This window comes from Prunus avium, chromosome 7 (assembly GCF_965620075.1).
Source record: "Prunus avium chromosome 7, drPruAviu1.hap1.1, whole genome shotgun sequence".
NCBI lineage: Eukaryota > Viridiplantae > Streptophyta > Magnoliopsida > Rosales > Rosaceae > Prunus > Prunus avium.
Genome location: NC_142290.1, coordinates 27394132 through 27532852, shown reverse-complemented (window position 1 = coordinate 27532852; position 138721 = coordinate 27394132). Strand labels below are relative to the sequence as shown.

General features: G+C 37.0%; 16 protein-coding genes, 3 long non-coding RNA genes, 2 other non-coding genes and 1 pseudogene across 25 annotated transcripts; 11 read left to right on the top strand and 11 right to left on the bottom strand.

The window, feature by feature from the left end:
• Positions 1-13269: 13269 nt before the first annotated feature.
• On the bottom strand, positions 13270-16889 carry LOC110748842 (uncharacterized). The gene is made up of 2 exons (XR_002525530.2): positions 15760-16889; positions 13270-15227 (listed from the first exon to the last, which is right to left on the bottom strand). It is a non-coding gene; the product is annotated as an uncharacterized LOC110748842 (long non-coding RNA).
• A 4568-nt stretch (positions 16890-21457) lies between these two features.
• Positions 21458-24699, top strand: ANT1 (aromatic and neutral transporter 1). Its single transcript, XM_021948805.2, has 3 exons — positions 21458-22052; positions 22517-23164; positions 24060-24699. The coding sequence occupies exons 1-3, from the start codon at positions 21840-21842 to the stop codon at positions 24465-24467; spliced, it is 1269 nt and encodes a 422-aa protein (XP_021804497.1). The 5' UTR covers positions 21458-21839; the 3' UTR covers positions 24468-24699.
• A 7066-nt stretch (positions 24700-31765) lies between these two features.
• Positions 31766-37405, top strand: AMP1 (Peptidase M28 family protein). Its single transcript, XM_088256018.1, has 10 exons — positions 31766-32859; positions 34071-34317; positions 34643-34791; positions 34919-34987; positions 35085-35172; positions 35338-35421; positions 35543-35631; positions 36128-36241; positions 36764-36898; positions 37062-37405. Exons 1-10 carry the CDS (start codon positions 31909-31911, stop codon positions 37242-37244), a joined length of 2109 nt encoding a protein of 702 aa, XP_088112144.1. The 5' UTR covers positions 31766-31908; the 3' UTR covers positions 37245-37405.
• Positions 37406-37670: 265 nt separating this feature from the next.
• On the bottom strand, positions 37671-37743 carry TRNAR-CCU (transfer RNA arginine (anticodon CCU)). Its single transcript has one exon. It is a non-coding gene; the product is annotated as a tRNA-Arg (tRNA).
• Positions 37744-37848: 105 nt separating this feature from the next.
• On the top strand, positions 37849-40517 carry LOC110748841 (uncharacterized). The gene is made up of 7 exons (XM_021948807.2): positions 37849-38205; positions 38281-38368; positions 38464-38534; positions 38663-38782; positions 38897-39009; positions 40003-40102; positions 40317-40517. The coding sequence occupies exons 1-7, from the start codon at positions 37890-37892 to the stop codon at positions 40409-40411; spliced, it is 903 nt and encodes a 300-aa protein (XP_021804499.1). The 5' UTR covers positions 37849-37889; the 3' UTR covers positions 40412-40517.
• Positions 40518-41329: 812 nt separating this feature from the next.
• Positions 41330-42266, bottom strand: LOC148293265 (uncharacterized). The gene has a single exon (XM_088256098.1). The coding sequence runs from the start codon at positions 42132-42134 to the stop codon at positions 41337-41339; it is 798 nt and encodes a 265-aa protein (XP_088112224.1). The 5' UTR covers positions 42135-42266; the 3' UTR covers positions 41330-41336.
• A 4519-nt stretch (positions 42267-46785) lies between these two features.
• On the bottom strand, positions 46786-48023 carry LOC110748834 (cyclin-L1-1-like; annotated as a pseudogene).
• Positions 48024-49003: 980 nt separating this feature from the next.
• LOC110748833 (ubiquitin C-terminal hydrolase 12) lies at positions 49004-60031 on the bottom strand. 3 transcript variants are annotated; one of them, XM_021948797.2, is made up of 32 exons: positions 59850-60031; positions 59555-59621; positions 59182-59332; positions 58918-59075; positions 57426-57691; positions 57107-57325; positions 56890-56998; positions 56680-56795; positions 56259-56357; positions 55618-55727; positions 55023-55097; positions 54467-54545; positions 54214-54360; positions 54029-54109; positions 53797-53916; positions 53518-53640; positions 52902-52979; positions 52697-52785; positions 52503-52611; positions 52261-52329; positions 52048-52158; positions 51818-51873; positions 51540-51717; positions 51338-51439; positions 51176-51247; positions 50934-50999; positions 50628-50693; positions 50379-50465; positions 50098-50214; positions 49902-49976; positions 49717-49803; positions 49004-49500 (listed from the first exon to the last, which is right to left on the bottom strand). In XM_021948797.2, exons 1-32 carry the CDS (start codon positions 59877-59879, stop codon positions 49459-49461), a joined length of 3354 nt encoding a protein of 1117 aa, XP_021804489.1. In that variant the 5' UTR covers positions 59880-60031; the 3' UTR covers positions 49004-49458. The 3 variants fall into 3 exon arrangements, with proteins under 3 accessions (XP_021804489.1, XP_021804491.1, XP_021804490.1); XM_021948799.2 differs by having other exon boundaries at positions 59182-59329; XM_021948798.2 differs by having other exon boundaries at positions 59555-59618.
• A 2323-nt stretch (positions 60032-62354) lies between these two features.
• Positions 62355-63841, bottom strand: LOC110748832 (small ribosomal subunit protein eS28). Its single transcript, XM_021948796.2, has 2 exons — positions 63680-63841; positions 62355-62828 (listed from the first exon to the last, which is right to left on the bottom strand). Exon 2 carries the CDS (start codon positions 62825-62827, stop codon positions 62630-62632), a length of 198 nt encoding a protein of 65 aa, XP_021804488.1. The 5' UTR covers position 62828; positions 63680-63841; the 3' UTR covers positions 62355-62629.
• A 604-nt stretch (positions 63842-64445) lies between these two features.
• On the bottom strand, positions 64446-65718 carry LOC110748831 (uncharacterized). The gene is made up of 3 exons (XR_015837102.1): positions 65519-65718; positions 65100-65441; positions 64446-64772 (listed from the first exon to the last, which is right to left on the bottom strand). It is a non-coding gene; the product is annotated as an uncharacterized LOC110748831 (long non-coding RNA).
• A 5598-nt stretch (positions 65719-71316) lies between these two features.
• On the top strand, positions 71317-72705 carry LOC110748818 (uncharacterized). Its single transcript, XM_021948777.2, has 3 exons — positions 71317-71741; positions 71821-71939; positions 72277-72705. The coding sequence occupies exons 1-3, from the start codon at positions 71346-71348 to the stop codon at positions 72371-72373; spliced, it is 612 nt and encodes a 203-aa protein (XP_021804469.2). The 5' UTR covers positions 71317-71345; the 3' UTR covers positions 72374-72705.
• A 4667-nt stretch (positions 72706-77372) lies between these two features.
• On the bottom strand, positions 77373-77915 carry LOC110748830 (uncharacterized). The gene is made up of 3 exons (XR_002525527.2): positions 77850-77915; positions 77697-77756; positions 77373-77478 (listed from the first exon to the last, which is right to left on the bottom strand). It is a non-coding gene; the product is annotated as an uncharacterized LOC110748830 (long non-coding RNA).
• Positions 77916-83063: 5148 nt separating this feature from the next.
• On the top strand, positions 83064-84352 carry LOC110748837 (uncharacterized). Its single transcript, XM_021948804.2, has 3 exons — positions 83064-83511; positions 83917-84035; positions 84164-84352. Exons 1-3 carry the CDS (start codon positions 83122-83124, stop codon positions 84276-84278), a joined length of 624 nt encoding a protein of 207 aa, XP_021804496.1. The 5' UTR covers positions 83064-83121; the 3' UTR covers positions 84279-84352.
• A 244-nt stretch (positions 84353-84596) lies between these two features.
• On the bottom strand, positions 84597-89583 carry RBL15 (RHOMBOID-like protein 15). Of its 2 annotated transcripts, XM_021948802.2 has the most exons (13): positions 89423-89583; positions 88694-88859; positions 87490-87793; positions 87196-87228; positions 87005-87096; positions 86833-86906; positions 86592-86686; positions 86401-86470; positions 86064-86242; positions 85397-85454; positions 85242-85298; positions 84948-85019; positions 84597-84859 (listed from the first exon to the last, which is right to left on the bottom strand). In XM_021948802.2, exons 1-13 carry the CDS (start codon positions 89444-89446, stop codon positions 84854-84856), a joined length of 1230 nt encoding a protein of 409 aa, XP_021804494.1. In that variant the 5' UTR covers positions 89447-89583; the 3' UTR covers positions 84597-84853. The 2 variants fall into 2 exon arrangements, with proteins under 2 accessions (XP_021804494.1, XP_021804493.1); XM_021948801.2 differs by lacking the exon at positions 84597-84859 and having other exon boundaries at positions 84936-85019.
• Positions 89584-90425: 842 nt separating this feature from the next.
• Positions 90426-92403, bottom strand: LOC110748825 (nucleic acid binding / methyltransferase). The gene is made up of 5 exons (XM_021948791.2): positions 91998-92403; positions 91740-91898; positions 91378-91459; positions 90992-91174; positions 90426-90764 (listed from the first exon to the last, which is right to left on the bottom strand). The coding sequence occupies exons 1-4, from the start codon at positions 92355-92357 to the stop codon at positions 91023-91025; spliced, it is 753 nt and encodes a 250-aa protein (XP_021804483.1). The 5' UTR covers positions 92358-92403; the 3' UTR covers positions 90426-90764; positions 90992-91022.
• A 396-nt stretch (positions 92404-92799) lies between these two features.
• LOC110748828 (pentatricopeptide repeat-containing protein At2g20710, mitochondrial-like) lies at positions 92800-95088 on the bottom strand. Its single transcript, XM_021948793.2, has 2 exons — positions 94698-95088; positions 92800-94310 (listed from the first exon to the last, which is right to left on the bottom strand). The coding sequence occupies exons 1-2, from the start codon at positions 95070-95072 to the stop codon at positions 93069-93071; spliced, it is 1617 nt and encodes a 538-aa protein (XP_021804485.2). The 5' UTR covers positions 95073-95088; the 3' UTR covers positions 92800-93068.
• Positions 95089-95176: 88 nt separating this feature from the next.
• On the top strand, positions 95177-96554 carry LOC110748829 (small ribosomal subunit protein eS28). The gene is made up of 2 exons (XM_021948794.2): positions 95177-95335; positions 96091-96554. The coding sequence occupies exon 2, from the start codon at positions 96092-96094 to the stop codon at positions 96287-96289; it is 198 nt and encodes a 65-aa protein (XP_021804486.1). The 5' UTR covers positions 95177-95335; position 96091; the 3' UTR covers positions 96290-96554.
• Positions 96555-97615: 1061 nt separating this feature from the next.
• Positions 97616-99977, top strand: LOC110748817 (small ribosomal subunit protein uS7-like). Its single transcript, XM_021948775.2, has 5 exons — positions 97616-97753; positions 97906-98032; positions 98826-99097; positions 99329-99532; positions 99685-99977. The coding sequence occupies exons 2-5, from the start codon at positions 97910-97912 to the stop codon at positions 99737-99739; spliced, it is 654 nt and encodes a 217-aa protein (XP_021804467.1). The 5' UTR covers positions 97616-97753; positions 97906-97909; the 3' UTR covers positions 99740-99977.
• Positions 99978-102913: 2936 nt separating this feature from the next.
• LOC110748816 (small ribosomal subunit protein uS7) lies at positions 102914-105431 on the top strand. Its single transcript, XM_021948774.2, has 5 exons — positions 102914-103072; positions 103580-103709; positions 104333-104604; positions 104806-105009; positions 105161-105431. The coding sequence occupies exons 2-5, from the start codon at positions 103584-103586 to the stop codon at positions 105213-105215; spliced, it is 657 nt and encodes a 218-aa protein (XP_021804466.1). The 5' UTR covers positions 102914-103072; positions 103580-103583; the 3' UTR covers positions 105216-105431.
• A 557-nt stretch (positions 105432-105988) lies between these two features.
• TRNAA-UGC (transfer RNA alanine (anticodon UGC)) lies at positions 105989-106061 on the top strand. The gene has a single exon. It is a non-coding gene; the product is annotated as a tRNA-Ala (tRNA).
• A 111-nt stretch (positions 106062-106172) lies between these two features.
• LOC110748815 (homogentisate prenyltransferase) lies at positions 106173-111052 on the top strand. Its single transcript, XM_021948773.2, has 10 exons — positions 106173-106448; positions 107072-107193; positions 107299-107445; positions 107848-108073; positions 108782-108855; positions 109171-109263; positions 109662-109779; positions 109940-110002; positions 110502-110534; positions 110708-111052. Exons 1-10 carry the CDS (start codon positions 106233-106235, stop codon positions 110780-110782), a joined length of 1167 nt encoding a protein of 388 aa, XP_021804465.1. The 5' UTR covers positions 106173-106232; the 3' UTR covers positions 110783-111052.
• Positions 111053-123488: 12436 nt separating this feature from the next.
• LOC110748840 (uncharacterized) lies at positions 123489-128458 on the top strand. 2 transcript variants are annotated; one of them, XM_088244140.1, is made up of 16 exons: positions 123498-123628; positions 123728-123764; positions 123891-123950; positions 124102-124142; positions 124227-124279; positions 124438-124531; positions 124615-124652; positions 124744-124834; positions 124917-124969; positions 126016-126134; positions 126222-126305; positions 127268-127330; positions 127463-127587; positions 127672-127724; positions 127879-127997; positions 128075-128458. In XM_088244140.1, the coding sequence occupies exons 3-16, from the start codon at positions 123914-123916 to the stop codon at positions 128143-128145; spliced, it is 1041 nt and encodes a 346-aa protein (XP_088100266.1). In that variant the 5' UTR covers positions 123498-123628; positions 123728-123764; positions 123891-123913; the 3' UTR covers positions 128146-128458. The 2 variants fall into 2 exon arrangements, with proteins under 2 accessions (XP_088100267.1, XP_088100266.1); XM_088244141.1 differs by lacking the exon at positions 123728-123764 and having other exon boundaries at positions 123489-123628.
• Positions 128459-138721: the final 10263 nt, after the last annotated feature.

Here is a 138721-nt window from a genome sequence, read left to right as displayed (position 1 = left end):
GATTGTGCTCCCCAGTATTTCTGCCACATATGAGAAATGCAACAGAACACTAATTACGCCCGCTTAAGATGAAATTATAACTTGTGTAGTTCCCCAGTTCCAACATCCAATAGCAACGGTAGCCATGACGCCCAGCATAACATTTGGTCCACCATAGCCTAAATTTCTTAACAACAAAATGCCTCCAAGCTGGGTTGCTGCTATCAAAAAGGCGCCTCACAATATATAACTTATATTCTAATTTAGCTCGCACCAACATGAATAACGGGCTATGACTTAGTAGGCTACGCAATGTCCTGTTACAATTTAAATACGATATCATACAACCAACCATAGCAATTTTGAGAATGTAACAATATATAAATATACTTACATCTCGTCATATCTCAAAGCCCAACTACTTCGAAAAGTTGTTGCCATGAATTTTGCAACAGAGGTGATTGAACCTCACAACATCTCCAATAGGATCGGCAGCCGCTCCGGAACATCCTAATAGAGCCCTCCCGTTTCTCATCCATACCCCTTGAAGAGTAATATTTTGGTACTCTTCTGTATAGAACCTCAAAACATGGCGCATGCCACTAATAATATCGCTGCAACATTAAAAAATGAATACGAATAAATATGAATGAAAAACAAAATACTGCAGAAAAGGGAACCTACAGATTGTGCTCCCCAGCATTTCTGCCACATATGAGAAATGCAACTGGACACTAATTACGCCCGCTTAAGATGAAATTATAAGTTGTGTAGTTCTCCAGTTCCAACATCCAATTGCAACGGTAGCCAGGATGCCCAGTATAACATCTGGTCCACCATAGACTATAGGGGGTGTATTCAATTGAGATTTTAATATATTGCAATTACATGATTTTAATGTAATGGATTTCAGCCGGATTTGTAATTATATGATTTTACTCATGATTTTATTAGATTGCAATTACATGATTTTACTTATGATTTTAATTCACTTATGATTTTACTTATGATTTTACTTATGATTTTAATAGATTGCAATAACATGATTTTACTTATATTTCTATACAAGCTTGAACTCTATCACTTGTTCATACAGGTTACAAGCTGAGAGCTCTACCATTTTGAGCTACATCCCTTAAAACCTAACTAACTAAACACAAATATACACAACAGACAGCAAAACAAAGCAATGCACATAACATAACCATCATACTAAAAGCCAAACAAATCTAAAAGAGAAAAAGCTACCAAGAAGTTGACATTACACAATTGATAAACAATAAACAACAAAACAATGTCATAGTTCAAATGTACAAAGAACTTCAAAAACTCCGACCCTATATGCGAAAACCAAGCAACTTCAATATAACATATATACTTCAAATATCCAAAAAGAAAAACTACTCAAGAGAAATGTTAGTTTAGAAATCTCCTTTAACAAAAGCAAGACAAAAATTCTCTCCCATAATAAGCAATCTACGTAAAGGGCTCATTCCAAAATGACAAACCAGGACTACATTCGTTCAATACATTACATGTTCTCTTTGTAAGTTCATTACTTAGTCGTAAATTAGAGATAAGTGTTACATTTAATGCAATCTCTCAGAGGACCTCATCCCTATCATCCCTTATCCACACTTCACGAGCTTAAAATCCAGCTAAAGTATATTTGTTCATTGTTATATTGTTGATTTTTGCAAGATCCAAAATAAGCTATGCATGCATTAAAGCACGACTCACATTCACATTAGTTCCAAAAAGTCAACCTGTATTAGCAACCAGCTAGGAATAGTCGAATGACGCTCAACCACAGCATTGTTGAACCAATAAAAGAAACACACCCAGCAACTCATAAGGACATCAATATAAAAAGCACACTAAAGTTCAAAATGTCTAATTTGATACCAACAATCAACAATATAATTAATACTCAATTAGTTGGATTGCAATGTCAAATATAATAAATGTCAAATTGATCATAGAAAGTGTGTCAGATTGCAATGTTCAATAAGTTGGACTACGCATGAGAAGCACCCAATAAAGAAAAGCCACCCAAATACATGGTTCTGATGGGGTTTGGCAGTGGATTGCTGAGGGGTGGCAGCCACGCAAAGGTTGCAAGGTCTCACGTAAAAGAAACACAGAGAAGAGATAGAAAGTAAAATAGAAAAATAGAAAGAAAAGTGAGAATCATGCATAGAATGATGAGATTTTTTATGGGGCTTGGTATTTATATCATCTACTCAAAAGTCTAATACAATACACCATTTAATGAAATATTTCAAAATCAATAAGCTTTTCAATACTACCAGACTTGTATTTAGTACTTAAAAATCCTAATTGAATACCACTAGATTTTTAAGCTTCAAAACAATCTATTTTAAAATCTTAATTGAATACCACCAAACTTTTATTCATTACTTAAACATCTTAATTGAATACCAATGGACTTTTAAGCTTCAAAACAATCTATTAAAATCCTAATTGAATACACCCTCCTCAATTTCCTAGCAACCAAATGCCTCCAAGCTCGGTTGCTGCTATCAAAAAGGCGCCTCACAATATATAACTTATATTCTAATTTAGCTCGCACCGATATGAATAAAAAGCTATGACTTAGTAGGCTACGCAATGTCCTGTTACAATTTAAATATGATATCATACAACCGACCATAGCAATATTGAGAATGTAACAATATATAAATATACTTACATCTCGTCATATCTCAAAGCCCATAAGTAAAAGCCCAACTACTTCGGAAAGTTGTTGTCATGAATTTTGCAACAGAGGTGATTGAACCTCACAACATCTCCAATAGGATCGGCAGCCTCTCCGGGACATCCTAATAGAGCCCTCCCGTTCCTCATCCATACCCCTTGAAGAGTAATATTTTGGTGCTCTTCTGTATAGAACCTCAAAACATGGCGCATGACACTAATAATATCGCTGCAACATTAAAAAATGAATACGAATAAATAAGAATGAAAAACAAAATACTGCAGAAAAGGAAACCAACGGATTGTGCTCCCCAGCATTTCTGCCACATAGGAGAAATGCAACTGGACACCAATTACGCCTGCTTAAGATGAAATTATAAGTTCTGTAGTTCCCCAGTTCCAACATCCAATTGCAACGGTAGCCAGGATGCCCAGCATAACATCTGGTCCACCATAGCCTAAATTTCTTAGCAACCAAATGCCTCCAAGCTCGGTTGTTGCTATCAAAAAGGCGCCTCACAATATATAACTTATATTTTAATTTAGCTCACACCGACATGAATAACGGGCTATGACTTAGAAGGCTACGCAATGTCCTGTTACAATTTAAATATGATATCATACAACCGACCATAGCAATATTGAGAATGTAACAATATATAAATATACTTACATCTCATCATATCTCAAAGCCCAACTACTTCGGAAAGTTGTTGCCATGAATTTTGCAACAGAGGTGATTGAACCTCACAACATCTCCAATAGGATCGGCAGCCGCTCCAGGACATCCCAATAGAGCCCTCCCGTTCCTCATCCATACCCCTTGAAGAGTAATATTTTGGTACTCTTCTGTATAGAAATATCGCTGCAACATTAAAAAATGAATACGAATAAATATGAATAAAAAACAAAATACTGCAGAAAAGGGAACCTACGGATTGTGCTCCCCAGCATTTCTGCCACATATGAGAAATGCAACTGGACACCAATTACGCCCGCTTAAGATGAAATTATAAGTTGTGTAGTTTCCCAGTTCCAACATCCAATTGCAACGGTAGCCAGGACGCCCAGCATAACATCTGGTCCACCATAGCCTAAATTTCTTAGCAACCAAATGCCTCCAAGCTCGGTCGCTGCTATTAGAAAGGCGCCTCACAATATATAACCTATATTCCAATTTAGCTCTCACCGACTTGAACAGCGGGCTATGATTCAGTAGGCTACGCAATGTCCTGTTACAATTTATATATGATATCATACAACCGACCATAGCTGTAATGAGAATGTAAAAATACATAAATATACATACATCTCATCATATCTCAAAAGCGCATAAGAAAAAGCCCAACTCCTTCGGAAAGTTGTTGCCATGAATTTTGCAACATAGGTGATTGAACCTCACAACATCTCCAATAGGATCGGGAGCTGCACCGAGACATCCCAATAGAGCCCTCCCGTTCCTTATCCATACCCCATGAAGAGTAATATTTTGATGCTCTTCTGTGTAGAACTTCAAAACATGGCGCATTGCACTACTAATATCGCTGTAACATTAAAAAAATGAATACAAATAAATAAGAATGAAAAACAATATACTGCACTAAAGGGAACCTATGGATCTACACACCTAAAGAATATGATTAGAGGTACAAATGAGGAGAAATGAAATGAGGAGACACAAGTCAGTGGTTGATAATCAAATCTCAAAGTCAACAGTCAAATGTCAAAGTTAACAGTCAAAAGCCAAGCATATAAATTTAGCTAGTGTTACAGTTGGGCTTCAAGTTTTAGAGCTTTGAATTTGCACCACTGGGGATGCTTTTTTAAAGAGAATTTATATTGATGGGAGTCTTATAGTGGTTGAGCCCAAATAGAGCCCTCATTGGGGATGGCCTTAGGGGTCATCATTTGGCAAGCGGCTCGAGGGCCGAAGTGGGTAGCCTGAGGTTCTATGGGACGAAGTCTGGTCTGATTTGATGAGTAGGCCCGTTCAATCCAGCTCATTTTGAGGTTGGGTAGGGTTTAGGCTTAGGTTTTGAAACCTTAGGTATACACCAATAAAACATAAAAACAGCAGTTGAATACACCAATAAAACATGGGAGCTGATTTGCCCATTCCCATTTTCTCTACTACACTCTCTTTTGTTTTTTAGTACTTTTTAATCAATTTTGTTATTTTTTTTTTTCCTATTCTATCCTTACCCTACATTAATTTTTTTTACTTTACCTTCATATTGTTTCTTTTTCTTTATACTTAATTTTCCAACTTACACTTCATTTTTAGTATTAAAGGAAAAAAAAACTTTAATTTCTTACTCGATTAAAAGAATAAAATACTGAAAATGGAGTGTAAGTTGGAAAATTAAGTATAAAGAAAAAGAATTTAAAAGAAATTAATATAGGGAAAGGATAGAATAGGAAAGAGAAAGAATAAAATTGATTAAAAAATATTAAAAAACAAATAAAGTGTGGGTTGAGAGAAAAGGGGAGTGGAGAATGCCCCTCATTTTACTGTTGTCTCCCATTTTATTGCATCCTCATCACAGTAAATTGGCGAAAATACCCTCCACTAAACCTTTTCTTCTCTTTTGACCAAAAAAAAAAACCTTTTCTTCTCTTCTCTATTTGCCCTTTCCCATTCGTATCTCTTCCGTTGTGAACGATTCATTTTCTCAGAGAAGGCGTCCAGTTTTAATTTGATAGTTACAACATATCCAAAGTTGATATTAATCTTCCACTATATATTATTTTAATATATTTTTTATAACATATGTTATTCTTATTCAATAATATATGAGAATTATTTGTATAATACGTGAATTTTGTGTGTCTTACTGAAAAGTTTGTAAAAAATACATGTATTAAACGTTAAAAATACGTACATACATGTACAATACAACTATTGTACGTTTGCTTTTTAAAAAAACATGAGAAGTGTATCGAACACAAATGTATTATTGAAAAATACGTGCATACATATGTATGTATATATATGTAAAAGACTATAGCCACTCGTCTATACTATTTATTAAAGACAATTTTATAAATAAGATAAAAAAAGAACCTGTAAAGCCGCCTGCCTATACTATTTGAAAAAAACAAAAACAAAAACAAAAACAAAAAGGACCAATTAAATAGTACATTCGAAGAAGAAGAAGAGGGTTCAAGTTCTTGCCTTTATTTTCATACCACGTTTGTGTTTAAAAGGTGGTGTCATACCAATTGCAAATGAGGGTTTGGGCTGGCCTCGGTTCGGGTGGTGAGCTAGAATAAGTCGGCAAAAATTAACTCCAAGATAAAAGAAAGAAACAAAGAAATAAAGAAAGGGAAGAAGAAGAAAAAAAATGTGACATACATAGAAGAAATACGTACTTACATGTACAATACAACTATTGCACGTTTGCTTTTTAAAAAACGTGAGACGTGTATGGAACACAAATGTATTATTGAAAAAACGTGAGACGTGTATAGAACACAAATGTCTTTTACATATATATATATATATATATATATATATAAAAGACTATAGTCCCTCGTCTATACTATTTATTAAAGACAATTTACTAAGAAAAACCCTAAACCGGCTGTACACTTTACTGAGAAAAAAACAGAGCAGTCCCACGTGTAAAATAGTACAGCCGTTCGGCTATGCTGTTTAAAAAAATATTTAAAAAACTGAGTATAGCCGCCCGGCTATACGAGTTTTAAATATAAAAAAAGGACCCCAATGATTAGGCGCAACGTGTCAACGAAAGTCTATTTTTTGAAGAAAAAAAAATAAAAAACACGCCGTATAGCCGTGCGGCTGTACTATTTTTTTTTCCCAAAAAAAAACCCCTCTTGTGATTAGGCGCCATGTGTACAAAATATGTATAGCCGCGGCTATACTATTTTTTTATTATAAAGAAAGAGTAGTATAGCCGCACTGCTATACGGTTTAAATACATTATATTTAAAACGTACAGCCGAACGGCTATACTATTTAATAAATAATTATAATAAAAAGAAAAAAGGACCCTCCTAGTTGCATTAGTTTGTACTTTATATATATTAATTTGTTAGTTACAACATATCCAAAGTTAATATTAATCTTCTACTATATATTATTTTAATATATTTTTTATAACATATGTTATTCTTATTTAATAATATGTGAGAATTTATTGTATAATACGTGAATTTTGTGTGTCTTACTGAAAATTTTGTAAAAAATACATGTATTAAACGTTTGAAATACGTACATACATGTACATTACAATTATTGTATGTTTGCTTTTTAAAAAACGTGAGACATGTATAGAACACAAATGTATTACTGAAAAATACGTACGTACATATGTATGTATATATATGTAAAAGACTATAGCCACTCGTCTATACTATTTATTAAAGACAATTTTATAAATAAATTTAAAAAACCTGTACAGCCGCTCAGCTATACGATTTGAAAAAAAAAAGGGTTATTCGTAGCAATGGTCCCTCAACTATACCCGTAGTTACACTTTGGTCCATCAATTCAATTATTAGTTGCCAGAGTCACTCAACTAGGTGCTTTGTTGCACCAGTAGTCCTTCCGTCAAGTCTGTTAAATTTTCTATCAAAAGTAAGGGTAAATTCGAAAATTCATGATAAGAAAATATTTTAAAACCTAAAAAAGACATGGCCATGGAACTCCTCAACGTCGTCGTTTCGGGGAATGGGTCTGTGGCGTCTTCGTCTTCATCGTCTTCGCACTACGCATCAGGGTACATCGTGCACCCCGGCACAACACAAAAAGGGCTTTGCCGCATACCCACTTCCTTCCTCTCTCTCTCTCTCTCTCTATACTCGCGCTTAGGCTTGGCTACTCTCTCTCTCTCTCTCTTCGAACCTCCGTTTCTCTCTGTCTTTGTTTGATCTTGTGCTCTCTTCTAATTCAATCTCTTTGTAATTGCGCGTGCGTGTTTGTAAATGGGTGTAAAATGGTATAGCCCTACAGCTATACGGCCTAAAAAAATATTTAAAAAACTTGTAACACCGTCCGGCTATACTATTTTTTTAAAAAAATAGAAAAAATCGAGTACAGCCGCTCGACGGTACTCTTTACTAGAAAAAAAAACAGCAGCCCACGTGTAAAATAGTATAGCCGCCCGGCTGTACACTTCACTAAGAAAAAAGAGAGCAGCCCACGTGCAAAATAGTATAGCAGCCCGGCTGTACTATTTTTATATATAACAAAAAGGCTGAGCATAGCCGCCCGGCTATACTATTTTTAAATATAACAAAAAAGGACCCCAACATTTAGGCGCCACGTGTGAACACAAGTCTATATTTTTTAAAAATTAAAAACACAGAGTATAGCCGTCCGGCTGTACTAATTTTTTCCCAAAAAATAAGACCCTTTTGTGATTAGGCGCCACGTCTCCAAAATAAGTATAGCTCGGCTATACAATTTTTTATTATAAGAAAGCATAGTATAGCCGCGCGGCGATACTGTTTAAATACATTATATTTAAAAGGTATAGCCGACCGGCTATACTATTTAATAAATAATAATAATAAGAAGAAATGACCCTCCTAGTTGCATTAGTTTGTACTTTATAGATATTAATTTGCTAGTTTCAACATATCCAAAGTAGATATTAATCTTCCACTGTATATTATTTTTTATAACATATGTTATTCTTATTCAATAATATGTGAGAATTATTTGTATACTACGTGAATTTTGTGTGTTTTACTGAAAATTTTGTAAAAAAATACATGTATTAAATGTTAAAAATACATACGTACATGTACAATACAACTATTGTACATTTGCTTTTTTAAAAACTTGAGACGTGTATAGAACACAAATGTATTATTGAAAAATACGTACGTACCCACAAGCCACCCAAGGCCCATCTTTTGATTAATTAAATATATTGATTAACCATTGACCCAAATAAATAGGCATTTAACAATAGGCCATACCCACAAGCCACTCAATTGGGCCACTTGCATAGCCAATACAAACTACTATATTTCCAAGAGTAAGTTTTATAAAGACTTCCAAAGGAACTCTAGTGTTCCAATGTGGGAACTCAAACATGTTTGCAATGCCTTGCAAAACCAACCAAACTAAATTATGTTATTGCACACATTATTTGTCATAGAGAATTGCATGCTGAGTTGGAGTGTTCTTGGTAATTGCTTCACTTTTCAAACAACACTTTCCTCAATTTATTCTAGAAGATGAGATTTCACGTCTACATGATACTGACTGCAACATAATATATGCACACAACCTCGTCGTATTTCTGCTGTGTCTGTTGCAGCTCATATATCCTCTGACAGGGAAGAGAATCTTGGTGAAACTGTTGGTTATCAATACGTGAATTTTGCAACACTGGAGTATTACTTCGACAGTCGGTAATACAATTTTTCTGATATAAGTGCAGCCACCATCAATGTGGACTTGTTCTCCAAGTACTTTGGAAATTCCCCAACAATACATATACCAGTATAAGCATCTTCCTTTTAATAAACTTGTATCATTGGGATTTTCAAATTATATGTTGTTTTAAATGTATTCTTGTTGACAAATGACAGGATTAACTTTCCCTGTGGAAGAATTATTTCTAGAAGACATTCTAGAGAAAACTCGTTATATTGTCAAGTCAGAGTTTGACAACTTGGAAGGGGGAAATTCCAGGAGAAGAAGGAGACAGCAAGATTCCAAGAAGGATCCTTTACCTGAATTATTTGAGGCAATCCAGCAGTCCATATCATTCTAAATATCATTTTCATTCCCATTGAAATCTACCTGCTTATATTGAATAACATAGACTTATAATCAATGAATGTATAAGGCTTTTAAACTTTAGCTTCAGCAGTTCCAACATTAATACTTTTTTAAAGAAATTACAGCTATCTTTGCACACTACCATGGGATCCAAACATTGGGAAGATGCTTCTAATGTGTTCTATCTTTCAATCCTGCCTTAACAATTGCAGCTGCCCTTGCTCGTCGTGACCCTTTTGTCCTACCAATAAATAGGAAAGAGGATGCTGATGCTGCAAAACTATAATCGGTTTTATTAAAAAAGTAGTACCGCCGCCCAGCTATACTATGGTTTTTTGAAAGAAAAAAAATAGTATAGCAGCGCGACTATACACTTTTTGACACATGGGCAGTGGGCACCTAAGAGCAAGGCAGGTCCTTCTTTTTTAATAGGCTTATTATCACAAAACGTCCCTGACGTTTGCGAAATTATCGCATTGCATCCCTAACGTTTTTTTGTATCATTAATGGTCCCTAACGTTAATACAGGTACTCTTAAATAGTCCCTCTGTCAAAAAAACCGTTAAATCTAGGGGTATAATCGTCAAATCAATCCAAAATTATAATATATATTTTTTCCTTCCCTTCTCTCTCTGTCTCTCTGTTTCTCTTTTTTTTTCTCCTCTCTTTCCTCCTCTTTTCTTCTTCTTTTCCTTCGCTGTTTCTTCTCTCTCCCTTTTTTTTTTCTTCTTTCCTTCTTTGTTCCTCATTTTTCTCTTTCCTTCTTTCACTTCTTTTTTTCTTTTTTCTCTTTTTTCTTCCTCTTTCCTTCTCTTGGGGTGGTGATTTGGGTGGCTAGAGTGCTGGGTTGGTGGGCTGTGGAATGGGGCGGGGAGAGAGTTGCAGAGAAAGTACATAGAGGGGCAGGGGTATAAGATCCCACGGTGGTGGTTATGGAGGTCGAGGTGGTGGTTTGGGTGGCTAGAGTGGATGGGTTGGTTGGCTGTGGGAGGGGGCAGGGAGAGAGTTGCAGACAGAGTAGAGAGAGGGGCAGGGATATAAGATCCCACGGTGGTGGCTTTGGTGGTCGGGGTGGTGGTTTGGGTGGCTAGAGTGGTCGGGGTGATGGTTTGGGTGGCTAGAGGAGACAAAAAGAGAGAGAGAGAGAGAGAGAGAGAGAGAGAGAGAGAGAGAGAGAAGGGAAGGAAAAAAGAAAGAAAGAAGAAGAGTGAGCGGGGCCAGGCGGAGAGAAAGAAGAAAGAAGAAGAAAAGAAAGAGAGAAGGGAAGGAAAAAAAATTATAGTTTTGGATTGATTTGACGATTATACCCTTGGATTTAACGGTTTTTTTGACAGAGGGACTATTTAAGAGTACCTGTATTAACGTTAGGGATCATTAATGATACAAAAAAACGTTAGGGATGCAATGTGATAATTTCGCAAACGTCAGGGATGTTTTGTGATAATAAGCCTTTTTAATATATATAAATAGTATAGCCGATCGGCTATACTCGGTTTTTCCTAAATTTAAAAAAAAAATAGTATAGACGCACGGCTATGCTCGGTTTTTTTAATGTTTTTGTGGACAAGGTTTAAAATGACGTTTAGTTTAATAAATTTCTAGTAAAAATAGGAAGTTAACAATAACAAATTGTTAATAACTATTTTCATTTTAAATCTAAACGACTCTTAATATTGGATTTAGTCAATCATTACCTTAATGTGTTGTTATTATACTGTTTTTATATACTTAAATAATTATTAACTTTTAATGTAGTGCAATTTTTTATGGATTCGGATCCTCTTTGTTAGGATATGCTTTTCTTTTATTATTTACATGTCTGAGCTTAATCGAGTCTTTATTATTCCAAAAATGGATTTTAGCCTCCAAACCCTAAATCTAAGTCAAACGTGAATAAATAATATCAACTACTTGTTGGAGTTTGAATGAAATACATGAACTTTAGTCACACATTGGAAAAGAAAAGAAAGTCTCTGCTCCTTATAAGTGGGAGTCTTCCCACACGTGCTATATGGAACCCAGGTGGAGTGGAACTGGCCTCACCTGTTGATTGGCCTTTGATTATATATACATAATAATTAATATTTAATAGTCGTAGACTCAGTCTTGGGTTAGTCCATTTTTGGAATACTAAAATATATTCATAAATTAAAAATAATTTTAAAGTCCAAATAATTATTAAAGATAAGTAAATATAAATAATTAGTATTTATTAAGTAATTTATGAAATTAATTAAAATACTTAAATACTAATTATTCATTAAATAAATAATAATTAAAACATAAAGAATAATTAATATAATTAAATAAGGCTAAGATATTATTTAATTGCAAATATTAAACTAAACAAACCAAGTTTCTATAAATAAATAAATAAACAAAGTCCATAAAATAATTTAAAAGATTAATTATGAAATTAATAAAATATTTAAATACTAATTATTCACTATTTCAATTTATCTTAGCCTTGTTTTAATTACTTTAATTATAACCGGAAATAAGTCACTAAATTATCATGAATGATGTAACTTGTACAAATTTGTTTCATTTTCCAATTCAGTCAATCACAAATTAGTAAATTTACTAATTCACTAAATTATCGTTTCTAGCTATTTACTCAATCACAAATTTTTTTCTGGAACTGAGGGAAAATTAGTAAATTAGGAGGTGCAGAAACAAATCAATTGCATCCCAAATCAAGTAGCTTAAAATTTGATTTAAGCTACTTGTTAAAGCCCATTGGGCTAGTTTCTTTTTGTTTATTTGTCGTTTTGAGCTTTTGCCACCCAAAAATTAAATTCAAAGAATTAAAATCAACTATTCAAGAACTCCAACTCCTAATTCAAATAGGTTTACCTAAAAAAGACCGCAATTCAAATAGGTTTACCTATAATAAATATCACATCTTTAGCTCCATCTGGTTAGTTTTCTTTAGGAGTGGTAAATACCACAGCCGGGTCAGTTGGTGAATTATTCTTGAGGCTTCTATCCCATTTTCAGTTAAAGACAAAATTGGCACAATTCTACTGAAAAATCACTCATGGGAGAGTCAACACTAACGGTAATGTTGACTGCAGGATGCCTAATATATGTCTTTCACTCTCATAGTGTATTATGTGCAAACTAGGAGCAGAGGATTTTGGCCATTTATTTCGCCATTGCTTGTTTGCATTTAGATTGTGGCACAGTATCTTTCACGAGGGAAGATGAGTTGGGTCATTATTTTGGGGAAGTTTTGTGTATTGACAACTCTTTGGGTGGTTTGGCTTGAAAGGGATGCTAGATTTTTTGAAGAAAAGATGGATTAAGAGGTGTCGACATTGGGGAAGAGATCATAGAGTGAGGATTTGGGCTTCTTTGCAGGCATTAGCTGCGGAATTTAGAGATATTCCTTCCTTTTATATTCATTTTCTTTGGAAGTATTTGTTCAATGTGAGGGGGAGACAAAGTTCAGGCGCCTCTGTCAGCCTTTCCTCTCTATTCTCCTTCATCAAATGTGCTAGAAGTAGAGGCAATTATCATATTACACCTGATTATGTTTCCTCTTGGATTCTGCATATTTCTGCTCCTTAACAATTTTAAGGTGAAGGCTTTAATGCACTTACACCTAGACTATTTTAGAGCTCAAGTGAGGAGCTATCTAAGAAAGCCCTATCTATGTTTAGATGTCAGTGCTCAGTAATACCTTGTCTTATCTCATTTCTTAATTTCCTTTCCAATTTTTATATATAACATACTTCTTTGTGGAGGATAAGTTTCTACACTTGCGTTATATCAGAATTTAGCAAGTTAGGAATAGGTGAGCCTAGTTGTTGATGTTGATGGACCGCTTCCTTATCTAATAGTTCTATATATATGTGTGTGTGCGTGCGCGCATATGTACACGGACACACACCGTTTATTTGTTCTGTTGGCTATTCTCACAGGAGTCATTACTCATCTATAGTCTGTTGTAACTAATCATCTGGTTGTAAAGGGCAGCTACCGCAGTCTGAGAGTAATATATGGAAACACAGCAGAAGATCTGGGGCAATTCAACATTGAATTTGATGATAGCTCTATAACTAATCTTGTTAGCTCGGCTGTGGGAAAGCTTGAAGACCTCCCTCTGGCTTTACATTCAACTTATCTGACAAGAACCACCAATTGCAACTAGGATCCTTAACAAATAGCAAGAACCACCAACGCCTTTTAGGGTAAAAACAAACCTCCAACTTAGGTGGTTGCTATCAAAAAGACGTCTCACTTGATAAAACCTATACTTCAGTTTAACTCTTAGCACCATGAATAGCAGGCTATGACTCAGTAGGCCACGCAATGTCCTGTTACAATTCAAATATGAGATTATACAACCAACCATAGCATTAATGTAACAATATACTTCTCATATTTCAAAACCCATAAGAAGAAGTCCAACTTCTTTGGAAAGTTGTTCCCATGAATTTTGTAACAGAGGTCCGCGAACATCTTATCATCTCCCAAAATGACACAAGCAGAGTGAGGCAGACCGGGACATCCCAATAGAGTCGTCCCGTTCCTCATCCATACCCCTATGAAGAGTAATATTTAGGTGATCTTTTTTATAAAACCTCAAAACATGGAGCATGGCACTAATAATATTGCTACAACATTAAAAAATGAATACGAATAAATAAAAATGAAAAACAACATACTGCAGTAAAATAAATGAATACGGATAAAAAGAATTGCAAACTATTATACCTGTATATCATACACAGCTCCGGGACGATGTATTAGTTATCTGGATCCATCAACTCATATGTATTATCTACCCAATATCCGAGGCAGCAGTCTACTGACTCGAAAAAGACAAGTGTGCTCCTATCATGAAACCTTTGGATGATATTAACAGGCAGCACTTAACGGGAATGGTATTTGTTATTGTCGCTATGTGACTCCCGTTACGTGATGCCCGTTAATCTCATCCAAAGGTTTCCCAATAAGAGCACGTTTGTCTTTTCCGAGTCAGTAGATTGCTACCTCGGATATTGGGTAAATAATACATATGAGTTGATGAATCCAGATAACTAATACATCGTCCCGAAGCTGCGTACGATATACATATATAATAATTTGCAATTCTTTTTATCCGTATTCATTTATTTTACTAAAGTATGTTGTTTTTCATTTTTATTTATTCGTATTCATTTTTTAATATTGCAGCGATATTATTAGTGTCATGCTCCATGTTTTGAGGTTTTATAAAAAAGATCACCTAAATATTACTATTCATGGGGTATGGATGAGGAACGGGAGAACTCTATTGGGATGTCCTGATCTGACACACTCTGTTTGTGTCATTTTGGGAGATGATAAAATGTTCACAAACTTGTGGTACAAAATTCATGGGAACAACTTTCCAAAGGAGTTGGACTTCTTCTTATGAGTTTTGAAATATGAGAAGTATATTTTTATATCATTGCATTGTCATTAATACTATGGTTGGTTGTATAATATTATATTTGAATTATAACAGGACATTGCATGGCCTACTGAGTCATAGCTCGTTATTCATGGTGACAAGAGTTAAACTGGAGTATAGGTTCTATCTAGTAAGGCACCCTTTTGATAGCAACCACCTAGGTTGGAGGTTTGTTTTTACCCTAAAATTTAGGCGTTAGTGATTCATGCTATATGCTAAGGACCCTAAATATTACTCTTCATGTGGTATGGATGAGGAACGGGAGAACTCTACCGATCTGCTTCACTGTGCTTGTGTCATTTTGGGAGGACGACGCGGAATAACCTCAAATTAAACGCAAGATAAAAACAAATTATAAAATTGAATGAGCTAAAATTATGTAATAAAGAAAAACATATTTCGTTTGAATTGTCCAATGTATTGGAGTTGCAGCTCTGTTACTAATGCCCTTGTTTAAAAGCTCTTTTTTTCTGCATCACTACTAAATAGAGCTCAAAAGTTATCTCTACTTGTCCCAATAATTTGTAAATAAATCAAAGCACAAAAATTTAAGAAAAAGTAAAGAATTTGATTTAAAATCACAAAAAACAGAATCTGAATTACATTACGACAAAAACACAAACAAGAAAAAGAAAACTTTTCTTTATATACAAACATACCAACTCAAATTCAATCAGAATTAGAAATCCGCACAAATCCAACAGAAAATTAAAAAAATCCCATGAATCCATTTCTTTCCTATATTTTCCAAGCAACCCAAAACCAACCCAACCCTAATCCCTAAATTTCCCAATCAAACACCAATCAATCATCCGTATAAACGAAAGGAATTCAAGAAATGAAGAATGTACAGTACCTGTGGTTCCGAGAGTGGCTTGCACTGCATAAGTTGCTCGATCTGCTCGTTCAGATCACTGCTCGCATCCGAGGATACAGAATTGACGCCCATCTTGCTTCTCTCTGCTTCGAGAATCGAATTGGGATTACTGGTATTCGGATTAGGGATAACCCTAACCCCAGATTCAGAGATTGGTTCCGGTCCTCACTCTCTGACCGTGCTTAAAGCAGAGGTGAGAGGACGGAGACAAAAATGAGAGAGCGAGTGGGTGTGTAGGCGTTGCATTATACGCCACCCGCTGCCACATTATCAAACGATATTCAATATTGGGAGGTTGGGAGGTTAGGGTTTGAGAGGGTGGGAAGAGATGTGAAATTGGGAATGAAAAGGGTTTGGAGGCGTTGTGCAGAGTCGGGTGGGTAAATGCTGATTTGTTTTTTTTTTTTTCAAAAAACGTGGCCCAAAACGACGTCGTTTTTTAGGCCAGGTCAATTAAAAAAAATTGACTGAGCCTTGGACCAAACGACGTCGTTTGGCAAGGCTTGTTTTAACAAAAAATGATGCGCAGCGCGCGCGAGACACGCAGCACAGCTGCACAGCAAAGGAAGCAAATGGGCTGGGACTTTCGTCGAGCACTTGGTGTGCATACAAGGGGTCGTCCAGCAGCTGTCCAAGGGGTCGTTCATGGAGTCCCTAGCCAAATTTCCAGCATTCCAAGGGGTCGTGCAACTCCTCTTGTCCCAACGTGCGTCCGGCCCTCCCTTGCTCCTCTGTGGACTGCCCCTCTGTGCTCACCATCACTCTTAAAGAGTGATATATGTCCTGAAAATTGATATATACCAGTCATGCTTGTGAAATTAGATTGTAAGAAATAAGAGAAAAATGTTTTGTGCTGAGGTTTACTTAGAGCCACTTCTATTAGTTTCTCTCTGTTATTATGCTTCTGAACTTATTTATTGTTGTCTACATTAGTGTGTCTCATGAATCAAATTATCCGGCATGGTGTTTAGAACTAGACTGAACTTGATGATCAACTGGATGAAGAGCCTGGGCAGTGGCACAATGGATATTCTAGTGAGTAAAAGATAAGGCATATGGTTAACAAGATCCAGAAGTTGGTCAGTGCTGGAATTGTCTAGCTTAGTTTAACTTAGGGGAAAGACGCAATCACCTAAACAAGTAGCTTTTGCTCATTCAATTTGTAACTTTCCAATGTCTATTTGAGTAATTAGTTCAAAAAATTTCAATTTGGGGAGTTTTGAGATGTATTGTTTTGAAACTAGTGTGGAGGGGGCTTCTCCAATGCGAACTCTAAGATGCGAACTCGTTGCGAACTTTTGTTTTCAACCGTTGGAAGAAGAGCGAAAAGAAAGAAAATAAAGCCACACAAGCCATCCAACGGTTAAAAACAAAAGTTCGCAACGAGTTCGCATCTTAGAGTTCGCATTGGAGAAGGCCCCCTAGTGTGGATATGTTATGTATCTATCTCAACCACGTTATACATTACAGTTTTTTTCAAGTCTGTTAGAATGTATTTATAGTGGGAGTATGGAGTTTTTGTATTGCCATTGTATATCCTCCCTATTGCCCTGGTATTGCTGCTGTATTTCCCGTGTATTGCCGTTGTATTTCCCCTGTATTGTCGCTGTATTGCCATCATATCACCTTCTGTTTCAAGTATTTTCAATTGATTTGTCGCACAACTAGAGCTTCATATCTGCATGTAGAAGACGGTATGTTATCATTGCTTTTCATTAATCTCATTGGAGCATACTTAGTACCCGTTTGGCATTGCTTATTTAGGGTTATAAGTGATTTTAAAAAAAATTTGGGAAGTCCAGCTCGTTTGGTAAACTGCGAGAAAATCACTTATTGTTAAAATTGCTGTGAGAGAAAGCTATAAGGGAAAGCAGCTAATGAGGTGCTTTCATTTTCTGATCATGCAGGAATAAGTTTTGAAGAGGCGTTGGGTTTAATGATTATGCCGCAATCATTTTCTGATTATGAGGAAATCAATACCAACAACACTTTTAACAAAAAGTTTACCAAACGCCAAACTGCTTTCTCCAACAGCTGATTTCTCTCACAGCAAATTTGACAGCAATTATTTTCACAGCACAACAATGCCAAACTGGATTGTGGCAAATAAGGCAAGTGGATCTCTATCTTCGTAAAGCTTATGTTTTGTCATCTAGAAAAATTAATTTGGAACCTTTCATTCCATTTCTGTGTCACTATGCAGATTGGAGCTGAAAATTCTGTTCTGTGTGCTTAGGTTGCAAGTCCAAGAGGATAACAGCTACACACAAGAAAACACTTGTATGTAATATATTTGTACTCTTTCATTATCTTATATTCTTTATTGGTTGGCATAGTATTCCTTAGATGCATACCTTGTCGATTTCCTGACAAACCACTCCTACAGAGAACTTACTGGAGTTACCTCATTAACTTGTTGTGTATATTTCAAAATCTCAATGTCGTCTCCTAACATATAAAATGATGGTGTTATATGTAAATACAATGGTAGAAGAGTTTATTTTCTAGCTCTAACTCTGGAAATTACCTTTATGTTGAAAATTATATGGTGGCTGATTAAGCAAAGGGTTGGGCAGATCAAGTGGAAGATGAAGCATTATTGACAGTTTCGGAGAATTTTCAGTTCTCAACACAAAGGTCAGATAGGAGGAAGTGGGAACTGGGTTCATCAGGGGTTTTCTCTTTAAGACGTTTTATTTTTATTTTGTGTGATATGAAATTTCTTATTCCAGACTGCTAAAATGATTTGGAAATCTAGTGCTCCTACTAAGGTTTGTGGTTTGGCTTGACTCTTAGCTCATGGAAGAGCAACAAAGTGACAAAGTTGTTGACGCTCGGCACGTACTAAGGTGGTCTACCCAATAAAAACATGACACATGGCACACGTACTAACGCTCCAGAAGAAACAAACAAAACTCCCTCAACCTTGGCCTCCGAGCTGTCTAGGGAAGAACGAATGGATGCAAGCCAACCACGTCGATGACAAGACCCCTCCTAACCACCGACCTGTCGCACCTCGTGAAACACACCCACGTCCCTTCGGAAGCCAGATGTAAACCGCCCGGACCACCACCTCACCATATGGGACTACTGCCGCCTGTGCAGGAGACTACTCTGTCCAGGCCTGCCCCCCTAGTGGAAATGTAAGAAAGTCATCATGAGCGGAGGATGTGGGTAAACCCTGACCGTCCATCATCTAACAAATCTGATGTGACCCAAATAGCTCGGCTCCGAGCTGAGGTGGTCAGCTTGTAATTTAAGTCATATCCCTCCTATAAATAGAGGAAGAGCTCTCAAAGAAAGGGCTCTGGCGGGGTTCAAGAAGAAGAAAAAGGAATAAAAAGTTATGCCTTATCATTTGTTATATTGGAATTCTCATTCGTAGAATCCCTTCTTTCAGTCTTCAAAATATTATCATATCTCATCACGTTAACCACTTGAATATTAGTGGATTAAACATTTGGCACCGTCTGTGGGAATCCACACTCAAAGGTCACGTATTAGCTATTCCACTGCCAAAATGTTGGGCCGAAGGATGAAGGGGATCTCTACCCTTGGCACTCCTGATCAGAAAAACACAAAGCACCGAAGAGCCAAAAAACAAAGAATTAGCACCCTCGAAGCCAAAGTTGAGCAACTCCTAAGCGGAGCCGATGCTATGCAAGACCTGAACAAGACCCTCTAGGGCCGAAACGAACGCCTGAAAGAACAGCAGATCGGCCTCCAGGAAAACCTGTGAAAGCCCCAAAAAAGGGCTATCCGAGACTCAAGTCGTACCAGGCTGGTGGAAAGGTGCCTATTCGGTGAGGAGTCAGCGTTAACTCACACCCCTTGAACTAGCAGCACTGGACTCGGCCCAGACCCCGAGGATGTTATCCGAAAACAAGCACCCCCGTAAGGCGCAGTTTACATAAGCAGAAAGGCCGCTCTTCTGATGCCGACCCTCCCCTCTACCGGTGCTCGCTCTACCTTAGCCTCTCCCTCCAACTCTTCAGACGAGCTCGGCACCTCTACCACCGAGGGCTCCGCCCCAATACCTACCACTACACTCGCAGGTGGCCTATCACCTAGCCGATGCCAGGCCTCGTCTAAATCCCCGAAATCAACAAACCCCATACTGGACCCACTGTCCCTCCCTCTACAAACGCCATTCTCGGGATCCTTTCCACCTCTCTCACAACGAGACTAAAACAGAAAACGAAAAACACGTGCAGAAGACTCTCACCTGGTTACAACGATCTCTTCACAAGCTCACGCCCCCACCCCCCTGTGTTTTCTTCCTCCTCACACAAACCAACTCCGATTCTCCAAAACGTACACACAACAACCAGCAAAGTTTCAAACTCACTCAAAACTGGCGAAAATTGAGAGATTCTCTAACTCATCCTATATATATAGGACCAGGCGTAAGCATCCATATCGTCCACTCTGTCTGACCTCTCTCTCAAGATCACGACACGTGGCAACCCCTTTCGGTTCCATCAATCGACGAGAACCCAGACGTCCCACACGTTCCGTTTTCTTAGGCGCTCCATCATGACACCCGCAATAAATGGCACACCTTCCGAGTACTTGACACCTGTTCGAACATTTCACCTGCCCGAGGCAAGATACCTTTATTCTGGGGAGTTGGTGGACTAGAGTCCGAGACAACTCGGTAAGACCGACCAGTCAGACCGGTTAGAAGAATACCCAATCGCTCGGCTCCAGAACAGATCGACAGATAGCCGAGCGATCCATCAGAGGTCCATTTTTATTAGGCAGACACGGACAGTGAACAACTCCTCACCCAAGGAAACTTGCCTAGATAGTTGGAGGACTTGTTGACGCTCGGCACGTACCGAGCTGGTCTGCCCAATAAAAACACGACACATGGCACTCGTACTAACGCTCCAGAAGAAACAAACAAAACTCCCTCGGCCTCCGAGATGTCTAAGGAAGAACGAATGGATGTAAGCCAACCACGTCAATGACAAGACCTCTCTTGACCACTGACCCGTCACACCTCATGAAACACGCCCACGTCCCTTCGGAAGCTAGATGTAAACTGCCTGGACCACCACCTCACTAGATGGGACTGTCGCCGCCTGTGCAGGAGGCTACTCTGTCCAAGCCCGCCCCTAGTGGAAATGTAAGAAAGTCATCATGAGCGGAGGACGTGGGTAAACCCCGACTGCCCATCGTCTGAAAAATCTGATGTGACCCAAACAGCTCGGCTCCGAGCCGAGGTGGTCAGCTTGTAATTTAAGTCATATCCCTCCTATAAATAGAGGAGGAGCTCTCATAGATGGTGCTCTGGCGGGGTTCAAAAAGAAGAAAAAGGAATAAAAAGCTCTGCCTTATCATTTGTTATATTGGAATTCTCCTTCGTAGAATCCCTTCTTTCAGTCTTCAAAATATTGCCATATCTCATCACGTTAACCACTTGAATATTGGTGGATTAAACAAAAGTCTTCACATGGTCTGGTTGTTTGAGGACAAAATCTTCACATGCAGGCTTGGTCTCTTCACATGCAGATGGTGGAGGAAAGAGTTCTAGGACTTGCATATCTTTGATGCTAAAGATAATGGGCTTTTTCGTCATTTTGAAAAGATTTTGGATGTTTTTGAGAGCTGGCTGCTTCTTTTTAGTTTTTCACTAAATTCCAAAAACAGAAGAAATAGCATATTGGCTACTGTGACAGATTGAAAGGTCGCCGTAGAATTCGACATCTGTTGATAAAATCAGAATCTCCCATCGACTGTAGCTCACATGGAGCTCTGAGTGTGACTCATACCAAACCCTGCGCATCTAATTAAACCTTTCCAAGTTTAGAGAGGAAAGAAGAAGAAGATTCCATCAAAAAAACCCAACACAATTATCATCATCATTTGGACAGGTTTGGTGCAATGAACCAATATCCAGAAATACCCATATGAGATCTCATCTTATCAAAGATTTTCACTCTCTACCAAACCCCCATATTAGTTTTTATATATCAACCATGGAATTTGCTAGCTACCCATGAAGTCTTCCATAGTTATAGTTCTCAATCTCTCAGTTTCACAGACAGAAAACAATGGAGTGTGGAGGAGGACAGAGCAAGGCGGTTCCTTTGCTTGACAAGCCAGCTGGGGCTTCTGCAGCTCAGACTCTCGGAAACATAATCGTTTCCGTTGTTGGGACCGGCGTTTTGGGTCTCCCTTTCGCTTTGAGAATCGCTGGCTGGCTTGCGGGTTCGCTTGGTGTGATTATTGCTGGCCTCGGCACCTACTATTGCATGCTCCTCCTTGTTAGTTTCTTCGGCCCCTTCTCTTTTTCTTCAGTTTTTCATTTTTGTTTTAATTTGTTCTTTGTGGTTTAACGTCTTGTTAGACTATGTGTCATGTTGCTAGACTGTTTTCAAACTACCTTACATGTTATTAACTTGTTCATTTGGGCATTTAGATTATTTTGACATGTTAAGTTGTGACTTTTGTTATGTTGCTATAGTATATGAACATGCTATGCTATGTCTAGAGTGTTTTAGGTGTTTTATTTATTTGGAGATGTATTTGAACAAACATCACTTAGATCAATCATTCAGATTGCAATATGACCTGCTTAGATCAATCTTCGTGAACACAGTAATCTTCTTTTTTTCCCTCTTCTTAATTCACATTTCTGGTTTGGTATAGTTGGACTTTTTTTTTTTCCTTGCGGATGGGGAAAAGTTTAAAATTGATCTTTCTGTTGTGATTCCGTGATAATGAATAGGTGGAATGTAGGGAAAAGTTGGCATCATTAGAAGACTCAGCAAATAGAAAAACTTATGGTGATTTGGGTTATGGATGCATGGGAAGGACAGGTCGTTATATAACCGAATCTGTGATTCTGGTTGCCCAATGTGGAGGCTCCGTGGCGTATCTTGTATTTGTTGGGCAAAACCTTTCATCGATATTGAATGGCTATGGTTTCTCAGTTGCTTGCTGTATATTTTTATTAGTTCCAATTGAAATTGGGCTGTCTTGGATAGGCAGTCTATCTGCTTTAGCACCCTTTAGTGTCTTTGCATCAGTCTGCAATTTGTTGGCTATGCTATTTGTGGTGAAAGAAGACATACAGCAGGCATTCGAGGGTGAGTTTTCTTTTAGTGATAGGACCGCAGTCACATCAAGTATAGGAGGGTTGCCATTTGCAGGAGGCGTGGCAGTGTTTTGTTTTGAGGGGTTTGGGATGACATTAGCACTGGAAGGTTCTATGCGAGACAAAACCTCATTCCCAAGGTTGCTTGGTCAGGCTTTGACAGGTATAACCCTTATCTATGTTTTATTCGGATTCGCCGGTTACATGGCTTACGGTGATCAAACCAGAGACAGTGTCACTCTCAATCTCCCTCGAAATTGGTCTGCCATAGTAATTCAGGTAATGTGCTCTAACCTTCCCTGTCATACTTGTCAACACTCATCTTGCTTTCAAATTTTCATTGCACTTGCTTACTTTTATTGTCTTGGTCTTTTCTGTTTTTAGGGTATGCTTTGGAATTTAGATTTACAATTAAGATAAGAAGTTCTTGGTGGCTGTGGGTTGTGGGTATATATAAAGAAGTTGTAAGAAATACATTATGGACAGAAAAATAAAAAGGAACGTACATTTCTTAGTTGGAACAGTCTCTTGAGCTTAGGCTTAGTTGGCAAGATAGATCCAATTACCATCATCCACCTTCTTAGAAGCTTAATTAATAGTTCCCCTGCCAAACTATATATAGTACTATTCGTCTCATGATTGGTATGCACTATTTCAGTTTTCATCTGTCTTCCTGTTTCCTTATAATTGCTTTGCCCAAAAAGGATATGGTATTGGCATAAAAATAAGTTAATACAATTATGATATATCTTTAAGTATAAGGGAAGTACTTGTTATGTTTATACATAAACTGATATGCATGCATATTGCTACAACGAAACTGTAGTTTTCTCAATTTTCTTTCTCTAATTTCAAGTATCAAATAAATTCTATTAAGGTAAACTATCTTTTAGTGTGCTTACCCGATCCCATAGCAAAGATATCATGATTTAATAGCTGAACTGGTGACTTGGTAACCATGCACATTGACTAGCATGTGAAATCCAGGTGGAAACTATGGTTTCAAGGTTGCTTGATGGGTTTTTACTTTTCAATGTATAGTTTTCTTGATAAGTTCTGTAAGTAGTAATCATAACATCTGACTAGGTTGATGCAGAATGTCTTTCTTTTCAATTATACCGTATGTAACTGTAGGAGATTTTGGCTGATCTTTTGGCTGACTGCCTGGTAACAGATTGGTTTGTGCTTGGGGCTAATATTTACGTTCCCAATCATGCTACACCCAATTAACGAGATCATAGAGGGAAAGCTAGCGAAAGTAAAATGGTTTCAGAAGGCTCATGACAATAACGATGAGTATTCAACAACACGAATCGGAAAATTTGCAATATACATGACTCGAGCAATGGTGGTGATCCAATTGGCGGTCTTGGCCTCATGTGTCCCAGGGTTTGCAGTGTTTGCCTCGCTTGTGGGGAGTACTGTATGTGCACTGATCTCATTTGTTTTGCCAGCTACATTTCACTTAGCATTATTGGGTTCTTCCCTAAAACTCTGGCGGAGAACCTTGGATTTTTCCATTTTATTGTGTGGAATGCTTTTCGCTGCTTACGGTACTTACAACGCCATAGTCGGTGTTTGAAGAGCTTCTTCACTCAAAACATGAAATTTTACCAAAGATACATAAATAGCAACTGTACAAGGGAACCACCCTCAAAAGATACTGTATATTGTATCTGGGTTTCGAGATTAGATGTACCAGCAGAATGTATAATATTGTTTTCATGTTGTACCTAAATTGTTTGTCAGTTGCTTCAGAAATGTGATCCTTTGAATTCTTCTCGTCTCCAGAAAGTACATTTTTCCTTTCTTTCTATTGCATTGTTTCCTTGGTGATCAAACTATTGCATTTGTCTTCTCAGTTTTGTTTTGATTGTTTATTTTTTGGTTCAGATAGTTGTAGAGACGGAAAATAGTCACAAATCACAAGCACAACCGAGGTTGCCATTGTTGATGCTAATTTGATAAACGAAAATAGAGCAAGCAACAAACAAGTTCCTCTTTTGAGGGTCACTCTCAGTTGAACCAAAAATAACACAAGTTGGATCCAAGTCCTGCCCAACTCTAAAGCCCAATTCTAAAGCCCAGCCTGATAAAAATAATAATGTTTAAAACTATGAAAATCATGGTCATTGGACAACATAACATACCATCAATTATGACCCCAAAAAAAAAAAGATATTTAGTCATATATCCATTCTTACACTAAAACTATAAATAAACTTTACATCATTTCATTTCTATAAACAAACCCAAAAAATAATAGCTGATCCTATTGAATTTAATTTTAATTATTAAATTACTTTGATGCCCTATTGAGTGTTTTGGGCTTTTTTTTATGAGGTTTTGGGGTTAGGTTTGTTTTAAGAAATCAATGGCAGTTTTGTAATTTAAAAGAAGTTAAAAGCCTTTTTGTTATGTTGTAAATGGGTTTTGGGTATGTTTCTAAAGTCCATTTTATATAAGGTTTTTTTTATAATTTGGGCTTCTCTATTGGGTATAATAGTGAATCTCCCCAAAAAAAAACTTATATGGGCAAGAGACTTTGGTTAAGAGCAGTTACCCTTTCATTGGAGGAGTCACTCTATAGTGAGGGCCTTATATATGGCCCTTAGGTTAGACCTCATTTCTTAATCGTTGGATCAGATTTACCACTTTGATCCAACGACTAACTAATTTGATCCAATGGTTAAGAGATATGGCCTCACCTAAGGGACATATATAATACCTTCATTATAGAATTCTTGTTCACCCGAGATCCTATGTTCAATTCCCTCCTTTCCCAATATCACTTGTGTGGAAGCAAATATTTTCGTCTCCAATCAGAGCACGCCACATGGAAAAGAAGATTATCCCTTAAATTAATTAATTAAACCATTTATTGGGATAATTAATTAATTTGGATAATATCTTAATTATATGGTATTATCTCATAATTAATAAAGATAATATCATTAATTGGGATATTATCATAATAAAGGGATATTATCTTATAATTAATGAGATAATATCAATAATTCAAGTATTATCTTATCAAAGGGATAATATCCTAATTATAGGATATTATCTTATAATTAACAAGATAATTTAGATATTATCAAAGTCCGACTCAATCTCTACAAAACCCTAGCCCCGAGGCTACGAAACCCTAGCCCCGAGGCTCCTATAAATAGATGACTTCAGTCATCATTCAAGGTACTTCAAAATACTTCAAAACCTAGCTCCAAAACTAGAGAAAATACCTGAAGCTCTCTCTCTCCCTCTCCACTCTCCATATTTTCTCAACACGGCTTCGGCCGCCCGGTTTACACCATACATAAAACTAGGGGTGGCATTTTATACCGAAAAACCGAAAAACCGCAAAAACCAACCGATAATTTACCGCAATGGAACCGCAATCGCAGTAAACCGAACCGCATTTGCGGTATTGAGAACCGAACCGCATTTGCGGTTGCGGTTGCGGTATTTGAAAATAGAAACTTGCGGTTACCGCAAACCGCAAACATATTTGAAATAAAAAAGATATATTTGAGCAAACAATTCAATCTCTTGAATTGGTGGAAAAGGAACCAAACAAGATATCATATTCTTTCACAAATTGCCAAAGATATCTTTGCAATTCCAAGTTCTAAGGTTGCTAGTGAAAATGCTTTTAGCCTAGGCAAGAGGATTGTGGATCCTTTTAGAAGTTCTTTGCATCCTAAAATGGTAAATGCATTAGTGTGTACTAGTGATTGGCTTAGAGCGGACGAATTTTCCTTTTATAAGGAACCAACGGATGATGAGGTTGAATTCTACAAGGAAATGGAATATATGACAACTTGTAAGTAATTAGTTTATTTATGCTCATGTTATTTATGCTTCTTCTTATAATAAAATGTACTAAACTTATGTTGTTTTATTTGTAGAGAGCATTGGTGCTCAAACAACACAACGGGGTTCTTCAAATCCACTCACCACCACCAACACTTGAGTTTGTAACTTTAGTTTGTAACATTGGTGCATTGCATTTTCCTTTTAGTTTGTAACTTTAATTAACTTTGAATTAGATTTTCTTTTGGGTTGTAACTTTAATTCATTTTCCTTTTGGTTTTTAACTTTAAAGAATTTGGAATTGGAATGCTTGAGAAGTTTAACTTTAATTGGAATACTTGGAATTGAAATTTAATTTTCTTTAGGTTATGAATGCTTGAGAAGTTGAGGAGATTGTGAATTTATGACACAAAAAGAACTTGCGGTTTTAAACCGCTAATTTACGGTAACCGACCGATTTTTGCGGTTTACCGCAATGCGGTAAACAGCAAAAAGCGGTCAGTTTGCGGTTTCAAAAATCACCATACCGCAAATAGTCGGTCGGTTTGCGGCTTGGGCAAAAAGTCGCGGTTACCGAACCGCAATCACCCCTACATAAAACTCCGTACCCTTTGCTTAGCTATTGTTTTCCTACAAACACTCGAACTAACTTAGGCATCAGAGGGCCTTTGGCCAACACCTCCCGGGTGTGGTCTATTTACTCCAATCTGTTTTACAGGAATCGAGAAGGAGAGAGAAGGAAGATCGAAGGTTCAAGGATCTAGAAGCGAATATTCTCCCGTGAGATTATTTGCACAAACAACTTGTATCATAAAAACATATTAGATTGTGCCAATAAAGAATGAACGAATGATCTCTAATTCTAAACATGAACTTTCACAATGAACAGTTTAGATTATGCCGCCGCATTATATAGTAAACTCAGAAGAATAATTTGTTCCACAGATTTCCATATTAAGTTACATACCGCTATGCATTATAAAATTTCTCTATATTTAAATTACATAAAGATATTCGATTCTCAATTGCGGACTTCGCATACACCTTTTTGTACTATTGAAAATATCGAATTTCCTTTTTGTTTGATAGTTGGTAGTGTTTCTGATAATTCTAAGAAGAAATATTTTAAAATTTTGATTCGATTTTCGAAATCCAAAAAAGGAACCAAATCGACCGAAAATAGGCCTGGCTTTATCTACAAAGCTGAGTAATTTATCAAATGATTGCATTCATTGGTGGCATATGAGATTTGGATGCATCAATCAAAGCTAATGCACTCGCCACTCACCTTGGCATGAACACCCCACTCTGCTTTTTGGCATAGATTACAAAGTGGGAAATGAAAGTGAAAGGGAAAAATAGACACTGATTCTCATTCTTGGCATTGTAAAAATCAAGCTAAAAGGCAAAATTTCAACAATTCCAAAGGATAGCTACTTACCTTCTATTTGTACATTCGTGTAATATATGATCTTCTTCTCTTTTTCGTTCTTCAATGTTGTTGTCTGATGATCGAGACCGTCATTATTTATGGTTCAATTTTATCAAATATCATTCATGTAGATCAATTTTGTCAAATATCATTCATGTATATCAATTTGTCAAATATCATTCATTCTACATAAAAGATATTTAGAGTCTGACTTAGAAGATATACGATTTCGATCATAAAACTAGTGTGAAAAGTCTTCTTCGTTTGGAAAAGGTTTGTTTCATGACATGACACCTACAAATTTGATCATTATTAGTATCTACTAAAGATTTGCCACTAAGGAACAAAAATATTCATGTGGGGAGAGGGCAATAAACAACACTTGTTTGTTAGGGTGAAAATGAATGGGCTTTTTTCTTGGGGACTTGTAGCTAATGTGAACCTGACTCTATATGACTCATTCCACCCCCAAACATGCATGAAAAATAAAGTGGTCCCCCTTTTCATGTCTTGTCTTCACTTTAACCCAATTATTAGAAGTATGCAGTCTAGCTGTCTTGGTGCAATCCCCTTTTCGTTTAGGTGGAAAAGGTGGGGAATTGTTGGTTTTGCCAAAACTTTTTGAGAAGTTGATAATATTTTTGCCCATTCCCATATTAACCACAACCCTGAGAAAGTAGGCTACAAATATCAGTGATTGTGACTATTCGTAATCCAATATCAGGGGTGAATGGAACATGGATCATCATGGTGTTGAGACAACATAATTCCGTCCACTCCATCTTAGTAATGGGAAATAGACTATATATGTGTTTGATGTAGACCTCGAACTTCATACTCAAACCCAAAACATACTTCATGTTGAGAGTATTTGTCCCACATTAGAAAGTTAAGGGACCAAGCCTGGGTTTATAAGGAATTGAGCTACTTCCCCCATTGTCAATTGGTTTTGGGGTGGAATCTTAACTTCCTTCATGGTATTAGAGCAAGGCTTCACGTGTTGGGCCTAACGGCCACACATGCTCCCACGTCATTCAATATGTTGTCCACGTGTTAGACTTGAAAGTTCGCCACACATGCGGGGGCGTGTTGAGCGTATTTGTCTCACATTGAAAAGTTAAGGGACCAAGCCTAGGTTTATAAGGAATTGGGCTACTCCCCCCATTGCCAATTGGTTTTGGGGTGGAACCTCAACTTCCTTCACTTCATATATGAACCTCAAAACTCAAGCTCATAGCGTCAACTCTCGAGCTAGATTAGGCCATAAATTTGGATCCTTAATCCAAAGTTGTGCCTTAGCTCACCATCTTAGAACATGGATCTGAAGCCCTAGACCTTAAAACCCGAACTTGGGTAAAAAAATTGTACCCTAGGCCCGCCTCAAATTCGAACTTTGAATTTTAGAGGTTGGATTCAAAAATCTAAACATGGACTTTGAATCCTAAACACGAACCATGTGCTCGTTCTTAATTTGATTGGGATAAGTTATCCCAACTTTCTAGTTAGTGATAACTTTCACACATAATTAGGGCAATTAGCCAAACATGAGATTGAATTAGTATGTTTTAATCACTCTTTAATTTCAAATATGAAAATTTCAACTAAATAAGGAAATTCCTAATTCATAATAAAATGATCACTATTATTAAGTAGGTTCCAACGATGATCCGGTTAGGTACAATGATCTCAATGCATCCAACGATCACCAAGACAAGTCCTGTCTAAGCATTTTATATGAGACATGTAGGGAACTAAGAAAAATAGAATACCAGTCCAATTCGGTTTACTTGAACCGGTCTAAATCGGATCAATTTGACCCGGATTCGAGGACAAAGATTTCTATGTTTAATAAGTATGATGCGGAAGTTACCAAAAAAAAATAAAACTGAGTATGATGCGGCTGATGGTGACATGATTCCTCCTCATAGTAACGAGATGGAGCCTCCACTTTCAAATTCTAGTGGGGCACAATTCCGAACACACGGACATCATGCACTGCCACTGATACCTACACATTCCCTCCCTTATTTTAATCTAACATTTTTGCTTTCGCTTTGTCTGCGAGAAATCTGGTGGGCCACCAAACTAAAAATATTAAAAGCTCTGGGTGGGCCCAAACATCACAGCTCAATCGCCTTGAAAGCGTCTCTTTTGCTTGTGTCAACTTGTCGTTTCCTTTCCATAATAATACTTTTGCTTTATATTTTTAAATCAAATTCTTTATATCAATTTTTTTTTAAAAGTTTTTTTTTATCATTTTGTCTTTATTTATTGACTTTTTTATAGTGTAATTTGGAGTATAAAATTGAAACTCTAGCGAACCATTTTATACGTAAAATAATCAATTTGGTCAACAATTTAGTTTCAACAAGATCGTTCTTTAAGAGAGATTCTCTTTCTAGTATAGTTGGATTGGAGTAATTGCTCCCTTAGACAAGGTCCTGAGTTCAAGTTCTAATATTCGTGTTGTAAGTGTGAGCTTAGTGTATTATCCCCCCTCTCAATAAGAAGGGTCCTCAAAAGAGAAATTCTCCCTTATATAACCTATATATATATATATATGTAATGGATTAGTATTTTGTAATATATTCTATTGAGTTTTCAGATATTTAATTTGGCCTGCTATTGGATAATAATATATATGTAAAATCAAAATTAAACTAGTAGGCCAGGAAAAGAAATCTTAAAACTGATTAGACCATTAAAAAGAAACACTTCATCTATATATAAAGTAAAAGACGAAGAATAGTGAAACATTCAAAATACCAAAAAATGTCATTGATTAATGCAAACATTAAAAATTAAAATTATTATTTAAATGAGGATAATATTGTCAATTTATATTTATCCTATTAAAAAATTAAAACTAAAAACAAATAAGATAATGGGTCTTATTTTTATGAAACACAACTACCCATTTTATTTTTTCTTAGTTCTAAAATAAAAGTAAACAAAACAAACACAAAAAATCAATTGGCACATGCTCACGCTAGTTTAAATAAAAAAAATTGGTATGCCTCAACGGAGGTTTGAAATAATTTGGGCTTACATTAAAAAACATATTAAAATAGTTTGGAATATATTCTCTACTTTTATTTATAAGATAAAACTCCCCATTGAATCAAAAATTGTTGATGATAAATGATAGTGATCCATTCTTTTCTTTTTTGTAAAAAGATTCTTAAAATCGTGTAATTTTTTGTTGTTGTTACATTGGGAGGAAAGAAACTCCAGGATTTCGATCCTGAATGTCAAGAAAGGGAAAAGAGGAGGGCCACAACCACTATGATAACCCTCGCTCAACCTTATAAACTTTTATTTTTAAAAGTTCATGTCAACCCAACAACATTAAAATGTTCATGGAAAGTCACTAAGTATGCATAATCAAGAAGCTTATAGGTCAAAATATTAATTATTAGCTCACAAACTCGAAGTTATGGTATAATAGTTTTGATTTAAGTAAATTCTATAAAATTAAAATAAAAACTCGCAAAAGACGTGTAGTTGATATTTCTGCACCCGAGTTTCTATTTTCATTTTCGAATTCTCTTTTTTAATATCGTTTGTAATTAAAAAAAAACAATTAAAAAGAAAAAAAAAAGTAATTCCCACCGAAACGCTCAAACTTTTCTAGTGTTTTTGTCAGTAGCAGCTCAGACTCAGAGCAAGTTCCTCAAAAACCACCACCACCCGCCCCTCTGTTTCTCTTCTCCTCCTCCTCCCTCACTCATAACTCTCTGAACTAAAAAAATTTCTCTCTCTAGGAGTAAAAGTCAAAATGGGTCAACGTCTGCCCAATCCCACCACCCTCTTCACTTCAAGGCCGTCCTCAGCATGCACCTTCCTCTCTCTCCTCGTCATCTGCATTCTGGGCTTTTATACTCTGCATTACGTCCACCCTGCACCCTCCTCCTCAAATCCCCAAACTGCCCTCCGATTCCGCCGGATTTTCCTCTCCCACGCCACCAACGCCACCGTCGCCTCCTACCTCCGCGCCCTCACCCTGCACCCTCACCTCGCCGGAACCCCGCCCTCCCTCGACACCGCCCACTTCGTCCGGGCCCACTTCATGGGCCTGGGCCTCGACACCCGCTCGGTCCACTACAACTCCCTCCTCTCCTACCCCCTCCGCTCCTCACTTTCCGCGCATTTTAGCAACGGCTCCCACGTGGACATCCCGTTGACCGAACCGGGTCTCTCCGCCGAAAACGGCGTCGTCGGAGCCTACCACGCCTACTCTCCCTCCGGGTCGGCGCACGCTAAGGTGGTGTTCGCCAACCACGGCACGGACGAGGACTATCGTGCGCTGGCGGAGCTGGGGGTGAACGTTACCGGGTGTGTAGTGCTGGTGAAGAGAGGCGGTGACTTGCCCAGAGGCGAAGCGGTTGGAAAGGCTGAGCAGAACGGTGCGCTGGCTGTGCTATTGTACACCGAGGGGGGTGATGGGTTTAAAAAGGGTTTTGAGAGGGGGCTTGTGAGGAGCGGCGCGGGGGACCCACTGACCCCTGGGTGGGCCGGGGTTGATGGAGCCGAGAGACTGGACCCGGAGGACCCTGAGGTTTTGAAGAGGTTCCCAAAAATTCCATCTATGCCGCTGTCCGCGGAGGCCGCCGAGCTCCTTCTGGCGACGCTGGGCAGCTCTCCGGTGCCCAATCAATGGCGGGCATCGCTGCCCGCCGGAGTCAGGGGTGTTGGGCCTGGCCCGACAGTGTTGAACTTCACTTACCAGGTTGGTGCCAAATTTTTTTTGTTGCATGGTTTTTAGTCAAATGTGGGGGAAAAAGTTGTGTTTTGGAAATTTTCTGTCTGGAATTGTGTTGATATAAAGCCTTGAATAGAATGTGTGTTCTTTGACTTTTGTGTGTTCTGTTATTTCTGTTTTGTTATCCAGACTGGTGGTTGTGTAAAGTTTTAGTCAAAATTGGATGTGGGCACTGGGGAGGTATAGCTTCAGCTGTAAATTTGGGATTTTGCTAGAAACAGTGTTGTGGAAAAGCTAGTAGAATTTGGGACCAATCTTGGAAGAATTATTGACTTGACTGAAATTTTAGTCAAATGTGGAAATATTTGCTTGTTTTGTCTATATCTCAATTTGCAAACTTTTAGCTAAGAATTAGATAGCTGGAAAGTTTCAAATTTTTGACCTTATAAATTGCAGTAAATTTTTTTAGAATCATGACTTTTGTATACTAGTTGTGGGAATATCATTTTATGGGTGTTGCCACAGGAGAATTGCTTGACTGAGTCACTTGCCTGCATTTTTTCGGGTTTGGATCAGACAGAGTAGCCTAATGGTTGTAATGTTTTTGGGCAGTATATTATACATGTGTTTTATTCATTTCCCCAATATTTTGCGCATACGAACTTGTGTTACACCCAGACTCTCAATTCATAGTAAGTTCACCTATTTAAGGAAACGAAGCCAAATGCTATTTTTTTTCTTCTGTCAACAGCATAAGAGAAGAATGCAGAGTAAGAAATGCCAAATAATTTGGTTGAATTAAATAAACGTTTAAATAAGATTGATGACATTTCCATAACTGTACAATATTGAGAATTTTGAGTGCCACAATGTTCATATTTATGTGGAAATTCGATACTCGTTTGCTGAGGAGTACACATGTTTCTTTCATTGTGCTTATGAGGGCTTATCTTTTAGTCTCTGTTAGAAAGCCTGTTGTTCTGTTGCTTTGTGTTGCATCATCTACCATGTCATCGATATCTCCTTTCGATAAATGTCTTTCTGCGTTCTTTTATATTCTCCTCTTTTGCTTTTAAATAATTTGTTTATCTACCTATTAGAGTTTCTGAAACAAATAACCCTAAAGAAATAAGGAGAAATTATTACAATTTAACCCTGTTCCCTGATAACATTCTTCCCCACTCCCTCTCTCCTTGTATATATTTTTTAATCTTGTACTTTATGTGTCTTAATTTTAGGGGGAGAAAAAGGTGGTGGCAATTCATAATGTTTTTGCTGTCATAAGGGGCGCAGAGGAGCCTGACCGCTATGTGCTGCTTGGCAACCATAGAGATGCATGGACATATGGGGCTGTTGATCCCAATAGTGGAACTGCAGTGTTACTTGACATTGCTCGTAGATACGATCTTTTGATGCGTTCGGGTTGGATTCCTAGGAGGACGATTATTCTCTGTAGCTGGGATGCGGAAGAGTTTGGAATGGTAGGTGATTCTTAATCATAATTGCCAGTTGATGTTAACCAGTGTTTTTGTGTGTTGTGTTTTGGAAGAGAGGTGGCTGAATCCGGGCACCCATCCTAATTTTAAAAGAGACCCATGGGTTGGTGACAGAACTGCAGTTGCAATTATTTTAGAGACTCTACTATGGATGCTTGAAGTAGTGCACTTGTTTTGTTTGTATATGCATGGAATAGATTAGTGTCTCTCTTTGTTTGTATTTACATAATACTAAATAATAGTTGTTCTATCTGAAAACTTCAATGTATTGATCTCTCAAGTTTAAATTCATTATGTTCTATCCTTCCAGGTAGGATCTACTGAGTGGGTTGAACAAAACCTTGCTAATTTGGGCTCCAAAGCTGTTGCCTACCTTAATGTAGACTGTGCAGTTCAAGGGCCAGGATTATTTGTTCGCGCGACTCCTCAGCTGGACAATCTTATTGTTGAGGTTACAAAGAAGGTAAACTAAATAATCATAGACATGACTACAATTATAAACAAATTATGGTCAGTTTCCATGGACGTGAGTTGGTGTTGACGCCTGTATTTGAGTAAATGTGCTTAACTTGTATTCAATCTGACTTCAGGTTAAAGATCCTGATTCAGAGGGTGCCACTGTATATGAAACGTGGATGGCTGCAAATAGAAGCATTGATGTAAGTGAACATCCACAACTCCCTTTCTTGCTCACATACTTTCAAGTATTATCTGCTATGACTGTTTTGGTGAGCATGTTCTGTCATGGATTTGCAGATCCAAAGACTTAGTGCACTGGATTCTGATTTTGCCCCATTTGTGCAACATGCAGGAGTTCCTTCCATTGATATGTACTATGGGAGAGGTACACCCTCTTATTTTCCATACTTCTGGATTGACAAATTTTTGGGCCAAAATTTAAGGGCTAACCAAATTGTATAAACATGTAGGTTTGCTTGTAAGTCAAGTAGCAAAGTTAAGTTTTCATGTTAATATTGCAGTAGTGTGATGAATCTTCATTCTTGTTCAGATTTTCCCGTCTATCACACTGCTTTTGATGCCTATGACTGGATGGTAAACTTTGGAGATCCTTTGTTTCAGCGTCATGTGGCTGGTCAGCATACTATTATCATTTGTCCACAAAAGTATTTGTTATCGGGTTTTTTTATAATAGATTTGAAGACTATTACTTTATTGTTGAAAGTTCAATGTTACTTCTGCTGTGGTTTTCTCAGTTGCTGGAATATGGGGACTTCTAGCCCTTCACCTGGCTGACGATTCAATTCTACCTTTCAATTTCCTCTCTTATGTGGATCAATTAAAGGTGTTAATCTTCTCCGAGTAGTGTTAAGAACTTTTTTTCTTAAATTTCTTCTTTATGTGAAATATGGATTGTTAACATTTTTCCTTACTGATTTTGTTTGGTGGAATTGGGAATTGCTAAACTATATAATTTTAAGTTGAGTTTGGGCGAGCTGAAATAAAAAATGTCTTCAGATACAGCACAGTTTTCTCTAAAGTAATTTATTGGATTTGAGTGTCAGATGAATCACATATGACAAAGGCTTTCTCTTCTTAAAAATCAAAGTTTTGTTTTTGGTTCGAAAAAAGCAAAGTCAAATATATGAAATAGGCACAAATTTAAGGTCCCTTGAATGCAAGGTAGAATGAGTAAAATTAAGATAGAAATGACGAAAGCATTTTTTTTTTAAAAATAAGTGCTTGTGGTTGAATGATGGGCATCCTAAGGTTCCTTTATGCATCTGGTTGGCCCTTTTTGAACTTAATACTAACCCTATATATTTTCGAATTGTGGGCAGCATTATAAAGATGTTTTGAGCAGCTTGTTGGATGGGAGTGTATCTCTACATCCCCTGACAACAGCAATTCAGGAATTTGCCTACGCCGCAAAAGAAGTTGAACATGAAGTGCAGGTGAAATCAGAAATTTACTCAAAACTCTTTGTTTTTTTTTTATACTATACTAGAGCCTTTCTTTGCTGTCAATTAGTCAAAATTAATGGTCAAAGATTGATTAAAAAATTTATTCATGTCAACGCAAAACATTCGAAATAGTTCCTTTTTTTTTCTGGTCGAGCATTCCAATTATGTCATGCCAAGAGCAGCATTGAAAAGCTTTAAACACTTCCACAATAAGGTCTGGAACAACTAAGACAACCACAGCAATCGAATCAAACCCATGGGTTTATTATTCCTCGTCTAGATAAATGGGGAGTTAACGCAGTTCAATGACAATCAAATAGTACCAATTGGTCAATGCATATGGGCAATTGAGTCTCAGATTGTTTTATTTAACTGCATATCTTTATGCAATTTTTGTTCACATTTTCTGGGAAAGAAAGTCAATTTTTACGCACATATATCTCTGCATTGAATTTTTTTTTTTTTCCCCTTGGAAAACTCAGTGAAACTTATCCTTCTTGTTTTGAAATGCAGAGGCTGAGAGATGTACAAAGTACAAGTGAGTTAGTATTGTTGAAGAAGCGGACCCTGAATGATCGGCTGATGCTTGCCGAAAGAGGCTTCCTTGATTCAGATGGACTTGAAGGAAGACAGTGGTTCAAGCATCTTGTAAGTACTTCTGTTTTCCTTGGTTCGCTAAAGTTGATGGCCAATGATTACATATTGAATTGTAGTAGTAGTCTTGTCTTGTACGCGTCCGTAGGCCTTTGACATACAGAGGAGAGTTAATACAAGCACATTGCATAATTTTTCCCTCCTCTTCTTCTTGTAGGTTTATGCGCCTTCTAGTGACCATGAAAGCAAACTATTCTTCTTTCCGGGAGTAGCAGATGCAATATTTCAAGCAAAGAGAATGAGTGGGAGAGAAGGGCAGGCCAAAATTCAGCATGAGATTTGGAGAGTGGCCAGAGCCATTCAGAGGGCTGCCAGTTCTCTAAGAGGGGAAATTTTCTGATAAATGTATACAAGAAAAGAGAACCTCAGAAACATCTCCGCCCTGACTTGTACGTATGAGAGCAATGAGTAGAAGAATAGATCTTTTGGCCCTGTAATGTAAACCTACAGTTTTTGTACACAGTAATAAAGTTATCTGAATGAAATTATGAAGCTTTTAAGCTTTTTACATATAGAGATTAGAAGCTTTTTTTCTTATAAATGGCAAGGGTCTTGTAGCTCAAGTGGTCATTCCTGCACTCAAAGTCCCATATTCGAATCCCCCTCTCTAACTATCGCTTTAATACAAAGAAAAGAAAGTGAGTCAAATGGGCAGAAGAGAAAAAGTGTTATTGATTCATAAATTGAACTAAAACCAAAAAGTATCTAAAAACAAAAAGGAAAAAGTATATTAAAAAAAAAAATTGAAACAATTTGTAAAAAGGCTCGCGCCAGGTAGGGGTCGAACCTACGACCTTCTGCTTAGGAAACAGACGCTCTATCCACTGAGCTACAGGCGCTTGTTGTTCTACCTTCTTCCGTTAATTGTATATGTACATACTTTATAAGCTTCCCGCCTATTTAATTCGAAATTAACAAGCAGAAATTAGCAGATTCTTCAGAACTTCAGAACTTGAGAAATTGAGAGAGAGAGAGAGAGAGAGAGATGGAGGAATCTATACGGAGCTTGTGCAAGGGCGTAGCGTCCTTCTGCAACCACCTCCAGAGCAGCTGCGACGCCCTAAAAACCTCCGTCGACCGCCGCGCAATCCCTCTCGATACGGCGTCGTCCACCTTCCTCCAATCCCTCAACCGCCGCGTCTCCGCCGCCGGCACCCAGCTCAACCTCCTCGAAACGATGTCGTTCGGAACCGTCTCCTTCGAGGAGCTCCTGGGCCACTGCACCGAGGTCTACAAGGACAACCAAACCCGCCTCCTCCACCTCCAACGTCGTCTCTCTCCTTCGTCCACTTACGACCCCGGTACTCATTTTCTCGCCGCCCAAACACGCCCTTATATTTATTCGTAATTGTTGACTAATTCTGATTTTGATGTAGAAATTGAGATCGACGATCACGAAACTACGCCGGTTGATCCAGAGGACGGATTCGATCCCCGTGTCAGTGATGAAGAAGACGACTCTTTGTATCCTTGTTAAAGAAATGAAAATTGGAATTGGAATTGGAATTGGAATTGGAATTGAATTTGCATTTGTGTTTTCTTAGTGAGCTTTTGCTTAGATTGGACGAGTCTTTGAGTTTAAAGAAGCTTGGACTTTCGGATGCTTCCCTTGCCACTTTAGCATTTCAAGGTGAGAAATTGAAATGAAACCCTAAGTCTTTGTTTGTCTGTGATTTCTTGTTCACAAAAATGCTGGAAATTTTCTTACTTGTTTTCTAGCTGTCATGCAATTCACTTCTGTCGCTTACTCTCTTGCAGCTAATGCTAGAAATGAGGATCCAGATATACATTTGCATGAGTTTAAGTCCTTTAAGGGGTCATATGATCATTCCACGGATACCTCGGGAGCTTCTGGCGATGGATTGCTCTCTGATTTTGGTATGTAACGTCGTCTTTATAGGTCCATTTTGTTAGAGACTCATCACTTTAGTTGTGAACAAAATCAAATGATTGCCCATATTGGTATTGGCATTCTGTGTAAAATAAATGCAGGGGAAGGTGAGGATAAACCAAAGCTAGCTCAAGTTCCTTTGCCTCTTGTAAATGTATCTAGGGATGATTATGAGAGTCTTCCTTCCTACATGAAAAGCCTAGCACCTTGGGAGGTATGGAATTTCTACCTCATGTTTCTTGTAGTTGAATTTATGTCTGCAAGTTTTGCTTACTTTAGTGCAATATAATGCTTTAATCACCTGCATCATGAAAAAGGGAACTGCTCCTGTACCTGTATTTTGGAATCATATGGTGAAATTATAGCCAGTATTATCTAACAATTGAGAATGGATTAAATTAAGTTAATAACGAAAAGACAAAAGGAGAGCAGAGATAGTTGCTTAATGAATTTATACGATTCTGATAGCTCTAAGATGAACAATTGTGGATATTGAATTGTACAATTTTGCTTAAGTGAGAAGGGATATTGAATTGTACAATTTTGGCTTATGATACTTACTAATGTTATGATGAACATTCCGAGTTAGTTGTGGTAGACCTTTGAGAATGATAACCCCAAAATTTTACATTATGACAAGCCCGAAGGTAAAAGACCAGAAAAGAAAGCGCAGTTTCGTCATTGTTCATCTTCTGGTGTAGAAACATAATTTGAGGATGTTGCAGAGCAGATTTAACCATGGTTCATGGATTTCTCTTGTCTAAATAGCATTCTCCTTGCACATGGATATGCTGTATCTTTAAAGCTAATTGATAGAGTTAAAATGGCTTTTCAAATTTGTATAAACCCTATAAAATGAACAAAGATGCGAAGTTTATGAATATGCATAATGCACTGTAACCTAAATGATTTTGATATAGTGGAATTATATGTAACATAAAAATAATGCTGACAAATTGTCTCTGGTTTCATAGAAACCAAAAACAAAAAATGGTGCATTAGAAACTTACAAAGTTCAATTTTTTACTCTGTACTCATCAAAATATCACAGTTTGCTTTATAGTTTATCACTCAAAAGAACAAATGAACTGATTGCTATATGATATCCGAGCATAATTTTGATTTTGTGATGTCGATTTAGTTGCTCATGTTGATTTTGATTTCTAAAGTTTTTGTGTTTTGTACTTGTACTGAACTCGACGTTAAGGACCTGCTTGATGCTGTTGAGAAAATTAATTCAGGCCTGAAAGGAAAAGCAAAGGGAAGTAGTTTCTTCCACCAGGATGAAATTTCATCCTTGGGTTTGGGTAAGTGATTCTTTAAACTCTGCCTAAACTTTTGTTTCATTCAATATAGGCTGCTGACAGCTATGCTTGCTTGTTGGCATATGCAAAACTCTCACTCGAAATCTCTTAACCGCCAAAATTTTCAACAAATAGCTTGTGATGGGTAAAATTATTTATTTATTTATAGATGTCAATTTCCAGGACCTGATTTTGGTGATATTTTTGTTGATAATAGGGCCTAAAGCGAGATCTTATTTGCTGCTGCTTGTACGCATGAATCGATTAGTTGTTGAGACTGTTGATGGTTTAATATCATACAGAGTTTTGTAAGGACATTGTTAGATAATTTAATTTAACTTATTTAACTTATTAACTTAATTTAACTTATTTAAGTTGCTAACTTAATTTAACTTAATTGGCCCAGAGTTTTGTACTCTGCTCTCTTTGTCTTTTCGTTATTAACTTAATTTAATCCATTCTCAATTGTTAGATAATACTGGCTATAATTTCATCTAAAATTGCCTTTTTCCCCTTAAATAAATAATTGCAGCAGTTTTTTTTTAACTAGAAGCTTCTAGAAATTACTACCTACCTGTTCCATCACTAGCTTGACGGACTCACTTATGACATTCATCAGTCTGTCATCTTCGACTAAACAATCTCAAATTTCTTGGACAGGAAGATCACCAACATCAGTTAGCACCCATTTCACCAAAACAATTTCCAAGTCCAAAAATCCACATAAACCCAAAATTAAACACTACCCAACATGGAAAATAGGTACCTTTAGCACTAGGAACATGTATATAACTCGGCTCTGACCCTTCTCTATCAAAGCACTAGGAATATTGGTTGGCATTGCTGTCACAAAAACCCATGTACTTATAATCATTTTGTGGTTGAGAAATCAGAGAGATAGAGAGGCTGTGAAGAGAAGTGAGAAAAACTTGAAAATGATCAAAGCAGAGAGAGAATCAACAGGAAAAAATCGCTCAAATTGATTTTACTTGAACCAAAATATCCCACTCGTGTGTTTTGTGTGTTTCAGTTTGCTTTATATTCATAAATGATCAAGAGAAACTCGAATTACAATTACATAAACTGATCACAATTACAGAATGAATTGAATAAAAAACGTGCTAGCTCTCCTAAACACCATGTACTTATAATCGTTTTGTGGTTCAAAAACCATGTACTTACATCTGATATCAATTAAAGAATAAACTAGACAATAGGAAACGTGTTCTCCAAGAGATCAGAAGGCTCGGCACTTCCTGGAGCTGGTCAGAAACTTGTTCTTTGTCAAAACCCGACCTCGTCCCGGCTTAGACGGCAAAGGCAAGTTCTTGATGTCGATAACTTGAATTTTCTTTCGCTTGTTTTGGAACTCTTGATAGCCTTGGTGAAGCTTTCGAACACTAGTCTCCAACTTCTCTTCATCATTCCAATCTTGCCGATGATGAACATCATGATCAGCAAATTTTGTGTGCTCCTTAGGGTTTTGTTGGCTCTCCAAAAAATCAGAGAAGGCTCCGCACTTGCTCGAACTGGTCAACAGCTTGTTCTTGCTCAAAACCCGGCCTTGCTGCGGCTTAGACGGCAAAGGCAAGTTCTCGATGTCAAGAAGTTGAATTCTCTTTCTCTTGTTTTGGAACTCTTGATAGCCTTGGTGAAGCTTTCGCTTGCTATTCTCCAACTTCTCTTCGTCATCCCAGTCTTGCCGTTGATGATGAGCATCAGATTTTGTTGGCCCCGTAGGGTTTTGATGACAAGAAGATGGAGGTGGTGCGCTTAGCATCAAGCGGACGGTCTCCAAATCCTTGCCTTTGCCGAAATTGCCGTAACGTGGTGGTTTCTTGGGCTTCTGGAGAATTGCCAAGTTGCGCTCATCAAGTTTGACGTCGTCGAACAAGTTGGAGGGATCGAAAGTGGTGGTTTCACTTTCAAGGTCGTAGAGGGGAAGGCAAGCGAGTCCATCAAAGCCGTCGTCGTCGTCAACGTCAACGTCAACAGAAGCCTCTCGCTGGCATCGCTCTTCCTTCAAAGCCTTCATCTTGTCTGAAAGAGAAAGTAGCTAGTGGTGAAGTGAAGGGTCTCTCGATCGTTTGAAAGAGAAAAGATTATAGCGAATTTTGGAAACCCTAAATCACAGTAGCTAGTGTTTACAAAAGACTCAGGCTACATATGTATTTATAGTTTTCTGTTTCCTAATCTCGTTGGGAAAGCTAATATTTTATTTAAATTTATTCTACTGCACTTTCTAACCCTAACTTGCCACACCCTTGCCAAACGCAAATGGGCCCACTCGTGTGTTCGTGTTTTGTGCTTCAATTAACTACGCAAGCGAAGTTGGAGTTCTTTTTTTATTTTTATTTTTGTTGCAGAAGTTGGAGTTATTTAGAAACTCTCTTTTATTACGTACCCCAAACAACATACAATTATTTTCCTCTTATCAAGTTATTAATTTTTTTTTTTTTGTCAAGCCAACCCAAATGAAAAATCAATGCACGCCTAATTTCACTTGAGTGTTACTACTTCCATTTGTTACTACTAAACCAGGTATTACTATTTCTAATAATTACATGTCCTATGAAAATTTTCGGGGGCCAAAAATTTAACATGTACCAAATATTTAGAGCAAGAAGAAAAAAAATAAAGATTGCAGAAGAAAATTTAACATGCATTAAACTTATTTTGAAATACGTTAAGCTCTGTAGTCATTTTAATTATTTTTTCATCAAGTTTTTTTAACCTATTTGGTTTGTTATGATAAGAATTAGGATTTTCCAACTAAATCTATCCAAGTATAGCTATTTATTTTTAATTTTTATACTAAAAAATCAGTATCTACTAAAACCCAAAAGAGAAAGATATAAAAATCAGGAAAGAAAAGCCAATATAACTTCACATTATTACTCAAAAATGAATTTATTAGGGTGGCCATTAACTTCAAACATGCAAAATCCGTTTAATATTTTACAATACATTGCCTTGATTGGTGAAAACTTAGAAAACATTGGAAGGGCCAGGGCCACCTCTGGTCTAAAGGTAGCTCCGCCCCTATATATATATGAAAATATTATCTTACTAGAGAGTTCACAATAGAAAGAAAAAATATATAAATATATTTATATAATCAGGGGAGGCTCTGAGCACAAGTAAGCAAAGGCGGCAACCTAGAGCCTCCAAACTCATAGGGCTTCTCGTTTTTATATTTATCTAGTACGATGCTATATATAAATTTTTAAAATAAAAATTATATATAAAAATTATGTTAGGCCAAATTATTCAATCAAAATTAAGAAAAGTTCAGCTTGAAAAAGGTCTACTTATTCATTAAATTCATAGTCTAAGCCAATTGACTTAGTTGAATAAAAGTAAGAAATTAAACACATTGGGAAATTAGTCTTGAAGAATTTTTTGGTTTAGTCTCCATGTGTACCAAAGCAAGGCGCATGATAATTTTATCATTTTGATATCTGATCGGTTCATAATTGTATATCATTTTGTACCCTTCTAGCTTATGATTTGGTTATGTTATTGAGTTAAACTTGTGCTTTTAATCCATTTTCTGTTTTGATAAGTCCATAATTTCATACACTTGCTTGCCTTCTTTACTTAGTGATTTTGCTTAGTTTCTCTTTATTTTGAGTCACTTGCCTCTGTTTGTGTGTTTTGTAGGTTAAGATAGCAAGAGATCACATTTGATGCAATCCATGCATGTTTAGGGCTGATTGGGATAAGAGCAAGAGCTTAAAGACAAAACCAAAGTTGGGCCACACTTCTTGTCAGTCCAGTTTCGTAAGTCACCTTGCAGGTCTCATTTCAGCAATCTGCACAACTCGGATGAGGAGACATTCTTCATAGACGTTGTTCAATTGGGTGTCTAGTATAACATATCCAAAATTCAGCCCAATTGAACATATGTGGAGTCCTTAGCCCGTCCAACACTGAACCATGCTCAGGAGGATTTGCAGCTGCCAGCTTTGAGCCTTGTCTCCTCCTTTAAGCCATGTGCCTCACCCATGCTGCAACTGACTTTGGATCCAACATAATGAGTGAAGTGGGGAGGCATTCCAGCAATGAAATTCTAAAGGAGCAAGTTGGTACATAATGGAGCTATTAAAGAGAAAGCATGTGCATGCATGTAAAGCATAAATGAAATGAAGTCAATTCCTGTCTCTGTTCGGTAGCCAAATTGCAAGGCCCAAAACGCACACTTCTACTGCTCCGATGGGAATACTTTCTTCATAGAAGTTGTTCCAATGGGTGTCTACTATAACATATCCAAATTTGAGCCCCATTTGATACGTTTTGAAACCTCTGGCCTTCCTACACCAAGTCTGGTTCAGAAGACTCGTTTTTGTTCAACAACCAAAAGAAGACCACATGGGTTGGCAGCAAAAGGCAGCCACAATTGATCACCTTTGATCCCATGTGAAGAAAGCTTGAGGTGCAGCAAAAGAAGTATGGGGTGAGATTGATTCCAACCACACTAACATAGACAAGATGAAGTGTGAGTTATGGGTTGTATTAAAAGAGGAATGGTGGTGTTGGATTTCATCATGTTGTTCTTCCCTCTTAGCCCTATAAATAGAGAAGCCTTCAAGCTTCAAAACAGACCCCAAGGGGGGGAGCTCTCAAACACTTCTCTAGAGCTCCCTTCCCTTCTCTCCCTCAAATTCTCTTAGTTTCCTTTCAAGTTGTCAATTGTTGTAACAAAATGAGTTTACTAAATTTTCCTTCAAGTTTTCTTAGTTCTACTTTACTTTTATTTGTAATGTACATTCTTTCTTAAGTATTCAAGTTTAATTAGTTTCCAAGTTTCAATTATGGTTTTTGTTCTTATTCATTATGCTTATAAGTTAATATGCTAGTTTGAATGATTGATCACCATTTAGGCTTGCATGTTAGCTATCTTGGTTTGAATTAAGAGTAGACACCATGCTTTAATTCGAATTGAACTATGAATAGGAAGAGTATGTATGGACATTCGACAACAGGGATTAGATACATGCTTGGTTGTTTAAATTGTTCTTCTATGCTTAATGGGTTCCTAATGCTTAGTTTTAGGTTAGACAACAAATGATCAAATTAGGGAATTAGGAACACAAGGTTAGGACCAAACACCATGGCTTAATCATACTTTAGCTAGAATCAATCCGTTAATCTAATTGAACTTGGGAACTTATTTGCTTGAGTTATTTCCTTTTTTCTTGTTTTATTTATTTTCTTTTTCATTTCTATTTTGTGTAGGGGAAATGAATTGGATCATTCAATCACCAATCCCTGTGGAATCGACCTCGCACTTACATATGCTATACTACCAAACGGCTCGTGCACTTGCGAGTATCACAAGTTGAGGATGTAGCTGAATCGACGCAACAATATCTTTGCAGTCAACTCTCTCACCAGCTTAGCTGCTACCATTGCAGTCATCCCATCAACAGTGTCAAGCTGCGGGTTGAATTCAACGACATCCACAGCAACAACGTCGCCTTGGAGGATGTGGAGTATGTTGAGAACATCACGGAAGGAAAGACCCCCAGGCTCAATGTGTGACACTCCGGGAGCAAATGCAGGATCAAGGCAATCTACATCTATCAAGATAAGAGTCACTCTCAGTACTCTTGTAAGTACATGCAGACATATAAATACACATGGGACATGGACGGAGGGAGCGAGAGAAAGAGAGAGAGGGAGAAGAGAGACCAGACCAGGTTTTCGAAAAAAATGACAATCTCTTGAAAAGATTTGCATTTCATACTGCTCAAATTCAGCAACCAAGTTCATCAGGACATTCAACTTAATTAGAGTGCAAGAGCATATGAGAACTACACATTAGGTTAAATACTGAATAGATATAAAGGATAAGAAAAAGAAGAAGCATTGTTCATAGGATGACAAAGACATGTCGAATGAAACTTGTTATAGTAAGTGACAACATACTCGTATTTTTTTGGTTACATTAGAAGGAAAGAAACTCTGGAGTTTTGATCCTGGGAGTCAACTTAGGGGAAGGGGAAAGGCTACAACCACTCTGGTAACCCCGCTCTACACCTCAAGTACGTATTTGATTATATTTCCAAATCACATGCATAATATTTTCTGAATAAATTAATTAAAAACTCTAAAATATAAACATTTTTTAACAGAGTAAAGATCACATATGAAGGTAACAGAGGTACTATGAGGAATCATTTGCCATAAATGCAATGACTAAGGGTCCTTTCCACTATTTTTCACAAACCCTATACAACTTAGACACTTAGTAAAACATTATTCCCACAAATTGGCAGGAGTACCTCCAACTAAGTGGTAACTTCTAACTGGTTTCCTCTTTCATAGAAGTTGAAAACTTCAGTAAAGAAAGGTAATTCTGAGGTTTTAGTTTGACACCTTCTGCAATTCAACGAATGAAGTACTTTTCTCTCTTTTGAAAAATAACCCTATGATATAAGCTTTTTGAGAAATTGGCCAAATGCCATCTCTACTGAATTTAACATTTTATTCCTTTTTATTAAGAAAACCTAATCCTAGTAGGAGGACCTAAATATAAATCCTGTTCCTACTAAGACTTGTAGTTAAGAAGACTAGGAGTAGGAAAATTGGTTATTAGCAATGAAGAAGTTAAAGGTAAAATTTCTTTATTACTTTTCAACAAATTAGTAATTACAACCAAATATGAACTTGTACTAATAATCCTAATCCAAATATACTATGCATTCCTAAATAGGAAACTAATAAAACCGAACAAACCTTAAAATACCAGAATATGAGGCCCAATCCTCCTCAGTCGTCGTCAGCATTGGCACGTAGTTGTCTCCATTGCTCACTTTTACATTTTCTGTCAACATACAAGCCCAAAGTATTTTCAGTTCCGTTAAAGTTTAGGAGAAAAAGAGAGATGTCTTGATGATCAGTTCAAGCGTAAGAATGATGTCTATGGTGATCCTTATCACGTGAAGAATAGGAGGAATTGTGATAGTCACGATCTCTGTGATGTCTTCATTTCTCCAAATGCCCCTCTGAATATTTTGCTGCTGTATCCTTGGAACGATAACTTCGGTCATGCTTCTGTATGTCTCTCTCCTCCCTCTCCTTGTTTTTATCGTCAATAGCTGATGGGCTATTTTCCTTTGGAATTGGTTGAGAGATTGAATTCCATGACTTGTTAGTAAAAGAAGAATCTCCTCCATCCTTACAGACTGGTATGTAGTTTGCTTTAGGAAGGCTGTACAGATGAGCCAGCACCCTACAAACTTGGTCAATCCCTGATTTCTCAGCTTCAAATGCCTTCCACCATGGCGGATTCTCAGGAAGTGGCACTCGAAACCTCCGAGCAGCAGCGTAAACTACACCACAAGCAACGACCTCACTCTTGAATCGCACACACAATGTCGTACGCAAACTGTCATTTGCTAGATTCCAGGCTTCTTGTGTTAATTCCCTCGGTGTCGGTGTCCCCAGAGTGGTAAGATAATTTGATATAAACTTATGAGGATTCTCAACATGACAAACGAAACCCATCTCCTTTACAATATGTCTTTCCGCTCTACTTAACTCCGTCTTCAAGTCCGAATATTTCTTTGAATTCAAGTCCAAAGGCTCAATGGCTAGCTTGTTCTCCCTCCTACATTCCATCCTGTGGAAAACAATGATAACCTGCCTGGCTTTTTTAGGGCATTCCTCCTCCAGTTTTGATGCAAGCCACAAACAGCTAGCTGCAACTTTCTTGACGTTGAAGCCTGCAAACGACTTCTTACATTAGAATCGGTGAAACAGAACCTGACCAGTGGCCATAACTGCTTGAGGTAATTTGAGCAAAATTCCGCTTTCTTGGATTAACTCACAGCCATAGATTCTGAGCATTGTCTCCGTGGCCTCATCTATGCCGTCCTCTCTCGACGGCGATGAGGAGGATTAGTTGTACAAGTCTTCATATTTGGTTGTAATTCCTTACTAATTTGTTGTTGAAACTTGAAACTAATAAAGAAATTTTACCTCAACTTGTTTATTGCTAAAATAGTGCCTCTAGACAGTTTCCATTATTTGATCAGCATGCGAACATAACTTGGCATAAAAAATATCAACCAGGTAGACATTGATGTTTCTTTCTCTACAAATTACAACGGTGGTAGAGAAAAAACCAATTTCAGGTTCCAATGGATAGAGCATGCTAACTACAAGTACAACTATTTTCCTATTCCTCATCTCTCTACTCTTTAATCAACAAAATAAAACATCCAATACATTTTGAAAGGTAAAATGAACCTTGGTCTTGCATAAAACAAGATAACCGAGTTTTATTAGTTAAAAAGGAAAGACGACAATAAACAAAGCTGTGAAGAAATAACGGTATAAGCCAAACCAATTGGTTTTTTTTTCTTTTTGGGTTGAAAAGGTACTTCATTAACTGCCAAAAGGTAAGGAAAGAGGGAAAAAGCCAAAACAACGAACATGGCCGGATGGCACCAGCTACCCGAAAGACACAAGAGGGCAGCCAAACAAACAAAGACCGACCAAAGCAAGCTAGCCATTCCATATCCCACCACCAGCCACGGGAGGACAAGGCAAGCCGTCACGAAATAAAATGAAGACGAGGGAGGAAGAGCGACTGTCAAACCAATTGTTAAGAAGGTAACAAATTAGGTATAGTTTTCAATTACAGTGCTTATAAATATTTGTGCTTAAATTCAATCATTTCTTTACATTTATTTGAGAATTGAAATGCTAAATCATAAGCTCTCCCACGGATGAACCCGAAAATGGCCCGACTAACACAAACATACTTCAGACCGAAAAAAACACAAACATACTGATCCAATCATATATCTTATAAAATCCGAAAGCCATAATTGTGGGCCAGCCAAACCTTGCTAATAGTCATTTCCACAGGTTTTGTTAATTCTTTCACTCCTCTTGCACCAAATTACCATAAAATTAATTGAACATGAAAAATAATATTACGAAACAATCCTAAATGCAGCCGACTGTACCCGATATACATGCCCTCAAAATCTCCTTATGTACTGCTAAATTACAATGGAGCTGTATAAGGAAAGCAACCAACCTCTCAAAGCAAGGAGGTGCCTTCAATACGAAGTAAAAAACAAACAAAAAGAACAGAGCAGAACTCAAGCAGGGAGTAATAATCTTACTACACATCCAGCAGATGATCCTCCCCTTCCCCCACCCACATGAATGAATAATTGAGCTCACAATACAATAACTGAATCCTACCCGAAGCACCTACATGTGAGCTTCGTTCTTTGGATGTGCCACTCATTCGCATCGTGCCTATTTCTGGACTGCCTCTGTGGCAGGGAAGGATGCTTAGTACAAGCTGATGCACCACTCGAGGATCATTGGTCTTATTAGTTGTATATTTTAACTGGCTTCTCATATGTGTGCCGGTTCTGCAAAAACATTTTGAGGTGAATCAATAGTAAGAAATGGGAGGTATCCATTTTTTATACACCCTATTCTAGCAAGAGCATGTGAAGTTTGTATGATGTGAGTGGCTTTGTCTTCCCCTCCATCACCCTCTTCTTTTTGCAAACTTCATAATTTGGAAAACCCTCATAATATGGTTCTATTCAGTGCATTGGACACCATTAAGGATTTAAACTCACCTGATTTGCGGCATAAGCTCTCTTAGGAGCATTATCAGAGTGCTCCAACCCAAGGTACTGCTCCCAAGCACCATAAACATCTCTTCTCTATAGAAAACAAAGCCAAAATATTGGAATTAAAGAACCCGCACACGCAATACACAAAACCACAGTTCAGATTTAACCTCATTAGACCAAAGATATACCTGAAATCGGCTGGAAACAATATCAGAATCCTGCAAGTACTCTGGACGACCAAGTGACAAGAATGCAAACTTCCACTGCACAAACAAAAGGGAATCAGATGAGGAAGCAGAGTTAAAAAAAAACCATTAATTATAGCCATAGAACACTCTTTCCCTCTCGTGACCTTCGAATAGATACAAGGTGTTTCTCAAGTACCTTTGAAAACTCATCATCGGGGACCTGTAATTTCTTTTGTACACGTACTTTAACTTCAGCTAAAGTTTCACCTTCATGGATGACCAAGAAGAAAGGTTCCCCGAAATTTTGTACTTGCTGTCAAAGAAAAGATCATTACCGAGAAATAAGAATCACAAGTATTTGGGTGAAATCATCCAACATCATTAATTGAAACAGTAATGAAATAGTTTATTTTTAAAAAGAAAAATTTTATTAAAATTTGTCAAATTCTCATCCACATTCATAAAAGATTCCAATACCATCTGGTTCTGTGCAGTGTCCTTTGTAAAGTGGTAAACATGAATCAAGCGATCATGAACAGCCAAGTTTTTCTCTTCTTCTGGAATCTGATAAACAGAAATAAAAACCAGTCAGCTTAAAAAAATAACAGTGAAAGTAGATTACAAATCTTGCCAATAAACTAGATTCTTAGTCTGAAAATGTTGAACTGCATAAAAGAATCTCTTCAAATAAAACTAAATAAAGAAAAAGGGGGGAAAGGAACTTGCCTCCTCAGCACGCAAAGTCCAGTACTGGTCATTTATGTTCTCAATCTTTTCAGTGTGTGGGAAGATCTGAAAAAATAAGGAATTATTAGCGCTCACTACTCCTTTGATTAAAACAAATAAATTATAAAGGAGAAAGAAGAAACCCCCTAACACAATTGGAGATTCATACGGAAAACATGCAAGAACATCATCATTCGTAATCAACAGTAAAAATGGTGCTAGGTCCAAACATATCACTTCTGGGGAAACTATGACCCAGAAAAAGAGCTAACAACCTGATACATCTGGCATACAAGAAGTAGTTACCTTGTAGATCTTGTGATAGAAAACCTCAAGCAGTCTGAGTTCTGCATTTGGATGAGACAGCTCTACCTGTCACAGGTACACCATACATAGAGTGAAATCCATTATAGCTTTATCAGCAACTTCAGAAGGAGGGGATAATCTTATCAAGCATTCAGGGACATCTCACATGGTTGGCAAAAATTTCAATACAGACATTCATGGATAGTAAATAAATGAAAAACCACAATAAAGAGAAACCTTACCTTTGTTTTAAGTACATTAATCACATCACCGACAGTGCTCTGTTTTGGCAATCTAATATTGTGAATCACCACCTGTAAACAAATTACACAAGATTAGGATACACAGAATAGGGTAAGAATGCTCCATAAACAGGAAATACCGGCCAAATATTTCACACAGACCTCATCTTTTGTAGCATGATGAAAAGCAACTTTCAGGTTTTTTAGGCCTTGCAATTCTGGAAGGGGGATGTCCAAGACCTCATAATACAAAATATCAGAGCTCTGTGAAGGGGAATGACAAACACAATTAGCAGCCACAATACATGATGTTTATGAGAGTGAGAATTAAATAAAAGACGCTGTTCAATGCAATACCACCTACTTGATTGTAATGGACTAGCATATCTGTTAAATGCTCTACTCCCCGATATTTGATTGGTTGGGGCTTAGGTTGTTGAGAATAGCAGTTATGAGCAGTGAGTCTTATTTTAGTAGGATCTTCCAAACCAATTTGGCGAGCCACCTTATCCACCACATCATCATAAGTGTGTAGCTTTGACCTAGAAAACAAGAAGAATAAAACAGTTTTAGCACAGAATAACACAACAATGATGGACAGTCCGCCTATGAGGGGCAATGGTTCCAGACAGAAGTACTTACAATTCTAAACTAAAATCCTCCTCTTTCGGTTTCTCCAAAGAACGGAAATGAACAATCTGCAAAGCATCAAATCATTCCATATAGTTAGAATTAACATTCAACACAATAAAGCTATAAGAAAATACTGCAAAGGTAAAAGTAGCTGCAAAAGCCACGCTGACTGTTATGATGCGATAATTGAATAATGCCATTTAAACTAAAAACCAAACAAAAGTTTCCACAGCCTGTACCTGGCGATTGTGTACATATTCCAAAAAAGAAGGAACATCAGGATATTTACATTCTTCTTCACTTTCAAGTGGAGTAGATTTCTGAAAGCAAATGATGTCTCCATCTTCAATCTGGAAAAGGAAAGCATCAGACGGTTAACTAGCAATGTACTTATAAAAGCATCAAAATGTTAATGATGTTCTCTTGCAAGCATGCAATATAGCAATGTTTACCTGACTTAATCGAAATGAGGTCCTCTTGTCAAGGTGTTCGCACATGATACAAGGCTCAAACTTTATTTCCTGAATGTAGCACAAAAACACATATCAAATGTGGCTTAAGATATATTAAATCTTGCTTAAGAATGCTATACCAAAGCATGCATCAAATATTAAACATGCATATACACAATACACATATGTACATATGTAGGGAATGAAACAGCTGATGCCCAAAAAATGAATGTGAAACAAACCTCATAAAGTTCAATTTCTTCATCGGGGCCAAAACCAGCCAGTTGATTTAATTTTGCCAAAATATCTACTGGCTTACTAGAACTCTTCACAAATAGCCTACCGACAAAACTGGTAACACACAAGAAACTTAGATCAGCAAACATGAATAAAGTTAAAAGAAAATATTCAGCTCAGCAAATAGAGCCTTAGGTACCGTAGTTCTCGTTTCTCAGGTTCATAAAGCTTAAAGAACAGCAGGATATCTTCCTTGGTTTTGTCAGGCAGAGGAATAGGGCGTAGATCCTGAAGCATTTAGAGGAGCAATAAATTGTAAAATAAGATCCCTTTCATACAGCAATTGGAACAGCAATAAGCCTCAAACCACAGGTTATAACAACCATAGAGTACGAATGGATTACCGGCCCAAACTCTACTTCCAAAAACAGCTTCAGCTCTGCATTGTGTGTTTTATTTGATACCTCTCTCAAGTGTCCGACCTGAAAAACGCAACCAGTCATCATTAGCTTACATAAGGTATGTCCAAGCTCTTCTTGGCACAGCTGTGCAATTCGAAACATTATTAATCATTTCAAAATCTGAGATCAAAGGGTTACCACTGGCCAACACAATATTTTCTCTATAGTAGAATAATTTCATTTTAAAATGCCACGGACCCATGAAAGCATGTATACGAGAGACAGAGAGAAGGAGAGACTCAGAGAGAGAGAGATGTATAGCAGAAGAACTCCCCTTGTCCCCTCAAACAATATCGAAAGCAGAATGACTATCTGAATTCTATAAAATTCATTCATTAAGCACTTTTTAAAACTTCTCAAAGAAATTGGCAGTTATAATCATCAATCTTACAATGATAAACTCGAACATTCCAGTGTCACAGGAAACATTCTACATCAAAACCAGGTGGGCAAATAGCAAAAGTGCAGAGATAAAGTAGAAAGGCTAGGACCAGGGCCTCCAAGTTTATGCTTGTAAATTTGAAAATCCTTTAAAAAGTAATAAGGGTAAAGTACATACTGATTGTAGTTCTTCTTGAGGTGTCAATGGTCGATTGGGGCGATATGTGTGGTTTTGTCTCTTAGCCCAAATCCAGAAGCGCTGAAATTGCACTGGTATACCAAACTCTTTTGCAACCTCCTCCTGTGAGAATCATTTGAAATTTGAAATTCTCATAATAATAAAACTGAATTCAGAATCTGTTGCACTACAAATCACCAATCTTCTTCCATAACCCCAAAAGTAGGGAAAAGAAAAAGGAAGACAAAAATACATAAAAGTCAGCTTATAGAGATGTACCTTGAAAAGATTAAATGGTGTCTGCTTCTGAATACGGAAACTACGAACTTTGTCATGATCCACAAGATCAAAATATATATCCCTTCCAATTTGTTCTGCCAGGTCCTCATCTCGAGCAACCTAAACATACCAATAAATTGCCTCTAAAATAATTTTTTGATGTACACCAAATACCTGTACAAGCACTTCTGAACAAGCAGTGGTGATAATGGGGCCGGACAAGAGTCTTTACCTTAATAATTGTATAGAGGTGTGCTTGTGCCTTATATCTCCTTTTGTCTTCTTTTTCTTCTTGTTCTTTCTTCAACCTTATCTGAAATGAAACAAAGAATGTCAGTCCCATCTCTAAATTGGACACTTTAATGCAGAACCTACACTTGATGTAAACATTAACTAGATTTAAAAACAAGTATTTACCCTTAAGTGTTCAGCTATGTCTTTCTCATCAACGTTACATATTATTTTGTCCTTATCACTGTCCCGTATATACACAAGCATGTATGCATTCGAGTATTTTGTAAATTTGAAAGGAGTATTATTGAAGCCAGGATTGGTCTGTGGCAACTGGAAGAAATAGAAGACAACAAAAGGTCAGTTCACAATTAACCCATGTTTAAAACGTTAAGGATGATTGGACTGTTGGGATAAAGCCAAAAAACAAAGAATTTACCTCTTCCTCACCACCGTACTGCTCTTCTAATGCCCTCTTCACATCCTCTTTTGTCACACGTTCATCATCAAACTTGTACCTAAAACAAGGGAGGACAAATTAAATCGAAATAACATCAACCGACAGATAATCAACGTATATGAAAATGCATGTGCAAAAACACTGAGAGCCATGCATAACACTCCAAATAAACACCAAAGTAAAACTCGAAAACACATTACTTAAAATTACTAAAAATAATTCAACCCAACATTTCTGCCCAAAAACTGAAAAACCATACCCCAGTAATCATGTAACCTTTGAGATAGAAAGATGAAAATCCTTTCCAATTTCTCATAATCAAATGCAGATAACAAAATTGGTGCTTTCTTTACAGTTTACAATCAGGCAACCAGAAAACCGGAGGCTGTGGTGAGAAACATAGATCCCAGTAAACCCAACTCATAAGAGAAGGCAAGGAAAAAAAATTGCATTGTGAGTGGTCACACTCATGTCTTTCTGTGGGCAAGAGACTGTACAAACGATCATAAAAAGAATTCATTATGCAGATACATACCACTGGTCAGAGAGGGTTGGCCTGATAAAAGCGTAGTAATGTCCACCATGCACCCCACCACTATGAACCAAGACACTGCAACAGTAAATAAACATTATAGTATTAGTAACTAAGTAATTTCGAAGTAAAGATAATGAATCTACACACCACATGAAAAAACAGACTTCAGAAACCGTCTTACGTATCTTTCATTAGGAATTTTCATACTATTATTTGAGTTGAGCACAACCAAATGATATATAAAACCTGAACTTTTTTTCATGATCCAACCCAATCAACTAGGGTACACAGGCACCATCCCTCAATAGTCACAGGCATGAAGAAACTTTGATAAAGAAGGGGATTCCAAAATATCATCAATGGTCATACATAAGATAGAAAGTTATATAACACAACTCAACGTCAAGGAAAAAAGGTGATCCATCCACTGTGTACATCATATGCAAAGCAGAGGCAAATTTCTATGATTATGTTACACTCAGCAAAGGAACGCCTTCCACATGGAGCATGCAAGGTCTAGAAAGTATATTTCATTGAAATAAATTGCCAAATTTAGGAAACAGATTCACTATATGATATCATAGACAATGGATACCTATGAAGAGTGTAGAGGTTGCGGACACTCTTATCTGAGTCAGGTGATAGATATTTTCCATTCTCCCTATCAAGGTCAAGTTGAAGAGGAAATTCATAGCGATCATTTATCTGCCACAAACAAATAATACAACATTTTTACCATGATAGTGAATTCACTTTCCATTTAAGAAATACCATTATCACACACAGCAAACGAATAAAAAGGTAAAAACGAATTTGATTAGTTATATAATTTCAAATCATTATAATTCACTAGATTGAGAAGGTTCAACTAAAAGGGGGAAGAAAATAAAGTACACACTGCAGATTTTAATAATAAAGAAAAAAAGAATTCCTATAAGTTAATATAATAACATAGAAAGGTTTTTGTCCTTCATTCAGCATGCAGTCCTCAAACAAAAATCAATAAAATAAAAAAAAATTCATGGTAGCAATTAGGTAAACACAAGTCCTTGACCTGGGGTTACAAGAATTTGAAGAAACATACTTTACATGAGTGCGACTCAGAAGCTTTACTTTAGTAGTAAAACATTACAGTACATCTTACAGGTCAACTCGAGTAAATGCTGAGCACATGATGGAACCAAGTGATAAAGCATAGTAGAAACTGAAGCAGGAAAATTAAATTCCAACACAAACCTTAACCATTGTATCTCGCATAAAATCATATTCAAATCGCTTTAACTGAAGTTGAAGAACGGGAGGGAAGTCAATAAACAGGACACCCTTCTTAGCATCCTGGAATAAACATCAGTTCCAAAAATGCCTTGAGAAAATTATTCGAAAATTTTCATAATCAAAGAAATATACGTAAGAACACTGGCTTCAGCAAGTGATTTAACGGAAGGATGAAAACTAGGAACAGAATCCAATAAAAAATTACACAAAATAACATGCCCAAAGCCACTCACAAATGCCTTGAGAAACACATATTCAAAATCTCACTGACAAAGTAAACAAATCCAAAAACACTAGTTTTGGCAAGTGATATATCGACACAGCTTCAGATCAGAATTTACAGTGCAAATGCAAAGTTGCCAATAGAAGTTCAGTAATTAACCTGCAAACCATGTTCTTCGGCATGGTATTTATTGTCACCCTCAAGACGCTCAACTTCCACATACTTGTCAAAAGAAGCATAAACATCCCGACAGCCTTTGACATCGAGCTGGAGGTCTACAAGGAAATAAGTAGGAACCAGTGGCATGCACTGACATTCACAAAATATTTCCAACTCTTAACAACTGAAATTTGTGCAAGAAATACATACCATAAAATGATTCTTTTCTTGTAGATTTGTAATCCACATTTATGCATTCAATGTAATTCATGTGATGTCCTTCAAACAACTGCTGTATTGTACCCTCCACAACAGTTCCCTGAACCCACAGAACAATGATAAAAATGATAATTAAACAACAAATATACTCATAGACCCAAAATTGATAACTTCGTTCATCAAAAAAAAATTTGAAAACTTCCTATACCTTCATTTTATCTTCAAGCTTTTCACAAAGAACTCTATTAAGTTCCTGCACATCATGTTGCATAAAGGAATCATATGTATCCCATCCAAAAGACTTGGTCAATTCTTTCGTTGCAACACTGCTGTCATTGTATTGAAGCTTATAGAATAAACTTTGTAGTGCCAAAGGGATGCTTCCTGAAGGCATGTCATTCTCAGTTGTTGGCATATGATACACAGCCTGATAAGTAAGTCCACAATTGAGATAACTCTTTTCATATAAAACCCACAAGACAATTCATTTTGAGCTCATGATGAAAACAAAAGATCATGTAAATGACCTTTCTGAAGTAAGGTATATGGTACAAAGTCTGGAGTAAAGAATTCATATAGCACGTTGCTCCCTGATTCTTGAGCCCAACATAACCAGTTTCCTTTTTTGAGTCATACGACCAGTAATCAAGAACCTTACGGACAGCAACCTCAGCTTCAACGACAACTGTATCATTCACCAGATACCCCCTACTAGGGTCATACAGATCACCTAGCGGCATGAATGACGTGAATCCCCAGTCACTTTCTCTTGCATTGAACTGGTGTTGTGTATCTGCAACATGATACAAGAATCAAGAATAATGGAATATATACACACACACACACACACACACACACTAGTAATGGCAAAACAAATGTCTATGATATAATTAAAGTTTATTAGGTTCTCGACCACATCAATAAAATACAATTTATTACCATATATGTACTTCACATCTCCAATTTTAACAAGGTCAATAGACCCAATTCACGCTGATCCATTAATAAATAAATATCCTTGATTTAGTGTGCTCAGCCTCTTTATTAATTAGAATTCAATCTGCCCATAATCTTTTAATTGCACACAGTTTCAGAAAAAATTCTACCTTTTTTCCAGTTTTAGTGTTAATCCCCAATTGACCGCTAGATCCTTGTAAAAGGACTAATATATTATTTTTCAATCAATTCCTTGACCACATACATTTCAAATGCATGCAGGCTGTGGTGACATTTAATGGCCAGTGAGATGAGATAACCATTAAGATCTGTCATCTTATTTCTTTCTTTAACTGATTGCCCCTGTTCTGGATGGAAACTAATGTTGTGTGTCTTTTACTTTGCCCCATGGCTTAATGTTTTCCTCTCAAGCACAAGCAAAACAATAACATATCACATTAACAGATGAAAAATATAGGTGACAATAATTTCCAAATTTTAATCTAGTCCATGCTAGGTAAGAACAGATAATGAAGAATTAATTAAAGTGTTGTATGAATCTTTAACAGAACTTGGGTTATTCTATTTGAACCGAAGAATTTGCACAGTTTGCCCCTTTCAATTATTTGTTGGTGAACAACATTTATGTCCCTAATTGTTCTTTTCTCTTTTCAAACTTGAGAAATTCAAACTAATAAAAAAGCTAACAAGGGCAGATGGTCAGGCCATGGTGCTGCCAGCATCAGCCAAGGTGTTAGAGAGAAAGGGGGTAGAAGAGTTTGTTTTTATATTTTGTTTTAAATTTTAACGAGTAAAAGTTGGAATTAAAAGCTTACAAAAAAAAAAACACTCAGGTTATTACTTAGCAATTCATTGTGTACAAAATGAAATCACCCAAGAACTGTGAAGTTGAAAGCCAGTATGTCCACTCCACAAAAAAGAAGTTCTAATTGAAACCTTTAACTACAAATTACTACTGAATGACAGCAAAGCAAAAGCTCTCGAAAAGAAAAAAAAAAGGAAAAGGAAAACGACAACCTTGCAAATGCAAAAAAAGGAAATAAGACTAATAAAGAAATATACCCTTTCTTATTGAGTACTTGGTATGGATCTGATTAACTACAGCCAAGCTGAAGTGCGCATATCTACTCCACCCATATGGCAATGTCCCGGAATCCGCCACATCCAAATACATTGACAAGTAGTCCACATTGTTTCCCTTGGGAAATATTAGTATCCGCCTGACGAAACAAACCAAAGCAATTAATCGAATCACCAAGATACCAAATAAGCCAACTTGCCGGGCGTAAATCAGTTTTTGACAATTGGTTGACAAGGGAAAAATACCATTTATAGCCGCCAACAATAAACATGTCAGAGTAGTGCTTCTTGGTGTTCAACCTAGCAAAGTTCTCAATAGTCCAAGTGAATTTCATGGTTGGAGGATCCTCCACTGGCTGACTTTCAACTGTACTAGCAGCCGGCTCCACTTGGGCTACTACCAACACAACAAATACCGTAAATTTCAAAACAACAAAACGAAAACCCTAAAGAAAATGCAATCACTTGAACTCTAATCACACATCATGATACCAAACTCACAAAAAAAATCAATTCTTTCAGATCAACTATGCAACATTTAAAGCTCTAAAACCACGCTGTAAACACAAACTTATGAATTTCGAACAGTGAATCATCGAAAAATAGATAAAAATGAAACCTTCCATAGGCTGAGGGCCTTCGACCAAATCCGAGTGCGGCACAAGCATCTCTTCGTCCTCTTGCTGCTGGAAAAGGAAACAAAATCAGAGCTCTGATCGAGCAAAACCTAACCCTATCCTACTGAATCATAACCCTAGCAAATCAATCGCTGTAAGTAGGTGAATTTTCAAAAATTAAAGCCAATTCGAAAACACCGGATGCCACTAGGAACCCTAGGCGATCAGAAACAAAGAACCGAGCCGAAATTCAATGGAAAACGACAGTGGAAACGTTGATGAGAAGTTGGTACGTACATCTAACGGTGCAGGAGTCATCATAGTCATTGATGGCGAGCAATGAGCCGTCCGATCGACGAATCTGAGAGACGAATGGAAACAGTGAAAGATAGAGAGGCCCAGAGAGAGAGAGAGAGAGAGAGAGAGAAGCGGGGCTTCGTTTTGCAAAGGAGGGGACACTCCCGAAAGAAACTGGCTCCGAGACAAGCCGCTGAGTGCAACTTCAGGGAGGGGCAGACTGGGGATTTCACGAAAACGCGAGGGCAATTTGGGAAATGGAGGATGGCGTGCGGTGGGTTTTTGTGAGACGTGAGATCTTGAGCGTGTGAGAGGACCAGTGGGAGGCCGACAGCTATGGTGGATGGGTTGGGTTGGGTGGGGCCAGACCAAAATAGCTGACGTGGCGACCTCAGGAGGTCACGTGCGTGTGCACAGGTCATGACGGTATGCGATCCTTCCTCGTACACTGGTACTGCTTTTTTTTATAAAGTGGTTTGTTTAAGAAAAATTAGAGTTCGAGCACTATTCTCATTATTTGATTGAAAAAAAGTAAATAAAATAATAAATAAACAATTGTTTGAACATTGCTAATAAAATGATGTTTAATATATTAATTATGTTTACGTTGGATATAAACTGTTTAGTATGTAGTTGTTGTGTTTATATTGTAATTGTGTTAACCTGCCTAATTCGAAAATGACATGCACTAACATGCTAAATCTTCGTATTTTCATGACATGTTTATCAATCATTTTTAACATACTTTAGTTTTTTGTTAAGTTTTTATGTTATATATGCTTTCAAGTTTAGTTTTAGTGAGAATTAGGTAAGATTGTAATTATTTTAGGTAATAAAACAAATTATGCATGTAAGATCGTGCTATGTTTGTTTTTTGAGACTCTCAAGTAAAAGTGGCGTGCTTGTGATGGCCTTAATCGTGTTCGCTTATGCCATGGACACAATTCACTAACACGATATCCATTTTAATACTCAATATGATATTTGACATTCCAAGCATATCCTTCAATCCACAAATTCAATTTATTTCTTGGAAACAGTTGCACAACAATTTTTACTTTAAACACCCAAAAACTTTTGGAGTTGGGGACCTAAAATGGAAGAACGAGTCTCACAATGTCACTCATGGCGAGTGGTCACTAAATTAGGAAAAGCCAATTTGTGGTGTAGAGTATGGGAGAAGGAGAATGTCATCGAAAGGATCATAATGGAGAAAGAAATTCACTATCACAGACAGATTTCTAATGAGATTATCAAAATTGTTGATTTGTTCAGCACATGTAGATTTTATTAAACGGATACAAACGATAGTCTAAATTATAAGGGGAATCGAGGTACCATGAGGGTTCGAACTTGAGAACACTGATTTGCAAGTCAATGTCCTTTTCCACCCTGTTGACATAGATTTTATTAAACAATCTACAATTTAGTTAATTTTTTGTCGAGACGATCTTTAAATTGTGATTTAGAAAATGAATTATTTCGATAATAACATGTGTATGGTGAAGACCACACTCGATAAGTTGAGAGCAACTAACTATGTATTGTTCCAAACAAATACATCAAAAACTATGCATTGTTCCAAACAAATACATCAAGATCTAATGATCGACCCTTGTTGATTAGGATAGGTTTTGCATCTGCTTTCATTCTTTTGACTTGGTCTTTGTTCGACCTTTGTTGTTCTTTTTGCTTTTTGAGAAATTTCACTTCAGAATCAAAGAAAGATACTTCTACTCGCTTCTTTTTCTCCTCCTATAGTTTTCAAACAACAACTAGCTTTACGTTTCCCGTCTACAAGACTACAAATATTATATCCAAATTGCCAAAACCTCTATGGTTATCATGCACTCCTCCCTCGTACAACAATCAAAGTTTTCTGAATCGATTTCCCGAAGACCACACAGTAAAAGGAAAACTAAACTTGCACAAATAGGATGACCATGTTGCCCATTTTAATGATCCAATGCGGTAATAATAGTTCGTTCATGTCAGTTTCCATATGCATTACCCATTTGACCTCGGTGTGCAAAGAGGTATAAATGAAACACATTAGGGTGGGTAGTTTATGCCTAGGGCAAAACTTAGGAGACAAAATTGTGATGACCAAAGTCAACAAAAGATGAAAACCAAAATCTGGACATTGGACCTTCTGTATATCATTCCTGTCACTCCCTCTTTTTTCTTTCAGGTGCTTAAAATTTGAGTCCGGATCTAGTGTCCCTATTTTCCGCTTCCCGTCCCTTGCTGTTTCTTGACACATGTCCAACCTTTTAACCCTGTGAGCTACCAACCCTAACCACGCAACCCCACCGGCGGCAACTCCACTCCACTGCTAGCAAACCCTTCCCTCCCCTTCCTCAATCTTTCTCTTTCTACACTCGACTGGTCTATGGTTTAGACTCAAGAGGGTAAAGAGCTAGTGATGCAATAAACCCTCAACACAACAATGTCAGTGACAGTGTAACGTGATTGAAATAAAATTCATGTGAAATAAAATTCATGTGAAATAAAATAGTAATCCATATAAAGTTGCAGGATCCAAACTAAACAGACACATCCACCATGTTCAACTATTAACCAGACATATACTAGAAATTCCATCAGCTAATAACACACACACACACTCAGAGTCATGATAAATAAACAGACAAAATGAGTGCATAAATTGGCAACACAACTGCCCTGCACTGCACCAACACAAACAACAGTCTTATGCGAGTAACCAAAACATCAAACAGGGAGAGGTAGGAGCTTCACCAAAGAAGACCCATCTCCAATCAACGCAACCTTCTTGCTTCCCTCTCAGACTCGAGCAAGGTCAGGATATCCCCCTCCCTCACTGGCCCCTTGACATTCCTCATAATGAACCGATTCTGGTCATCCAGAAACTTGACTCGCACTTGAGTCACCTGCCCTCGAGACCCAGTCCGACCCATAACTTTCACCACCACAGCATGCTTTATAGTGGAATCCATTCTTCACCACAAAATAATACAACAAAAGGAAAATCAGAAAAAAAAAATAAACAAATTTTTGATTCCGTTCAAACCCTACAACTAATTCCTTTGCTTCCAAAAGAAAAACAAATGCATCCATTAAGTCTCCTCCAAATCTTTGAATTGTAAGAGGAGGACAGACCATTTCCATTAAAAAATGACAATTAGAAATAGAACAAAAATGATTTCAAACCCAATTAGAAATTCAACCCAGAAAAGCAGCAGCAAAGAATTGAACAGGGTATTTTCCAAAACAACCAAATCATCACAAAAGTATCAGAATCCATTAGAGTTGCATAGCAGCACCTGAGTAACATACAAATTAGTTTCACAGCACAATAGTAAATCAAAAGCCAAAGCTACTTATTATAAGCCAAATACAACTTACCCATGTGTCTCTTTTTCTCTCTTAGAAAAAAAAACACCACTAGCCATAACGCACAAAACATTGCCAAGCTACCATTTTTACAGGTCTCAACAAAATTTTCACAAATATGAAATATGGTAATATAGAGTTTATAGCTTCAATTTTGTATACGATTGTTGCACACCAAAAAAAAAAGCAAGAGAGAAGAAGCTGAAGCCTGAAAACCACAGAAAGAAAATTGAACTCCTCGAAATTCAGGTAGGTACCAATTACCCACGATAAAAAATGAAAAAAATAAAATAAAATAACAAACCTAAGTCGAACTTTTGGGCTTTGAAGAAGCACCAATTTCATCAATTCACTTTGACAATTTATAAAATTAAATATCGTGCTTACTATTGTCCATAAAATAAAAATTCAAAGAAAAAAACAAATAGGGGAGATTAGAGGTAAACTGTAGGTACCTCTGATTGTCCAAAGGTTGAGACTGCAACACTGGCCGCCGGGAATATAGAGAGAGATACGCGAAGACAGAAGGGAGAGGAGAGAGAGAGAGAGGAAGTTATAGGAGGTTTTCGAATTAGGATTTATTTGATAGTGGAATTACGGAAACACCCCCTTAGCCCATTGACTCAATGGTTTACTTTATAGATTAGGCCCATAAACTCAATGGTTGCATCTGGATTTGCCGACAGTATCTCTTACCTTTTAGAGAGCCCATTAGTATCTAAGAGTATCTACAATCTCGAATGAAATGTACAAGAGAAAATGCAAGTGATTAAGAGCATTTATCCTTATATTCAGATTCTAGGTTTGATTTTCTCCTTCCCCCAATATTATTTGTATTTAAAAAAAAATAATTTAAAGAATTAATTACCGATGCTCACTATTTATAAAATATCAAAGATATAGTCGATGCAATTTGTTGTACTTGGTATTCACAATAGGGGTGGGCACGGTATGGTACGGTACGGTATTGGGCTCGTACCTAGGCGTGGGCACGGTCTGGTTTGGTCCGGTTTGACCCTCAAACCACGGCCGAACCAATTAAATTTTCACGGTCCGGTGTGGTTCGGTTTCACTAAAAATCAAAATGAAAACCAAACCAAACCAAACCATTCATAACCGGTTTGGTGCGGTTTGGTTCGGCCGGTTTAGGCATAAAACAACATGTCTTCCAGTAACATGCAAATGCTGCCAAAGTAACAAAGTTAACATGTAAGTTAACCAAATTTCCAGTAAACTAAAGTAACATGAAAGTTAACCAAATTTCCAGTAAAACAAAGTTCAACATACAATCCCACATTTGCATACAAATAGAAATAAGTTTCAATGGCTGCCAATTGATTAAAACAAATCAAACCAGAAATAAGCATCAATGGCTGCCGTATCGTTTTTTCTGTAAGAACTTTATCAGAGCCATGCGAGTGTTATGGCTCATTTTCTTAGACTCTAATGCTGCACCCTCTTCAGATTCCTGTAGATGCACTCTCTTCAGATTGCAGCAACAACCACCACCTTCGAGTCTGACTCAAATTCATCCATTTCTGTGAGCAACTACAAAGACAGGAACAATTTTTTTTTTATGAGAAAAATACCTTAATTGACACTAATAGAAAGTAAAAACGTACATACAAAGTACAAGGTGTTCACTGAAATCCAAATCTAAGATCGAAAAAAAAGAATACCAAAAAGCACAATAATATGGTTATTACTGCCTTATACTGTTCTGCATAATAGCAAGGATAGAAACAGGTAATATCAAAGCACTTAAAGCTGTAAGCCATATCACTTGTGCCCAATTTCAGAATTGAATTATGAAAAGTATACACTAAAGTTTGTTCTAACACGAGGTTTTGGAATCTGAATACTGCTTTCACAAACCTGTATGAAGCTGCATGAGTATATGTCCAAGGGAACTTGAAAAAGCTGTGAAAGATTCACGTTTAGAAGATTCCTTGAATTCTGCTACCTGCAGAAAAACTGAAGCAACACCCACATATCCCTCTCCCAATCAAATTGAAGACTCATTAATTTATAGAGAGAGAGAAAAGACGAAATGAAGACCCACACATCATCATCACCATCGCATAACCCACTAGCAAAAAGACGAAATGAAGAACCTTTCCCAATCTAATTGAAGACCCATTAATTTACACACAGAGAGAGAGAGAGAGCAAAGACGAAATGAAGACCCACACATCATCATCACCATCGCAGAACCTACTAGAAAAAAGACGAAATGAAGAAAACCCATATTTATAAAACCATCAAGTATACACAGAGAGAGAGAGAGAGCTTACACTGGGGAGACGACGAAGAGGCCAAAGGTGATGACATTGTCTGCCAAAGGTGATGAAGATGGAGATGAATGATGCGATGAGATGAGAGTAGTGAGTGTTGTGTTGTGTGCGGCTAGGGTTAGGAAACGAAGGAAAGGCTGAGAGAAATGTGAGGGAGAGATAGAGAGAAACAGATCCGTGAGTTTTAGTTTTGGCTTTTGGAGTCCAATCATGTGCAGTATGGTGCATGATAACAATTACAAATAACCACTCAAGCCTTGCCACATGTAAAATATATTTAACAAATAATAAATTTATTTTTAATCAGTCCGGTTCGGTTTATGACAGTTTATAAAATGCTCAAACCGCAGCCGAACCAAATCAAATCGGTTCGGATCGGTTTTTGAAACTGTTGACTTTTTTTTTGGTCAAACCCAAACCAAACCAAACCAATATAATCGGTTCGGTCGGTGTAACCGGATCGGCCGGATTGATGCCCACCCCTACTCGTACCGCTACCGATACCGGAAATTAAAACCGGTATGGTACGGTATGGGATTATGGTTTGCCAAAGTTGGTACCGTATCATACCGTACCAAATCGGTATCAATATGGTACGGTACCATTTCGGTATCAAAATGACAAACCTAAAAAATGAACCAAAACAGGACATGTATATATATACAGAGAGTAAGAAATCGAAATTATACTTATTACAAACCATGGAAAAATTCAAGATTAATAATCCACAGAAGCAAAACATGACATATATATATATATATATATATATATATATATATATATATATGTATGTATATCTCAAATAAACATATTCAAATATAAAGGGTAATGCAAGCAAAAAAACAGAGAAGCAAATTATGAGTCCAAAATATTTGAATAAAATAAAATAGATACAAATTCATTTAAACAGATCCTCAAAGCACAACAGTAGATCCTTCAAACCACAACTGCAGAGATCAACATATCAAAAACATAATTATCGTACCTCCATTGAAATCAAACTACCGAAAAAGTTCTTTCCTTTCATACATTCAAACCAGATATAGTAGCTTTACCTTAAAATCATCCAGAGCTATCACAAATTTTGTATGAAATTCGATGGGGTTAGCGAGAGGGCGAGGTCGCTTTTGTAGAAAAAACTAAAAACTAACACCAGCTAGCTCAAGACAAACAAACTAAACAACACAGCAAGCAAGTAAAAACTCACAGACACGGAAGAAGAAAAGAAAGGAAGAAGACTAACGCAAGAAACTCAGAGAGAAAAATGGAGAAGAAAAGCTGAAGCACGTCTGATAAGTTCACATTCAAAAAATGATAATAGTTTGCTACAACACTCATTACAAAATAGAGACAACGTCTCTTTTGAGAGACAAACTTTCCAGCAAAAAGAGAAAAGTTGTATTGGGACAACAACCGACAGCATGGGTGAAATAATAGTAGCTCATTGAGCCAATAAACAAAATATACCACCCGACAGCATGCTCTTACAAACTCGCGTATATTTTTGTTTTTGTTACTATTCGGTATGGTACGGTGGCAAACGGTGGCTAATATATGGTACCGCACCCGTGTCATACAAGATTGGTACGGTACGGTATGATACCGTATTAATTCGGTGGCCATACGGTATGGTATAAAATGATATGGTATGACACGGTATTGATACGGTTTCGGTATATACGGTATAGGTGCCCAGCCCTAATTCACAATGAAATTAACTTGGCATGAAAAAATACCTCCAAATAAGATTGTACACATATATGACTGTTTTTATTTAAGTTTTTTAAGAACAAATGCATTGCGGTACACCATCACTTTACTAAATGCTTTTTCAAAGAAACAAAGACAGGAATAAAGACAATGCCTTACACCTATAGTCTAAAATATTGATAATATCAAAAAAATATCGAGGATAATATTGTTTTTTCGGATCACGGATATTTCAAAACGTATCCATACACATATCGTATAAATATCAATAATTTCGAAAAATATCGATGTCGATAATTTCGCTCACACCTATAAATATCGAAAATATCGATGTAATTGAAAGAAAAAAAAAAAATTACCACAAAGCACACACGCGAAGGGGATTCAAACCCTTGCCATTTCACAATATGGCAAAGGGAACTCTATGTGGTACTAAATCACTCATGTATCTTACCATGCAATGTATAATGTGTAAAATATTGTAGTAAATCATTATATATAAATGATTACTGTGTGTTTAATCTTCTTTCATTAATTACTACATATTTTCTACACTAACAATGTTTTTCAGCTCACTACATAATTGTGGGGACTTTTTCGTTCCAGCAGCTACGAATGGGATGTGCTGCCGTAAGGAGCAAATGGATGAAATTACCTCCTGTGTCTGAGTTCAAGAATCAGACCCTAAGAATGCTTCGAAAGGTTAGTGGAGCCCTAGGAAGCACCCTGGTTATCTTCACCAACAAAAACAACAGTCGCTTACAGATAAATTCTTAGCTTTGCATGAGAAGTTTGTGGCATGAGAGCAAAGTAATCATGAGTTTAGCATTAAAGAGAGAGAGAGAGGGCTGTGAGTTCCTATGAGAAACAGGGGTTCTAAGGAAAGAGGGAAGAGATTCTAAGAAGGTTTGTTGAAGAGAGAGAAAGATGAGGGGTATAATGGGTGTGTTGAGTAGTTTCCGGCAGCTTGACGAAAACTCTGTCAAGCTCTGGAACGATTTACCAGAAGAGAAAATGGGATGAGATGGAGGAATGAGGCTCAAAATTGCAGAGGTTTCATGGATGAGAGATAATGCTTGCTATCTGGATGTGTGTTGTAGCTAGTTGTGAAGTAGTTGGTGTGGTTGACGGGTACGAAATGCCTCTTTTTATAGGCGTTGGAAGCCCCTTCTTCCCAAGAAACCCTAATGAGTTCTCTCCAATTTTGCCAAGTCTTCCCTTTCATTTCTATTCTCTCCCTTCTATTCATCCTATTTTGTGAAATCCTCCTCTGTCCAAACACACAAAGACAAGATTTTTGGGAGCTCTAAGGCCTTCCTGCAGTTGTTTCAACGGTAAGCTCCTATCTTTGGCTACCATCTCTCCTTCTTTCCTTAATTATTTCATGGCAAGAGCTGGTAGGAGAAATGAGTAGGTAATGGCGTTGGTTTGAAGGGTGTTTTGCTCAAATATCCTTTGGTTTTTTGGATGGTCTGTGTTGGGATTTGTCTTTGGCCATGTGCTGGAGGCTCCCAGCAGCTTACATACGTGGACATTTTGGCTTTTATCGTGGCCTTTGTTTCCAGCTAGGTGCTGGAGATTTGAATATATTTTCTTTGGTTGGCTTGGGGCTTCCTAAGGTGATGGATTAACCCATTAAGGGAATGGGCGAATTTGATAGGCTATTTTATTAAGATGATGAGCTAATTTTTCCTAAAGTATTGGGCTATCTCTTTTAGAGTATTGAGCTTTTTTCTCTTTTTTATGCTTACCCATATATTTGGGCTCAAGAAATGGGCTTAAGTTTTGGGGCTCCCAAGCAGCCAAAAAAGTTTCATTTCTCGGCTCATTAATGGGCCTCATGAAAACTCGTTACCATCCACACCACAACCCACTCAGCAAGCCCCGGGAATTTGCGTGGCTTGAGTCCACTTAAGTTTGGAGAGTGGCTAGGTTTAAAATAATGATTTTCCGCTCAGCATGGCATGTCAATTGGCATGCTTTTATTGTCTTTGAAAAGGGATATGATGCTTGATGGGATAATTAGCATGGGCTTGTAGAGCTAGTGCCTTTTATAGGCTCATTTCGATTCTTAGCGTGACAAATTGCATATTTATTTGGCATGGCACATGGATCGTGGCTCGTGTAAATGTGCATGATGAATTTCGTGTGCTCCGAACCGGGTATCTTTTTAATAAGGTGTGGCACTAAGCTGGGAATTTATTTGGGTCAAACCCTGGATTTTTTGGGCCTCAACAATAATCAACTTAAATCAGTTAAAACCCATCATGCAATGCATTTCCTTCTAATTTTTTTTTTGTGATAAACTAATAGATAATTGACTAAGTAAACATCCTCCAAAGTTTCAATGAAAATTTTCAAGTTTTTCTTACAATTTCCATGATTTTTATTCAATTTTTATCGATATCAATAATATCCCGATATTTCCATAAAGATTTTCGTGTTTTTGGACTACCGATATTTCCGATACCATTGATATTTTAGACCTTGCTTACACCATCATGCACATAAAGAAAAATATTCTAAGATTGATTTTCTTAAACATACATATATATACTGAAATATGTATGATAGATCCTATAAAAGTGTCCCTCAAATACTTATTTGAGGGATCGCAACACTTGATGTTGCACTTTTTGATGCTTGCGCCATTCACTCACTTATTCGTGAACTTAAGAGATCAAATTTCGGTCATTGGTTGGTTTTCATGGATTACTTTTTCTTTGGTTAAAAACAAATGCAATGAAATACCTCATCACTATACCGAAAGTCGTTTTTTATTATTTAAAGAACAACCACAATTTCTTACCATACCAACTATATATACACAAAACTACACAAATTTGATATTGTAGCCTTCAAAAGAAATTGACAAAATAAAAATTAATATATAACTATTATCTTATAACCATAGGGCAAAGCTATAACAATATAGCTTTTAATTATGTTATAATATGTATACTACTACTATTATGAAGAGGTGTACTACACAAACGATATAAATAGAATCAAGATGATTGTGATTGTCTATATACACACACACATATATATATATATATGTGAAAAACCATTCGACAGAAAAGTCACGATGCATCATGCGAAAGAACTTCGTAAGCATTGCCCTCTTATAATTTGGATATCAGGTTGTCTTTTAAAATATCAAGATTCAAATTTTTTGGGTATAAGTGACACCGAAATTGAGTTTTATGAGATTAATTATGAACTCAATGATAATCCCAAGTTGATTTAAAGTAAACTTATTGAGTTGTTCACTCGATTAAGTTATATAGTTGTTCGTGGCTCATTGAAAGCTAAAGGGTCACAAATAATATCAAACAATAAACGACTTTATGGTACAGCTGAATGTACTAAGGACCTTTCTAACGTGAACTTATAAATCACAGTTATTATGACATGAAAGACGGTCGTGCTATTTATGGGAGTTGCTACATTAGATTTGAACTTTACCAACATTACTAGGTATTGTTCACTCTGGATGAATTCTTTGAAAATGTCAGTAGTAATGCTCATTTTAGGATTGGTAATAAACTGTTCTAGCTATAGTGTTTATAAATGTTGATTATGGTAATATAAAAAAAATATTTATATTCTCCTTTTTATGGTTAATTTGTGCAATAATAGAAATTAAATTAAATTCATATTTTCAGTAAATATCCATCCTTAATACATCAAAAATTTATGCTTGCTAGCAATTTATAATTTGTCCTTGCATGGTAAATAGAGCATAAGGACAAAATTATTGTCGAAGACGATATATACATAGAGTTAACGCTATGTCTCTTGCTTAATTGAGTGACATTTGTACTTCCACTTAATCAAAATATTAACATAATAGAGTTAACGCTGTTAATACTTCACAATGAGAACTTCACCAGTATGATGACACGACGACACAAACAAACACCATACAACACAAAAAGTTGCATGTGGAATTGGAATGTTCTATTTGCATGGTTGCCACGTACATAAACGTGTCCTTTTTCTCCTCAAAATGGGAACTCACCCCCTGAAAAAAACAAAAGAGACCGACAAAAAATTTATATATAATTCAAAAGCACCAACAAGAACAACGCAAGATATCTCAGCCGAGAAAGTGATGGAGACAAAAGTTGCAGAGCAGGCAGTGGAGGAGCAAGGCAGCAGGGTCGACGAGCAACAGGGGAAGAAGAAGATGAGGCTGATGGTGGCCGTAGACGAGAGTGAGTGGAGCTTCTACGCGCTCAAGTGGGCGCTTGACCATCTTTTTGTGGGGCCCAATGACAAGGCCGGTGTGGCGGCGACCCTGGAAGCACCTGAGGGGAGCCAAGAGAATGCGAGCATGGTGACTTTGGTTCACGTTATGCCGCCGTTATATAACTACGTCCTCCCTGCTGGGCCCGGTGGAGCTGCGTATTATGTGACGCCGGCTGTGGTGGAATCTGTGCGCAAGGCGCAAGAAGACGGTGCTGCCGATGTTCTCTCCCGCGCTTTGGAGATATGCAAGGATAAGATGGTAACTAATTAGTTTATAATACTCCCCCGTCCCGTGTTGTGTTATATAATTGGATGAACTTAATTAACTTGATGTGCAGATCAAAGCAGAAACCCTAATTCTACGTGGAGATCCGAAGGACATGATCTGCGAAGCCACAGAACAGAGGCATGTGGATCTTCTGGTTGTAGGTAGCCGTGGCCTTGGCATGATCAAGAGGTGATTTTCTCAATCCACACAGCTTACATGTTTAGTGAACTAAGATTTTTGTTGATGTTATGTGGAATGAGTGAAGGAAACAGACGCTCAAAAGAGCTGTAGTCGTTTTGATCAGGGTTTTGCCGCTCGAGCGGAAACTACAGGCGATTTTCTCAATCCACAAAGACAGAGCTTATTACATGTTTACTGAACTCAGATTTTCTGTGTCAAATTCAGGATGTTCATTCGGAATTCACTCAAAATCCCAAAAAAAATATAAATATTTATTTTCATCAGCATTATTGTATTTAATGTGTATTATTAATTATTTTAATTTTTTGGTTGGGTGGTGGTGCAGAGCATTCTTAGGAAGCGTGAGTGACTACTGCGCACATCATGCAAAATGCCCAGTTGTAATTGTGAAGCCACCAAAGGAGTCTGAAAAGAATAAGTAGCTTTTTATTAGAGTTTTTATTTATTTATTATGAAATGTATCAAGAGAAGGTGGTGTAAACTGTAAAAGTTCCTTTTCATGTAATTATTATTATAAATGGTTTCTTCTGGTAAGTTTCATATTGTGAATAGATATAAGTAGGGGCAATTTCTGTCTTATCGTCATCAATATAAAGACGAAATGTAGAACTGTTAGATGGTGATCAGTTAACTCGTGCACCTTCAGTCGGAAGGGCAAGTCGAAGTTAAGGGGTGTATCCAATTTTAACTTTTAAAGACTTTTGTAAGTGAGTGATTTTTATAGAGTTGATAAATTCTTAATGACTTTTACATACTTTATAAAGTTAAGTGATATACTCTCATATACTTTTATCATAGAGTTTTACATACTTTTATCTATTTTTTAAATATTTATTTTATGAATAGTATTTATCTTTTTAATATTTATCATAGAGTATTATAACGAAAAAAGAGATTGCTTCTAATATTTATGTTTTGTATGATGAATTAACTAGTCCGCATATGGAACAAGTAGCCAAAAAAAAAAAACACAATTGGATACAATTGTGTAAAAGCAAAGAAATATTTTTCCATGTCTAAGAACTTTTCACTTGAGAACAGTTAAGTTTGGAGAAAATAAGGTTGCTGCTCTTGGATGCAACTCAAATATAAGGTGTGCCATCAATATTATGAATTTAATTAGTTTAGTTTGTAGACCCAGAAGGGACAGATTTCCAATATTATGGATTTAATTAGTTTAGTTTGTAGACCCATAAGGGACAGATTTCCTATTGCTGGAATGAAGTTGAGATCCTCAAGACCTTCTAAAAGTATACTTTGTCTGGGTGGGAGATACAAGTAAAGTGGCATGGTGATAGAGCCAAGCCAAATAACAGCACCAGAATGTGGGGTTAGTTGTAAAACCTGAGATGCTAAGAGCTATATTGTTGTTGGAGAATGTGGGTCTTGTAACAAAATCATATGTTCCTACAGATAGGCCTTAAAAATTGCAGATAGGATTTTGGTTCCTTATTATGTTAGGACTTTGGTTACTTACCTATTTATTTAGTCATCTTATAATTAAGATTTATTTCCTATTTTATTTAGGATTAACACATCTTTGTACTTGTATAAATACCTCTATATTGAAGAAGAATAATAATATGAGCATATATGAGCATAACTGAATATTTTGCCCTACTTTGTTTGAGAATTTTATTTTATATATTGGACTCCCAGACCAATTCTAGCTCTGCCCGGAAAGAAGCGGGGTTTGACTTCAATCGGATAACTAATTAGAGGAAAAACTTGTTCAGCATACAAGTCTGCACTGCGGGAACAATTAATGGATACCAGTACAGCCGTTGAAGTCTCCTCTCCAACCTTCTCATCCTCTTCTTCATCCTGCTCTTTAGACGATGTGATGTACGATGTGATGTACGATTGTTCTTGAGCTTTAGAGGTGAAGACACACGCAAGACCTTCACCGACCTCCTCTACTGGAGGTTAAAACGTGCCTTTGTTGACGTCTTTATTGACGAGAACGAACTAAGAGGAGGATAAATTATACCAGACAAACTCAATCAAATAATCCAGCGATCCAGGATCTCTGTCATCATCTTCTCAAGAAGGTATGCGGATTCCATATGGTGTCTTGAGGCGCTGGAGAAGATCATGGAGTGTAGAAGAACACTGGGGCAAATCGTTTTGCCAATTTTCTACGATGTTGATCCTAGTGATGTCAGGGAACAAACTGGTAGTTTTGCAGAAGCATTTCAGACACATGAAGAGCGCTTCCATGGAGTTAAAGATAAGGAAGAAAAGATACAGTCGTGGAGAAAGTCTCTAACTGAAGCTGCAGGTCTGGACGGCCTGGCTTTGAGCACGTTTGATGGGTAATTACTTATTTCCATTTCTTTGCTTTTTTCTTCATTTTGTTAATGTTATTCCCGATCCATCTTTGGTTTTTCAGAGTAATGCAGAGCTTAGAAACTCTGATCGATTCACATGGATCAGGATCAACATAGTGCACCGCAATTAAATATATTTCTAGTAATGTTTTCAGAAGTTTACAAAATTTTAGTAGGATTTTAAAAGTTTTGTTCATCAATTTCTGAATAAATGTTCAACTATATATTCAATATTCCCAAGCTCTGTAGTCATAATAAGTAAGATATTAGTTCAATTTAATTTAATTCTTACTTTTTCTCAATTTTGAGTTTATCTAACAGGTATGTAGGAGTGTTTATCAAGGAAATTATTGACGAGATCAAAAGAAAATTGAAGAGCATGCCACCAAACAAGTTGGAATAGAATCTAGCAAGCAAGAAGTCAGTAACTATGTTTTAGGCTCTTCTCTATACAAAAGAAGCACATCGGGATTCGTGGCCAAGCAATTAATTCTGTTGTCCTCTCTTTTCTACAAATACGTCTGTTTCATCATCTAATTTGTAAATAACATAAAAAAATTTCATATTTTTCTCCCTCTTGGTTCTGGAATCTTGTACCAGGAAACAGTAGTCCTTTGGTGACTTTATTATTTCTTAAAATTATTTTTTTAAATGTATTACGGTCTAATTATGTAATAATCTCAAAAATAATACTTGATTTTATTATTTTTGTGGAAAATTTTATTAAGTTGTGTGACTTTATTGGATGTTTTAGAAATTTGGTTTGATGTGAAAATATTGGAATTAAGTGAGTTTAATCTCAAATTTAGACTAGTGTATCCAATTCTAACTTTTAAAGACTTTTGTAAGTGAGTGACTTTTATAGATTTGACAAATTCTTAATGACTTTTACATACTTTATAAAGTTAAGTGATATACTTTCATATACTTTTATCATAGAGTTTTACATACTTTTATTTACTTTTTTTAATATTTATTTTATGAATAGTATTATCTTTTTAATATTTATCATAGAGTATTATAACGAAAAAAGAAATTGCTTCTAATATTTATGTTTTGTATGGTGAATTAACTAGTCCGCATATGGAACAAGTAGCCCAAAAAAAAAAAAATTGGATACAATTGTGTAAAAGCAAAGAAATATTTTTCCATGTCTAAGAACTTTTCACTTGAGAACAGTCAAGTATGGAGAAAATAAGGTTGCTGCTCTTGGATGCAACTCAAATATAAGGTGGGCCATCAATATTATGGATTTAATTAGTTTAGTTTGTAGAGTTGGGTCTTGGGGAAGAAGGGACAGATTATCCTATTGCTGGAACGAAGTTGAGATCCTCAAGACCTTCTAAAAGTATACTTTGTCTGGGTGGGAGATACAAGTAAAGTGGCATGGTGATAGAGCCAAGCCAAATAACAGCACCAGAATGTGGGGTTAGTTGTAAACCCCGAGATGCTAAGAGCTAAATTGTTGTTGGAGAATGTGGGTCTTGTAACAAAATCATATGTTCCTACAGATAGGCCTTAAAAATTACAAATGGAGGCAAAAAAAAATTATGGAAGAAACCAATGCAGTCCCACCATAGCTCTTAGTACGTAGCAATTGTTTCAAGCATTGAAAAGAAAAAAAACAAGCAAGAAACGGCTCATCATCATAACAATTCCCAGGACAGATAATGGAAGCCAAAAAAAAAATCAAATTGGCGGTGTAGGTAGTCTTGATAGTACACCGACCAAAGAGGGAGGGGGTCTAGAGACCCAAACATGATGGCACACCCTCGCAATGGCCAAAGTTGCAGCATGATCGAATTCATTGATAAAGTCTTGGGTAAATTAGCAAGACTTTTGGTGTTAAGAATTAGGCTTGAAAGTATTGAAAAGTGATTCATTTAACGAAGTTTTCAAAAGTCATTAATTTTTTGGATACCACAAAACTTTTAAAGACTTTTTAAAATCATAATTGAATACCACTAAACTTCTAAAGACTATTTAAAAGTCATAGTTGAATACCTCTAGACTTTTAAACTCATTAAAAGTCTTTAAAAGTTAGAATTGAATACACCCCCCTAAGAGTGCCGGAATGCTTATATAGGAAGCACTACGCTCCTGTTTGAGAGTGCTTATCTAAAAAGCGATTCTAATTCTGCTTTAGAAACGTGTTTATTATTATGGACACAAAAGAACTTTCATTTAAAGTGCTTATCTAAAAGAGTGATGCTATGGGCAGTACTATAGGGCTCGTTTGGTACGTCGGACTGTACTGACTAATTTTCGTCGGATAGTATTAATCTGTTCCGGAGAGTACTGACTATTTATCCATAATATTACAAGGCGTTTGGTGATGTTCTGGATAAATAGTCTGACTAAGTTATACTATGTTTGGCGATGTTCCGGATAACATCAGATCAGACTATTTTAAAAATAAATAAAAAATCTTTGATAATTTTAATGGAAATTGAGATTCAAATGACATGAATTTTTTTTTGGTAAGATTCATATGACAAGATTTGTTTTTCAATTGTTTTTGCCAAGATTTTTTTTCATATGATCCATTATCATAATTGTAGTATCTCATAAAAATTCCAACATACTCGCATACGTTAATAAAAACAGTACCAAAGAATGTATATTTCAAAGTGATCACATACTAAGGTGATAAGAGCAAAATGGAAAGTTGTTCATAAACAAAACTACATCAAAGAGTGAATCACAGCTCCCTTGCCCCAAGTAAGAGAAGAACAAATGCTTTTCTCATAGCACCATCCAATGTTAGGAATGTTCTCTCATCACTTTCTTTCTCCAAAATTAGCCGTAGTGTCTTAATTTGATCATTAATAGACAAGTCCATCTTTGCCAATTCACCAGCAATGTCAAGTCTTGGTTCTAATCCTTTCACCAAACTATTAGTTATAGTTTTCAATTGGTCAACAGACTCAGAAATCATCTCACCAAATGGCCTTGTCAACTGAACTGTACATCACAAAAAATGTACAAGCAACAAACTGAGAAATGAGGTAGATTGATCAACCAGAACTGAAAAATGTACAGTTTTGATATTACCTTGATTCTATGTCTTTTGATATTTCTCCACAAGAAAGTGTGTTTCTTAAGATTTCCAACAGACCATCAATGCCAAGCCCAGGGCGAACATGAGCATCTTTGACAGGCAAGTAGCTTTTCACTAATGTCTTTATCCCATATATCTACAGTTCAAAAAAGAAAGAACAATCCAATGTATAAGGAATTTGGCGAAAAGGTAATACATCAAAACAGTATCACTAGATTACACAATTAAATCCTGGGAAATTTGCATAAACATTCTTTTTAATTCCTTGGGGAGGATCGAAACTGAGAAATAAAATAAAATAAACCCAGATTCCATATGGTAAACAAAAACAAACATCTCTCCAAATTGACCAACCTTTAGCAAACAAAGCTCGCTTTTGTCATCCCACGACGCATTTTTACTATCACCTGATTTCTGAAAAGTAAATGCACGAAAACAAATTGTCATCCTGTCATAAAATAAAAAATATATCACAAAGTGCAGTTGCAGTGAGTTTGAAAGGCATACATTATCACATTTTAGAATCTTTTCTATTATAAACTCTTCAATTTCTCTCTCTTGTTTCAAAAACTGGCATTGCAGCCTGAGCTATACACCCCAGAGATTGTAGCACAGCAGGCAAATGTGTCTTCTCCTTCGGCATATCCACAAGCCTCTGCAAATTGAGAACTTCCCAACTCCGAAAACTGTCATGAAATTGTACAAATTAAGGGGATCGAATCACTATATCACATACAAAGAAAACATTCGTTTAAAAAAAATGTCAAAAAAGAAAAATTCATAACCTAATTTCCACAAAAATGTAATAAAAAATTGAAATATATAAAGATTAGAGAAGAAGCATATTGAAGAGAGTATGAAAAAGAGAGAGAGTGAGAGATGGATACCTGGAGAAGAGTGAAGAAAATAACCTATGGAGAAGATAGCAGAGAAGAACCCTAGGGAGAAGAAGATGAAAAGAGCGTCTGATTTTTTTCGTAGAACGCGTGTTCTTTTTTCCTAGCCGTATAATTAAGCATGTATTATCTAAACCGGGGTGTGTGGGTTGTATTAGTTAGGGTCTGTTTGGGAGTGCTTCTGAAAGGGCAAAAAGCGCTTTCTAATAACTAAAAGCGCTTCTGACAGCATTTGGCAAAAAAATTTAGAAGCGCTTTTGGGTCATAGAAGCGCTTCTTGGAGAAGCACCTGCTATGTGCTTCTTCAGGAAGCACTCCCAAGTGCTTTTCCACGAAGCAATTTAATTTTTTATGAAAATTCAAGATTTTTATAATAAAAGCGCTTTTGTTAGAAGCGCTTATAAGCAGAAGTACTTCCTAGAGAAGCATTCCCAAACGAGCCCTTAGTCAGGTAAGGAGAGTATTAAAAGCCCAACCCGTATAAAATAGTCGAGTAATTAAATAATACAAGTTGACACCAAACACCTGACATAGACTATTTACTCGTGTCATATGTCACATTATTTTTTATTAGTTAAGTTTTAATTTTTTTGGCCAAAATTAATTTAATTATTTAATTAAAAATAAATAAAACTTAAACCCTAAATAAATAAATTCTTCTCCACGCCTTCCTTTCCTTCCTTCTCAGATCTTCCATGGCCTCTTCCTTCAAAAATTTTCATTACTCACACCTCTTCTCCTTCCCCTCTTCCCCGTTTGACCTTTAGCAATCTCATATGTCTTCTTGGTCCTCATCCAAACAAATGTTGAAGCAAACGGCATCTTAACAATTTATTCTGATTCAAAGATTGGTTCATACGAATAAGCAAACCAACAATCAATTTACTTTGATCCAAAAATCGTGTCACAAAGAAAAAAAAATTGTTTAAATATTTTCCATTGAATTTTTTGCGTGGAAGGCAGCAACTCAAAGTTATACAAACAAGAACAAAATGATCACAGCATGCCCAAACCTAACAGTCCCAATAAATCTAAACATTAATTTCAGCCTTCACAGCTCTCCTTGCAACGACGTTTGTACACTTTTCTATGCCTTCACGTATGCAAAAAAGTTCTCATATACGGCCACGACACTAATACATAAATGGGAAGATAATTCCTTGGTAAGTATCAACAGCGGCGGACCCAATAATTTTTCAACGGAGATGCAATTTTTAAAAGCTAAAAGCTCAAAAAAAAAAAAAAACTGAGAGAGAGAGAGAGAGAGAGCTTGCTACTGATCTTACTAATACAGAGAGAGCTAAATAAGAATTTTTTTTTTTAATTAAAAGTAGAATAAAAAAATTGGCATTTGCTCAAGAAAAAAAATATATGCATCCGACTTACTTTGGATTGGCGTACTCAATAAGGAAAAAAAAAAAACAAACGCAGGATTCTTGTGATGCACGCAGACTTTGATAAAATTGGGTGATGTTAAATTGGTCATTCTCAATCCCACTTAAATAAGGAATTGTGCAAACCCTATTAAAATCCAATTAAATAAAGAGAAACCCAATAAAATAAGGAATTATAGAAGCCCTTTTAAAAGCCCACGTAATGGCCCAGCACTTTTCCCTTTCTGTTTATTTATTTTTTTTAAAACCCTGGTCCAAAACGACGTCGTTTTGGCCAGGCTTTGTTTAAAAAAAAAGGAGCGCCTGCTTGCTGCGCGCAGCGCCCAGGCCTTCCGACATTTCATCGAACACTTTGCGTGCGTCTCTAGTTTGAGCAGAGGTGCAACTCCAGCACCTCTAATGGAGTTTTCCGGCGAGTGGAGGTGCAGGTGCACCTCCTTGCGCCTGCACAGGTCCGCCACTGAGTATCAATATTGCAAACAGTTGCAGCATTGAAGGGTTGTGTGATGTATTGCTTGATGTGAGACGTATTGCTTGGTCTTCCTATTTTAAGAGTTGGATAGGGAGCATGGTTGGAGGTGGGTTTTCTGCTCCGGCTCTGGAACTAAGGGTAGTTGGGACCTAGTAGCCACCTCCCAAAGCTCACCAACACGAACATGTGTCACCATATGGTTGGAGAGAGAATTTAATGTATTCCTACTTCCTTTCAGGTCTCTGTTGAAGTGAGTCTCCTAATTAATCAAGGAGATTTATTTCCTTGATTAATTAAGGGATTTAAATTCCTATTTTATAGATTTATTTCCTTGATTAATTAAGGGATTTACTTTCTTATTTTATATAGTTGTCAAATCATTGTATAATTAGGAGATACTTTCCTAATCCTTTACTGGATCTAATTTCTTGTAAAGCACTCATGTAAACTCTTATATATATCTAATTATGGAGAAGAATAAAAAGAACCTAATACATTCAAAACCATATTCATATTTTAGCATGGTATCAGAGCAATTGATCCTCGGTTGTCTCTAAATTCTCATATCAAAATTTCTCCTCCTCTCCCCTTCAAGGGGGGGAGGGGGAGTGAAAAAGGATATGTTTCTCGTTCTCATGGAGATTTTGCCTCTTTCTTGACTCCGACATACAATTCTCTTTAGGGGGAGAAGAGGATTGAAGAGAAGTTTCTATGTTCTTAAGCCGTGTTCACAGGGTTTGTGTCCTTAGCCGTGTTCACAGGGTTTCTGTGTTCTTAGCCATGTTCACAAGGTTTCTGTAAATCCTTGTATCGAATTTTCTTGAAACACAAATCATATTCCTCGTATCGAATTTCCTCATATCCTCGTATCGTATCCTCGTATCCTAAATCAAATTCCTTGTTCAGATTCATATCTTCATACCCACATCCTCATATACTTTTATCCCGAAACCCTAAACACATTTTTTTTCTCTTATTTTTAAATCCTTCCGCTGTCATGGATATCGTTTCCAAAACCACTGAATCCCAACCTTCCAACCTGAATCCGAATCCAAATTCAATTCCTACATCAAATTCATACATCAAATTCCTCAAATCAAGTTCCTAAATCAAATGGTCGGTCGCCAGTCGAAAGCGACCGGCCCCTCCTTAGTTCTTTGAACACGGAGAATCTGCTTCAAAACTACCGGTCGCCAGTGGAAAGCGACTGGTAGCCAGAGAAGCTGTTTCAAACCGACCGGCTGCCAAAATCCAGCGACCGGTCACCATAGGAAAACGATCAATTTTCTCCACGCTGTCAAAATCAGGAGGAGGAAATTGAACCGTCTTATGAGATTTTTTTCCGCTTCAGTCATCTCCCTGCCATCACACTCAGGAGGAGAAAATTGAGGAGTTTGTGCCCGCTCTGGAGAATTCTTCAGCTCCAATACCACACCAATCACCTGCTGAGGACGTCATTCAGAAGGCACAGAGCCTGCATATCAGATTCCAAAAATGGAAGAATCGTGGTAAACCTCCAGTTCACTACGAAGCAGATCTTAATGCAAAGGGGAAATATCCCATCAACAATTATATATCCCTCAACAAATTATCAGAATCACGGGTACACTTTGTGAAGCAGTTAGCCGACATACCTGTTCCCAACAGTGTAACTGAAGCACTAGAAGACCAAAAATAGAAAGAAGTCATGAATGAAGAAATGCGAGCTCTCCAGAAGAATGGCACATGGGCACAATGTGTCTCATAGGAATGCAGTTGATCGAATCTTAAGGTACTTAAAGTTAACCCTTGGAAAAGGATTAATGTTCTCAAAAGATTCGCATGGATTATCGATTTGGGTGCTATGAATTTCATGACTCACTTACCAAGTTGGGCATTTGTGATGTATATGCACCAACTTGAGGGGGAGTGTTGAAGTGAGTCTCCTAATTAATCAAGGAGATTTATTTCCTTGATTAATTAAGGGATTTACATTCCTATTTTATAGATTTATTTTCTTGATTAATTAAGGGATTTACTTTCTTATTTTATTTAGTACTTATCAAATCATTGTATAATTAGGAGATACTTTCCTAATCATTTACTGGATCTAATTCCTTGTAAAGCACTCATGTAAACTCTTATATATCTCATTATGGAGAAGAATAAAAAGAACCTAATACATTCAAAACCATATTCATATTTTAGCAGTCTCCCCATTGGCTGGTCTCCCTTTTGTAACAAGCACAACAACTTATGATGCCAAAATCACTCCCTCTAACCATGATGGCAGCATGGCTAGACACCCCTCCTGCCAGGAGTTCTACTTCTCCTTCATCTCTTATAAATATTCCTGACTTACATTCAAACAAGGTAATAACTTCTCTACTCCCAGAAATTATGTTGATCATTTGCTCTCTCAAACACTGCCTTTACTAAATTATGACATTGACATCAGAAAAAGTTGACTGGTACTACACCAGTGCTTCTTTGGTGACATGTTCTACTTTATGCGAATGCGGAGACCACAAGAAGAAGAAGATCATCCATTATGTTCTGACCCAACAAAAATCTGACTGTGATCCGATCAAAAGTCCTCAGTTGACCACCTGAATTCAAGTGTCGACAGATAAAACCACCTGACTTTCCAAGTGTCAACAGATAATTAAAACAGGACACGATGTGTTACTTTCACAAATAAGCTTGAGTTTACATATTACGAATTAAATTTAAATTGAGAAGAATTTCACAGGTCACGAGGATGACACGACACGAATAGTAAAACACAAAGAGTTGCGTCGAGGTCTATCTCATCTCATATACCCACAGAAATGCCAAAATTGCATGAGGAATTGGATTTTTCTATTTGCATGGTTGCCACGTACATAAACGTGTCCTTGTACCTCCAATCCAAACAAACAAATGGAAATTCACCTTTAAGAAAAAGAGACCGACATATATACATATATATACCATTCAAAAGCACCAACAAAACCACACAACAACAAGAAGAAGAAGATATCTCAGCCAAGCAAGTGATGCAGACAACAACAGTTGCAGAGCAGGCAGTGGTGCAAAGCAGGGACGACGTCGACGAGCAACAGGGGAAGAAGAAGAAGATGAGGGTGATGGTGGCCATGGACGGAAGTGAGGGGAGCTTCTATGCGCTCAAGTGGGCCCTTGACCTTCTTCTTGTGGGGCCCAAGGACAACGCCGATGATGTGGCTACAAGCACACGCACGGAGACCCTGGAAGCACCTCATGCAGGGAGCCATGAGAGTGTGAGTATGGTGACTCTGGTTTATGTTATGCAGCCGTTCCAGAACTACGTCCTCCCTGCTGCTGGGTCTGCTGAATTGCGCAAAGAACAAGAAGAAAGGGCTGCCGCTATACTCGCCCGCGCCTTGGAGATTTGCAAGGATAAGATGGTAATTAATTAGTTTATCACTCTCACTTGGTGTAAGTTTATTTGAAGGACACTTGCTTAAATGGTTGTTATTTTTTTTTGAAACACCGTGTTAATCGAATTTGTGGGTGATAATTAGATGTCTTTTAAGGGTTGCAAATTGTCCATCCTTTCAAATCTAAGAATGAAACTTAAAACATCCTTTTAAATTTAAGAATGAAACTTAAAAAATTGATGGTTCTGATCGTGGAAATACAATGCGAGTCGAGTCTCATGAGAGATTCTTTACGTGAGTTTAAGATCCCTCAATAGATTAGCGTGAGAGATTCTTCATTAATGATTTTAATTATGGGTTCAGATAATTAGATGAGAGTTTTTGTGATGCATTTGGGTGAAGTTAACTAACATGATTCTAGTAATTGTGCAGATCAAAGCAGAAACCCTAATTCTAAGTGGAGATCCGAAGGACATGATTTGTGAAGCCACAGAGCAGATGCATGTGGATCTTTTGGTTGTAGGCAGCCGTGGCCTTGGCATGGTCAAGAGGTGAGTTTCTTATTAATGTTCATTTGGAATTCCTGCTTACAATTGTCACTCAAAATCCAAAAAACATTAATTCTGTTTTATTTGCATCATTAATTTAATTTAATTTTGTTTTTCGTTGGGTGGTGCAGAGCATTCATAGGAAGCGTGAGTGACTACTGCGCACATCATGCAAAATGCCCAGTTGTAATTGTGAAGCCACCAAAGGAGTCTGGAAAGCCATCGAAGGAGTCTGGAAAGAAGTAGCTTTTTATGTATGAAAATGAAATGTATCAATAAATAACATTTGGTGTGAATTGAAAAAGCTCCTTTTCATGTAATCATTACAAATGCTTATGTAGAAAACATTTTGCTCCCATTTGGGAGTGGTTATCTAGAAGCAAATCTGCTCTAGGACCACTTTTATTATAACCACAACAAAAAATTTTACTCAAAATTGAAGTCCTATCTCAAATTAGATAGGCGTTTCGAAAAAAGCACTACCAAATAGGCCCTAAGTCGAAGCATGATACAAGAAGTGTGGATGTTATATTACAACTCTAGTTTTTCCATTGCTGTCAAACATGTTATAAACTACTTCTGTGCTTTCATTTAAACAGATGTTAGTGTGTATAGTGATATCCCATTCAGAATCTTCTTTCCCCCAGGCCAAATAATCTCAGCATGCTCTCAAACAATACAGAGTATACAGACATGGAACTTTACATAAACGTGAAAATAAACATGGAACTTTACATAAACGTGAAAATGAACCGGGCCCATCAAACCGGGTTGACCGAGGTCCATTTTGAGAAGTCAAATAGTTAGCTCGCTTGCTTGGATTAGCCCTGCAGATAATTCCCAATCCCCATTATTAAACCATGAAATCTCAACAACAGTCAACAATTTGGGAAATAAATGAGTTTAAAGACAGACCTGTTGGCTCAGAATTTCCACTGCCACATTAAGATCCCCATCTGCAGCTGCTAGAGCAACTTCTACCTGTGTCTGTAACCCATACCAAGACATTTATTGACATTCATTCATTAAAGCAAGCATCAGCTATAATGCTGAACATAAAACTATGCTCCTCGATCCTAAAACATTTTTCATAACTAGCATTGCATTCTTCAACTCTACGAATATGAATCAAGCTAGTTAAGGAAAACGTATACTATATAGGATGGTTAGCTCATTTGATCAAGGAAAAGGAATTTTCAATTTTTTTACCCTTTCAAAGCCCATTGATACAAGCTTCTGGATTTCTTCTTCAGAAACAACATAATCCTGCACCCAAATGACAAGTAAACCAAGATATATGTGTAAATCAGATGAGCTGGAAGATGTTGAAAGGAAAACTCAACTTATTAATTAAAAGGACAAACCTGATGGTGCACAGGAACTTCTGCTGCAGCGACTGCTGTATTATTTAGGGTTGACCGCCTGAAAATATCAAGGAAATAGATAGTACCATTTTCCAGTCAAATGCATGCTTGGGAACTCTTAGAATAACAAACTAATGTAAAAATTCTGTTTTTGCACTATTTAAACATGACTCAGACCCGAGGTTAGGAGTGATGGGTTTACTGTCCAATTCACAAAAGTAAAGACATTCCTTTGTATTTGATAGCACATACAAGTTCTTTCCCTATCTCTAAACATGCCATCCCTAGTGATTAATCATAGGCAAGATAACTTTCCATCTTTACAACAAGCCATTAGTAGTGATTAATCATTAACAACGTTACTGCCATAATCACCATTACCACCACAACCACTACCATTATAACCTTTGCCACATCTGGAAAAAAATCACTCATGCATCTTAATCAACTTGAAAGACTATTGCGATAGTGTAACCTCAGTTTACATATCTTTTCTCACCAACGAGAAAACCTCTTCTGAATCCATTCAATATAAAAATGCATGAGTGAAAGAACAAGAAAGCCTTTACAAGTGATGAACTAACTACCAAATTTCTTGTAAACTGAAAAACACAATCCATGAACAGAAATAGCTCGTTAACCTAGAAGCAGGAAGTTTTCCTAGTACCTTCCATCAGATAACTGCTGTCCTGTGCCAATAACTGCCATGTCTGATGGATGTTCTGAGTTGCTATTATCCAAAAGTCTAACCTGTAAGTTTGATTCTGAATTAGCATCAGAAGCAGTATTTCGACCAGATCCAAGTGTTCTTCCCCTCCCAGGAAACATGTGACCGTCTTGTGCTGACTGCATTATTACAATAGGAAGTCATCAAATTCAATAACTTAATCTACATTCACCAAACACCGTGGGTTAAAGATTACAACGAAGTGTGCAATTTTAAAGATTGAATTGAAGGGTAAAACACCCTTAACACAAGTGGAAGAAAAAAAAAAACACAAAACCTGTGCAGATGTTTCCCTCTGTGGAATCCATGAAGACAAGTTTCTCCAGATACTTCCGGCAGAGAATCCACTGGTTAAGAATATATATCATTTTACGACTCTTATAGTACAAATAATTGTAGTCTGTTAAGAAACAGAAGGTGCTTAATTTATCAACAAGGAAACATTAAAAAACAAAAAGTATTACTTACCTAGACGCTGTACCTTGGCTTGAATATGTAGGGATGAAGGCTGAAGGATTCCCACCAGTGCACAAAATAAATTTAGGCCGCCTCACACAAGTTGACTGAAAACATAATATTTTAAAAGAACAACAATTAGACATCCATGCAAATTAGACATCAATGCAAATTATGAATGCATAGGTTGGAAAAGATAAAAGAATAATAGTAAGTTTCCAAATTGATCGATCATCAAAAGCAGTTTACTTACAAGCAACGAGGAGGCCTCAATTGTAGAATAGAAGGATGGTCCAGGAATGAGGAAATTGAATAATCCGTAAGTATCTGTAAAGACAAGACATAGCATAGTCACCAACTCCCTCGTATAACATGGCATAGCAAAATAGAAGAGGGGAATAATATTAGAATGGGAGAAAACTTACATGCAAAGCCAGACAAAATGCCACATAGGTGCCCCAGTAAAGAAACATTTGACATAACAACTTGGAACACTACCAGCAAGATCCATGCATACCTGAAACAGATATTTAAGTAAATATGTCAAAATATTACCAAAAATGGCGAAGTAAAATGAACAGAATTAGACATCACATAAGCATGTTACTGTAATTACCATTTAGCAGGTACGTTAAAGAGTCCAAAGACACTGCAGAGAGAAAAGTTTGTGAGTTAGTAGAACCCAATACATTTGTCAAGAATGAAAGAAAACAGGGAAAAGAATTCTAATGTGCAGCTGTGTATGTTGTGGACGTCTTAGCACCCATTTGTATGATCAAATACATGAAAGCTTCGGAATATCTAATTATTCTAGGTTAGGGAAAAGATAGCATTTGCAAAATTCTCACTCAGTGAAAAAACAAAATCATGGTATGTAATACATTTGAAATTAAACATTAGAAAACCCAACCTTCTAGACTGGTGTCCACTCAGACTTGTCTCTATCACAATCATAGAAAACAAGATTCCTGAGAAGCCTATTGCACATTCATTCATGAGAAACGGATCAGAGTGAATGGGATTATAGGCCACCAAAAGCGCAATCGTAAGATGAAATAGTGCATTGCTTATGGCCAATAGAAAGATTATGTACAACATGCGGACTGATCCCATGATTCTCTCCAACTCAGAACCCAAAGGAACCAATGCCATCATGTTGAACAATACATGAAGCACTGAACCATGAAAGATAATGGAGGTGAAAATCCTGTAGACTGAAATGGAGAACAGAAAGTGGCCATGAGATGTGTCAGATTGCATACAATAAAGGGTTATTATTTTTATCTATTAACATAACAAATCACCCAAATAATTTTTGTTGATTATTAAACATAAGCTAAATTGAGCTTTTGATTGACGAAAAAAAAAGAGAGATCAAAACGAGCAGCTGTTCAATTCTCTATTCGAGGCTTCAAATTGGGCCAGGCAGGTGACACAAAGATTGTGTTGTAGCTTGATAATAGAGGGACTAAAATACAGGTTGTAGCTTGATCATAAAAGATCACGATCTAGGGCAATACTAAATCGAAGAAACTACTGGCAGGTTTCTAGGCCAGTGTGCTGGACTTATACACAAAAGAACCCAAGGGAGCAACCAAAACAGCTAAGCAGTACTAATGGTGTTAAAGTCACTTAATTAATCTTATAATTTCAAACCTCCACATTCATGCAACAAATTATCTCCAATATTGGCGAAATAGTGACAACACCAGAATAATATAAAACATAATACAATAATCTTAATTTGTTTATTAGTATAAAGGACTACAAATCATAAGGTCTATTACCAAAATCATGTGAACTTGAACATAACTTGAAATGATGTTTGACAAACAAAAAAAAAATGATGGACCTCTGCTCTGTGGCAAAGTAAAATTTTAGTAGCATCATCAAAATTATAGAAATCAGAACAGAAGATGTTAAGTTGCACGATCCTCAAAAGTATCCAGAAGTGAAACATCAAGAATAATAGTGTGAGAATGAGGGGCAGGGAAGGGCATGTTTAACCCCAGGAAAGAGGCTGGAAAAATTGGACTTCTTTCCAATAACTAATAAATTCAAAACTGACCAATGAATGTACCAATCATGTCAGATTTCAGTTTCAAACAATTTACCTTGAAATCTTGATAGAACTGCAGAGGGCAAAAAGCATATTTCGTAAAAGGAGTCATATCCAACCAGGAGACAGATCAAGTAAATAGTTCCACACACGCCAACCACCGCAGAAGTAAGAAAAGGAATGCTCTCCCACCATTGCCCCAACCTCGTTTGCAGTCCTGCCTATACACCCAAACATAGAATCAATATGAAATTTACTAGAACACAAAATTAATTAGATATAAAAACAAACACACAAGCCATGAATGTCCAAGTAAATACTAATTTCAACATAAAAAACTAAATAAAGCAATCAATGGTCTATTTAAGTTCCATGATGTTGCAGCTGAACACAACAAAGACAAGCTCAAACATGAAAGTATATATGTACAATAAAGAACGAAGAAGAAGAAGAAGCAAGACACTCCTACCAGATCACTCATGAAAGCAGAGTACAAATGTAAATCAAATATCTGCCCATTTTTAGCAACAAAAAAAGTATCTGCATATTTTTAGCAACAAAAATTGAGAAGCTCAAAGCAACTAAATTCCATTGTTTAACATATTGCCAGTTTTCCAAGAAAAAAAATACCTCGTGCTGTACTTAACGAGATTCGAAATTTTCCGCATTTTCTCAGCAACCAAACAAAACATTAAGCGAAAACTATAACTATCTGAGAAATATGCGAAGTTGAAGTTAAAAACGAATGGGAAAGGGAGCTAGATCGGAGAGTTGAGAGATTTACCTCGGAAACGATGTTTGGCCTCATTTCTTCTTGCTGCTGCTGCTGCAGTTATGTGACTTGGTTTTGAAAAAACTTTAGTTGGAATAGTCTTGGAGAGCACCAAATCGCGTTTTTGTGTTTGCGTTGTGCAGGGATCTCGAACTCTCCATCCAAACCGTCTTTTCCAACTCGGATAGTGAAATACAGGCCGGTCGGGTCCATGAAACAAATCGTGGGTTGGGTTGAGAAGGCCCGCATTTATATTGGAACCCGGGTTAAATCCAAGAAGAAGGGTTCTCTTGTTTTAATGCTAATGGAATTTCTCTAATTTTGTTTTGATAAAGGAATTTCTCATTTGGAACATATTGTTTGAGTTGTATCTAAAATATCTATGTGAAGAGAGTAACTTCTTTGAATCTTCTCAAACAAGGAGTGCGAAGTTTCGAAAGTTTTCAGAGTTAGATCCCATCCTAACTCGAGAATAGTTCCGCCATTCAACACAAGACTCATATTCTTCAACCGAAAACGATACCCCATGCAGAAGCTCTGCACCAAAATTCATGTTTAAGGTCGTCTCTAATGCAGAAAGAATACTTTGGCTTGCCTAGAAGAGAACTATTGTAGAAGATGCAAATTGGTTTGAAAAATGTAGTATTTTGTACATAAAGTTTTCATTTCTTAGAATGCAGGAAATGTAGGCATCCGACAGTTACGATGAATTACACTATACATCCAACGATTGGTGTGAGGTTATGAGCAATGTCGCATAAAGTAATGACCTTCAGATATGCTACTCGAACTATCAATTTGGTTGAGCCCCTTAAACTTCTAAAACGTGCCAATTTGCCTTTAACGTCAAATTTGTCAATTTTTTCGTTAAATTTAAGGTTATTTTGTCCATTCAAATGAAACAAATTAACATGGAAGCATAACACTTTTCATCTCTCCTCTTTCTCTGTCCCTCCCATCTGCTTATGCGTTCTTATTCTGATGAGTGAGTGAGAGGAAGGAAACTCGAAGACTCTAAGCAAATAAAGAGATAATTGATATTTGTCATGATGCAAGTACTGATCAGAGGATGTAGATTTATCTTCCAATAAAGAAAAAAAAGAAGATACATTTCTATCCTGTGAAATTTTGGGCGATGCAAATACACATAACAAATCAAATTTGGCTTATAAATGTTGGGTGGGGAGTTGAAGAAACTGAAAAACAACTACAGATGATAAAACAGACTGGAGTAGCAATGTATACTGAACTGCTTTAGCCTGAATTGATCCCACATGACAGATTCTGAAATCATCTTTCTAGCATCCAGAATATGCCTAGCACGCGACACAGTTTGCTTCTCCAGCAGTTGAATCTGCAGACAAAAGTTCACCCATATAACCACGGTAACATTCCACCATCTAGAGCAGTTCAGAGTTCACAAAATACTCGGTCCTAATTAAGAATGAATATTATAACTATGCTCATAGCATGTGGAGATGACATTGAGAACAATAAAATTTATCACACTGAAAATGTAAGATTCCACTACATAATATTGAGTAGGAAGAAAGAAATTTCCCCCGACCAATCTATGCTTACCAGTTTAGGGTCACAAGAGAATAAAGAGTTCCTACTTCTCAACATCCCACCCTTCTAATCTCATCGCAGGATCATAGTTTGTGAATAGCCGAAACTCGTTTCCTAGTTTGCTAGAATGTTGAGGCCTAAAACCACATGGATGTAATCCCATGAGTTCAGCTGCTCTCTCTTTCTGCACCGCTCCTGCAAGTCATCATATAACAGTTAGTTGCAACAAACTGAAAGGTGCTAGCAATAACACTTGTTCAATTTCTGATTTCAAAAACAAAAATCTCATTGGTGAAATGTTTTAATCCTGTATTGTAGCGCAGTAATTACAGTGTCCTGTGCACGAATGGCAATATTCTTATTATGTTTTGCCAATTATATAGGAGGTAAATGTCTACCTGTGAGTAGAAGCAGGTAAGATTTTTCTGATCGTGCAAGAAATGAAACAGTTTGAGCGACTTTCTCCAAGCACTCCCGACTCTGTAAACACCAGTTATACTATATCAGCAATTTGTTCATAACCACAACTTCACAGTCCTAGCTATGAATACAGATTCGACCTCTATACGAGAGATGTAGAAAAAGCAATGCAGTCACCAAGCATGGTACAAACACAGTCACGAAAATGTATTTCGACGCTAGATCTTAATTCATACAGAGTGCATGAAGACTCAGATTCAAATTATTTTGCCACATAACACACATACCCATAAGTTATAACACTAAACCAAATGACATAAAGAAGCATAATTTTGCTCACCAGGTAAGGGGGATCAGCAACCACAATGTCAAAAGCATGCTTGAGCTCCAATGGCAAGTCTTCAGGTCGGTTGTAATCATAAAACGTGAAATCACTCCCGTACTGCTCAAACCGCTTGTCATACTCAAGCAGTTGCACAGGCACGTCAGAATCATTGTTCTGAAAATATAAATAAATAAATAAAAATCAGTAAAAACATAAATTTAAAAACAAACAAACATTAAATTAAAACCCAGAGAGCGAAAAGATGAAAGGGACCTTGAGGTAGGCGTAGAGTGAGGGGCAAGCGACGCAAGCAACCCTAGCGGCCGAGTCGGGGAGTGAGTTGCAGAGAATGAGGACCTCTTGGGCTAGGGTTTCGGCCGTGTGGGGGTCGTACCAGAACTGGCTCAGTCTCCAGTCTTCGGAGATGAGAGCTGGAGCTACCGAGTCTGCTGCTCGGCTCTCGGCGGCGGTGTCAGGTAAGGGCTGGCTTTGCTCCGCTAGGAACTCCTTGAGAGCTTCTAGGGCTTGAAGGCTTAGGGACGGTGGGTCGTCGTCGGCGGCGGCGGGCACGACGTCATCTTGGTGGTTGGAGAGTGAGTTGGGGAGGGTTTGGGCCGAGAGGTTTTGTTCCATTTTGGCAGGGTTTTCGAAAGGAGGTTGGTTTATTTTGTCACTTAATAAAATCCAGAATCAGATAAATAAAAAACGCAAATTACCAATATTACCCTCCACTAAACACTGTTATTTTTAGTAGGAGCTTTAATTACTTCGATGCAATTTTTTTTAGTACAAGCGATAGGGAGATTCGAGTCTCTGTCCACAGAGTCTGAGGCCAAAAGCTCAATCAACTGAGCTATTTCCCCACTCGCTACTTCACTACATCTCAATTGCTAGAATTGTTGATCAATTTTAAATGAGTTGGGTTTGTGTTTTTTTTCTGCTCATTATTAATATTTATCAAAAGCAATAACTAATTTCCCTTTGTTGGGTATGAAGATGACAGCTTATTTATACACAGAAATCTTCAGGAACCTCAAAGTTGCAGTTCAAGAGTGGTTTTTAGTAGACACAAGCATGCCAATAGTACCAGAAAATTGTTCAGGGAATTTCTGCATCTTCATGAATAGGAAAAATAAATTCTCAGGGAGGAAAAATACAAAATAAAATTCATTCAAGTCCTCTATATATGCAGCAAACTTCATGATCAGATTAGAGAAACAAAAGCAACATCTTCATTGACAGAAAAATGATATCTTGAATACACGTCAGCTTCATCCTCAGGCACATCTTTACAAGTCCCTGCAGTTGACTTGCCTTTACCTAAATTTTCAGGAGTCTCTAATCCTAACTACTACTAGTCCCCTCGGCTTCTAAAGGTCCACTTGTTTCTTTATCTCCATTCAGATCATCCCATTCCACTTCACCTAGTTCTACAGACTGAATCATCTTTTTATTAATATAATCCAACAATATCTCCTGAACACTTACGGGTATAACACACTTATCCCCGAGCTGTCTTATAAACTCCTTGGCTCCCTCCAGATCTGCTCTTTTCCTCATGAGTCGCAAACAGACAGCCAAAGCACTCTTGTTAGATGTCCACTGAGGCCCCTCATTCGAAAGCGCTCTCCTCATCAACTCAACTGCCTTCTCAGTTTGATTATGATCAAGATACTCTCCTGCCAAAGTAAACCATGACCCTGTACCCGGTTTCCCACCCTTAAGTATTACCCTGTTAAGAAAGGCTTCGGCCTTGTCAAAAAGGCCTCTTCTGGCATAAGCACAAATTAAGAAATTCGGTATACGAATATCAAAAGTTAAGTTCCTGGATTCCCATTCTTCGTAGATCTTCTCAGCACTTTCAACATCACTAAGCTTCAAGAATGAGGTTATTATGGCTATATAACCCTTATTGTATATTTTCATGTGCTTGCTGTAAAGTTCCCAGAGTCTCACAACATCATCTTTCTTCCCTAGTACTGCATATTGAGTCATAAGGTACTCATATGCTTCCCTCTGTCTTTCAGAGCTTGATATCAGTTTTTCAGACTTCTCTAGCATTTCCAAAGCCTTTTCCACATTTCCTACTTTCACATAACCATTTGCCGCAACGGAATAACTAGTCCAATTCAACTGGAACCCAGGATTGGATTCCCATTCTGCCAGAACCTTGTCAATTCCCTCATGATCAGAAGCAGCAGTATATGCACTGAGACGGATCCCATATGTGAATCTGTCACAACCGATGCCACTCTCTTCCATTACATTCAGCAGAACGTCAAATTTATCAGTGTTTCCAGTCTTATAATACAAACTGAGCAAAACGTTATAAGCCAAAGATGTCCTGGCGAACCCCAGATCCCTCATCTTCTCCACGGTGGCCTCGGCTTTTTCCACAAGTTTTACATGGGCATAGCAGTTGAGGAGAGTACAGTAAACCTCGCGAGCTTTCAATTGTTTTGGAATGTTTTCAAAATAATTCTCAGCTTGTTCAATTCCATGAACTTTTGAAATCAAGTCCAGCCGGATGGCAACATCAGCCTTCATAAGGCTGAAGTACCTTTTGTCAGTCATCCACATAGATATCTGAGAATCAATAAACCAAAAAAAAATTTCAGAATCTGGGGTTGCCAACATACCATACAATCTCTCTTCAGAAATCCAAATATGAAGAAGATGAAAAAGATGAAAACTTTGCTACTTGGGCTGAGTTATTTTGAAGTCTATATAGCATTGCTCTCACCATTAGCAGTCTAAATCCTCCAAATTACAATGAAAGCACTCCCATTTAGCAGTTAAGCTAACAGAATTAAGCTACTCTATAGCATAGTTTGAATTTCAATCCATTCACAATTCAATTTTACCGAGTTGAACATAATATTTGATAAATTAAAGATAAAAAAACCAAATAAAGACCCTAAATTAATTCCATTTCCACACTTTCTGAGCAACCAAACAGAAATTAGTACCTACCTCAAGAGCGTGCTTATATTTCTTGAATTCTCTGAGCTCCTTGATTATGGTGACGAGGTCATCTTTCTCTGCGTTTCCGCCTTCTTCGATCCATTCGTCGAGAATCGGCAAAATGGATGTATTGCGATCTCCGACTCGAGAAATCCGACGGTAGAGGTCGTTCAGGGCACCATTCCAGTACTTTCTATGATGATATGTGGGATCTGTAGCCGTCGAGTACAGAGAAACGCCCGGTACGTTTCGGAAACCGAAACGAGAATGCAAATTGAACAGCGAACTGAAGCGAGAATGCTTCATTGAGAGAGAGAGAGACACGTTTCGGAAACCGAAACGAGAATGCAAATTGAACAGCGAACTGAAGCGAGAATGCTTCATTGAGAGAGAGAGAGAGAGATGGGTTTAATACTGGATGATGCAGTGGAAATGATAAACGACGTCGTATTTGGGCTTTCAATAAGCAATACATAAATAAATAAAATATTACATTTTTAAAGAAAAAACAAATTCACTATAAAAGAAAAACCTTTGAGAACCCTAGTGCCCTGAACGCAGAAGCACGCATTTTTTTTCTCCCCTTGACGCAGCCGCGAACGCTCCTTCTCGTCACTTTTCCATTGAAGACTCTCTCTGTACCGAAGGTGAATTTCTCACTCTTCTGTAAATACTTAATCTTCAAAATTGTTATTTCCAATCTTTGTTTGCATTCTTCTTTACTTTTATTGAGCGATTTATTCTCTGAAACTTTCAATCCTGTTTGCGTTTTTGGCTGGATTAGTTACTCAACCCAAAACTCATAAATTCAGATTACTGTATGCCTGTTATTATGTTGCTTTTAGATCTTAAAAATAAGATGAGAAAAGTGTTCATGGAATTAGGGAATTATATCAAACTTTCATGACTGTATAAATCAAGATTTATGCTCATTATTTGTTTAGGGAATTAGATCTGGTTGATTGCAGCTTTCCTTATGGCATCAATCAAAGTGGAGATTTATGGGGAAAAAAGAAGTTATTACTTATGTTCTGTTTGTGTTCATGTACATTGAAAATTGTAATTACCTTGTAGTTGGCTTTTGTTTGGTGGTGTTTCGGTTTGATTTACTAGTGTGGTATGGAATTGAAGTGTGTTTTGTAGGACAATTTTTGGTGCTGCTGTATAATTTTGATATTTTTCGAGGATTCAGTTGTCGGAAAATAAGATGAAATTATGATACTCTAGTTATTTCTTTGCTCTGATTTTGTAGTTTATAAAACTTGTGTTCTATTTCCAATGGTAATGATTAATTGAATAGTCTGGCCTCTTGACTTTGTTGCTTTCCATTTTACCACCCTCGCGGCGGCAGAGTGCTACAAGAGTGTTCTCTTGCTAATTTTCCTTTTGTATTTGCGTGTAGAATGGACTCCACTGTGAAGCATGCTGTGGTGGTGAAAGTTATGGGTCGGACTGGATCTCGTGGGCAGGTGACTCAAGTTAGAGTCAAGTTTCTCGATGACCAGAACCGGTTCATCATGAGGAATGTCAAGGGACCAGTGAGGGAGGGGGATATCCTTACCTTGCTCGAGTCTGAGAGGGAGGCTAGAAGGTTGCGTTGATCGGAGATGGCTCTTGTTTGTTGATGCTTGAACTTCAAAGTTTTGGTTACTTGCAAGCAACTGGTGTTTATGATGGTGAATGGCAGTTGTGTTGCCAATCTCTGTTCTTATTTTTTTTAGTTTATGTGTCTTGGTATTTACTAGCAACGTAGACTTGATTGTTCTGATGAGAGTTCTTTATGGAATCTTGCTAAACTTCTATGTCGGAAAAAAGCCCTAGGTTTTGTTTGAACGAGTAACAAGTATTCCTGGTTTCTGTGTCAAATCTTTGATTTCCTTCTTCCCTGAGCTCTTGGGTATTGAGTAACAAATCTGATCGGGCGACGAAGACTGTTGTTGTCTCAATAGTTTGCTGCTATTTCAAAGTTGAAATTTTAATAAATCATTGCGAAATCATGTAGATTCTCCTAAAGTCCCGACTTTATCTGCTGGATGCAAGGAGTGAAAATCATGATGTCTTTAGGCTTTAATATTTTTTGAAAGAGGAAAAACATCATATGGTTCTAGCATATGGTGGAAGTCATGACTCATAAGCAAGTGAAAAGCAATTATATATATGAACAAAGAGGCCGAAATTTTATAAAACTCGTACAAAAGCAATTCTAGAAACTTCTATCAGTGTAAGAAGATTTATGCGATCACTACAAACATAAACATTCTTAAACTTAATTGTTGACAGATAGACCACATTGTTGTACAATTAATTTTAGGGCAGCGTTCGAGATAAAAAGGGATGATATCTTCAGCAGCATACAAGCGATGATTATTTTCATCTACTGTAGTAAGTATGGCCACCGAAGAGCCTTGTGCATATAGCCAACAAGTAAAGCAAAAATAAGTCATAATAGATTTTTATTTTTATTTGTAAAGAAGCATGAGAAACCCACCAACATCAACTTGTGAAAAATGTAGCGAACTACTAGCTAGGTGTAACACGACATGATGGCTTGACTAATCCACTTATATTGTAATACACGTATTTATTTATCTATGTTATACTCTCCATAACATATGAACTTTGTGTTACACATGCCACTATATTATATCATATAAGTTCCTATAACATGCTATCAACTAACAAAATTGCATATTGGACTCATATATTTTATTGAATGAAACATTGTTTTGTGAAAAACATATATAGAGCTTTGATTTTGATCTTTTTACATGAAACTCAGACTTTAGGAACTTAAGTATAACTCATGCGATAATCCCTCTTATTCCAAACAATAAAAACCAGAGAGAGAGATTGATATGAAGTTTTGATGAATCTCAAACATTGTAATCTTAAAAATAAAATAAAATAAAATAAAAACGAAAAGACCCTACTACCCTTAAAGGATCTTAAGGTAATTTTCAGGTCAGTCCTGCTTATAAACACAAACTAGGTTTTTTCTGTGTTCAGCACCACTCTGTACAAGCTCTCTCGCATTCTCGTCTGAAGGTCCAACCTCCGATAAAGAGGTAAGCTTTATCATCCGTCGTTGTTACTTACAATGAAATTCCTTTTACATTTTATACTTGAATTATTAATTGAACTAAGAAATTAAAAATCACAACCTACCTGTTTTTCAATTTAACACTCTTAACCTTAGATCTTCGATTGCGTTATGCAGAGCCATGTCTGTTGCAGTGGAACCAACGGCACCAACGCCACAAACGGCACCAACGGCACCAACGGTACCAATTGAACCTCACCTTGACGTGAAGCTGTTCAACCGCTGGAGCTTCGACGATGTTCAGGTTTGTAACCATTACTTCCAATTTTGTGCATTTCAATATCATGAATGGAATTTTATGGGGTTTTAAATGTATACATTGATTATAGATTTGCTATTTGTTCAATATCGATTAAGTTAGCTGGAAGTAGATAAAATTTATTTTGAAAAAAGATCCCATAAATTTCTTTCCCTGTGCTTTAATTTCTGGGTTCTATTCTTTAATTGATTTAGTTTTAGTCTTTTCTCATTAGATGTAATGAATCAGATGAGCTGGGGTTGATTTTGATAAAAGTAATTTAGCTCGAATCTAATTCTTCGCTGTATGTTTTAGTGATTCATTTGTTTTAATGTAGCTGTAATTTGAGCTCTTAAATACTGTGTCTAGATGCATGTTTCCCCTGTTGGGTAGTCGGAAGAAAACATAGCGTATATGTTGCTAAATGTCGGTAATTGGGACTGGCTTTTGTTAGGTTTTAGATTTGTAATAAGTGCATCCTGTGTGTCCTTGTGTTGATTTGATTCACAGTAGGTGTAACTTAGTAGGCTAATGCTAACATTTTTTTTCTTATTGTTTGGTGCCCTTTGCTTCATATCTACACTGATTTTAAGTTTTTTCGTGTTTTTTTTAAAATAATTTGTTTGGTGCCCTTGGCTTCATATCTACACTGATTTAAGTTTTTTCGTGTTTTTTTAAAATAATTTATTTTGGTAAAGTTTTATGGACGTTTAGATAATTTTCATATGTGTTAGACAAATACTCAAATCTATTTCCCTTATATTTTTAAAATGATAATCATTTTATTTGTAACATATAGGTCAGTGACATTTCACTGGCGGACTACGTTGGAGTTGTCCCAGCCAAGCATGCAACTTATGTACCTCACACTGCCGGGAGGTACTCAGTCAAACGATTCAGGAAAGCCCAGTGCCCTATAGTGGAGAGGCTTACAAACTCACTCATGATGCACGGCAGGAACAATGGGAAGAAACTTATGGCTGTAAGGATCATTAGGCATGCAATGGAAATTATCCATTTGCTGACTGATCAGAATCCCATTCAAATTATTGTTGACGCTGTTGTTAATAGGTAAGTGGATTTAAATTTGTTATTATATTCCTCATAGTAATTGCATACTTGCCTTGTGCTTAAGGTCTTTAGAAGGTATTGATCTTGGAGGGGAACCTCAAGTGGTCTTTTAATAAAATTGATCCTGATTACTTTCTGATTTTGGAAGTCTTCTGGGTACCATAACCACAATGGATGGTGACCCTTATGGAAATACAGATTCTAATTGTATGTCTTCTTTGTGACCATCAGTGGTCCACGAGAAGATGCAACTCGTATTGGATCTGCTGGAGTTGTTAGGCGTCAGGCTGTGGATATTTCACCTTTGAGACGCGTGAATCAGGCTATCTATCTCCTTACAACTGGTGCTCGTGAATCTGCTTTTAGAAACATCAAAACTATTGCAGAATGTTTGGCCGACGAACTGATTAATGCTGCAAAAGGTTCATCTAACAGGTACTGATTAATTATTTTCGTATAATTGTGATTTTCTCCAAAAGCTCATCTATCTCATTGTTTATTTCTGTTTTGTTATGTTTAGTTTAGTCTGATTTCGTTTTCTTCAACTTGATACTTTTCTGACTATTGGTTGGTCTGTTTGTGCTCAGTTACGCTATAAAGAAGAAGGATGAGATTGAAAGAGTTGCCAAGGCCAACCGTTGAGGGGCTGCTGAAACCTACGAGCATCTTGTCATTTGCTGTTCAAAGGAAGATCCAAATGATCTTACTGTGCGAGTTCCTATTTTTCAAGATTTTTAGCTAGTTCTGTTTTGTTTCATGAAAAATGGCCGATGTATGTTTTTCTCATATTTTTTGTTTAATTTCTAGGATGTGACCAAGACAATATCTAGAATTGGAAAAAATATGAATGGAAGAACCGGAGCTACAAATATTTCTAAAATTCGTGTTGTTCCTTTTGCTCTCCTCTAATTGACATTTGACCTTCTGAAAGTGCACAAAATTTTCCTTGCACAATGTGAAACTCTCATGTATCACGATCATATTCACAGTTAAGGAAACCCATATCATCTCAAGTGAACTGGCCAATGGGTGTTAATTGAGTTTTCCCCACTCTCCCTTCCTAACTTTGGCAACAACAAAAAAGAGGAACAATTGAGCAACATATTGACCAAATCCATCTCGGAATATTCGAGAAAGAAAAAGCTTCTGTCAACGTGACACTTGCCATGGCCTTCAAAGGGGTTCAAGGGGGTGGGTATCAATCGGCCGAATTGATGAAACTGACCGATCTAAACCGTAATTATCGGTTTGGTTTGATTTTGATTAAAAAAAAGTCGAACGGTTTAAAATAGAATGGCAAGTGATATTAATATTAAGAAAAAGTCAAATGATTTGATTTTGATCTAAACCAAATTGATGAAACCAACCGATCTAAACCTAGTTGCATTAGTTTATACTTTATTGATATTAATTGGTTAGTTTCAACATATCCAAAGCGGATATTGAAGAGAGATAAATTTCACAATAAATCAATATGAGATTTCAATTTTTTCTTCTTATTTTTGTGTGGAAATGTTTGCCTTTGATCTAACTCGTTCTCTCGAGTGAAACTTGTTGGAGGAACAACAATCAATGTTATTCTAATAATTTAATTAAACAACAAATAGAATTATGAAATTAAATATGGCAGTAGATTAAAAACTGACCGTTCTTGCAGAAAGAGAGGCTTGCATAATTGCAATGTCCTTGAAATAGAATTTCACCCCTACTCAATGCTTGTAGTTCTGCAGGTGTTTGCTATAGCAGGATACAACTATTTAAATCAAAGTCCTAGCACTAGGGCTTTGATTTTTGGCGAAATTTGTGTGTTTATCTTTGAGGCTATACAAGAATGATGATATGAATGTTCTCTGTGAAGTTGATGTAATTGTATAGATGCAGGGCTTGTGTTTAAATAGAGTGGCTGATACATATCCTAACAGGTATCGGATAAGGACAAACTCAATCAAACAAAAACATTATATGATATTTGAATTTTATAAATAATTAAAATAAATAATTAGTTGATTACCTAATCGGGTTTAATTTAAATACAGAATTAAATAATTAGAAATTGACCTAACTAATTAGGCATTTAATCACATGCCATACCCACAAATTCACTCAATTGTGCCACTTGCATAGCCAATACAAACTATTTTATTTCCAAGAGTAAGTCTTATAAAGACCTCCAAGGCTAGTGTTCCAATGTGGGAACTCAAACATATTTGCAATGCCTTGCAAAACCAACAGAACTAAATTATGTTACTGCACACATTATTTGTCGTATGGAATTGCATGCTTAGTTGGAGTGTTCTTGGTAATTGCTTCACTTTTCAAACAACACCTTACATGAAGAATACTACATCCTCTCTTCCTACTATACCCATAAATATTTGTTTGAAATTGTTGTTCTGCTTGGCAAAGGGATTGCAAAATTACCATCTTCCATTTTTGTTACAACAAGTGAAAACTAATCTTTGCCACTCACATTCTTTCATAGTTAGTAAAATACGGAACGAAAAAAATATGAATAAAATAAGAATGTGTTTTTTTTCTGCAAAATACTATTTATAGAAAGAAAAAAAGGGACTAGACTACTTTTTATATATAAACTATAATAACGCCGCGCGGCTATACTACTTTTTATATATAAAAAAACTGTAGTAAGGCCGCACGGCTATACTATTTTTCTTAAACAAATCAGGGTATCGCCTAGCGGCTATACTATTTAAAAAATAAAAATAAAAAGACCCGAGTACAGCCTGCCGGCTATACTTTTTTTGGTTAAAAAAACCAGTATAGCCGCCCGGCTATATTATTTATAGAAAAAAAGATGGAAGGCCGCCCGGCTATACTATTTTTCTTATAAAAAAACCAGAGTATCGCATAGCGGCTATACTATTTTAAAAATAAAAATAAAAAGACCCGAGTACAGCTTGGCGGCTATACCATTTTTGGTTTTTTAAAAATACTGTATAGCCGCACGGCTATATTATTTATAGAAAAAAAGATGGACCCGCCGAGTGATTAGTTGTCCACGTGGCAAAACAAGTATAGCCGGGCGGTGATACTATTTTTTTTTAAAAAATTACCAGAGTCAAGATGCACGGTGATACTATTTAGTTAAAAAAAGGGCCCACATGTCAAAAACGGTATATTCACCCGGCTATATCATTTGTTAGGAAAAGGACCCGCCTAGAAAGCACGTATAGCCTTGCGGTTAAATAAAAACCAGATTATAGCCGCACGGCTATACTCAGTCAAACTACCGTTAAAAAAATTAATAAGTTCGGTTTATAAATAAAATAACAAAATATAAATAAAAAATTGGGAAACCCAACAACCTCTATGTCATTTTATTAAAAAAACAGAGTATAGCCGCCCAGCTATACGATTAAAAAACAAAAACTGTAGTAACGCCGGTCGGCTATACTATTTTTTTTTAAAAATAAATATAAAAAAGCCGAGTATAGCCGCACAGCGGTACTATTTATAGAAAAAAAAGAGGAACGTGCCTAGCGATTAGGCGCCCACGTGTCAACACAAGTATCGCCGCCCGGCTATACTATTTTTAGTAAAGCCGGGCGGCTAAACGATTTTTTAAAATAAAAAAACCAGAGTATAGCCGCTCGGCTCAACGATTTTGAAAAATACCAGATAGTATAGCCGCATGGCTAAACGATTTAGTGCCAAAAAAAAAGGGACTCACGTGTCAAATAAAGTATAGCCGCGCAGCTTCTATGATCATATTTGAAAAAATGAAATAAAAGCAAAAAACAGAGGATATGATTTTTTAACAAAACAAAAACAAAAACAAAATGAGGAAGGGTAAAATAGTAAACGTAACCTAAAACCCAAACCCTAGCTGATTAAAGACTTTTTCCTCTCTTTCACCCCCTGCCCTGCGCCGTTCTCTTGTCTTGAGCGTTTCAGAACCCACTCCAGGCGCCATTTTCTCCTTCTTCTCCAAGCTTCTGAAACTCCAACCTCCAGGTCAGTGGTTACCTCTCTCACCCATCTCTGCTACTTCCTCGGGTAGATAAGATTGTGCTAGGGTTTTGGGGTGGGTTTATTGTTTTGAATGTAAGAGAGCCATACAGTTATTTGTATTTTGTTATTGATGGCTTATTTTTTTTTTTTTTTATGCTTCTTGCATACTGATTTTGCTGCACATAGATAAAGCTAAAAGTATTAAAAGAAACAAGAATTCGGCTTGAAATTTTTTGTTGGGTTTGTGAATTGAGCTATGAAACTAAGAATCACAAAATTTTGAGGTTTCACTTTTGCTTCTTCCTTTTTTTTTTTAATGTTAATTTTTATTTTAAAAAAGAAGAAGCTTGATTCAATGTTTTCCCTAATCTCATTTTTTAATTATACATTACTCTATTCACTTTGATATGGAATTCTCATAATTGAAAAATTAATTTGCAGCTTTGATTCTAGTCCCCACATTGTTAACAAATTTTAACAGGTTTTGTTGCTCTAATTGTGTTTATACAGAACCATGGCTGCTCCTGCCGTAGATGCTCCTGTTGCAGCTGCTCCTGTCGTAGCTGCTCATGTTGTGGAACCAACGGAGCCTCACTTTGACGTGAAGCTGTTCAACCGCTGGAGCTTTGATGATGTTCAGGTATCTGGAGTTTGTTTTGCTTTTACTTGATTTAATTCTACTTTCGATATCTGTTATGAATTAGACGAACTAAGGTTGAGTTTGGTAAACATACGTTTAGCTGGTTGGTTAGGAGCCAAAGATAGGCGTCCTTGCATTTCCTTGTTGGGTTGTAAGTATCATAATGTATTTGTTGCTCAACCTCAAGATGTGTAATTGGGACTTGCTTTTGTAATTTAAACATCTCTGTGGCCTCTTTGTGTGGACGTCTTGTGTTTCAGATTCACTGTAGGTGTAACTTAGTAGGCTAAAGTTTATTGTTATTATTATTGTTTATTGCACTTGTTTTGGTCACATGTATTTGGTGCCCTTCCTGAATATGCGGATCGATAAAATGAAGTTTATGTCTGCTTCAGTTAAATTCATATGTGGGTCAAATATTTTCCTGGCTATTAAGTATTTATATTGATTAATTGGTATTTATGTGTCAAATTGTTTTTATTTTTTTTAAATGCTGACTAAATCTTTCATTATCAATAATTTGATAATATTATCGTTTCACATTTTCAAACATATAGATTAGTTTGTTGTATTAATTTGTTCATCACATCTACTAATGGTAATATGTAATTTGCAATGTATAGGTCAGTGACATTTCATTGGCAGACTACGTTGGAGTGGTACCTGCCAAGCATGCAACCTATGTACCTCACACTGCTGGGAGATACTCAGTCAAACGATTCAGGAAGGCTCAGTGCCCTATTGTGGAGAGGCTTACTAACTCACTCATGATGCACGGCAGAAACAATGGAAAGAAACTCATGGCTGTCAGGATTATCAGGCATGCTATGGAAATTATCCATTTGCTGACTGATCAGAACCCCATTCAAGTTATTGTTGATGCTGTTGTTAATAGGTAAGTGGATGCAGATTTGTTATTATATTTATCATAGTAATTGCATACTTGCCTTGTGCTTAGTCCTTTTTTCATATTGGAGGGGACGCCCAAGTGGCCTTTAATATAATTTCTCCTGATTATATGTTGATTTTTTTATATCTCCTTAAATTGATCAAACATTTTTTCTTTTCTTTTGTATGTCTGCTTTGTGCTGATCAGTGGTCCACGTGAAGATGCAACTCGTATTGGATCTGCTGGAGTTGTTAGGCGTCAGGCTGTGGATATCTCACCTTTGAGACGTGTGAATCAAGCTATCTATCTCCTCACAACTGGCGCTCGTGAGTCTGCTTTTAGAAACATCAAAACTATTGCAGAATGTTTGGCTGATGAACTTATTAATGCTGCCAAAGGTTCCTCTAACAGGTAGTGATTGATGGCCTGCTTTCTAAGCGCTTATTTTCTTATTACTTATTATTCTCAGCCAAAGCTCTTTTATCTCCGAGTTTATTTCCATTTTTGCTATGTAGTCTGATTTAATTTCCTTCCCTTGATTCTTTGTTTCTTTTGTGTGCAGTTATGCGATCAAGAAGAAGGATGAGATTGAAAGAGTTGCCAAGGCCAACCGTTGAGGGGCTGCAGAAAACTATGGTGGCAACAAGGAGAATTTTGTCTGCGTTTGTTTGTTTTCTCATTATTTAGTGATTGTTGGATTTACCCTTTGAATATGAGAGATGTCTCTGACCTTTTATGTTGATGATCCTCTAGTTTTATGTGGTTGGATGTTGTGGTTGACTCGAATTTTATTTAGATTAATGTTACTTTGACATTCATGCGTTTGTTTTTTAGAGTGATTTTACCTCTATGGTTTCCTCTGAGGTGACCCTGAAGATTTCCTTAGTTGTCCACAAGTAATAAAATGGACCCTAAGCAGCGACCCTTTTTCTTTTGGAATGCCTACCATGTTAATAGTGCTGTTGCCTCGTATGGAAGCTACCATGGCACAATTGTCTTACCGCCACACCCTCTTTTGAAGGGTCGTAATGTGAAGGGTGTCGGACGGAGGGTATGATTTTCCTAGTTCCTCTCATGTTAAAAAGGTACTACAAAATGAGAGGGATGCTGCTTCAATTTTGAACTATTGAGCAAAATGGTTGGTGAGGACCGTCTTTGCAATATAGAAAACATCAAAACTCTCATTTTCTTGAGTGACCAACTAATTACTGATGTTGCTCTATAAAAAAACAAACTAGTTAGCAGTGTAGCGTACTTATGTTCTAATGTTGGAAAAAGTTTACAATTTCAAATCTGCCATTTATTAGAAAAAAAATGTAAGCAAATTGGCACAGTTGTAGTTCCTTTAAACTTTGTATAAATTGAATAGTATGAAACTTATCAGCAACTTGGGGATGTAGCTCACATGGTAGAGCGCTCGCTTTGCATGCGAGAAGTACGGGGTTCGATACCCCGCATCTCCATTTTTCGTTTAACTTCTTTGTTTTTTGGTCCGTACTTTTCCCTTTTGTTTTTGGAGTATCTACGACATGTCGTTTTACCTCCGTTTTTTCGTGTGTCTGAGTTTCGTAGTGCTATCCTCTCTACTTTGCACAGACTCTTGTTTCTCGCTGTGTCTGTGTTGTAAGCGTAGCATGGAGCTCTCATTCGCTCCCTCATCTTCTCCACGGTTTCCAGCTCTAACCCCTTATTGCAAGACCTCCTCTTCTTTTCCTTCTACTTTCGTTAAGCCAACTTCCAAACCCCCCTTTGCTTCTCTCTCAAAATGCACACAAAACTTGTACTCAATTGGGCTCTACAGAAGCTCAAAGTCCTTACCCAACTGTCAGAAGAGGCGAAATTCCATCTGGGTATGCTGCATTTCTTCCTCAATGATATAAATTACATTCAACTTTTAGTTTGTCCAATTGGGTTCTTCTCTAAGTACTATTTATTAGGAAATGCCACTATGAAACTTTGGTTAGAAGATTGCTTTTTTTTTTTTCCTTTTCGAGTTGGGTATGTTTGATTTTGCTCCAATTAGTTAATTTTGGTCTGTGTAATATTTTCCTTCAGCTGTTATTGTTAGCTTGTGGAACTGGAAGTTTCTACTTGATTATTATTCTGAAGTGATGCTGCAATTATGACATTATGTCAAGGTTTGAAGGACTAATATAGGGTAAGCGGTTGATAGTAGGCAATCCTACTATTGAACATGTCAAAGCAGCAAAAAACTAGTTAGAAGCTTGATATAGTTGTACCTATTTGCTTTACTGTGGAACATACCAATAGAAAAGGAAAAAAAAAAGGCAATTTGGTGTCTGTTTATAGACTATACTCCCTGTCCCTTGTTGCTGATTTTGATTTTGATTTTAGATGTGTTAGTACTTGATTCGGTTCCTTATACATGGTTGCATATAGATATGGAGACTGTAGTCTATGAGACTCAAGCCCTTTCTTTTTATGGTATTAAAGTGAAAGTGAATGCTGCCAGGCCCGCAGTCAAGTTGAAGCTGCTGGATCTGATCCAGTATTGACCAGAATTTCAGATTTTAAAGATGCTTGTTGGAGATTCCTGAGGCCCCATACCATACGTGGAACAGTTCTGGGTTCTACGTAAGTAATTACCAGACAGAACACTGATTTGTATTAGTAAACTGGTTTCATTTCCAACTCAGGCCAGGTGTAGTTGACCAAATTTCTTTGTTGTTTTGTCCACAGTGCTTTGGTGACTAGAGCGTTGATTGAGAACGCCAATTTGATAAAGTGGTCTCTGCTGTTTAAGGCATTCTCTGGTCTTTTTGCTCTACTATGTGGGAATGGTTACATAGTTGGCATCAACCAGATTTACGATATCAAAATTGACAAGTACGATGGGCGTATATTTTTACGTATTTCTGTTTCTTAAGCATACTATTAGACAAGGATTTGCGCAACAGTTTTATACACAAAATATTGGTTTCCAACAACCACAATAGGGTTTGTACACATTTTTTGTTGTTTAAGATCCATCACAAGTTGGCCCTTGTCTGAATGTAATTGATGCCTTAACATAGTTGATGAATATCAATCATCTGATCTAGAGAATCTTGATAGAACCTGTTCCTTAGTCATTGGTAAAAGAAAAAATATAGAGCCAGACGATCTTGACCTTTGGTAAATCATCTTTTCTGTTTTTTCTTTGTTTCCATTGTGTGACAGACTGTCCATGGACATTATTGCATATTATTTTCTTCGAACTTATTCTGCATCTCTCTGTTGTGTTTGCAGGGTAAACAAACCTTATTTGCCTATTGCTGCAGGGGACCTTTCAGTTAAATCAGCATGGCTTCTGGTGGTATTTTTTGTAGTGACTGGCCTGTTGATTGTTGGAATGAACTTTGGGCCATTCATTACTTCTCTATACAGTCTTGGTCTTTTCCTTGGTACCATGTATTCTGTTCCTCCGTTTAGAATGAAGAGATTTCCTGTTGCAGCATTTCTTATAATTGCTACGGTATCACTTTTTTTTTCCTGTTATCTAATCCTCACAATAGAAGTATGTGCTCATTTTTTGGTGATATATTTTTTTCTCCATTCCAAAGTCAGTAACTACTCAAATTGCTTGATATTTTTTATACATGGGATTTGAAATTCATGCGCCCACCTTAAAATGTCCGAATAAAAAGTAAAGTAGATAATAGTTAATACATTTATAATCATCACAATCTAAGCAAGTTCTGGTAAAAAAGCCTGAAAGTCATAGAGAAATAAAGTTAAGCATTCACAATTATACCCATGAAAAAAAGAGAGTAGAAAAGTGTTGGCGGAAGCAGACCTGTGAGTCACAGGAAAGCGAGTAGTTTATTTTAGAAGCAATGTGAAACAAAAAACAAAATTTTCCAAATATGAATATTACCCTCAAAACAGCAGTTAGACATTATTATGGCTGAAGCACCAAATGCTATTGTAGCATAACACTCTTTATAGTTGAATCGCTGCAATAGTATAGTTCTACTGATCTAATATAGTTGTCTAAAAATTTCTGTGCATGAATTCAAACAACTTTTGAGCAAGGAGCCTGGAAAGTAAATATATTATTAAGAGGATAGGATCTGTTCGATGACTATTATGGTGATTCACAGATATATTTTAAAAATTATTTCGCCTTATTTTTCTCCAATAGTAGTTATGTCACAAGAGATTAACAAAATAACTACTGCAGGTACGGGGTTTCCTTCTTAATTTTGGTGTATATTATGCCACTAGAGCTGCCCTTGGGCTTCAATTTGAGTGGAGGTGTGTTACTATTTGTTGTATTTTAACTGGTATGACTATACAATTGGATGGACTAATACAGGATTGATAAGGAACTGCTGTAGTTTACACACCAATATGGATTTTGAAAGTTAACAAAAAGGGACCTTTTCTAAATCCAACACATGAGCATTACTAATTTTCAATTTTATTATTGAAACAAATCTGTATTGATTGATCTAATTGTCCAACTTTCTCTTGTGAATGTCACTATATCCTTCTGATATTTTAGCTGTGTAATGTTCATAATTTAAATTTTTAAAGAGACTGATGCTGAAATTCAAATTCTACCTGCAGCTCGCCCGTGGCTTTTATCACTACCTTTGTAACATTATTTGCTTTGGTTATTGCCATAACAAAAGATCTTCCTGATGTAGAGGGAGACCGCAAGTAAGTTGCAGGGCCTAGTTACTTTCTGGCAGCTGATTTCTCATTTGATTCTTACCCCATATAGTACTTTCTGAGTCATTAAAAACAATCCTAAAGTTTGGTTATTAATTTTAATGTTTCCCTTTTTCCTTTTTGTTTTGGTTAATTTACACGTGAATCAGTGTACATTAAATTTCTGCACCCTCTACCCCATACTTGCATAGAGAGAGTGGGTATCATTTGGCCATGTAATTAGCATATTTGATGTCACTCACTGTAATTGTCAATGTCTTATATTATGCTTAACCAATATTGGTACTCTTTTCTCAACATTTTCAAATCAGAATGCAGCATTGTTTTTGTTTAAAGCTTAATATTCCAGTTGCCCACCAATGTTTATTTCAAATATATGCTTACAGGTTTCAGATATCAACATTTGCAACAAAACTTGGAGTTAGAAAGATTGCGTTCCTGGGTTCTGGGCTTTTGCTGCTAAACTATGTTGGTTCTATATTCGCAGCAAGTTTCATGCCTCAGGTGAGCATGTATCCCTTTGAACTTTGAAGTGTATCTCTAGATGCTTGCGTGGTTCATGCATTTAGACAAAAGCTAATGGCTTTGATTTATTGTGTTTGTGAAATTCTTCGTGTTGTCCTTTGACTCAAAAAATTAAAGCCTTTATGTTGCTTGTGTACAGGCGTTCAGGCGTAGCTTAATGATACCGACCCATACAATTTTGGCACTGAGTTTAATTTTCCAGGTTTGTACCTTGCTGTTTTGACCTCTTCACCACTATATCCATTCTAAACGGCTTCTTTTTCTTTTTCTTTTTTTGTTTGTTCCTTGTTTTTATGAATGTGTTACATGCCCCCCCGCTTTTCTCTCAATGCTCCAAGAGTATCACCCTAGCATCATTTCATTTATGCTTATGATATCACACAAATTTACTGTCGAAAATGGCATCCCACCTCTCTGTAGTTTCTTCTCACTGAATGATTTTTTCAGTTAGGCATTTATGATACTGATTCTTTTCAATATTAGGACTTCTGGTATATTTTGTGTGTGTGCGTGTGGTGAGGACTTGGGAGAATAAAGTGACAATGGCAACTTGTGCTGCTTTGAGCTTTCTAATCCGCATTTAATTGGATGTGAATGGTTTATGTTAGAGCTCTTTCGCACACACAAACAAACAACACTTAATGAAAAATTGTGTCTTATTGTTAAACTCTTATGCAAGTTTTGTTCCCATGTACTTTCAGACTTGGGTGCTCGAGCAAGCAAATTACACCAAGGTATAAAATTCCATTTTTTTGTAAATAGCATTTTACTGGTCTAATGATCAAGCAGTACAGTTTGGAATAGGATAATTTTGCACAACTATTTCGAATGATCTGTTCAGATTCCAATAAAATGACAGAGAGTATTTGATTCATCATCTGATCATAAGTTTGAATGCGTTCTGCAGGAAGCAATTGCCGGCTACTACAGATTTATTTGGAATCTCTTCTATGCTGAGTATATCATTTTTCCTTTCATCTAGCTACTCCCCCAGTATTTGCTGAATCTTGGATGTGTGAGAGAGAGAGAGAGAGAGAGAGAGAGAGAGAGAGTTTGTATCTTGTCAGCTTGTAAATATTGGCATAAGGAACTAGCATATGTTTTATGAATCCATCTGTAACTAGTTTTTCTTGCATCAAATTCTTATCCTATGTAAGGAACGTGGTAGATATGTAATATGATACTGGCCGATTCTTTTAAAGCCTGACCTTGATATATATATAGTTGGACACATGAAGTTTTTCTATGTTAAGTCCTTATTGTAAGACAAGTGCACTCATCATTTCTAGGGTTGCCTATAATATATTTCAACGATCGAAATCGTCATTTGTGTCATCTTTCATGGAGAATATGGACGTCTCTACTTTAGAAAGCCTCCATTTTAACATGACATTTTACACAAAATGTTAGTCAATGTAACAGAACGATCATTATAATTTTGAAAAGTCATGTGAGATTTTATCATAGCTTCATATATGTATCATACGCTCAGATGCTGACTAGTTGACCAATGTACAAGTTTTCTCTTTCAATTTTCTCACACGCCAAACACCTAATTTACCTAAACCAGTAATCTCCGAAGTCCAAAATCTAATCCATGCCTTGAAACTTTCCAAAAGTCCTTTTTCTTCTTCTCTTTATCTGGTCATCAGCTACTATAAATAAAATAGGAGCGAGTGAATTGACTGTTGAGTTGTGAGTGTGTCGGTGCTTTACAAAAACAAAACGAACGCGTTGGACTTTGACAAAAAAAAAAACATGTCGGGCTCTGTAATTAGAATGAGTCAGAATTAAAAGCATTTTTGCGGAAAGCTCTAGATTTTCCAGCTGCTCATAGAATCTAATCCAAACAAATCCTACACTAACAGGCCGTACTGTGACAGTACATGAGCTGTACTCGTTCTTGAATCACAATGAAGTCTACTTCTTGTCACAACTCGTGAACACATGGTCCAAATATTACATCACTCAAAAATTACTAGACCTGATAAAAATCATATACAATGTAATTCTCGTCCGAATTTTATCGGAATTACATCCGAATTTTATCGTGTTGAGTTCACAAGTATTAATACGATAATGACATGATTTTTTTTGTTCAATGAGAGGCCATGATTTTTTTGTTCAATGAGGCCAATGTTCAATCGCGAAACGTATGTAACACACTATAGTTACGAAATGTTGTTTTAAAAAATCATTTTTGCAAATAAATTCATCTTTTGAATTTGCATATTCAAACATAAGGACATTTGAGCGTGTAACCGAGGGTAGCCCCCCGCTTGACCGATTTCTCGGAATCGGAGGAAGATCTCTCAACTAAAACCTCATCTTCATAGGTTCTCTTCAGGCGTTGAATAATAAACTTTTTTGGTTTAGTAGACGTCAAAAGGAAGGGGGAGGTATATACGAAGCACTACTACTCATTACGATATGTTCTTTTTCTTTTATACAAAGGAGCCAAGTTCGAAACTATTTGTTGACTTACAAGTTATGAGAAGTAGTCCATAAATGGCGCATTCAAGATTTGAAAGCCGAATGGGCAGAACTTACCTACTAAATTCCACAGTACAAACTAATTTGATTAATAAATATAAAAAATACACATAGAGGGAATAAAAAATAGATGAAAGAATATCGATAATATCAATAATCTCGCGATATTTTGACCCAAAAATACATGAAAAATGCTGAAAATTCTCCTTGTTGCGCATGGAGGGATTCGAACCCTTGCCTCTATGAGAAACAGCCTAGCGCCTTATCCAACTCACCTGCGTACGTGTTTGTGATTATATTTTCGGCGTGTAATATTTATAACGTCTTTAAAATGTCTGTAAGCTAATATTTATTATATAGGATAAATTTCTATATTAAAAAAGACAACAAGGGAATTCGAACCCTGCCCATTTTACTCCTTCAACACCTTAACCACCATATCACTTATGTTTTTGTGAAAATGTGCTAAAATATTTATATATATACATGGTTTTGTTTTGAATTTTTTTTGCAAGAAACAAATTGTTTTGAATTATTTTGACCATTCCTTTTGACCACGCAATGTATAAAGTGTAAAATCTTGTAGTAATTCATTATATATAAATGATTATGGTGTGTTTAATCTTTTTTCATTAATTACTACATATTTTCTACACTCACAGTGTTTGCCAGCTCGCTATATAATCAACTTAAATCAGTTAAATCCATCATGCAATGCATTTCCTTCCAATTTTTTATGATAAACTAATAGATAATTGACTAAATAAACATCCTGCAAAGTTTCAATAAAAATTTCCAAGTTTTTCTTACAATTTCCGTGGTTTTTATTCAATTTTTATCGATATCGATAATATCCCGATATTTCCATCAAAATTTCCGTGTTTTTGGCTGACCGATATTTCCGATATCACCGATATTTTAGACCTTGATCAAAATAGATTCACTTGTATCGGTTAAGGGAGCTGCAAAAAAAAATATAGATTCAAGACACTTAAAACATATTCTAATCTTCACATACACACTTAACCAAAACAAAACAAATAACATTTAACCAAAACAAAACAAATATCATTTAACAAAAAAAAAAAAATACCAGTTAACTAAAACAAAACAAATATAACCAAAACCCAAATCACATTGCAGTTTCCCGAAAAGACAAATATTCAATGTAACTTAAAAAATACCAGTTTGACAGTCACATTGCCAAACTCCATTTTGGGAATTAACATCATCACATTTGTTGTAATTCCATTAAAAGTTATCATTCATATCATATTATCAGTTCCTAGCCTTGGAAGTTTAAACTTTAAAACCAAAGCTTGAAGCAACCAACACATAGAGTTTGAGAATAACCTGTATTTTTGCCTATTAATCGAAACCCGCTGAGAATAACCTGCAAAATTAAGAAAAAAGTGCATTAATTTCAACAGAATTAAGAAACCCTAATAATCCACTAAACCAACAAAATACCAGAATTTCATAAAACCTTAAAAATTAGTATGTTTACCTTTTAAAATCAATTGAATTAGAGGCTAGAGACGACGAAGACGACGCCGTAGCCGTCGTCGTCGATTTGGTGAGCAGCTGAGGTCGAGTCGACAGAGAAGGTGAGATTGAGAGAGAAACAGACAGAGAGATATAGGGGGTGAGTGAGACAAGAAACGGGTGTAAATCGAGAACTGTAGCCGCCGCCGTCTTCGATTTGGTAAGGATGGAAGCGAGTGAGAACGAGAGGAAGCTGTCAATCGATTATAGTAGAGATTAAGGATTGCGAGGTTAAGTTTGGAGAGAGAGAATGAGTCTCGCGACAGAGAGCGCGCGCGATAGAGACGGCGACCGATGAGGTGAGGGTTAGTCTCATATCGGGAGAGAAATAGTGTAGGGTTTCGTGAGTGGGTGAGAGAGAGATACGGAATGAGAGTCTGAGAGGGTTATTGAAAAAATAATAAATAAATAATTGAGAGAGGTTCTGATATAGTGCGAGCAGACTCACCCAAAGTTCTTACTTAAGCCAATGAGACAACGCCATGTGTCAAATGCATATATAATTAAGGACTAACGTCATTTTAGTCCCTGGAGGTTTAGGGTCATTATCGAAATGGGCCCCTAGGTTTCAATTTCATCAATTTCGTACCTGACATTTCAAAAACTTACCAATTTACACCGGCCATTACATTGACCGTCAGGTCAGACGCTAAATGATGACGTGGCAGTCGTGGGTCCCACCACATAATCTAACTAGCCAGTCGAAATAGTCCAGACGAAGGGCATTTTCGGGAATTTTTTTAATTTATTTTTAAAATGGAAGTTAAATGTCTGCGTTGGGCTCGCCTTCCAAGGATCTCGTTCCAATATCCAAGGCTTGGACAATGAAATCAAACAAAAGAAAGGAAAAAATTTGTTGTTTCTAAGTTTTCGAGAGAGACTGAGACTGAGAGAGGGTTTCTTCGAAATCTTGAAAGAATCTTCATCCAGTGCAAAAATCAAACTACAAACGGAGGTTTGGGAAAGAACTAAAGAATATGAGTTGGGCACTTCGTCCCACAGGATATGGACAACCTTTCTACGGTACGTATGGGTTACTATGCTAAGATTCTTGGCAAATGGTGTTTTTCGAATGAAACTTGCCTATTGGAAACAAGGGTTTTTATAATGGATGTTGATTGTGAGTTTCGAGTTAGGTGTGTCTTACTATTACTGTGTCAATTTAATTGGCTTTTATATGTGGTCCTACAATGACAGTAATGCTTTCCTTTTGTGTATGTGTGTACTGGCATGAAAAGTTTGGCTTTTGTGTCTTTTTGTGTGGTAAAATGATTTGTCTTTTATATTTGGAAAATGATTTGTGTCTTTTTGTATGTGTAAACAGCCTTGAATGTATTTTTGTTAGGGACTAAAATTTATGTGTGCCTTTTGACATGTAGGGGATGAGGATGGATTTTCTATTGAATTGTATCACAATGGTGAACTAAGAGGTAACTATTATGTGAATGGGTAAAGGAGTTAGGGTACGAAGGTATCATTAACTACTGGTACAATATTCCAGGTGGTCATTTTGATGGTGGTCTAGTTAAGCTGAGTGAGGATGCAGATGTTTTAGACATGCTAACATTTGTGCCAGACACTAGGTTGATAAATATATTCCTAGAACATGTGTTGGCATGCAGTCAAGAGCAATTTTACAGTCAAGTGGCTTCAAACATATTTATAAATTTAGATGATGATTTTGAGACCAACACTGGGGTAGTGATTGAAGAACTTGATGACAATTATGGTGCCATTGTTCCAATGGGTGGCGGAGTATCCCAGGTGGGAAAGGTGAAAAAAACAAGTGTTGTAATAGAAGAGTTGAATCAAGAAGGGTTTAATGGACAAGGAAGTGGACAAGGCAAAGAGTTGAATCAAGAAGGGTTTAATGAACAAGCAAGTGGACAAGGCAAAGAGTTGAATCAAGAAGGGTTTAATGAACAAGTAGGTGGAGAAGGCAAAGAGTTGAATCAAGAAGGGTTGACTGATGAAGCTTCTACAAAAGGCAAAGAAAAGGCTACTGTCAATAATGAGGGTTCTTCTAACAAAGGCAAAGGCAAACATAAAGTGACGGATGACATGTCACATAGGGTCAAGTCTGCTTTTGGTAAAAAAAGATGCAAGGGATTGAGGAGGAAAAATAATGTTCAACAGAAACACAAAGAAGCTGTGGAAGGAACTGTTGAGGGCATTAGGACCGAGTCCAAAAGCCATTCCATGAAGTTGAGAAGTGGAAGAAGATATGCAAATGCTGCAGACTTTGAAGATTTTGATGATGATTTTGTTGATAGTGAGGACTATGATTATGTGATTTCCAAGAACTGTAGTGAAGATGGAGATGAAGATGAAGATGATGCTTCTTTTGAAAAATGGGTGGATGACCAAACTGAATGGACAGGGTGAAAGAAACTGGGAATGAGGCTGCTCCTGATTGACCTACAGATGTTGAATTGGATTCTGAAGATTCTGAGTGTAAGGATTATGCCAACTGTAATTCTGACCATGAAGGTGATAAGAATTGGCCAGAGTTCAATGCTGCAACTGACATGGCAGATCCAAAGTTTGAGATTGGCATGTTGTTTACTGATTGTAAAGTCTTTAGGACAGCTGTCAGAGAACACGCCATCTTGCAGAAAAGGGATGTTGTATTTATTAGGAGTGAGGCTTTGAAGCTGAAGGCAGTTTGTAGGGACCCAGATTGTGAGTGGATGATATATGCTTCAAAAATGCAACATGAGAACACATTGCAAGTGAAGACATATGTATGTGAGCACACATGTACACAGTTATGGGAGAACCCTAATGTCAAGTCAACTTGGATAAGCAAGAAATATGTTGAGACATTAAAGACCAATCCTCAGTGGCCAGTCAGCTCATTCAAGGAGACTGTTGAGAAGGATTATAATACAGGGGTGTCAAAACAACAAGTGTATAGGGCAAAAGAGAAGGCACTAAAGTTGATTGAGGGCATTTTTAATGAACAATATTCAAGAATATGGGATTATTGTCAGGAATTAAGGAACACTAATCCAGGAACCACAGCAATGGTTAAGTGATAAGTTCATAAATTTACACATTTATGTACTCTTTATACTTAGTTTTTGTAAGAGAATTTGGTTTAAAAAGGACTTATTACTTTATTTTCTCAATTTTCAGCTTTCCAGAGCAAGTAATTTGTTTTCAACGGAAATACAACTTTTTGGTGGAGTTTTAGTACGAGACCAATTGGAGATGAAAGCTAAGATCTTGAAGATGATTGTGGAATTTTTCTAGAATTTTTGGAGCATCCAATGAGAGCAGTCTTTGAAGTTAAGTCAGCATAAGATGCAATCTTGTCAAAACTGTGCTGCTGTGGAAGAATGACCATTTGAAGACTTTCCTGATTTTTCCTCAAGGCGTGCGATATATGAATGGAAAGATAAGACAAAAATCTACAATTTACATATTTTTCCCGATTTTTCTTGGAGAAGGAACAACCCCAAACGTGCAAACAAAGTAACTGACATGTTATCCCAGTCCAAGTAGGAAGAGGAGTCAAGTACTTACCCATTTTGGATTTATGTTTTAATTAGGTTTTTCTTTATTGTTGGGCTGCTGTAAAAGCCCAGCTAGGGTAAGAATAGATGTGGGGTGTCTTATTTAAGATGAGAAACAACTCCTGAGGGGGGACTTTTTGACGACCCATTCATCAAGAGGAGAATACGGCTCTAGGAGTTTGCGTGCGACGTTGTATTTCAGGGTTTCTTCTTTCACTCTTATGATATTATTTTTCTGTGTTTTTAATTATGTTCATGTGTAACTAAACCTTAATCTAGGGCGGGGTTAAGCCCTAGCATGATGATATAGTACTGTATGTTTATTTATCCATTAATGTGATTTTGTGTTTGAACATTTAATTGCCGAGTGTTATACTGGTTATGTGCTTTGATGCTTGATCACCATTATGGTATATGACTAAGTTATATGATGCAAAATTGAGTGAATGCCACACTGATTTTGAGTATGCTTCTTGCAATTAAAAGGTGTGATTACTTAGGGTAAATGCCATGCCATAAGAATTACATGATTGATTTGGTTACTCGTGCTCATCGTACTCTTCATGTTTATATCTAGCCTAAATGCCATAGGGAGATTGCATGTTGTAGGAATTATTCTAGCCTAAATGCCATAGGGAGAATAAACATAAGGTAACCAATCTTTATCCTGGAATTACCTCTTAATGGATTAATGAACGTAAGTGCTATATTGGATTGCTTGTGGTGGACACCTAGCCCTAGTGTCTTATCTTCCTGATTTTCTCAGCCAATTAATAATCTTTCAAAACTTTCTTCCCAATTTGTGTTTTATTTTATTCGCATTGAATCCAAAAATAATAATTCATTGATTTACAAGTAAGTATTTAGTACATCTTTTCAATTGACTTTAGTCTTCGTGGGAATGACCTCGTATTTACCTTTGCTATACTAATAACAGCCTTGTTCTATTGCGAGTATGGCTAAAATCCTATCATTAAGTGTGATTTCAAAGAAAAGTTGGGGAAACCACAGTTTCAAAGGTGTATGTTTGTTTAGGAGATGCTAAGGAAGGGTTCAAAGCTGGATGCAGGCCCATTATAGGTTTAGATGGGTGTTTTTTGAAGAGTGTTTATGCAGGGCAACTGTTAACTGTAGTGGGTATAGACGCCAACAATGAAACCTGGGTGATTGCATACGCAGTTGTGGAATCAGAGTGCAAGGATTCTTGGATTTGGTTTCTGGAGCTATTGGTTAAGGATTGTGAGATTGTTAATCAATTTGGCTTCACCTTTATATCCGACAAACAAAAAAGTTTATTGCTTGCTTTTGAGTAAGTGGCCCCTAATTGTGACCATAGGTTCTGTGCAAGACATCTTTTTAGCAACTATAGGATATTATTCAAAGCAAAAAGTTTGAGAGACAAGTTTTGGGAAGCATCATATGCAACCACTGTCCCCCACTTTACAAGGGCCATGGAAGAACTTAAAAACTGTCCAATGATGCATATGAATGGCTCACCACTCTAGATAAACCTCCAAGGCATGGGTCAAAATCACACTTCAGCACTCATTTGAATTGTGACATGGTGTTGAATAATCAGTGCGAGTCTTTCAATGGTACCATATTGGAATGTAGGGATAGACCTATTCTTACAATGTTGGAGTATATTAGATGTAAGCCGATGAAGAGAATACAGGGAAGAAGGGATAAAATGAAAAAATGGAACAAGCCTATGTGCCCAAGAATTGTTAAGAAGGTGGAGGCAAATAAAGCCAAGGCAGGTGCTTGTGTGGCAATGTGGTCAGGTGGAGGAAAATTCCAAGTGTCAGTTGGTGGCTAATCGGTTCATAATTGTATATCATTTCGTACCATTCTAGCTTATGATTTGGTTATGTTTTTGAGTTAAACTTGTGCTTTTAATCCTTTTTGTGTTTATCTTTCAATTCATTGAGCTTTAGGTAACAATGATGGCTTTGGATAGGAAATGATGCAATTCATGCATGTTAAGGCCTGATTTGGGTGAATGGAAGAAGAGCTTAAAGACAAACTAATTTTGGCTACAAACCCTTGCCAGCCCAGTTTCGTAGGTCAACTTCTTGGCCTTGGATCAGCATGCTCTGGGGCTCGGATGAGGTGAAGATCTTCATCAAAGTTGTTCCAATGGGTGTGTAATATAACATATCCAAATTTCAGCCCAATTGAACATATGTGGAGTGCTTAGCCCGTCCAACACTCAACCTTACTAAGGAGGATTTGCAGCTGCCAGCTTTTTGTCATGTGCCTCCTTTTAGCCATGTGCCTCATCCCAACTATAACTGACTTTGTACCCAACATAATGAGTGAAGTAGGGAGGCATTCCAGCTATGAAATTCTAAAGGAGCAAGTTGGTACATGATGGAGCTATTAAAAAGAAAGCATGTGCATGCATGTAAAGCATAAATGAAATGAAGTCAATTCCAGTCTCTGTTCGGCAGCCAAATTGCAAGGCCTAAAACACACACTTCTAGTGCTCCGATGGGAATACATTCTTCATACAAGTTGTTCCAATGGGTGTCTATTATGACATATCCAAATTTGAGCCCCATTGGATACATATTGAAACCTCAGGCCGTCCTACACCAAGCCTAGTTCAGAAGAATCGTTTTTTCCAGCAATCAAAAGACAAACCACATGGGTTGGCATCAAAAGGCAGCCACAATTGAACACCTTTGAACACCCATGTGAAGAAAGCTTGAGGTGCAGCAAAAGAAGTATGGGATGAGATTGATTCCAACCACACTAACTTAGACAAGATGAAGTGTGAGTTATGGGTTGTATTAAAAGAGGAATGGTGGTGTTGGATTTCATCATGTTGTTCCTTCCTCTTAGCCCTATAAATAGAGAAACCTTCAAGCTTCAAAACACACCCCAAGGGGGGGAGCTCTCAAACACTTCTCTAGAGCTTCCCTTCTCTCCCTCAAATTCTCTTAGTTTCCTTTCAAGTTGTCAATTGTTGTAACAAAATGATGTTACTAAATTTTCCTTCAAGTTTTCAAGTTCTACTTTAATTTTATTTTGTAATGTACATTCTTTCTTAAGTATTCAAGTTTAATTAGTTTCCAAGTTTCAATTATGGTTTTTGTTCTTATTCATTATGCTTATAAGTTAATATGCTAGTTTCAATGATTGATCACCATTTAGGCTTGCATGTTAGCTATCTTGGTTTGAATTAAGAGTAGACACTATGCTTTAATTCGAATTGAACTATGAATAGGAAGAGTATGTATGGACATTCGACAACAGGGATTAGATACATGCTTGGTTGTTTAAATTGTTCTTCTATGCTTAATGGGTTCCTAATGCTTAATTTTAGGTTAGACAACAAATGATCAAATTAGGGAATTAGGAACACAAGGTTAGGACCAAACACCATGGCTTAATCATACTTTAGCTAGAATCAATCCGTTAATCTAATTGAACTTGGGAACTTATTTGCTTGAGTTATTTCATTTTTTCTTGTTTTATTTATTTTCTTTTTCATTTCTATTTTGTGTAGGGAAAATGAATTGGATCATTCAATCACCAATCCTTGTGGGATCGACCTCGCACTTACATATGCTATACTACCGAACGGCTCGTGCACTTGCGAGTATCACAAGTTGAAGATGCAGCTGAATTCATTTTGGTGCAGCTGAATCGAAGCAACAGTGGCCATGCACAATATATTGTGGACTTGGAATTAAGAAGTTGTTCTTGTAGAGCATGGGATTTGCAAAGATGGCCTTGTGTTCATGCTATTTCAGCCATAAATTATAACGGGGGGCTTAGTGTCATGGATTTTGTGGATGACTGCTATTTGACAACAACTTGCTTGAAGACATATAATAATCTCATACTGCTTATGAATGGGATGGATATGTGGGGCAAGACTGATTTTCCACCATGTCCCTTCTTACTCTAAACAGCCTGGAAGGCCAAGAAAATGTAGAAAGAAAGAAGAGCGAGAGCACAAGGGCAAAATGAAGATGGGAGAGTCAAGCAACACAACTGAAACTGCATTGTCTCGTATTCCCAACACACATGACTCTCTCAAATGTGGGCAATGTGGTAAAAAGGGGCACAATAGGAGGACTTGCCATAGGAATCTTCCCTCAAAGGCCAAAACTGCAAGTAAGAGGAAGAGAAGTACTGAAAATATCTAGGTATAGCAACTCAATCTTGCTCAATTATATCCCTTAATAATACTTACTTTTGTTGCATCATGACAAATATTTTTATGTTGTAGACCACTATTGATCCATCCCAAGCAGCCACTTCAGCTGGTCCAAGCACCAAAAAGAAAATATCCAAGCCTCCAAGGCGTGTGCAAAAAGGGAAACCTCTGGTAACTAACTTCTGTTTATGATGGTTCTTATCAATTTTCTTCAAATTCCAAATCCTCTCTTAACATCCTGAATAATCTGTGCAACCAAAACCAAGTAAGAAAGGACATGCCACTTCTCAACCTCCAGTGGCCTCAACTTCATGTCCTAGTTCATCAACTTATGCATCAACTGTAGGATCAAATGTTGTAGATTAAAGCTAACTAAAAAAGGGAATCATTTCAGTTTGGGGTTGTTAGACTGGCATTTTGTGATTAAATGGTCCTAAACCCTAGGGTAAATTGGTCATGTATAACTTAATGACTTGTGATTAGGGTTTGTTTTTGCTCAATTGGTCATGTGTAACTTAATGAATGACCTTCTTTGATGGATGTAATGGCATTCACATAAGCTTCAGCCACTATGAATGCAAATACATCCATTGATTGCTGTTTTGGAATGGATTTCACAGGACAAGAAATATGTAATTTTGAATGTATTATCTGGCTATTTTGAGCCCATTTTTATTGGAAAATTTGCTAAGTTATTTTTTGCATAACTTGACTTCATTTAGCACATGTATTGTTTTAGGCATTGCTTGTTTTGGCAAAATTTTCAAACTTCTCTTCACATTGTTTTGGGCATTCACTTCATTTACATGTAATTCACTACAAATATTGCCTCCACAATCCCATTAACAAACAAAAACTTACTAAATGCATTTCATGTGTGCCTTAACCCTTACATAGCAATTAAACCCTTACAAAATCACTTACAAAAGCACACAAACAACACAAATACCCCAATAACCAACAACCCAGAAACACTTCAGAGCATGGCAGAAGCTAATTCCAAACTCCTCTTTTTGTTCACTCCAGATCCATGCATCCCTCCCAAAATGAAGCTTGCAAACAGTACCCACGAAGCCACCAACAACACCCAAACGACCTTTTCTCTTTGTCTTGTCTTTGCCACTGATTTCTCCAGCTTGTTCCGCGATTTTAGAAGCCGAATCACTGCCTTTGACCGTTCACACATTTCCGGATCAAACCATGCCCAGAACTGGCAACCTTTAAAACCCTTATTATTCTCACGTACTTTTACTGCACACATGGAAAATCGCCTCCCAGGATTCGAATTTGTCCAAGAGGTTCGAATTGTAGCAGCCTTGCCACACCAACACATCGGTGCCTCTTCATCCATTCCAAGCATCCAATCGCTTCTAGATCTTCTTCGCTAGTTTCCTTTGGCCAGCTTCCTCTCGCCTTATGTTCAATATAAGGTGCAACGAAGCAGACTGTTAACTTCCTTTTTAACAAAACAAATTTTTTTTTCCCGAAAATGCCCTTCGTCTAGACTATTTCGACTGGCTAGTTAGATTATGTGGTGGGACCCACGACTGCCACGTCATCATTTAACGTCTGACCTGACGGTCAATGTAACGGCCGATGTAAATTGGTAAGTTTTTGAAATGTCAGGTACGAAATTGATGAATTTGAAACCAGAGGGCCCATTTCGATAATGACCCTAAACCTTCAGGGACTAAAATGACGTTAGTCCTATAATTAAATAATGGTTGGTTCGGGTCAGGTCCAAAGGTTTAAAAAAATTTAGACTCGAAGCCTGAACTGAAGTCAACGGTTCGGTTCAAGTCCAGCGTTGACTTTTTCAGTTTGGTCAAAAAAACCTTATTTTTCGGTTTGATTTGATTTGATTCGGTCGATTTGTTTGGTTTATCGGTTTTTATGCCCACCCTAATTTTTTGTGATTTGACAAAGAAGTAATATTTGTGAATGTAATACTAAATAAATAAGAGAGAGAAAAAACAAAAAAAACTGTTCTATTGTGAACCGGACGCAAAAAGAGTTGCCGACTAAAAAGGAGATATAAACAGAGACTTCTTCCAGTCGTGTTGAAAACTTGGAATCGGAAACGATCCAAACGATCCAACAGGTCTGTTCACGAGATTAAACCCGTAAAATTAATCTATCGTATTTGTATATATAATTCTCTCTCCCTTTCATTGATTTTGATCCTTTGTTGTTTTCCCAGTTCACAACTACCGAAACCCTAATCGAATCGATCTTTGGTGTGTTATGTTTTCGCGAAATACTTCCACCAACAACTTTTTCCTCGCCTTTGATGTTGTGGGTTAATTTATAGGAAACAAAATTTCGTATGTGGTTTTGATGTCTCCTTGTTTGAAAATTGGCAGAGAACTGTAGCGTGCGTTTCACCATGGCCGAAAGCTCTTTCAAGAACGAATATCCTCAGGGTATGTGTTTTTTGCTTCTTTTTTTGGGTTAATTACATGGTCAGTATAGTTCTTTAAATATTTGTTCAAAATTTCGTAGATGCAGAATTTATTTCGGAAATTGCCGATTCTCATCTATTTTATACTGATTTTTTGGGCTAAAATGTTTTAGGAATGACCCAAACAGAAGAGAACAATCCACATCGGACCCCGGTAAGACTTTCACTGAATAAGATTTGTTTAGTTCCTAAACATTCACTGGGGGCATACTCTGTTCTGATTTGAGCCTCTATGCAGATGATTGTTGAGAATGGTGCAAGCATTGACATTCCTGACATTGGGAAAAAGAAGTTAGTTTCCTATTTCCTTGTGCTTTAAAATCTTTGTTTGTATCGCTCCAATGTGAAAAGATTGTTTCCTTTTCATTTATGCCTTAAAATCTTCGTTTGTATCGCTCCAATGGGAAAAGATTGTTTCCTTTTCATTTATGCTTTTGATATGTGTTCAGAAAATCACCAAAAAAAGCAAGGAAAATATTGGCGTATGTTAGCCCATGGCCCATTACTTATCTAGACCCTTTTGATTTCGATGCCTTTCGTTTGGTAAGAAATTCACTGAATCAAATATGTTTACGTCCTTTGCATTTGGTGGATGTGCTATTCTAATTTGAGTGATTGTGTACAAGGCTTTGAAGACCGAAATTCGTGGTAGCCCCCGGAGGAGGTTAGTTTTCGATTCACTTGTGCTTTGCTTATCTTGATTTTACTAGAATGGAATTCCTTTTTTTTTTTTTTCATTTACGCTTTTGATACAGGATAATAAGGAATCAAATGAATGGCCACAAAGACCATAGTCCTTGTTTAGATGCTCGTTATTTGAGGGAGACACACCCAAATCGCATACCAGTAAGAATTTCACTGCATCAAATATGTTTACTTCCTATGCATTCAGTAGATATCCTCTATTCTAATTTGAGCTTTCATTCAGGTGATTTTGAAGAAGGATGCAAGTAGTGACATTCCTGACATGAACGGGGAGAAGTTAGTTTCGAATTCCCTTGTGCTTTAATTATGTTGATTTGTGTTTGTACATTCAAATAGAATTGTTCTCATTTCATTTATGCTTTTGATATATGTCTTGAAATTGGTCAGGAAAAAATAAAGGGAAAGGAGGAAAAAAAAAAAATTTGAAAGCATGACCCAATAATTGTTAAGTTTATATTGTGAGTTGTAAATTTTAATGCGTACATGCAATCTATAGCGCATCGATAGGATCTAGTCATGACTCATGATGTGTTCATTTAGAGTTGCACTTTTCCAATATATATTTATATATATTGTGTGGGGAAAACTTTTCACTGCATTAGGTGAAGTTGTAGGAGTGGTAAGGGAATGGTCCTGATGGTGAAGGTTTGAATGAATTGATTAACTACGTGGCAAAGGCTTCCTACCAACTAATTTTCATATTCCATAAGTGGATATAAGATTTATACAGAGAGGAAAACCTACTTATTACTACAAAGAAAGGCAAACTCTAAGTTCATTTGTGAAGGTTTGAATGAATTGATCAACTACGTGGCAAAGGCTTCCTACCAAGTAATTTTCATATTCCAGAACTGGATATAAGATTTATACAGAGAGGAAAACCTACTTATTACTACAAAGAAAGGCAAACTCTAAGTTCATTTGTGTTCATAGCTTCTTATGTTTTCGTTGCATCAGTTGTGCATTTTAATGTGCTCGTGCAATATATATGCACACAAATAGGATCTAGTCATGTGTATCGTTCCTACACAGTTTCATTTTAACAAAAGAAAAAAAAGTTGTGGGAGAAAACATTTCAGTACATTAGGTGAAGTTCTAGGGTTGGTTACGAATGGTCTTTATTATAATGGTTTGCATGAATTGGTTACCCAAGTGGCGAAGTCTGCCAACCAAGTAATCTTATATTCCATATTAGTATATGGAAGAGGAAAACATACTTAATACTACATAGGAAAACTCGAAGTTCATTGCTGTTCGTAGCTTATCTTAAATGAAGGGGTTCTCAGATAGTTTTATTGTCAATCCTGTTTTTCTGACTGCAGATTTCTTGTCTGTGGTGATATGCCTATTCGAGAATTTGTTGATTTTATTCGGATCACGGTCGGGCTCATCAGAAGAAAGTCTATATTTGTCTTTTTCAAGAACACTGAACCTCCCACTAGTGAGTTGCAACTCATTTTAGTTTTAGGCATAGTAATTCTTGCTTGCAAAGTTGTCGTTGTAACAATTCATCAATCCAATGTTACAGGTGCTTTGATGTCTGCAATCGATGAGGAAAATAAGGATGAAGATGGATTTCTTCACATTACCTACAGTGGAGAAAGCATGCATGGTAACACACAAATATGAGTCTTTTATGAACATATATGGGCTTCTATTCTCCTATTTTTAGGAACATGTCTCTTTCAAACAGTTTGCTGTTGAAGGCTGCAGTGTCTTGCTTAGGATTGGTTTCTTCTCATAATTGCAGATCTCTGTGCTCGTTTTCCTGTTTCTTCCTGTTATTGGTGGATTACTTGTCCACTATTTTGTATGGTTTTTAATGACACAAAATTTCTCCTTTTCAAACAAAAAAAGTGTGTTTGAGTTTGGTGCTAGGAACTTTTAAGATTTTGTTTGTAAACAAAAACAATTATAATTTGCTTCAAGATAACTATAAAATTCTCAAAAAAATCAAGTTCCTATAAGAGTCGCAATTGGAGACCACATTGTCTTTACGGATTTTATATTTGCGAACATTTAATACACCTGAACTTTTTAATTCCACCAAAGTCTTGTTTTGTTTTTTGTGGCTAAATGGGTATCTTTGCCGAGGTCATGCTTTTTTATTTCATTTCCCATCAATATCGCTGCTTGTAAAAAAGGTAAAAAAAAAGTACTTGTGTGAAGTGGACACACAAAAAGTTTGCAGCTCGCCGACTGAAACAGATATATAAATAGACAAGGTTGAAATGTATGTAATGTAGACTGATTCATGTTGGAAACGTGGAATCGGATACAACGCCAGCAGGTCTGTTCCTGAATTTGTACATGTGATTCTCTGCTTTCTGTAATTTTCTCCCCCTTTCAATGATTTTGACCTTCTGTTCTTTTCCCAGTTCTCAACCAATCAATTCTTCTATTACCAAAAACCTAATCGAATAGATCCCTTTTCTGGTTTGGTGTGTTATGTTTTCTTCAAATACTTCAACCCACAACGTTTTTCTCACCAGCCTTCTGTTTGATGTGGTGATTAATTTCTGGGTAACAAATTTCGTATGAGGTTTTGATGTTTCCTTGTTGGAAAATTGGCAGAGAACAGTTGTGGCGTGCGTTTCACCATTGCCGAAAGCCGTTACAAGAAAAATGGTCCTCAAGGTGTTTTTTTTCCTTTTTTTTTTTTTCTTGTTGGAGTTTTTCCAGGGTAGTGATTTATTTCGGGAATTGGTGATTAGATTTTGCCTAAGTTTTCTTCTCATCTCTTTTCTACTGATGTTTTTGTAATAAAAGGACTAGGGTATACTGTTACAAGGCCCGTTACTGATTTAGAAGCTCGGAAGAGGAATGGCTACAAAGGCTGCCCTCCTAATTTAGATGCTTGGTATTGGAGGGAGAGGCGTCCAAGTTGTATACCAGTAAGAATTTCTCTGCGGCAAATATGTTTACATTCTATGCATTCATTGGGGTATACTCTGTTCTAATTTGAGCTTTTCCTGCAGTTGGCTGTGGAGAAAGATGCCAGGAGTGACCTTCCTGAAATTGGCTCAAAGAAGTTAGTTTCGAATTCTCTTGTGCTTTAATTGTCTTGATTTGTATTTTTACTATACAAAGGAGAACCTACCTACTTCTGTAAAGAAAGGCAAACGCCAAGTTCATTTGTGTTCATAGGCTGTCTTAAATACACTAGCATGTTTTTTTTATTACAGATTCATTGTGTACGGTGATATGCCTCTTGGAGAATTTGTTGATTATATTCGATTTACTATCGGGGTCAGCAGAGAAAAGCCTATATATGTCTTTTTCAAGAACACTGAACCTCCTGCTGGTGAGTTGCAACTTGATCATTTTAGTTCTACTCATTTTTGTTGTGGTTCGTGATAATTCCTTGATCCAATGTTACAGGTGCCTTGATGGTCAAAATCGACAAGGAAAACAAGGATGAAGATGGATATCTTCACATTACCTACAGTTAAGAAGGGAGTGTCTATGAATGCAAATTGCAATGAAGAGCAAGAATGCTATTAAGTACAACTTAGAAAAAGTGTGAAACTCTCGGAGCTCTGAGTTAATGATATGATCGCAAGGGACTTTACTTGAGTTTTAGTTTTTGATTATCCAAACTGAATGTAAAATACGAAAATGTCAAAAGAGGTTTGTGATGGAAACTCCTAGCTAAGACTTCTTCCATGTGGGTGCAAATGAGATATTTTTCTTTGGACGCTCTCTTTTAACAGCGAGAAGCGGGCCCTCCTTTACCCAGTGGAAAAACAAGACATTTCTGATGCCTCTTTTTACTTGCTGGCAATCCGTTGTTTTCGAAGCGCACTTATTGACCAAAAAAAAAAAAACATCCTCCGTTAACTAATGAGATTATTTCTTGGTTCGTCAATTAAGCTCCTGAGTTTTATTTCTATTTATTATCAATACATCTTCTTCTCTTCAAAAAAAAAAAAAAAAAAAAAAGAAAAAGAAAAAAGAAGAAGAAGAACATATTGCATATAACATCATTGACTAATTTTATATTGTTCAATCATAATATGTTTTTATGATATATATATAGTCAAACAATATGGGTAGAATATTTTTCAGGTTGTATTTCATTCTCCAAAAGGAGGTATTTATAGTACAAGGATGTAACCCTAATAGGGTTAAACTAGGAAACAAGATAAAATCCTAATTACACAATACATGTACAAAAGGAAAGAAATATAGTCCTAATAAACTAGGAAATAAATATCCTAATTAAGCTAGAATCTCACTAACACTCCCTCTCAAGTTGGAGCAAAGATGTCACGCATGCCCAACTTGTCAAGCAAGTTGAGAAAGACCGTAGTAGACTTCGTAAGAACATTTACCAGTTGATACTCGGATGATATAAACGAAAAATAAATAATTTCAGCATCCAACTTCTCTTTAACACAATGTCGATCAACCTCTACGTGCTTTGTACAATCATGTTGCATAGGATTATGCGCAATTGCAATTGCAGCATTATTATCACAATACAAATCCATGGGTTTTTGGGGTCCAAATCCAAGATCTCTCAACAATCTTCTCAACCATAGTAACTCCCACACACCTTGAGCCATCCCACGGTACTCGGCCTCGGCACTAGACCTATTTGCTTTTTACTCCTCCAAGTAACAAGATTATCACCAACAAATGTGAAACTCCCAGACGTAGAACATCTATCAGTGACTGAACCAGCCCAATCAGCATCCGTATACCCTTCCACATTTGTATAACCATACTTGCAAAACATTAACCCCTTTCCCGGAGTTACTTTCATATACCTCAAAATGCACATCACAGCACTCATATGATCTTCATTAGGAGAATGCATAAACTGACTCACTACACTCACTGCATATGCAATATCAGGACGTGTATGAGATAAATAAATCAATTTCTCCAGCTATCAGAGCATTAAATGCGTCTCCACGGCCAGGGGTGCAGAACCCACGATCAGGGCGGCGGCCGAGATTTACCGGGATTTATGGGGTCACACCACCATGCTTCACGATCCCAAATGTCTGGACTACCCACTTGCTCTGATCAGGCTCCACCATGCAGATTTTCAGCCTCGATTACTCCTCCAAAGCTCTTCCTATAAATACCAAGCTCGAGCTACATTCAAAGGGTTCAAACACCAAACCAAAAGCCTCCCACGGAGCAAATTATATTTTCCTGTAATGCACTTTCAATACCTTTACTTGCTTTCCTAGGAGTAGTGATAGATTGTAAGGAAAATCTATTCATCAATATATCATACTACCCTTGATTTTCAAGGCGCCGGAGCACCATCTCTGTTACTCTCTCATCCACCCCATATATCATACGATCGTCGCTCTCTGAGCAACGTGCCGGAGCACTGCCCAAAACCCACCACCAACACCACCGCCAAACGGCCTTGTAGCTCAGGTCGTGAACCTGACGGCCGAGATCAGTTCCTCTCTCGGGCACAATCGTTTGATTAGAAGTCGAACTCAAACAGGCGCACCACTTAACTATTTTATCCAAACACTTCACTCTCTCGACGCACGGTAGACCGTGCTAGCACGCCCGCGCACAACCGCATCGCATCCAAAAGAAGGACGTCACGTGTTGACGCATATCCCCTTCGGCCCGGAGCACCAGGCCGTGAGATTTGCGCATCCAACATATATATATAATTATCCCAACTTTATATTTTTAGGTCATTTATGAACCCTAAATCCTTGGTTTTTTCATTTTTAAATTTTATGAATTTTAAATTATTTTTTTAAAACTCCATTAGTTTGTTGGTGTGACATATATGTGGAGCCCACATCTCCAATAATATGTAGTGTCACGTGTATTTAAAATACAATATATATTTTTAAATAATTTTAAATTCATAAAATTCAAAAAAGAAAAACCAAAATTTTATGAATTTTAAATGAAAAAATAAAAAAAATTTGACGGGGACCATTTGTGATAGGTGCGGGAACCTCAGGGATACTTTGTGATACATATATATGCCACGTCAGCAAACTAACGGATTTTTTAACGGAACCTAACGGCACGGACCATTTGTGATCACACATACTAACCTTAAGAACCACAAATGACAAAAAAATACATCAAGGATGCAATTTGATAGTTTTGTAAACCTTAGAGATGTTTTGTGATATTAAGCCTTATTACTATTCTGTCTGGCCACAATGGGAAACGATTCGATTAGGGTTTTGGCAATTGTTATTTCACGAAAAAAAAAAAACCAGACATTTGAATCTTTCTCTATTTATATAACGTTTTAGGCGGCGTGTTTCATGTCTGCTTCACAACCTTTTGTTTTTTCTTTTTCTTTTTTGACAAAATTTAAAAAAATAAGTGGTTGTATTGTATTGGTATTGATTATTGAATATGAATTTTGAAAAAAAAAATTGGTGGAATTAAAAGGGTTTTTTTAAATTTTAATTCTTTCAAGAAGGACTAAGTTGAATTTACCTTATTAATGAAATGAACTAAGGCACGAGTGAACTTTCACAAGCCGAGGTGTCCGCACAATAATTCAAGTATCATAATGATAAATCACATATATGTTATTTGAAAAAACTATATCTAAAATACATAACAGTTTTGAGGTTTCCGCAACTGCAAAACATTTTCTTTTATTTTACTCCCTTTTACTAAAATTAATTTAAACATATTGTTAATGTACCAATTTATCTTTGTTTAATATAATATCTGTTAGCAATAGTCAATTAATGAGGATTAGTTTGGCACCTACAAAGGTTGGTAGCCTACAATGTTTAGTCAATTAATGAGGATTAGTTTGGCACCTACAATGTTTAGTCAATTAATGAGGATTAGTTTGGTTGCCTAACTTGGTTGGTTGCCTAACTTAAGGGGCTTGACTAATGTCTTAGGAACTTGTATATATATGTGTTGATTGTAAGGAATGAAACATAAGTGAAAATCAGAAAATATTCAACAACTCTCATTCTCTCTACACTTTCCACTTTCTTCTCTCAATATTCTCTATGTTTTGACATGGTATCAGAGCAGCGATCTTGCTGACTCTAGTCTTGAATTGTTGTTTCCATCATGGGAGAAGACGATTTTTCCCATGTTGAAAGTAGCACCACCGATCCTACTACTTTCACCGAATTTGCTGCTCAAATGGCTGAGTTGATGAAGATACAAGCATCAACATCAAATACGACCCCGACCCCGACCCCGACTATTACCTACGAAACCTCTCCTGCACAAATTGGCATTAAGTTGGATGGCTCCAACTATGCCTTATGGTCTCAAGTTATTGAGATGTATGTTGCTGGCAAGGACAAGCTGGGATATCTCACTGGTGAACTCCCAGCACCTTCTCAGACGGACTCGACATTCAACCGATGGCGAACAGAAAATGCAATCGTGAAAGGGTGGCTAATCAACTCCATGGAGCCAAGGTTAATTGGCAACTTCATTAGATTCTCGACGGCCAAAGGAGTTTGGGACGCAATAGCCACAACTTACTTTGATGGCTCTGACACCTCCCAGGTGTATGATCTTAAAAGGCGAATCTCCCGTATGCGACAAGGGGGAGGTTCGATTGAAGCTTACTACAATGATCTCCAAGGCTTATGGCGAGAAATCGATTTTCGTCGCCCAAATGAGATGAAGTGCGAGTTGGATATCAAAAAATACTATGATATCATCCAAGAAGATCGAGTTTATATTTTCTTGGATGGTTTGGATGATCGACTAGACAAAGCCCGAAGTGATGTGCTCCAAATGAGTCCATTTCCTACAGTAGAGCAAGCTTATGCTCATGTTCGACGAGAAGATATCCGACAAGCTGTGATGTTAGGAGCTCCAACACCAACCGGAGTAGGATTGGCAACAAAAGGAACATATCGACCCTCTCGCCCAATTCCAACTGCTCATCTCCAGCTACAGACAGCTGCCAATAAGACTACTCCACCTTCTCGATCCAAGGCTCCCACAGATGGGAATGGTTGCACTCACTGCGGGAATCCAAAGCACACTCGAGAAACTTGTTTTAAACTACATGGCTATCCAGATTGGTGGGATGGTCTCAAGGCTCGTAAACTTGCTGCTGGAGGAACGGGTCGTGCTGCCCTTGTCACCACGGATCCTCTGGTAACGTTAATTCCTCATGAAGAGTCTACCTCAACATCAGAAAAGGACTCTTCATCTTTCAGTAACTCAGGTAACTGCGGATATGTATTTCATACATCATATACAAGTGACTCCACAGGTTGGATTATTGATTCAGGAGCCACAGATCATATGACATTTGATCCAACCGATTTTCTGAGCACAACCACACCACAACGAACAAGTATTGCCAACGCAAATGGTGTTACCTCTCCTGTGATTGGTGCTGGAACCATTGGCCTTTCTCCATCCCTTACTCTTCAAAATACTTTGCTTGTCCCATCGTTGTCTAATAAATTGATATCTGTTGGCCAAGCTACTGAGCAACTAAATTGTTGTGTACTCATGTATCCCGATTTCTGTTTATTTCAGGATATTCTCACCAAGGAGATCATTGGTCGTGGTACTAAGAGAGGGGGGTTGTACTATGTGGATGATTTCAGTATGGGAAAGGCACATAGTGTGAAGCACTCATCGACTTGGAAGGATAGACAACTTTGGTTATGGCACCGGCGTTTGGGGCATCCGTCTTTTGGCTATATGAGACATCTATTCCCAGATTTGTTTTCGAATTCCTGTACCACTGATTTCCAATGTGATACTTGTATCTTAGCCAAGAGCCACAGAGTCTCTTATCCATCAAGTACAAATAAAAGTGTTGCTCCATTTGCTTTGATACATTCTGATGTTTGGGGTCCTTCACCTATCTCTACAACTTCTGGCTTCCGGTGGTTTATCACCTTTGTAGATGATTGTACCCGCATGACTTGGCTCTTCATGATGAAAAACAAAACTGATGTGTTCCCTATATTTCAGTCATTTCACAAGCAAATTGAAACCCAATTCTCTACCAAGATTCAAGTCCTTCGTTCTGACAATGGGGGTGAATATATCAACCATGATTTTCAGACTTACTTCCAAATGCATGGCATCATCCATGAGACCACTTGTCCTCAAACTCCTCAACAGAATGGTGTTGCGGAACGAAAAAACCGACACCTCCTTGAAACAGCACGAGCTCTTTTGATTGGAGCTCATGTTCCTCGCCACCATTGGGATGATGCTATAGTCACCGCAGTTTACCTCATCAACCGAATGCCTTCCAAAGTTTTAGACTTCCGGACTCCATTACAAGCACTTGCCTAACATGGCCCCTTGCCCTCCGTTCAGATGCTTCCGCCCCGAGTTTTTGGTTGTGTAGCATTCGTCCACCTCCATAAGAATCAACGTGGCAAACTTGATCCATGTGCTCTCAGATGTGTTTTTGTAGGCTATGCTGCCCATCAGAAGGGATACCGATGCTATCACCCCTCCAGTCGTCGTACATATGTCACTTTGGATGTCACTTTTATGGAGTCTGAAATGTTCTTCCATGATCCGATGTCCAACTCTCCGCCTCAAAGAGACATCCACATAGAAACAATGGGCAAAGAGGCTCTGGAAATTCAACAAAGTGAAGATTGGAGCAAAACGGATCCCAAAAGTCCAGAAGGAAATGTAACCTGCCCACCAGCGACCGGTCGCCAGGAGCCCAGCGACCGGTCGCATAAAAGTACTGAAGCTGAACATCGAATCTGTCCAAATGCGACCGGTCGCCAGGAGCCCAACGACCGGTCGCCCCAAATTACTGGAAGTTTTCGAAACTGCCCAAATGCGACCGGTCGCGAGGAAACCAGCGACCGGTCGCTCGGAAACCAGCGACCGGTCGCTCCACAGCAGAGAGCACAACCTTTTTTTCATACTTCACCGACGATGATGAAGACCCCCCTCACATCTCAGTACCAGCTGATCAATCTCCTGAGAATACTCCTGAGGTACGTGATTCTACTACATCTACTGTTTTAGTTGATGAAACTGTTAGATATCAATTACCTGATAGACAGAATCGTGGAAAACCGCCAATTCGGTATTCACCGGATAATGGCAAGGCATCAAAGTATCCAATTGCAAACTATGTTTCTGCGGAAAAATTATCTGCACCCCTCCAAGGCTTTGTACACCAGTTATCCGCAATTCATATTCCAACCAAAGTGAGTGAGGCATTGAAGGATCCAAAATGGGTTCAAGCAATGAGGGAGGAGATGCATGCTCTGGAGAAAAATCACACATGGACACTGGAGAATTTACCTCAAGGAAAAAGGACTGTCGGATGCAGATGGGTTTACACTTTGAAATACAATGCTGATGGGTCAATTGAACAATACAAAGCACGACTTGTGGCAAAGGGATACACGCAGACATATGGTATTGACTATGAAGAAACATTTGCCCCAGTTGCAAAACTTAACATTGTTCGTGTGCTATTGTCCATTGCAGCAAATCTCGATTGGCCTCTCCACCAATTTGATGTGAAGAATGCCTTTCTCCATGGAGAACTCACAGAAGAAGTTTACATGGATATCCCACCAGGATACGTTACATCTACTCCTGCTAATGTGGTGTGCAGATTGCGAAATGCATTATATGGATTGAAACAGTCTCCCCGAGCATGGTTTGGGCGTTTTACCGTGGCAATGAAAACTTATGGTTTTAAGCAGAGTAATTCTGACCATACTCTGTTCTTAAAACACAAGGGAGGAAAGGTAACTGCTCTCATCATTTATGTTGATGATATGATTATTACTGGGAATGATAAGCAGGAAATTTCTCAACTACAAAAATGTTTGGCAAAGGAGTTTGAAATGAAAAATCTTGGTGGACTCAAGTACTTCTTGGGCATTGAAGTTGCTCGATCAAAGCAAGGCATATTCCTCTCACAAAGGAAGTATGTTCTAGATTTATTGGCAGAAACTGGAATGTTAGATTGCAAACCTGTGGACACTCCAATCGTTCAGAATCACCGCCTTGGGGAATATCCCAATCAAGTACCCACTAACAAAGAAAGATATCAAAGATTGGTGGGACGACTGATCTACCTATCCCATACCCGACCCGACATTGCGTATGCTGTAAGTGTTGCTAGTCAGTTTATGCATTGTCCAAGTGAAGATCATATGGATGCGGTTCTTCGGATTCTTAAATATTTGAAGTCCGCACCAGGAAAAGGACTTATGTTCTCTAAAAATGGTCATCTGAATATCAGTGGCTATACAGATGCAGATTGGGCAGGGAATGTCACTGATAGACGATCAACATCAGGGTACTTCACATTTGTGGGAGGTAACTTGGTTACTTGGAGGAGCAAGAAACAAAATGTTGTTGCTTTGTCTAGTGCAGAAGCGGAATTCAGAGGAATGACCAAAGGAATTTGCGAACTTCTTTGGTTGAGAAAATTGCTTACAGAGATTGGATATGCACCTACATTAGGAATGCATCTACAGTGTGATAACAAGGCTGCAATATCCATTGCACACAATCCAGTTCAACATGATCGCACCAAACATGTTGAAGTGGATCGACACTTCATTAAAGAGAAAGTTGAAAATAAAGAAATTCAGCTTCCGTTTGTCAAGTCCGAAGACCAGCTGGCAGATATCTTGACAAAAGCAGTTTCTAGCAGAGTATTCCACAACTCACTGATCAAGTTGGGCATCGGTGATATCTATGCACCAACTTGAGGGGGAGTGTTAGCAATAGTCAATTAATGAGGATTAGTTTGGCACCTACAATGGTTGGTAGCCTACAATGTTTAGTCAATTAATGAGGATTAGTTTGGCACCTACAATGTTTAGTCAATTAATGAGGATTAGTTTGGTTGCCTAACTTGGTTGGTTGCCTAACTTAGGGGGCTTGACTAATGTCTTAGGAACTTGTTTATATATGTGTTGATTGTAAGGAATGAAACATAAGTGAAAATCAGAAAATATTCAACAACTCTCATTCTCTCTACACTTTCCACTTTCTTCTCTCAATATTCTCTATGTTTTGACAATATCTTCTCTTTTAATATCTTTTATTAACATAGTGAATTTTTGGGATTTTGAATGTTTCACCTTTCTACCTTTATATAGATAGACGAATACAGAAATATCAAAACAATTTCGTAATACAAATATTTTACATGTATGTAATTTATCATATGGGACATAAATTGGGAAAAAAAAATACTTTTCCTCCTGCTACCCACCAATACAGTTTCCTTTGTATGTGGCATGAAGTTGCTACGTACCATCAACTAATTATTGTTGAATAGATCTTGCCTTACACAATAAAATGTTATACTCCTCACACTCATTGTAAATTGGTTTTAAATGGAATGCTCCAACTTTGTCGTCATATTGGAAAGACATTCTGAGAGCATTGAGAATGTTAATGAGTACATTTACACAATACAATATCCTAAGCTTCTTCAGAAGCTACGATTTTTCTATGGTATGAACACTTACTAAGTACGATTACGATAGCTGACAAATGACCAATCAAATATTGTATTAGACCAAATATACGGTGTATTAAACCCTTAAAATGATACTACACTATTAATGAACAAATGACAATGACCAATCGACGAGTCATAATTATGACTCATAATGAGCTAACGAATGTGGTATTTTCAAGTATTTTACTGGAGTTCGTACTATATGCCATTTTGCATATTTGCATACAGACAGAAAACGTACTTATTACTACAATGGAAAATTCGAATTTCATTGATGTTGGTAGCTTGTCTTAAATGAAGTGGTTCTCATATCACTACTACAAAAACCACTTTGCGCGACGAATGATTTTTGGTCGCGCAAAGGAAAATTTTGGTCGCGCAAATTCTGTCGCGCAAAACTCGTGGAGAAAGGGTTTGCGCGACGACCAAAATTATTCGTCGCACAAAGCCACTTTGCGCGACGAAGGATAACAACTTGCGCGACGAATCATGACGACTTTGCGCGACGAAAACAACAACTTTGCGCGACGAATATTAATTACTTCACGCGACGAATCCTGAAAACTTTGCGCGACGGACAATAACAACTTTGCGCGACGAATATTAATTACTTTACGCGACGAATATTATATACTTTGCGCGACGAAAGTTAATGTCGCGCAAGTGTACTTTGCGCGACGAATGTGAACGTCGCGCAAATGTTTGCGCGACGAAATATTCATTTTTTTTAATTTTTGTTTTTTGAAAATTTTAAACTACAATAAACTAATTTAATAGTTTGCGCGACGAAATATTTTGTCCCGCAAGGTTTTTGACATTTTTTTTAATTATTTCTCTTATATCAATTTCATTATATTAATTTTTTTAAATTTAATTTAATTGTATGATTTTATTTTTCTTAATTACTTTAATTTAAATTGACATATTCAAAATAAAATTACATAAGAAAAATAGTGGTCAAATTATCCAATATACATAATATTCAAAATGTACACTTAAATTAACAAAGTACAATAATAAAATCTACAAGCCTCTTATATCAAATCCTCAACTTTAGCCATCAAAGCCTCAACAATTCCCTACAAAAAAAAAATATATATATATTGTCAAATAACAAAACAATAACATAAAATAATGACAAATAATTGGCATAAACTCAAAACTAACTCCAAAAACACATATCAATGAAAAAAATTTAAAATTTACAGAGAAGTGAGTGTGAGAGAATTAGAGAAGATAGTGAGAGAGAGATGAGAGAGTGAGTGAGAGTGAGAGATGATGAAAAGAGAGATGAGAGAGTGAGTGAGAGAGAGAGAGAGAGATAGTGAAGAGAGAGATGAGAGATTAAGTGAGAGGAGTGAGTGTGAGAGAAATGGTAGGATTTGGGGAGTGGGAAAGAGAGAAATGGTAGGATTTAGAAGACATTGAGAAAATGGTGGAGGAGTTATTTTGCTTTTAAAGAACGTATCACTTTGCGCGATGAAACAATATATTGGTCGCGCAAAGTGTTTAAAAATTTTTTTTAAAAAAATTCCCATTTTCGGTGACCGCCAAATTTTTTCAGTTTTGCGCGATGAATTTCTGGTCGCCCA

Excerpts from the sequence above, each read along its gene's own strand:
- LOC110748832 (XM_021948796.2), bottom strand. The coding sequence starts at position 62,827 with ATGGATTCCACTATAAAGCATGCTGTGGTGGTGAAAGTTATGGGTCGG.
- LOC110748837 (XM_021948804.2), top strand. The coding sequence starts at position 83,122 with ATGCAGACAACAACAGTTGCAGAGCAGGCAGTGGTGCAAAGCAGGGAC. Across the intron at positions 83,512-83,916 it reads AGATTTGCAAGGATAAGATG|ATCAAAGCAGAAACCCTAAT; the intron begins GTAATTAATTAG and ends GTAATTGTGCAG. Across the intron at positions 84,036-84,163 it reads GGCCTTGGCATGGTCAAGAG|AGCATTCATAGGAAGCGTGA; the intron begins GTGAGTTTCTTA and ends TGGGTGGTGCAG.
- RBL15 (XM_021948801.2), bottom strand. The coding sequence starts at position 89,446 with ATGAGGCCAAACATCGTTTCCGAG. Across the intron at positions 87,229-87,489 it reads AGTGGACACCAGTCTAGAAG|TGTCTTTGGACTCTTTAACG; the intron begins GTTGGGTTTTCT and ends TTCTCTCTGCAG. Across the intron at positions 87,097-87,195 it reads TTTAACGTACCTGCTAAATG|GTATGCATGGATCTTGCTGG; the intron begins GTAATTACAGTA and ends TATCTGTTTCAG.
- LOC110748828 (XM_021948793.2), bottom strand. The coding sequence starts at position 95,072 with ATGAAGCATTCTCGCTTCAGTTCGCTGTTCAATTTGCATTCTCGTTTC. Across the intron at positions 94,311-94,697 it reads AATATAAGCACGCTCTTGAG|ATATCTATGTGGATGACTGA; the intron begins GTAGGTACTAAT and ends ATTGATTCTCAG.
- LOC110748815 (XM_021948773.2), top strand. The coding sequence starts at position 106,233 with ATGGAGCTCTCATTCGCTCCCTCATCTTCTCCACGGTTTCCAGCTCTA. Across the intron at positions 107,194-107,298 it reads GGAACAGTTCTGGGTTCTAC|TGCTTTGGTGACTAGAGCGT; the intron begins GTAAGTAATTAC and ends TTTTGTCCACAG. Across the intron at positions 110,003-110,501 it reads CACTGAGTTTAATTTTCCAG|ACTTGGGTGCTCGAGCAAGC; the intron begins GTTTGTACCTTG and ends ATGTACTTTCAG.
- LOC110748825 (XM_021948791.2), bottom strand. The coding sequence starts at position 92,357 with ATGGAACAAAACCTCTCGGCCCAAACCCTCCCCAACTCACTCTCCAAC. Across the intron at positions 91,899-91,997 it reads CACTCTACGCCTACCTCAAG|AACAATGATTCTGACGTGCC; the intron begins GTCCCTTTCATC and ends TTATATTTTCAG. Across the intron at positions 91,460-91,739 it reads TTGCTGATCCCCCTTACCTG|AGTCGGGAGTGCTTGGAGAA; the intron begins GTGAGCAAAATT and ends TGGTGTTTACAG.
- LOC148293265 (XM_088256098.1), bottom strand. The coding sequence starts at position 42,134 with ATGAAGGCTTTGAAGGAAGAGCGATGCCAGCGAGAGGCTTCTGTTGAC.
- AMP1 (XM_088256018.1), top strand. The coding sequence starts at position 31,909 with ATGGGTCAACGTCTGCCCAATCCCACCACCCTCTTCACTTCAAGGCCG. Across the intron at positions 35,632-36,127 it reads CTTATGTGGATCAATTAAAG|CATTATAAAGATGTTTTGAG; the intron begins GTGTTAATCTTC and ends AATTGTGGGCAG. Across the intron at positions 36,242-36,763 it reads AAGTTGAACATGAAGTGCAG|AGGCTGAGAGATGTACAAAG; the intron begins GTGAAATCAGAA and ends TTTGAAATGCAG.
- LOC110748840 (XM_088244141.1), top strand. The coding sequence starts at position 123,914 with ATGGCCGAAAGCTCTTTCAAGAACGAATATCCTCAGG. Across the intron at positions 124,835-124,916 it reads CACACCCAAATCGCATACCA|GTGATTTTGAAGAAGGATGC; the intron begins GTAAGAATTTCA and ends GCTTTCATTCAG. Across the intron at positions 126,306-127,267 it reads CAGTGGAGAAAGCATGCATG|AGAACAGTTGTGGCGTGCGT; the intron begins GTAACACACAAA and ends GAAAATTGGCAG.
- ANT1 (XM_021948805.2), top strand. The coding sequence starts at position 21,840 with ATGGAGTGTGGAGGAGGACAGAGCAAGGCGGTTCCTTTGCTTGACAAG. Across the intron at positions 22,053-22,516 it reads ACTATTGCATGCTCCTCCTT|GTGGAATGTAGGGAAAAGTT; the intron begins GTTAGTTTCTTC and ends GATAATGAATAG. Across the intron at positions 23,165-24,059 it reads GGTCTGCCATAGTAATTCAG|ATTGGTTTGTGCTTGGGGCT; the intron begins GTAATGTGCTCT and ends GCCTGGTAACAG.
- LOC110748833 (XM_021948797.2), bottom strand. The coding sequence starts at position 59,879 with ATGACTATGATGACTCCTGCACCGTTAGAT. Across the intron at positions 56,796-56,889 it reads AAGAAAAGAATCATTTTATG|ACCTCCAGCTCGATGTCAAA; the intron begins GTATGTATTTCT and ends ATTTCCTTGTAG. Across the intron at positions 50,215-50,378 it reads ACACTGCACAGAACCAGATG|CAAGTACAAAATTTCGGGGA; the intron begins GTATTGGAATCT and ends TTTCTTTGACAG.
- LOC110748817 (XM_021948775.2), top strand. The coding sequence starts at position 97,910 with ATGTCTGTTGCAGTGGAACCAACGGCACCAACGCCACAAACGGCACCA. Across the intron at positions 98,033-98,825 it reads GGAGCTTCGACGATGTTCAG|GTCAGTGACATTTCACTGGC; the intron begins GTTTGTAACCAT and ends TGTAACATATAG. Across the intron at positions 99,533-99,684 it reads GCAAAAGGTTCATCTAACAG|TTACGCTATAAAGAAGAAGG; the intron begins GTACTGATTAAT and ends GTTTGTGCTCAG.
- LOC110748841 (XM_021948807.2), top strand. The coding sequence starts at position 37,890 with ATGGAGGAATCTATACGGAGCTTGTGCAAGGGCGTAGCGTCCTTCTGC. Across the intron at positions 38,206-38,280 it reads TTCGTCCACTTACGACCCCG|AAATTGAGATCGACGATCAC; the intron begins GTACTCATTTTC and ends ATTTTGATGTAG. Across the intron at positions 38,535-38,662 it reads TGCCACTTTAGCATTTCAAG|CTAATGCTAGAAATGAGGAT; the intron begins GTGAGAAATTGA and ends ACTCTCTTGCAG.
- LOC110748818 (XM_021948777.2), top strand. The coding sequence starts at position 71,346 with ATGGAGACAAAAGTTGCAGAGCAGGCAGTGGAGGAGCAAGGCAGCAGG. Across the intron at positions 71,742-71,820 it reads AGATATGCAAGGATAAGATG|ATCAAAGCAGAAACCCTAAT; the intron begins GTAACTAATTAG and ends CTTGATGTGCAG. Across the intron at positions 71,940-72,276 it reads GGCCTTGGCATGATCAAGAG|AGCATTCTTAGGAAGCGTGA; the intron begins GTGATTTTCTCA and ends GTGGTGGTGCAG.
- LOC110748816 (XM_021948774.2), top strand. The coding sequence starts at position 103,584 with ATGGCTGCTCCTGCCGTAGATGCTCCTGTTGCAGCTGCTCCTGTCGTA. Across the intron at positions 103,710-104,332 it reads GGAGCTTTGATGATGTTCAG|GTCAGTGACATTTCATTGGC; the intron begins GTATCTGGAGTT and ends TGCAATGTATAG. Across the intron at positions 104,605-104,805 it reads GTTGATGCTGTTGTTAATAG|TGGTCCACGTGAAGATGCAA; the intron begins GTAAGTGGATGC and ends TGTGCTGATCAG.
- LOC110748829 (XM_021948794.2), top strand. The coding sequence starts at position 96,092 with ATGGACTCCACTGTGAAGCATGCTGTGGTGGTGAAAGTTATGGGTCGG.